The sequence below is a fragment of the Buteo buteo genome, chromosome 3 (genome assembly GCF_964188355.1).
Source record: "Buteo buteo chromosome 3, bButBut1.hap1.1, whole genome shotgun sequence".
NCBI lineage: Eukaryota > Metazoa > Chordata > Aves > Accipitriformes > Accipitridae > Buteo > Buteo buteo.
Genome location: NC_134173.1, coordinates 28,362,230 through 28,496,942, shown reverse-complemented (window position 1 = coordinate 28,496,942; position 134,713 = coordinate 28,362,230). Strand labels below are relative to the sequence as shown.

The 134,713-nt window shown below is 41.1% G+C and overlaps 1 protein-coding gene across 3 annotated transcripts; it reads left to right on the top strand.

Annotated features, from left to right (window-relative positions):
* Positions 1-40,796: 40,796 nt before the first annotated feature.
* On the top strand, positions 40,797-86,051 carry SS18 (SS18 subunit of BAF chromatin remodeling complex). 3 transcript variants are annotated; one of them, XM_075023176.1, is made up of 11 exons: positions 40,797-40,964; positions 44,189-44,265; positions 45,420-45,504; positions 58,844-58,997; positions 66,048-66,269; positions 75,177-75,344; positions 76,091-76,195; positions 78,397-78,489; positions 79,208-79,330; positions 81,977-82,110; positions 84,297-86,051. In XM_075023176.1, exons 1-11 carry the CDS (start codon positions 40,896-40,898, stop codon positions 84,321-84,323), a joined length of 1,257 nt encoding a protein of 418 aa, XP_074879277.1. In that variant the 5' UTR covers positions 40,797-40,895; the 3' UTR covers positions 84,324-86,051. The 3 variants fall into 3 exon arrangements, with proteins under 3 accessions (XP_074879277.1, XP_074879279.1, XP_074879278.1); XM_075023177.1 differs by lacking the exon at positions 78,397-78,489 and having other exon boundaries at positions 40,800-40,964; positions 84,297-86,047; XM_075023178.1 differs by lacking the exons at positions 76,091-76,195; positions 78,397-78,489 and having other exon boundaries at positions 40,799-40,964; positions 84,297-86,049.
* The last annotated feature ends 48,662 nt before the right edge of the window (positions 86,052-134,713 follow it).

Genomic DNA, 134,713 nt, shown 5'->3' with positions numbered 1-134,713 from the left:
TTTAGAGAAAACCTGCAATGGGAACTGAAGCCTGATTAATACCAGTTCACCTTCAAGACCAACTCCCTTGGTCAGAGGGCAGTGATCTCCAATGAAAGCCAAGGCCACTCTGTACAAAAGCATGAAGATGCACGGTTTTAATCAAAGTGGCTTACAGCCAAATAGGAGATATTGGGCGGGGGGGGGGGGGGGGGGGGGGAAGACGGGAAGACTTTTCTGCGTTGTTTCCTTGCTTTTTAATGTTTTTCTTTCAAACCTACAGCAATGTCAGCCCATCACGATTCAATTCATGCCACCTTTCTCCTACCCCATCAGCTATAACGACAAACAATTAAACAGTTAACAAACAATGAGTATTTTCACTACAGCTTTCAAATGAAAATCACCCTAAGGAGAACCAGTCAGATGCCACAGCACGGTCCCATTTTCCCTGCGTTTGGAAACCACTCAGCTAGGGATGCCAGCGCTGCCACCTCCCCAGCCCCTGAGGGCTAAGGCTCTGGAAAATCCAGACGTTTCATCAGGGTCACGGATAGGAAGTGCCAGCTGGATCCCTGATCTGAACAGCTTCAGATCCTCCAAGGGAGCTGCAGAGCACCCTACTTTTGCCGGTGCCTCACCGCCTTTACCTTCAACAGCAGCTGCTGCAGAGCCCACCACCAAAACCACCATCCCCGCTTCACAAGGTCTTCTCCCAGAGAAGAAAAGGGGAAGGTACAGGAGAATGTCAGATACGTAAATAAGAGCACCTCAACATTTTTTGAGGACTGCATTAAACTTTCTTGCAAGTTACCCAGTATCTGAAGAATCCCAGATCTTCCATGCACATTTATGATCATTCCTAGTATAAAACAAGACTGCATCAACGAAATAGTCTTTTTACTACCTGGTTAGTCCGGAAGCTGTCAAAATATTGCTGTACAATACAGCCTAAAACACTGCTTCCGCCTGTGTTTAAATTAATACAACAGGAAGATCCACAAGCTCCATGAGTTGGGTCTTGGTTATTTAAAAAAAAAAATAATTAAAAAATCAAGCTATAACCACATACTTAGAAACAGCTTTTCATCCTTCACATCTAAAAGCATAAGAGGATATTGCAAGACAACACAAAACCTGGTATAAAATTCCATAACGTCAACATATTGCCATTTACATAGCACAGACAAAGTGAGACTGCAAGCATAGCATCTTGATGATTCCCTCCTTTCTCAAGCAGTCTTTATGAGATGGGGCAGATGCACAAGACAGTTGCATACCCAGAAAAATACTGTTACTCCATCTGACAACTCAGCTTTCTCCTCCTTCACTGAAGTCTTTAATTATATTTAGGTACAGATGGATCCTTTAATTTAATCAATGAATCCTGGAATCATAGAAAACATATCAGATTTCTAATTTTTTTTCATGCCATTTTATTTAAACAGTGGTTCATGGCATACAGTTTATCATCAGTCAGAAAAAGGGCATTTTTTAGCTTGTTCACATCATACGCTTATGCAGATTCTAGGGGAGGAGAGAAAGCTGACAATACCACACATTTTGACAGCAATAGCATTTCTCTCTGCTCTAGGTCTACATTCAGGATGGCAGAAGTGTTGCTACTGGAGGTTTTAGGTTTTTCTTTTCTAAGCTTCCTTAAAAATGTCATTGCTAGCTCTACTCTTAGAGAAGGCATATATAAATTTATCATTTAATTCCTTTAGAGATTTGGAATGCATTAAGTGTTTTGTTTTCATGTATTTGGATATTTTGTCACTACCCATTACATTTGTTTTTTAAGCCAAACTGTCAAAAGCACAATTTCTACTACTCTGAATCATACTGCATACCAGAAACAGCATCGCTACCAGTCAACTTGATTATAGGGTTGGGGTGTTTTTTGCACTACTGTTCTGAAGTTTCAGCTAGCATTTGCCAGAGATGGAGACCCTTCCTGAAGAGTATCCCGTCCTCCAGTCACTTGAATGGGGAGTTTCCAGCAGACTCCACTTGATGGGAAATCACCTCCAGCAACACAGCTAGCAAGCTCATGCAAATACAATACACTTCATATGCACCTCAAAACAAAAAGTAAACAAAAAACAACTACCACAAATATTAACAAGTCCCAGTAGCCCCTTTCCATTTGACCATGACTGCAGTGATCCCCAACAGCACTGCACCCTGAAACATAAATCAACTTTCCTCCTAGTAACAGGACATCCATACTTCATCAGAACACTGTAAAATAACTTTAGGCTTACGCTTGGTGAGAGCATCCACAGAAGTAGTTACCTAAGGCCACTCCAGTGGTCATAGCCTTGATTGGAATATATGACTAAGATGATGCCTGTTAATTTCCATGTAAGTTATGGCAAGAACCTGCTCCATTTGGCACAAACATTAATTTCCCTATATTTGTTCAATTTGGCAGAACTTTTAATATGGTGGTAGTCTTTTCATGGCAGTAGCTTTTCGTGATGGCTAGCAAAATTAGAACTCCAAAACCAACAAAACCCAATATTATGGCAATCTACTAACTACAGCTTTTGTTGGCTTAATACTGTAAACGCCTTATGCCAGCACAAATAAAGCTGAAGGCAAATCTGAAACAACCGTCATAGCTACAGATCCATCCAGTGAGTGAAGAGCCACAAGACATCACTTCAAGCATGAAACACACAGTTCTGGGCAGTTACAACCTAATGTCGCAGAGTGACAGTAAACTGACATGTGGATTGTCTGACACAGTTTGAAAGCTGTCGAGAACAGCATTTATTTTTTACTTCTTTGCCACAATTTACTTACACTTTTTCGCAACTTAAAAATACCCCCAATCTTTTGATACTCCCCCTCTGCCTTGTAACAAAAGCAATGACCCAAGACTAAAGTCAATAGTGCAGACTCCAAGGGGAGACACAGGAGGTGACCTCTGCCAGAAGAAAAGGTTCCACAGCACTTAAAACCGATGCCTGAAGTCTCATATACCATGTACAGCTGCACAAGTGTGAAATGGGGGAACAGCAGGTGATGGTAACCTTGAGGTTCTCAACAGAAAGAAGTAAACAGACTTGTGCAGCTACCAAGACGCTACTATTAGAACTGAAGTGCAAGAATTCACATTCTTCACTTGGGGAAAAAAAAAAAGATACTATTTCTTATCACGAGCTGGTTTTGCATTCACTAGAAGGCAATTTTTGCCAAAGTAAATTTGAAAACAGATCAGGTCTTGCAGTCATTGCAACTTCACAGGAAAATGGGGGGGTGTGTGTGTGTGTGTGTGTGTGCGCAACACACAACACCTCTGAACAACTGAAACAGTGATGTTTCAGTTGGGCAGCACTTCCAAGAAAGCATTGTTTACAGGATACAGTTTGATAGTTTTACTGAAGTTGTTTCAGAGAACAAGAAAGACTTTCTCGCCACTTGTGTACTTTGATAGTAAGAGGAAGGCACAATCCCTTTGGGGCTACAAGGCTGTTCCTATTTTCAGATCATAAACAAAAAACCTAAGTGACCGGTTACCAGCAGGAATTAGTTCTTACGTACTTCGCTGGAGGACTCGGGTGTCTCTCGCAGATTAACAAACAGCCCTTTTTACAATGAATTGAGACTTCTGTCTCTAGATATTCTGCCTGTCCTGCCAAAAAAAGTTTGGAAAGTTATTCATTTTTCTTGACTGCCAAAGAAGGCAGTTAAAATACAATCAGCTATTCGAGCCCTTTGTTCCCTGCGCACCTTCCTTCGGCTGCAATCCCGGAGGACGGAACTGACAACCAATACCCAGCTCAGCTTCCTCCAAAGCTACACAGAAGGAGCCATGCTATAGCTTCTCACCTTGAGGAGGTCTCATTGGGGTCTATACCCTTTCTCCCCCGTGACCTGCCTTCTCCTGAACAGGGGGCTCCAGGAACCATGCCTCCAGAAAGAGCGCCTGGTGTCGCTCCTGCAAAGCTCAGGCAGCCACCACCCAGAACAGCCCCTACCTAGGCATGCCAGGAGTGCATGCCATGGAAAACCAGAGGCCTTCTATTAAAATTCCATTTGCTGCTTCAACCTGAGATACCTCCACTGTAAATTTTTGCTCTCCCAGCACCACCATCCAAGGAAACCCAGCTTTTTCTGAACTTGGTTATAATGCACTTCAAATTTTCTAAGCTGCAGCTGTGTTTAGCATCCAACCCTGGAATCACAAAATACAGATTAGCAGGAGGAGCAGCTTCCAGATACCTCTTCATTGTAACTACAGACAGAGAACCAAAAACGCACCAGAAACATGAACAAGATGCTGTGGGATCATGGCAGAGATCTGTTTATGCCACTGTATGTAAGGCCACCTGCACGGGCTTCATGGTGTTTCAAGGAAGAGTGTTAAAGAAACCACACTGCTGTTAATGTAAACTGTGCTGCCAACCGAAGCTCAGGGTTTCATCCAGCAGCACCGAACACCAATGTATGCTAACTAAAACCATCCCAACATAAGGGCAACTTTCACCATTAAATTTCTACCACGCAAGACAAGCCTGAGGCTATTTCTGAAGGGGAACATCCAGAAGGAATTTCCTGAGATGAACCAGCCAGCAAGCGTGCTCCAGTGGAGATACACCATATGCTGCTACACATGAAGCTGAAGTTGTCAAGTTAAGTCACCACTTTGATTATGAAGCTGAAGTTGTCAAGCTAAGCCACCACTTTGATTACATGTTTTCCAGCACAACTGCTCAACACAAGAGCTCTTCAGAACTGCTGGGTGGGGAGTAACACGAGGAAACAAAAAGAAGTCTTCTTGCTCCTCAAATAAAATACAAGCAAGAACCAACTGCCTTAGACCCAACTCATTTAAGAGAACACAAGTTACAAAAGCCACTTTCAAAGAAGGGTTAATTTAGCTTATTTCAAAACAATGGGTGCCTGCATCAGGTATATTGCCAACCTTAGTAAAGTTCACTTTAACACCAGTTACTAATACATGGCTAAATGAGACTTCCAGGTCCCAAATCAGTAAGTGACCAGTTTAACAACAAAAATGTTCTAAAACAACAGTAATGTTTTGGTGCTCCCTGTTCCTAAACAAATCTCATTCTTTCACTGAACTATTCAAAACAAAGGGATAGCTTTTAATGGCAACCAGAAAGGAATATTGTTTTTAAGTTTCTTAGCCTGACTATTTAGGATGACTCGAAATTCAGAAAGTAAAGGGCCAAATACTACTAATCCATGCAACAGCTTTGAAAAGTTTTTCTCTCTAAAGGCATCCTTTTAAAAAAAAAAAAAAAAAGGCATTTTTTCTTCTTCAACCCCATTTATTGACCCCCACGGAAGAGGTCTTAAAAGTTACAAAAACAAATTACAGGGCTGAATAAGACAGACCCAGAACAGACATTATTAGAAACATAGACTGTTTAGGCAGTGATCATATCAAGGTGCGTTATGTTGTAGACTGGCTGTAAAAGACTGCTAAAGAGGCAGAAAGTGTTAATGTAATACTGTGAAAGACATGATATGCAAGTCTGATACTGAAGTGACTTAACTTTTACATGACTTCCATAACCCTTCTAATATGTTGGGGCTGTATGTTTTCAGATTAAGTACAGACTGTACTGCATGCAGGTGAACTACTTATTCCCCATGACCCTCACTTGGTACCTGAGTTTTCCTAGATGTCTACTCCAGATTTCTGTACTGAAGATGAAGAAACAAAGACAACAGCCCAATCCAGAGGCAACATCTAGCCGTCCTTCTCACTGTCTTAGGAACGAAGCTTCAGTGGAGATCCGATGGTCACCCCAGGTTACCTCACCACAGGCTCCCAATGATGGAATCTAACTTCTATTCTTAAATCAAATACAACTAACTTTGGACAACTGATCTTCTGGGAAGTCACAAAGATTGCCTGCTTGTGGCTCTTCTTGTGAAAATATCTCTGATTGCTCATAGATTTCCCAGACAAGCAGGGTAGAGAGCTCACCTACTCTTTATGGGTCCAGCTGAACTGTTCATCTTGTACACTACACCCACAAAGCATTTTACTCCGCATGAGAAATCATTCCAACCTTTGGAAATCAATTTTAGTTGATGCGAGAGGAATTCAGCAATGATCAACCCATAATCAACACTCTTATGGCAGCAACCAGAATCACTTACCACATACCCAGGCCTTCAACCAATTCATTCCATTCACAGATCATTTTACTAACCAAATAATTACATATCTCAGAAATCACCCTCTGCACCCTTTCCCTCTTGTTCCAGGGAAATTTCTATACTAACGGGTCTTTGTAGCAATGGCTCAGGACCAGTGACTAGCATGTAGATACTGAAGTGTCACAGTGAGATGTCTGATTTTGAGTTCCAATGAAAGACACCTTGTTTTGCCCACAGATACGGAATTTATTGATTTCCAGGTCAGGAGAAAAGTTCAAAGGTCATAATAATCCCAATATGCTTTCATGCCACAACAGAACACAGACAGCCTAAATAAAATACAATATCATGTTATACCCACAAGTCCTTTAAAGCAGTTGATTGCATCTTTGCCAACTGCACAAACACTGCACCGCAGATTCTTGTAGACTCTGGCCTACAACTTCTAACATTACATCAGCCTCAGATGTCTGACCACATCTCACCTTTTCAAAGCCAGGGACTAGCCTTACTCGCAGACATCACCGCCCCGTTGATAGCACTGTTTCGCTAGCATTCACGTTTCCCAGCCTGCCTGGGTTGCTGTGAGCAGCTTTTTAAACTACCACGCACCTGCAACTCTGTCACACCAACAGCTCGAGGGGCATACGGTCCCAGCAAAGGCTGCTGCCTCCAGCAACTCCAACCTTTCCCTAGCAAGGTTTGGTGCTAAAAGTGGGCAACAGCTCCCGAGATGCCCAGTACAGGCACAGCCTTTTCAAGCATAGGGAGCCAGGAAAGGGATGAAGGTATCTCTTATAGGAAGGATGGAGCAGAGCCTGATAACCTATTGCTTCAAATAGTCTGGAATAATAGACACCACGCATCTTTCTGAAGAGTCAAAACAACATCCCCTCTCCCGCCCTTCCTCCAGGAACCAGACACAAAGTGCTAAAAATGCAAAACTCTGAAGCAAAGTTTCACACGCTGCTTAATCAGTCAGTCTTATCCAAGCTGTTGGAGTCTAGCTGCTCATCAATGCATTTTGGTGCCCAGATGGATATCTCTATTTAACAGACTAGCAATTGGGCCCCATAGTGCTGATGCCTTTTCAGAGAATACAGGCCCACGTTTTAGAGCTAAGAGTTCTCCTCGACTGCACGCGCAGTTGAGCTTCATTACTTGAGAATACATTTATATCCAAGCAATTTTACAGTTATAGTAGAAATCCTGTGCAAAAATAAAACTGTCCCAGTTGCAAGGTAGTACACCATTTATTTATAGCAAACAACAGATGTCCATACCAACCATCTAAAGAAAATGTGGACATTGCACTGATTCTTGGAGGAGCTGTAAATAACCAACAGGTCATAGATGTTTTCTGGGCATAGCTCCAAGATGGCACTACTGTTTCTGTTTGAATTCAAAGTGTATTTATTACACTTGAATCCCAAGAGTTTTTGTTTTTATTGTGGGTAGGCATACAGGATTCCTGGCCAACGCTGCATTCCACAAGGCAGAGTCTTATTTGATATCGTGAGAACATCTAGCTCTTGTCCTTGGGCCACGTCTTTCAGCAACTCGGATCGTTTCCCATCAGCATTTCCCCATCTCGTCTTTGTGGTTTGCAACTTTGCTACTTGAGGCTTAGTTGCTTTCCTACCCAAGTAATCAGACAGTTTCAGGATTGTCTACAGATCTGACTTAAGAGTTCTCCAGGACCCAAGTTACTGCATGAAGAAGCTTCAAGTATTTGCAGAGGACTCAGCTGACAGCAGTGAAATAGTACATCCAAGGAGCCAAAGTGACACTTCCTTACTTTCAAGACAACTCCTACTGCACTGAAAAAGGCACTGAATCTATACACCACACCCTCTTCTAGTTTGCTGTGTACTCCCTACTATTCACTGGAGTCAAATTCTTTAAATAGCAAGTTGGATGCTTGGCACATTACAGCCATATATATACAGTGCACGGCTTTATAAGGACCAGAAGGTATGCCAATACCCTGCACTTACCATTTCTAGAACATTTTGAGCTATCAAACTGTTACAGAGAAATCTGAAACTTACAGAGTGTTGAACTATAAATCTTAATTTTAAACCAAGAGATGCTAAAAACATAACTGGTGTCTTGCTGGAGTTCTAATTAAGGACAAGATAAGCCCCCTTTAAATTTCTGTCTCCTTTAAATAAGAGGAGAATCAAGTCGATTAATCCATATTAATTTTGCAATGAGACACTTGTTTCTTTGGTGTTCACATGGGGACCAGCAGAAGGTTGAACTCCACTTAATTTCCTCTAAAAGTACACATTCACCCCTCTGTTGGATGGATTTCCACTTCTTTCAGAAGGGCAGGCAAGGGCTTAACACTGAATTTTAACAGTGACTACCACCTTGCTCTAAGTGGGATGGAGCAAACAAAAATTCTTGTAGAAGACAGCAAAACCTTCATGGAAGTATTAAACTTCTGCCTACACGGATACTGTGGAAACTGTCACCACAACTGTGTGACATTTGTCAAGCATCCTACCCCCCCAACACACACCATCGGCTGCCCCAAGCAGACTGCCTAGTGATACGCCACCAAGCCGTCAGCTGGACCCGGCTTTGAGGGCTCCACTTGAACTGGACAGCAACTGCCACTCGGCAAGCTGCAAGTGAAAGCCTTCAGGCGTTGTGCCACCCAGGGTATGCTGTTTCACCCACTTGTTAATCTAGCCTGGACACCCACACAAGGAACTCTGATCTCCCAGGCAACTCCTAGGAGCAGCCAGTACTAACAAAGCCATCTCCTCTGCCTCCACCAAACTGGAAGTGTGCGCTAGAAGAGGTCTGCAAACGCGAGCTATGAAAACCAAGGGTCATCGTAACATCTGACTCTTCTTAGTTCACCAAATCACCCCAGTAAGATCACTGAGCTTCACAAGTTCTCAGCCCTAACAGATCCTAGATTTGCTCATTAGCAACAAGGATCTTCCATCTGCTGCCCTTTTTACCCTGCTTCTGTTGTGATCAGAGACTATTTCCTCAAGACATTGGTGGAAAGATCCATTAGTGGACTTTGTTCTAAATGTGACCCAGATGGCAGAACAGACCTTAATCCTGACAATTTGAATAGCAAGCCGCTTAGAAACACCTATCGTGATCGTTTTCACTTTGCAAATTATATTTTCTTCTTAATTTTTCTTCTGAAATCATCATACTTTTCAGAGAAGTAGCTTCAAGCAAGAAGAATTCCAAAAAAAAGTATTTGCCTTTGGGTTTTTGTCTAAGTGGTTAGGGCAGTACTAAGTATTCATCTTTGGTAATTATCAGAAGCTTTGCAACTTACAGCAAAACTCACATATACAACTGTAACATAGAATCCTACCCACTAAGCACAGCACAGATTTCTACCACATGGCACAACAAATACTTGGTTCTCTAAGATAACTTAAAAAAATCTGGTATTGCAAACTACTCAAAATAACAACTCGTGAGCTTACCTACTTTATCAGCGTCTTTGGGAAAAGAATACTGAAATATAATTAGTATTTCTTCCAGCTGTCACTTCTGTCTGGATGATGCTATTTTTACTGCTACAAGCTGAAGGGTCCTTTAAAGACTGCATAAGCAACAGAAGTCAGGCTCACATTCTCTCTAAGGACTAAAAAAGTTTACTATTCACCAATCTGTGGCTGTAATTCTTTGCAATACACTCCAATTGATTGTAAAATCTGAACAGCATTTAACATTAATTTTACTGAGCATCATATTTCAGTGCTTCAGTATTCAGAATGCATCTGCGTTTTTTTGTGAAAACCATAAATCTAGAAATAAGCTTTGTATCTTCTGCCAAGATTTAAATCTTAATTCCCACAGGGCTGTGCATTTAATAATATGAAGGCATTGTTTGCTAGACACATTCAGTCCTGAAAGCAAAATCAAGTTCTACAGAGCTGCTGAAATTTCTACTGGTTACAGCAGAAGACATTTACTCACTATTTTTTAAGTTTGACTTAGTTCCCCAAGCCTGCCAAAGCTTTGCTGACCCCTCTTCAGAAAAAAAAAGTTGACCAGTGTCGTTTGCAAAGGAACCATCCTGATAAACCTGCTAAACAGAGGGCACTATTGGAATATAAAAGGTTGCAACCATGTATTATTTAGCCCCTACTGGTCTCCTACAGCACAAGTATTATGCTCAGACTCCGTGAGATTATCAACATCCAGAAATTGCAGATTTTGAAGGCTTTTCTAAGTTTTTTTTGTCTGGTTGAAACAAGAAATCTTTAGGTAGCCTCCTCCTACCCAAACATAATAAAAACTAAGAAGTATTTTAAAATCAGCGCCTCCTCCTATTCCAAAGTGAAGGACCAGATGCAAATATTAAAATATCAAATTCCTCATGCGGTCTTACAACCGAGAAGTAACAACTAGAACATGAAGAGGGAGATTCAGAGTACTGTACCTGAGAGGTATTAGGCCAACTTCAAAAGCAGAAGGCAGCAGCATCCAGATGTTTACTAGCCCTTACCTGCTCAGGTTGCCACAGTTTCTATATCCAATCAAGAGAAACCACCCCATAGCAGTTTTGGGATACCTGCATCAGCTTTCTCCCTCCCTCCCACCCAGAGGTGTCCACACACTGCCTGCCCGCCTCTTGCCACCTGCCATGAAGGGTGGTTGTGCTTTCTCAACAGTTACCCACTATCAGCCCAGATAAGCTGTAGGCAGTGGAAAACCTGCCAGGGACAAGCCAAAACATCCAAGCGAAGACAACCGAGCTGCAAACAGAAACCAAGGGCCTATACCTGCTGTCATTCCCCTCCAAGTCAGGTGCAAAGGAAACTTTATACGGCAGCCATGCCTAGCACCAGCTTACTCATGCAAATTAAGGCAGACTCAGGGCAACTTCTCTTTGCTGACACCATACTTGTTCAGCCCATTGGTGTCACAAATAACAGAAAGCGTAGAACAGAAATACACACACCAGAGGCAGCTGATGCTACAGTGAAGAGCGCTGGCAGCTGCTGTCACAGCCCTGTGACCAGCAGCAGTGGCATCAGATGAGTTTTTTGAAGAGCTTCCCGCTGTAAGCAGATCCTAAGGTAACTACAGAGGATCCCTAGCATCCGGTTGAGTTCTGTATTTTTTCATCCCTCCACAAGAGAAGCAGCTACATCTGCTAATTGTCCTTTCAACGCTTGCCTGTAATGAGCATTCAAGGGCCAGGGATAGAATGAAAGCCATAAGAACAGACACAGAAGTGACAAAAACCCGTAAGTTCAAGAGAAGTAAAGAAGAAAGGAAACCAAGGAACAACATTCTCCTTGTTATTTTTATGCTCTTTTTCTATGCTGCTGTCCTGGTTTCAGCTGGGATAGAGTTAATTTTCTTTCTAGTAGCTGGTATAGTGTTATGTTTTGGATTCAGTAGGAGAAGAATGTTGATAACACACTGATGTTTTCAGTTGTTGCTAAGTAGTGTTTAGACTAAAGTCAAGGATTTTTCAGCTTCTCATGCCCAGCCAGCGAGAAAGCTGGAGGGGCACAAGAAGTTGGGAGGGGACACAGCCAGGGCAGCTGACCCAAACTGGCCAAAGGGGTATTCCATACCATGGGACTTCATGCCCAGTATATAAACCAGGGGGGGTTGGTTGGGGGGATCACTCCTCAGGAACTAACTGGGCAACAGTCAGCAAGTGGTGAGCAATTGCATTGTGCATCACTTGTTTTGTATATTCCCATCCTTTTATTATTACTATTTTCATTTTATCATTATTATTATTATCATTATTACTTTCTTTCTTTCTGTCCTATTAAACTGTTCTTACCTCAAACCATGAGTTTTAGCTTTTTTTTTTTTTTTTTTCCTCCCAGTTCTCCTCCCCATCCCACTGGGAGGGGGGGAGGAGTGAGCGAGCAGCTGCATGGAACTTAGTTGCTGGCTGGGGTTAAACCATGACACCTCCATTTCTCCAAAGTGGTGCAGGACCCAAAGACATTAAAGTGAGCCATAGACATTTGTCATGGCCTATGGAAGCCTTGTCACTCCTTCCCCTTCCCAAGCCTTTAACTATTTCCTCCTGTTAATAGCACAGTCCAACCATTTTTCCCCCCAACATTAAGCTCAAGGTAACCAAGGACACAACTTCTTGTTAAGCAGATGGTCCATGACACAAGACGTTTGCAGTTTTGTGAGCATCAGCACAGACCACAGAACCAGCAGAGCTCAGGACTGAGGCAGCACTTCACTCGCCATGCTAGTCTGCTGTCTGCCAGTCCCACAGACTGCTACACGCCAAGCCTCCTGAAATGCTGCTAACGTGTTCTTGTCAACAAAGAGGGCAACTGAGGAAGGGTCCCTTTGGCTGATCATACAAATTCCCTCCATTTAGGAAGACGTAGCCCAACCATTCAGTCTAAGAGCTGATGGTACGTAAGGTCAAAATGCCACAACCAAACCTTCAAGGCAGAAAACGTAGGAAGGGGATGAAAAACCCTTGTTACTCACGAGCAAGTCTGGGTCCTGCAAGACCTGGAGAACTTGTGAGGCTCGGTGATCTTTCCTGGGTAACCGCGTAAAGTGGCGCTTGGTAGAGGGACAATCAGAGAGGTGGGGAGTCATACCTGGTCATCTGCCTTTCCCACCTCCAGGCTTTATTCTGGGCAAGAGGGAGGGGGAGGTTGGGATCGAAGAGAGAGAACAGCCTAAATCCGTGACTTCCACGAACCTCCGCTGCCCTCCAAGCCATGGGGGCAGACGCAGCTCCCCTGGTGCCCTTCCTTCCCCAGACTGCAGCCCCGCAGCAGCACAGGAGCAATGCCTGCTCCAGGCCACAAGCAGTTCGCCAGTGCTTCAGGATGACCAGGAAGGGCAATGCTGTGCAGCCTTCCTCAGAACAAGCCAGTTCAAATACCTCCCTTTGCAACTCAGGGGAGGATGCTTTCCGTATGCATTTTTCTTAGCAGGTGTCACAGGTTGAATGCCGTGATTTTAAAGCCAAGTGCATTCTTCCTTCTGTATTTTATCCTGCATGGCTAGATTTTGCAATTTATTTGAAATACAAACTTTTCAAGCCTAAAAATTGGGTGATTTATTCCACTTTCTTTTCTAAGGATGCTAACACTCGTAGGTTTAATGCTATTCATCTTGCATTTAAGTTTCTGAATGATTTTACTATTCATTAAAAATTGAATCCACATAGAAGACAGAGGTAGAATGCTAACGCTTACTCAAGCCAGAATGCATTTTTAAATCGTCCTTAGGACAATTATTTACACGAGTTTCCCCGAAACAGTTATCCATTTGAAATCTGACAACTTTTGTGCTCCTTCTGAAGCATTAAACTCCACAGAGTTACTTCTAATTTACAATGCTGCACAGCACCAGCACCTCTGAACTTCTAATACAGAGTCTGCTTGCTTTGTTTCTTGCCACAGGAGCAAGGAAAACAAGCTGATGCAACTGAAGGGTAACACTAGTTTTGTTAAACCTGCTTACTGCCAGGATACAACTCAGATGACATTCAGCAGCAGTACACCTTGATGTAATCAAACCCAAGCTACCAGGAAAAACAAAAGTTTTGCTAACTTGTGGTTCCCAAACTACAAGCAACTCACATGACGATTCACGTTCGCAGAAAGATGTTTAACTGAATGCCAATACATTCCAGAAAGCCAAAATATTAGGTAGAAAACCTGAAGATCTGGGGGGCCCTACTACAAAAAAATTAATATATTTCCATCATGGTTCATTTCAGCGGAATGTTGGCAAGGATTTAGACTCAACCTTGACTGCTGACTACCCAGACATTATAGCATCACGTGAGTGCTGGGAAATCTACAGTGAAACTTACCGATTAAAGACAATTTTTTTTTTTAATTACGTTAGCATTACATACTTCCTTGAAAGGTACGCATCTTTGATAAAGACATGGGGGGGGGGGGAGAAAAAGAAAAAAAGGAAAAAATGCCAATATGCACCAGCAGCACAGGAATTAACATAAACCCAGCCATCCTTTCAGGCAACATCCTACCTGAAAGTAATCGCAACAGATGCTCCAACAAAGGAACTGTCCTGGCAGGAAATAATTATAGCAACAATAGCAATAAAGTGATTACATATCTTGGGGTCTCAATATTGTGAGACCAAGACCAGCAGAATCAAAGTAACTTTCTTTTTTTAACAGCATTTAAATACAGCCTGACAGGGAAGAACGGGAAGTTTAGAACCAACAGCACCTTCTTCCTCTTGTGAGAAAGTGCACGTCAGAGCCCTGGCTAACCCTCTGCTGCTACCCAAAGCATTAAGCCACCGTTATCACCACCCCATAATTCCTAACGTTAATACCTCCTTTGCAGCTATAGGAAGTACCTCCGTAAGCGTGGTACCTCTCTTCGTTTCCCACACATGCTTTATAGAAAAAAAGCGTTTCAAAGGGCAACACGCAACGAAATTTCAGCGTTGCGCTCCTTACGCGGGGATTTTGTTTCAGTAAGGGTTCAGACCGGCCTGGCAGCACCAGCGCAGACAGTGCCCCCGCAGCAGCTCGCTCGGAGCGGGAGTACGAGCAGTATGACTTGCACTGCAAGTGGGAGTCCCTTTGCAGTCGCTCACCCACGTTCACACTTGCTTCCCCGCGTTACGCGTTCCTCCAAGTTCCACGAAAGCCTCAGTTAGTCCTTTCCAAGTCACAAACGAAGGTGACTTGGCCACCGCGTTTGTGGCTAGCCCTCCCGCTCCTCGTGCTATCCAGCAAAGTAAAAAGTTGCCTTAATCCAGAGACTTCCAGATCCCTCCTCCCTATACGCTACGAGCATCTCGGATGCTATCAGCATCCCCAGTGCTGACTGACTTCACCCGTTTACGTGTCCAACGCCCCGCGGGGCAGCCGAACACCCCAATTCCCAGACGTCTGGGGCAGAACAGCAACTCGCCCCAAACTTTCGGCGCACCCGCGAAACATCCCCTCCCGTAGCGGCAGCTGCCCCCCCACCTCCTCCCGCCGCCCTGCCCGTCCTCCGCTACGGCTCGTCCCCCCGCAGCAAGGTACCCGTCCTCCCGACCCGCTCCCAGGCAGCCGCGACCTGCCAGGTAAGTCGCGACACGGGACCCGCGGGGGAGGGGGGAGGGGGGGGCGCCCACTCACCTGGGGGCAGCTGGAAGTTGGCCGGTAACTGCAGGGTGGCCGCGGGCGGCCCCTTCGGCGCCACCGGCCGCGGGCCCCCGGCGGCGGCCACCCGCGCCCCCGCGGGGACGGCCGGCAGGCGCGGCGGTTGCGGGGCGGCGGAGGGCGCCGGTCCGCCGGGCACCTTGGCGGCGGGGCCGCTCCGGTCGGGCGCCGGGCCCGCGGCGGGGACGCAGAGGAGCTTCGCGGGCGGCGCGGCGGCCGCCTGCTCCGGCTGCCCGCCGGGCATCAGCCTGACGGGGGCCGCCGCCGAGGTGCTCATGGAGGAGGAGGAGGCGGCGGCGGCGAGGGGACGGGGGGCGGCCGCGTCGCGTAGAGCCCCGCGCCGCCCCGCAGCATCGCGGGCGGGGGACGCTCAAGCGCTGCCCCGGCCGCCGGCCGGCTCGCGGAAACACATGGTGGCCCCGCTCTGCCGGCTCCCGGGCGCCGCGCACGTGGGCCCGGCCGGCCCGGCCTCCCCTGCCGGCGGCGGGGGGGCGGGGGGGGGGGCGGGCCCACGCCGCCGGCGCGCCCTACTGCGGCGGCGCCCGGCCCAGCCCGGCCCCGCCGCCCCTCGGAGCCCGCCCGGCCGCGGCGCGCCCCCGCCCGCCGTGTTTATAGAAGCCATGCGGACCCCCCGCGCAGGCGCCGAGGCCCCGCTCCCCCGCCCCGCAGCGGCCCAGGAGAAAGTTGGCGGCGTTCGGCCGGGGTCCGCGCTGGGGAGGAGCGGCGGGGGGGACGGGACGCTGCGCGGCCCCCGCGGAGCCCCGGTTGTAGGCAGCCGAGTCGCGAAGGGGAAGGGGAGCGGGTCGGGCGCCGCTCCTGCCGCCCGATCGATCTGTCGTGTCCCCCCGGCCCGCCCACCTGCGCCAGACCTGCGGCGGCACCCGGGCGCTGCCGGGGTCCTCGGGCTTCCCTGACAAAGAAGGGGGGCTGCAGCAAGGCGTGGGAGGTCGCCCGTGTCGCCGTCAGCTCAGGACCGGGGCTGAAGTCGCCGACAGGCCGAGGCGGCGCGTACCTGTAGGGATGGAGGGGACGAAGCCGTCCCGTTTGACCTTCACGGCCAGGGCTCGGCGTGGAGAAGGGCTGAGGAGCAGCCTCGTAGAGCAAGCGCCATCGTTACGGGATACATACAGCACAGCTTGAGAAAAACGCCTCTGAGAGCGTAACTGAAAGTTTTTGCTCGTTTGATAGGGACGTCAGCGTGACCTTCAGCCGTTCTGGTGGGAGGCTTTTGCCTGTCATAGCTACGTTTGGGCTAAATTGCAGTAGGCTCTGAAGGGTGCTTACGCACGTGCTTCCCTTTGCCCATAAAACTTAAGGGGCGTTGCTCATCGGCCCAAGTTGAGCACGGCCTAATTATGAAAAGCAAAGCCTGACACACAGTTCATTGAAGCGGTACAAAAAGCACAACATCCAACAAAATGTTAGGGGAGCAAAAAATGATTTTCACTTTAATTACTCTTGTATTAAACATCCTTTGCAGCTATGTTTTTCAGGTGGAAACGCAGACAAGAAATACTAATATTTGAGGATACACTGAAAACCATGTAAAATGCGAACAGAATGCAAAAAACTACACAACTCTTTTTCCACGCCCTGTAGATAGTTCCATGCACTGCTGCTTACAGGTTTGTCAGACGGCAGGAGCAAAGGAAACACTCCTCCTTTTGACCATTTCCTTGCAATCAACCTTGCTTGATTTCACAGTGGTACTGCTTTAAAACGCTGTCGGCAGCAACTGAAACAGCAACAGAACAGGAATCGCTTGAGATGAGAACTGAAAGTATATGGCCACAGCTTGATTTCCAGTGTGGTCATAACACAGGTAACTGTACCCTCCCAAACTCCATTAGTACAGGTCACAACAGGCATGAAGATAAATCGCATGGACTAGCTGGATAAGCGTCTTAATCTTTTACATGCATGTCAAGTTCATTCTACCATGCTTTCACCACTACTGTTACACTGGTAGCTTTAACAGATTACAGAAAGTGCAGCTATTGCACCTGCATTTGCAACATGCCGGGTAAGAAACACAGTGCCACAGAAGCCTATATTCAGGAACACAAGAAAACCCCAACCCTATTTAGGATCCAAACACAGCATTTGCTCCCTCACACAGCATCCCCTTTCCCTCATCGCCAAAGCTCTCGCAGTGCCTACCATTCCGGAACAAACTTGGCCCAAAATCCCAAAGAGGCAGCAGCAGCAGCAGCAATGGTTTCAGTTTATAAGTACAAGAGCAGGCTAGGAACATGGTGGAAGAGGAGGCGATGGGATAACGCAGGAGGGCGGCAGTCCCTGTACCCCTTAGAGTAAGCTCTGCCAAGTGCGAGCAAATTACATCATCTCTTACGCATATGAAGCTGTGTTACACACACAGAGTAACAACCAGGGTAAGGTGAGTTACCTCCTACATGCCGAAGGATGCTCAGAGACCAGGAGACAGGGAAACTTCAGTTCCAGCAAAGACCAAGAGTGATTGATGGCAGAAGGAGGGGGACGCAAGGAAAGGCACACTGTCCACTTTTCTTGGACTTCAGGAAGAACAGCGTCGGCTTACTGCTTAAGGCCAAGTTTTTCTCTTCCTGAGGCCATTCAACTTCTAGAGGAATCTCTGAGAACCCTATGCAAATGCTCAGGAGTGAAAGAGTATTTGGAAGAGACAAAAACAGCTGAAGACAGAATTGTACGCACTAAAGCTGCTAGGCACAGCAAAGCATGAAAAGAGGAAATAGAAAATACAGAATAGCGAGAGAAAAATGTACGGAGGCTGCAAAAGGAGCAAAGGAAGCAATACAAAATACAACACAGGTATAGCAGAATGATAATGAAGAGAGGAAAAAAACCAAACAAAAACGCTGAACAAAGCCCAGAAGATTTAGAAATATACATATATGTAAAAAAATACTGGGCTACGTTAATGTGCCATAAGTGTCCTTTCCAAACAAAGCAGAGGCACCCATCATTCTATGAAACTGCACAGGAAATGAAAGGAAGAGTCCTTTTTTCACACTGGAAAAATGTGCTGTAATATATTACCAGTATGCAGTCTTCATTACCCAGAGTAAACAAAATGCAAAAAAGTCAGTCAGAATAACAAGGAACAAAGCATCTGGGACTGTAAAGCTATTTTCATAACTGAACAGGTTACAGCACATGTAAGGGAAGTTACTTTTGTCACTACCTGGAGTTTGAATTTTTTTTTTTAAATCTTTATTTTCTTGGGTGACTGCTACCACCAAAAAAACCCCATACATTGAAAAAACTTTGAATTAAGTTACCATTCTTGTCTACAGCTTTTTTCCACCCCAAGACCTTGTCCAGGACATACTGATAAAAATGGTAACTGCTTTTCAAAGTCAGATATCTAGCTGTTCATTCCATGAATGCCCAGCCTTAGCAAATTGACCTGCTTCACTACTTCAAATAACCCATGAATGGGCTCATCGGACATTCATGTAGAAATATCTTCTTTAGCTTCTGGGCATAGGAAAGCACTACTGTAAACAAAAGTTCACAGAACTCTTAGGTTATATACTGCCCATAGTTTCATCTGCATAACCCCTTTCTAACAGCTGAGACGTACACAGTGCACATTGAATCGGTCTCTGCTGTTCTAAGCTTTCTTGAGGCTTCCAAATAGCATATTTAAAATACAAACCAACTACCCACCCTCCAAAATTTCTGTCCAGACAGCAGGCCTTAACTCTTCCAAAGACAGACCTTTAAAAGTCCTTAGAACTTAAGTCAGTTTCACATCCAACACTTTGGTTTTAGTTTCCTACAACCTTACAAAATCCATCTAATACACTTCAGGCTTTTTAATCTGTCAGTGGTCCTTTTTACAAAAGTTTTATTTTCTCTCACATTGATAAATCATCAATTAAATACAACCAGCAAATTAGCTGGAATGAGAAACTTGTAATATTTGCCTTAAGCTTTTCTTAAATGACAGAGTTGGCACCACTATGGAATTAACTTAAGCATGTAACAGCAACATGAAGGGAAGAAATGTATGTGAAGATTTAATCTCATTAGTTAAAATAGTTAATTTTAATGGGAAAAATTAAAAGCTTACCATGAAACAAGTTAAATAGTAACAAAGAACACTAGCTCTTCAGGAAAAGATGCTGAAAGAAATGAGATACTCTAGATAAGACCAGTAAAAATCAGGGAATAGAAAATTTCATTTAAGAAAAAAAAGAAAGGATGCATTAGCTGGAAATGCAGGAATAGAAGACATGACCAAAAATATTAAGTAACGGGAATACAGTTGCAAATATGAATTTATTTACTAATGAAAACAACCAAGTGAAATCACAACTGGCTATTTAATATCCTCAGTAACCACACCTCTACATTAAGTTTTCAATTGGAGTAGATTTCTTCTTTCTTTTAACGTTTAGTCAGTGTTACAGTCTGCCCTGGTTTGTCTGTCTTGACGTTTTGGACATTTGGGTCACAAATGCCAAACCAAACATTACACTTACATAAATAAGTCAGACTCTTTGTTCCATGAGGTACAATACACTGCAGCTTTAAAACCTTATAAAACATTTAAAAGTACAACATCAAGGTACAAGAAAAGAACTAGGCATATACTTTTATATTGTTCTAAGCTGTAAAGCTTGGTTGACTACACTGAGCAGCAAGAGAGCGAACTGGACATGGAGCATAGCCACATGGTGAGGCACGTTCAGTCCCAGCAGAGGAAAGCCTGTCAGGCTGTGCGCCTGCAGTTCCTGCTGGTTTGGGGAACCCAAAGCTACATCACGAAGCCGCAGAAGAGGGAAGGTCAGGGAAGCCCACGTACCTCACAAGCTAGGCTTCAAGTGAGGAAGAAATATCAGAAGGCTTGAGTGCACAGAGGGAGAAAGAAGGGAGGAATGGGCATGAGCAATAGAAATGGGTAGCTGAAAATACACAGTAACAGGAAATAGGTACGGTTAAAATGCCTCTGGGGGGAAAAAAAAAAAAAGATTCACAGCATTAAAGGCTTAGCCATTGGGCACAAATATGTTCTCAATGGAACACAGAGTAAAAAAAAAAAAAAAATTGATCCAAGACTTAACATTTTAAGAATTGCATAACTGTATTAAGAAGTCATACTGAATACCACTCGCTATTTGGTAAAATGCCTTAAAAGAAAGCAGTTTTATCACTGAAGCTGCAGGGCCTATAATAATACAGCATTATGTAAAGTGACATTGCTAATCTATTTTTCATTAATAATGTACAGCATTGCAACACTTAGTAAATGAAACAGAACACAAATCAGTACTTTACTGGACTCGTAATACCACTGAGCAGTAATTATCCCATATTAAAAGTTACAGTAGAAAAGGGAAAAAAATAGGGGTTCTAACAGATTTTACATCTCTTGTGCCAACACTAACTGGGGGCAATCATCAGCTTCTGGAAAACATGTTAGTAACTTTTTGTGGCAAATACATGTGCAAGAAAAAAAGAATATGTGAATATATGCCTCTTTGCACAGTGCAGGATGAATGAGCATGTTGGGTGTAGCACAACTGTAGCTTCATCAAGTTTCAAGAAAACTACAGAACTCAACTTAGGAAGAAACAAGTTCATTTAGCAACTCTGTGCACTGTAAACAATTCCTGCCTCTTAGAACTTCAAAACCAAAACAGCTATCATGATTGTTCTGCGAGTTAGGTATTTTTCTCTGTTTCTTTTAAGATTCTTTTTCCCTTCTCTGTTTCTGCAACTTGCATTTCAATATCTTTTGCACCAAAAATCTGGGTAAGATGAAATGATTAATACTACTGATTTCCAGTTGTGACACTCTAATCTACTTGGTTACATTCCATAGCAAAACCTGTGCTGCTAAATATTTGTAAAGCATTTCAAAGCGATGCAAACAGTCAGAATCAGACTTATGAATCAGATGATGGTGAATTAAGAGACCACCAGCAACAAACAGTGGAGTTACCAAAGGGTCTAACGAGGGCTGCATCCCCCTCCTGCTACTTAACACCAGCCACGATAAGGCTGAGCGAAAGCTGTAACAGAAACTACACCCGTAAAATCTGAAATCCAACGGCAGACAAATTGAAACTGGTGTTGGTGTTCACCTACCTCCTTAAACAGAAACTGGAATTGTTGTAGCATATAGGATATCTTCCTGTTCTTTCATGCTGTGACCTAGTATTAAACAAGCTCAGATGTTAGTCAGAGCTATACTCCACTAGGTACCTTCCAAAATTTAAAAATATGTACTATATTTAATTGTTTATCAGTATTTTATAATCACATAGGTAGTTATGCCAGCTATTAGAAATTTTTATTTCTAAAAGAACAGAACATTCAAGAATTAACACTCTGGTGAGTATTCCAACTTTGTTGGGAAAATAGTTATTTTTTCCTCTGTAAAAACAAACAAACAAACAAACAAAAAACAACAAAACAAAACCAGAAAACCCACTACTGACTGGGAAGAGGCCATAGCAAATCAGTTTCATCAGGGCAAATCACGAATCCTCCTTCAAATGACAAGGTTGTGTCTTTGTTTTCCTTTATACTCATAAGTATCACGTTGTAGGAAACTATTGCTGGAGTGGTGCATTTAATTTCCACCTCGCTGTGCTTGCATATCATCTTGGATTAAGCAGGTGTATGTTTTTTAGCTGAACTGCTGGCCTTCCACTGGGAATTCATAATTTGATTCACCCTAAACACACACAAAGCATAAAAGCATGGAAATACATCATTTCTGAACCTGGAACTGCAATCTTGCTTCCTTCTTTTAGTTCCATGGGTGTTTCAAACAAGCTGATTTACTTGATCAAAAATAAAAAGCGCCTGCAAAGAATACCTGGATTTATCTTTTTACTTCTTTTGGTGAATAATAAAAAAAAAAATCAAGACTTTTTTTTTTTCCTTCTCTTCCCTCCCCCCCCACTTTTCTCATATTTGAAGGGGCAGCGAGGTATTTTAAACTTTGAACAAATGTTAAAACTAAAAAGTTAGTCTAATTAAATTCAAAAACATTAATGCGAAGCAAATTAATTGCTTCTTTATATATATGGGAAAGTGTGTTTACATATTGTTCCCTCCCCCATTTTCTCTGTGCTGTTTTCCTGAACATCCAAGTCACAGTCACTGTACTATTGTATTGGAGAGATGAAATGCACACTGAATTTCAAAGCACACACTCATTAAAATTTGTTATTCAAGCTGAAGGCCTAGAGACAGTCAATAGGAAACCCAAGGAACCTCTAGGTAAATTTGAGTCCACCCCTTTTCTCCATCCACACCTGAGAGTTACTAGAAGAAAACAAACAAACGAAACACCAAAACATAATGAGCTGGAACAATGAACACAGTTTTGAAGATGGTGTCTTTATTTTTTCCACCAACTGTCACAGAACCACAGAATGGTTGAGGTTGGAAGGGATCTCTGGGGTCCTCTGGTCCAACCCCTTCCTGCCCAAGCAGGGCCACCTAGACCCAGTAGACCCAGCTGCCCAGGACTGTGTCCAGACAGCTTTTGAATATCCCTAAGGATGGCGACTCCACAACCTCTCTGGGCAACCTGTGCCAGTGCTCGGTCACCCTCACAGTAAAAAAAAAAAATTAAAAAATTCCTGATGTTCAGAGGGCACCTCCTGTGTTTCAGTTTGTGCCCGTTACCTCCAGTCCTGCCACTGGGCACCACTGAGAAGAGCCTGGCTCTGTTGTCTTTGCACCCTCTCTTCAGGTATTTACATACATTAACAACATCCCCCTGAGCCTTTTCTTCTCCAGGCTGAGTAGTCCCAGCTCTCTCAGCCTCTCCTCATAGGAGAGATGCTCCAGTCCCTTCTTCATCTTTGTGGCCCTTTGTTGGACTCTCTCCAGTATGTCCATGTCTCCCTTGTACTGGGAGCCCACAATTGGACACAGCACTCCCAGTATGGCCTCACCAGTGCCAAGTTGAAAGGAAGGATCACCTCCCTTGACCTGCTGGCAATACTTTGTAGTATGTAGTAAGTATTCAAGTAACTGTTTCAAAAAAAGAAGATCCTGTATTCCGATAATATTTTTAATGTAAATTTTTGTACATACTCTAAAGCCTGTATTTTCCACTTGTGACAGAAACAGATGCTATTAAGCTATGAAGGGACCACAGCACGTCAGAAATACTGTGATAAGGATCACTACAGGATAAAACACTGCTATCATTTTCAAAAGGCAATGATAATGTCTTATACAACGCACACAAGTAGCATGTTTCCATACACCTTCGTACACTGCTTGCTGCATGAGATGTTCCCAACAGCATCTTACACTGTTATAAATTAGCAGCAATCACTATAGCTCCCAGCACTATCAATCTACAGAGACACTACAGAAGTCACCTAACATTGTACCACCAGATGTTAGGGGAGATTTCATACATCAACTTGAATGCACAGGTGTCACCTGGAATAATTTTTGTGAGAAGATTTTGTATATCAGTTATACACTTGTTTCCTGTAAAGTCATTAACACATACCTGTGGTGGCTGGTTTCTCCTTATAGGAAGTTCAATGTTTTTTCCACCAGATTTCACAGTGTAGCATACAATGAAATCATTAAAACAAGTATATTTACCAAGCATTTCACATTTTCATGAGGGAAAGAAGCTTTTCTTGAAGCATTTATCACCCCCTTTGTACTGGATTACTTCTTAGCAAAGCTGATGGCTAATTCAATGGTCTCTTTTTGAGCTCCTGTAGCTTCTTCTCGGTAACGCTTTCCCAAAAACTCTTAACGCAGTTTTAGCATTGCCACCAGTTGCATTGGCCTGTGGAGGACAGAAAGGAAGTTACAGATCTCACCACAACATATATTAACATACCTGCCGTAATCAATCTTGTAAAGGCTTGTGTACATTTCATACTGGAACTCCCGCATTATCACTGTGCAATATGTAGCGCACAACTTGCCTGTCCGCCAGGTCAACGACTTCCCCTTCCAGCTTCTACTTAGACTCTGCTAATGTTTCAGTACTTGTTCTTAGGGTATCTGGGAACATAAATATGTGAGAACAGCAGTTCTCAAATTTTTCATGCCACACATGTCTTTTTCTTTATGTAAGCTATTCTAGCAACTCTACGTTTGCCAGAACCTCTTCTGATGTAGAACAAGGACAGAAATTTCAATCCCCTTTAACACAGTCCTGTGAACAATAGTTGAAGAAACTCAAATTAAATTCTGTCCATGGGAGAAGCATTCTGAGTAAGCCAGGATGTAGAATATTTCACTAACCAATGTAGATCTATATTCAGCATTTTACAAATGCCATGGTTTGGTGGTTTTGTTTGTTTGTTTTTCCAAAAAGCCAAGAAGTTCTGTTTGAAGGAACTGCCAAAGTTTGATACCTTTTCTTCTCTGATGTAAAGAAATAAAAGGCATGCGCAGGGTTTCTCTCAAATGAAATTCAAAACTTTTTTCAGTTTCACTGGTATCTAAATTGCTATCAGAGCTTCCTGGTGAATTGAAGAATGTCCACGTGGTCTGGTGTGCAAGACTGGCTTCTAGTGCTGCGGCTATTGCCTTTTCTTGCAATATCTAGTGAATAAATATTTGTAGTGATTCAAGGATTATCTTCCTCTCTCTGAAGTTTAATAATAATAAAAAATTATTCTAATGTAATAATAAATCACATTTGTTTATTTAAAGGGGAAGTAGAAGGTGGGCAGAAGTTTTGTCTTTTGTCTGGGTTTACTGAAGAGCTGATTATGACCATGTCCACCTGAGCCATGACTTCGTCACCTAACCATATCCTTGGTGGCACAACTGCCAACACACCCCTGCCAGCCCTGCAGACAAGGTTCCACCAGCATTTTCTTAGATTAAAAAGAGAATGGCACAAATGGTCTCTTGCACTGTTTACAGTGAAAAAAGTACATTCAGAAAGTTGTTTTTCTTTTCACATTTACAATACTGTCATTAATAAACCAGTTGCTGGATTGTGTAAATCCTCAGTTTTTCACGGGCTCATTGCTTGATCTATCCAACGTCTGTCTGCGTGCCTCAGAACTCTTTTCCAGCCAGCTCAAAAACATCTTTGAAATATTATGATAGCTCATGAGCACAGTGGTCTGTGTTTTGGTCTGAGTTCATTAGAGATGAAAGAAATCCACAGGATGGGGGAAAAGCAGATGGTAGCTAGGACTTCCCTGCTTTCTAGCTCTTGGGAATCAAGCAGAGAACATGAACTGTAATTCAATTAACTACACCCTTGAGGCAAAAAACTAGGGAATAAGAGGCAACTACAGGCAGGTCCCAGCAGGACAGGGAATGAAGAAGGTGCGATGGGCACATCAAGTATAGAACAATAGAAGACTGCAAAGCAAAAACACTATCACATGCATCAGTAAGTAACTCTGCTACTCTAGGCTTACCTTGGGAAAAATAAAAACAAACAAATAAACAAATATATGATAATTAAGAAAGGAGGAAAGAAGGAATTAGGACTTATCCTTGCCTTTTGTCCATAACCTCCAAGTTAAGAACCCAAATCTCAGAGCAAAAGGGAATTAGGAGGGAGATAACGCTAACAGCAAGAATGGCTATTACCTGACATGTATCTAAAAGACAACTTTCCCCACAAAGTTTCTTAAATAGAGACAACACAAAGTGTTTACTTACTTGTCATTTCTAGCAGCTACATTAAAGCCATCAACAGTGTTAAGAGGCCTAAGAAAACTGGCAAAAATATTCAATTGATAAAACTAGCACATTTTACAGTATCAACATAGTAATGAGAAATACTTACATAATAAAACTATCCACTTGGAAACAAAGATAGGTCAATACAGAAGTGCTATTCACTATTAAACTTTCTCTTTGTTTTTTTTTTTTATTTCATGGGTGGACAAAGACAGAGAGAAATTCATAAAATATGCAGAACATACATAAAACTAGGGTAAGACTTTTCCGGATCCTTAAGCCCTTGGGTCCTTTGCGTCAAAGCAAAAGTGACCTTTGTATGTGCCTTGGAGAAGGCAAATCACTTACAGATCTAGGGGAGTTTTAATCCATGCTACAGAAAAATTGTTCCAGTTTACACATAACTGAAGTATGGAAGCTATTACAACATGTTGGTGTGCTATCTTCCTCCCTCCTCTTACTACTAAGTTTGGAAGATACTTATTCAAAGAGAATTAGTCCAAAGCCTTCTGAGCAGTAAAGGTGGACACCGCGCCCATCCGCACTGGAGAGACGAATCCACTGCAGCAGCTTTCAGCTGCCTTAGCTATACCTGTGCCAGAATAGCAAAGTCATCAGCACACAGGTCCAAACACTGGAGCTTGGTTATCTCTATTGCTACAATGGCCTCTGGCACACATTGGGAGCAGGCAGCCAGGACACAGCTGGTCCATTTTGGAGGCAAGGACAGTCTGGTACGAGCATGGTCTCAGGGATGAAAAGTGGGCTTTGGCACTTTTGCTCACTAATGAAGAGGTACCCCATCAGCTCATGCACTGTCAGAGCTTTCTGCAACCACTAGGCACAAACGCAGCAATGAAATTACTCCAGTAAATAAAAGTGGTAAATATCTGATTGACTGAGTACAAAGTATGGACAACACCAGCTGCAGTCAGGTGTGACCCTTCCTTTAGCCAGAGGACTTCCTCAACCCTGCCTCTACCTGTCTTCCTTTAATAATACTACTGCTACTACTCTTGGTCATTGCCTCCACGACCAACCAACATATTCAACCATTTCCCTGCAGTTGGAATGGAAACCTAAATATAATCGTCCAGCTTGCTCTCTTGCTACTGCTTCCAGCAGCACAGCTGCATGCCGATAGGAAGAGTTTCTAGTGTGAGCAGACCGAATGCTGAACGGTTCACCATATTTCTTCCAGTCCTGCTCCAGTCAATTACAAAAACCAGTGATCAAGAGCAAGGTATGACTCAAAATTCTCTGGTACAAAAACTCTAATAATGGCCTAGTTGCTGTTTATGTTCTTTCAAATACAGCTGATATGTGAGTTTTAAGTACCTATACATAAAAGTTTCTATAAAAAGCGACAAGTGAACAAAAGAATCACAAAGAAACAGAAGACACATTTCAGATGGATTTTTTTTTCTGTATGAACAGACTACCATTTCTTGCAGCAACTATTAAGCCTTTGTAAAGCTTTTACATCTATTTATGTATTTTTGCTATTGCTTATTATAACTTTATTTCCAAACCCAAGTACGCTTCAGTGACTTTGTCAGCTTGACCCTTCCTCCTGATCCTACTGATGTTTGGTTCAGAATTCAACATCCAATGTCAAAGACACACACCAACTATGCAAAAACTTTTAATGCATAAAATTAATTCTTCGTACAGTCCCTATATGCAGTGCTTAGATACTTACAGACTACATATATATATATAAGTTGACACTTACCTTCCAAGACTGGTAGGTACCAGACAGATGTCTGGTGCAGTTCAGGACTCCTGCTGCTATCAAAGTCCGGAGTCAGGGCAGACCTACCAAAAGGTCTACAGCCATTGCTTTGTGTCTAGCACTTTGGGAAAGCTGACCAGTTTTGGCATCCCAGAAAATTAAGAAATTTACTGGTCCAATACACAAGCAAAGCACAAGACTGAAAAGGCTGGATACAGGTATTCACCATAAAACTCTTCATTTCCAATACATCAACAGCTCACTTCTCATCTTCAGAAGGTAGTTTGTGGTCAATGTTCTAGTTGCACAACTCCATTTAAGTCACACAAATAACTGAAGCAAACCAGACCTCACTGTAAAGAAACTACTCCCTGTTAAAACCACACAGGCTACAGGAATTAAGGCTTAATTAGATTATGGTTTAACATGATTTCAGGCACAGTTGTGAACAGATTTGAAGCAACATCTCAGATGGTTGCAATCAATCAGCCTGCTCACAGGTGTTCTGCTAGTCTTTAGTATTTGAAAATTAAGAATCTGTATCCGTGAGTTTTACATTCAATTTGGTCTTTCACATTGCTCTCTTCTGTAAGGGATTTTGTTGTTTTCTTTTTAAGTTTATGTTTTTATCTCAACTCTTTTGTACAGTAATATTGTTTGGTCTCTCTGCATTGTTATTTCCAAATTATACAATAAAGTTCTTCACAGTTCTATACATATAGGGAACAGTTATGTTTGCATAACTGCAAAGGTGCTCCTTAAAATAAAAGAGGTACAATGGTGATTATTTTCTTGTGAAAACCAGTTATTTTTCTCAAGTGATATTAACTTTTTTAAGAAGTCATGTAAAGGAAACTTAACCTGACTTCCTTTTTTTACAGATAATAATAGAAACAACTGGTTTGTTTTCAAGACTCAGGATCATCTGACACTTTTAAGTGGAAACCTAAAAGTGTCAGACTGCTTACCTGCTAAATTTGCAGCATGTGGTATATTCTACTGTGACTGGACCCTCAAGAGTCAGTTTATGGCGCTCTTAATCACTCTTCTGGCACCAGCAGCCAGGTCTGCATAATCATAATGATAAAGTCATCACAAAGACTCTTTCATTAACTAGCAACAAATTATTATTCAAGAGGGAGCAAACCATTCCAACTTTTTTTTTAAGTCAGAAACTGCTGAAAAAGCAAGGTAGGTGAAGACAGAAACAAATTCAAAATGGCACACAATTAACTTTATTCTAAATCAGAAACAGCAATTTTAAGTAAATCTTAAGCCATAACAGTTTTTAAGTTTACAGAAAGTTAACTTACAGAAAGTTAACTTACAGAATTAAATATGGGTTTAGCTCCTCCAAAAACACATATGAAAAGTGCCCTGCTCCCTACCATGCCACATGTCATGGTTTTGGTATTGTACCACTCCCTCCACCCCACAGTACCAAGAAATTGGGGTTACATCACCATAATAGTATGTAAGAAGAGAGGGTTGCTGAGGTATATCCTTCTTCCTTACAAGCTACTGTAGAAAATCCAAGGCACAGTTTCACATTATAAATGTCCTGATGGTAAAGTCAGCTGAGTAGGCTCCTGATTTCCCAATTTCCTAGTCAATTATTCACTCACTGGTGTAGTTCTTCATCCTCCTATTCTCCCACAAATTCACCTGCTTGTGAGGCCAGTGAAAACATTCAGCTTCCAAAAGTAAAGAGATATTTTTAAAATTTTTTTAAAGTTGGATCATTTTGGTGAGCCATTTACTATAAAAAGCTGAAAATTTCTTCTGTCACTTGGAATCCCCTTCTTGGGGAGCAGCTCCATGTCCAGCATAAGCCAATCTAAGAGCACGCTGCTAGCAAAAGAGGAGATTCCCCCATCTCCTGTCCCTCACTGCATCTTCTCATTCTCTCCCTGTGTTAGGATGAGCTGTTCTGCAGCTGTTAAGTCAGATCAGTGTGTTGACCCAACTCAAAACTAAATTTTTTTTGACAAGCTGAGTTTTGTTTTCATCCCTTCTGAAAGCATGCAAAGAGGACTGCTTTACATCCTGATAGCATGACCTAAGTGGAGACTGCCCTAAAAAAAAGCAGCAGTTCTACTCTTCCCAGTCACTTCCACATAGACGTTCCTGCAGCTTCCCCTGAACCGGATTTAACAATCACACAACTTTGTGGCAACTCACCAAAAAAAGAATTCACTTTGCATCAGATCAGTGAGTTTAGGACTATTTTCTTCAGTAGCAGCTTGCATGCACAGTTCGTTAGGTGTAACATCAAATTGCATGCTGAGTGGTAATAATGGTTTGACCACCAAAAAAGGACAGTTCCATCTCCTCCCCCCTGCCCCCCAACTTCTTCCTTCACTCCCCCTTTCCCTCACAGAGTTATGGGATTCATACAGTTGCACATTGAATCAATCCGACAATCAAATGAAGAGGTTTTTCTCTGTGAGGTTAGTGGGTTGAGTCAACTCCCAAGGGGTCAAAGAAGGATGAGAAAGGGCAGCAGGGAGGAGAAGACAGTGCCTAGGGTGGAGCAGAGAGGAGGAAGAAGTGCCGCCACCCTGGAGTTCACACTTGTATGAGAGTTCAGACTGGCCTAAGTCAGTGCTACTGTGGTTCTCCTCTGTGAATTGCTCCCCTTTCCCCTGAGCCTCTGCTGGATCTCACCTGGCCTGGGTGAGACACTGCAAGAAAACTTCTCTTCCCAGCTTATCTTTCTGCCGGGCAGGCTTCCAGCCTGGCTTACCGGGCCCCACCAGGCAGCAAAGCCAGCACAGAAGTGACAACGGAAGGGCACAGCCCAGAGTAAGACCTTCGTCTTGCAGCTAGCCATGACCAGTCAGTTTAGTGGTCGCGTGGAACTGTACGTTGAGACAAGACGTATGCTCTAGGCAGTTTTGCTAACCAGTTTGCTGAGTTTCCATGCAGTTTTGCCATCATTCAATCCTCATCTGAAGGAAAATATTCCTTGTGGAGGCAAATGTTCTGAAGTGTTATTTCATATATAACAGGGGTCTCATAAATTAGATGGGTATGTCAAGAGGTAGCTTCTAGGGCAGAGGAGGAGGACAGCAGCACAGATTCAAGCCCCAAATTGTCTTCCAGCTCTCCAGGAATACTTGCAGTATCACCCTGGTTTGTTCTGCTGAATTTGATCTCGAGGTTTGCCTTTCTTGTCCCTTTCAGTCTGCCTATTGCCATTGCAACCAGTACAGAGCAGCTTTTGCTATCCAAGCGGCTTGTCCCTGATGATGAGATGCAAACAGACCTGCGTAAGATGATTTAAAAAAAAAAAGAGACCAATTAAGTTTGAAAAATCAAAATAATTCCCACTGGCCCTAAGAATCCCTCAGCTATATTCAAATCAATTATGTAGGAACCGAAGCTGTCAGATCGTAGTACTAATATCCCAAACCACAGTGTCCACCTTCACAATGTTTTCCATAAACCCAGTCTTTAAAGGTCTTTTACGTACCACATACCTGCAACGGAACATATTGTGGAGCAGTAATGCTAGGAACAATACCTGCAAAAGCCAAACAGACATGATCAACCAGTGCATACATTTTCCTCACAGTTCTTTCCTCTTGAGGCTTGGTGACAGATTTTTTTGCGTACCCAACACAGCTGTATCCAACCCTCAAATTCCAGCCTGTTAGATGAGAATAAAGAAATTGTTCTTAGCTCCAATATTAACTTTATTTATGTTATGCAGAGGAAATGTTACAATACTAAGTCTTTTCACAAGGACATTGGCAAACAGCTATGTGGATGCTGTGTCATCCTCCCCGAACAATAAATAACGTCTGACATCTGTTAGGAAGAAAAAATGATAAGGTGCGGTAAACATCAGAGCAAAAAGTTTCAAAGTTGCAAAAGTTGTGGTTTACAAATACAGTACAGGGAGGCAGCCCCTGAACAAAAGGCTTACAACCAAAGTAGAAAACAAAGGAAATAAGGTGGTTACAGACACAAGAGCCCAGGGAGATAGCAAGACAACACAGATCAATGTGATAAGCAGTATTCTCAGTATACTCACTGTTTATATGTGCAGTCATGGCAAAGGTGATCTAAAAGCTAACCGCTGACAAAGAAGGGTAACACTGCTCCACTCTTCTGCCCAGGAATCGTCTTCCCTTGCTTTGACATTGAAACGTCTGCTCCTGATCTGTGAAACTCAACAGGCAGAAAAGTGCTTTTAAAGAAAAGCAACTGTTTTTCTGCTAATTTAGTTTCCTTAAACATCTCACTACAACATCAGATGAGTAAAAGTGATGGCACAGGAGACACAGTGGGAACACGTGGCCACAAGTAAGTGTAGAGGGGGCTGAAGGAAAAACATGGCTTTTGGTAATTGCATAGCTAGCTGTGAGATTTACTTAGCTACAAGATAATGGCAGACTGCAACTTAAATGCTGTCACTGGTTTCAAAGATGTTTTGGTGGGGAAGAGTTTTGATGGTGGACATTTATTAAAAGCTCCTTTCAGAGCCACAGGTAAAAAGAAAGATGAAGACTGCTGCTTTGAAAACTTCTAAGAAAGACTAATGGAAAGGATGTTAGGGTCAACATCTCGAGAGCACATAAGAACTTTGTTTCTTTCTCAGTTGGTAAGACGCAAAGCAATGAATGCCAAAAAGGAAAGAAAAACTGACCAGCACTGTGTCAGGTTTGACAATGGGCTGAAGAAAATATATGAAGAATACGATGAATGATAAAGAAACCAGGATTTTGAGTAGAGACTTAGGAGTCTCAAGTGTGGCTGAAATAGCACATAAGCATCCCCTCCTTTGCTTTCTCAGTCTTCCTCAAAGTTGCTCTCCTACCATCAATAACAAATTGATGCAAAAGAGGGCTTACAGGAACACACAAGTAGTTCTTTCCTTGCAGAAATTCATCTTTTTATCCAGCAGTCAAGAAAGAAAAGCTCTTTAGTATACTACATACAAAACTCATCCCTTTTTTACATGACTTTCTTGTGATAAATATTCTCCTTATCACTTACCTAAGACCAAAGCTTTGCTACATCACAACCAACATCAAACTTTTTGGTTTCTGTGACTATTTTGTGTAAAGTACACACAGAGTAAAATATTACATGCATGAATGTAGAAAACTGTATAATATTTTAAAAGACATAAGCTGATATATTCGGGCATTTAGGAAGAATAACAGACTATGGTTTCATACTTCTACTATAAATTGTTTGCTCTTTAAAAAAGTCCAAACCAACAGGTACATGCAATCTAGCCATCAATTCTACTTATTTTAGAGCTCATAAAACTTCCATTTTTAAATAGGCCAGCAAAAGTTTTCATAGGCAATTTCTTGTTACATTTTCAATCCATTATAAGTTTTGTCCTCTGTTCTAGCGCTACAATTTATTACTTTGCTTACAAAAGTTAGATTTGAACCAATAAATAGCAATAAACATAGGAGGTTTCATCTGCTTCTCTTCACCAGATTTGACCACTATCTCTTCCACTTGGCTCTCCTCGTCATAATTTCTGATGAATTTAATTTTTTGGTTTCCTATCCCCAGAGGGAAAAATTACCTCTATTCTTGATTCATGGGTTATAATTTCTTATGCATGCCAGTGTCTAATCAACTCTGCAAGTTGATGCTGACCAAACACTATGAGGAAGTCTGGGAAAGACAAACATCAATGAAAAATAAAATCTATACTTAATATTTTCAACAAATACATAAACCCTGAATCCTACAAAATAGAATTATTCCAAAATGAATTATTCCCAATAGCTAAATCAGCAGGGTAAAATGATACATCACATAAAACAGAATCAAAGGCCCACTTGGAATGACTAGGAAAGAATGTAGCATTTAGAAAATGGCATAATGAATTTATTTGACCAACAGTACCTCATGCCTGCAAAAATATATGCATATTAATAGCTAATCTGTGAATGTATTTAGAAAGTTGTCCAAAATCACATTTTATCAATATCAGAAGACTAGTAGTATTTAATAATAAAGTGTAGATTACATTACTGAATAAAAGACTCCTTTTTTATTCCTATAGAATCGACACAAGAGAGGCATAGGTATTATTATGGCCCACATTCCCATCAGCAAGGCTTCTAATTAGTCTTTTAACTCAGAATTTTTCTTACTGATACCCAGAGCAAACTCAACTTGATTTTCAGACTGACTTAATCGTAAGATACATTGCTGTTTTACTTGCAAAAGAATATATAGCAATTATGGGGTAACACTGTGATACTTCTCTAGAGTATCTTTTTAGACGAGAGTCATACTTTAAAATTTCATGCTGAATAAAAGGAAAAGATGGGGAGTGGTAAAAAGCATTGCTACATCCTTAAAGCAAAATAAATACTAGAAATTAACACAGTTTCTATTTTTTTTCTGTTTTTCTATGTTGCTTAGAGAAAATTACAGTCAATTCCTCTTTGTAGGGTAGTTCAAATGCCATTTACCTATTTCTAGCATGCATCCCTTGTTGCCCACATTTTAAGACAAGGGAAGACCCAGGCTTATAGTTCCTACCTTGCAAATACCAACTATGGACATTGTAATTAAAGTGAATTTGTGTGTGCTCCCTGCTTCTCCTGGAGCTCAACCTTCCCACCACCTTTTGGTGTGCCTAGTCCTGCAAGCATGCAGGGAGGTCCTCCCAGGAAGGCAGGAGGACACCTCGCATGCCAGGGGAATACTCAAACTTTTTGTCATCATTATGCCTGCCTTTATCAGTTGCACGCCTGCTTTCCTCAGTGGCATAACAGGAAAAGAGCAGCGCTCCAGCAGCCATCATCCCTACAGGCCAGGCTTCTCCCCAGGGATGCGGTCTCCTGTTTTGCACAGCAGACCTCCTCTACTTTGGGACCCTCTTCTCACAGACTGCACTCCCAAGAAGCATCTTCCTTCTCCTTTTTGCTCCTGCTTGAAAAAAACCACACATGCGTAGATGCAAGGAGACCTGCCTGGATGAACAAGGAGCTCCTGACAAAACCCAGACATAAAAAGGAAGCATACCAGAGGTGGAAGCAGGGACAGGCGATCTGGAGGAATACAGGGACACTGACTGAGCATGCAGAGAGGGGAAAGCAGTGGATTTTTTAAAATCTCAACCTTAGTAAGGCTTTAGGCAGTGTCTCCTATAACATTCTCATAGGCAAACTGATGAAGTACAGACTAAATAAGTGTACGGTGAGGTGTACTGAAAATTAGCTGAACTGCCAGGCTCATAGGGTTGTGGTCAGCAGCATGGAGTCCAGCTGGGGACGAGTCCGTAGTGATATATCTCAGGGGTCAATACTGGGGCCAATACTGTTTAACTTCTTCATTAAAGACCTGGATGACAGCAGAGACTGGACGCTCAGCAAGTTTGCAGATGTTACAAGACGGGGAGGAGTGGTTGGAACACCGAGTGGTTGTGCTGCCATTCAGAGGACCTCAATGGGTTGAAGAAATAGGCAGACATGAACCTCATGAAGTTCAACAAAGGTGTGAAGTCCTGCACCTGGGGAGGAACAACCCCATGTAGCAGTACATGCTGGGGGACGACCGCTGGAAAGCAGCTTTGCAGAAAAGGACCTGGGGGTCCTGGTGGACAAGGTGAATGTGAGCCAGCAATGTGCCCTTGCAGCAAAGGCCAACACCATCCTGGGCAGCATTGGAAAGAGCACTGCCAGCAGAATGAGGGAGGTCTTTAGGTCATGGGATCAGGCTCTCTGAAAGAAAATTGTACTTGATATAATTTGCACTTTCTATATTCCCTCAGCACGTTGTTGATTAGAGCTGTGACAACAAGGTAGAAGCAGTCCCCTGTGGTCGTTCAGTCATATCCTCTGTCTTTCATGGTCATGAGTCTTCAGAAGGCAGAAAGAAGTTGATGATGATGCAGATGATGCAGAAGTGAGAGTCCCCAGAAGCATCTCCAGAAGAATAGTACAGCTCTCCATTGCAAATGTGTTGCCTTTTAACAGAACTGAATGTTCAGCGGTCGCCAAGATCATTGCTACCTTTTCTTCAGCACCACTTGGCAGTGCCTTCTCACGCTTATCTTTTCTGCTTTGCTTTCAACATTCAAAAAATGAGGAAGTTAGTGAACTACAGTGCTTTGCTTCTGTGTCCTAAAATACAATATTAACCTCTAAGAACTCTCAAAGAATTTTCAGCTCTAAGGAGGCTTAGATTAGATTAGATGTTCTGCTATTCTTTATTTATGGCATACGTTCCTAGTAGCTGGAGATTCCCTTTTGGAGAATAAAATCAGGACACAGAAAGATTTTCCCACCACAGCTGTTGCACTTACTCCCATTAGTGCAAACTGCTGAACCTGCTGTGAGTTTCTTTATTCTAAATATTTATATTTGCAGACTAAAATGACAGCTATTAGAATAAAAATTTAGCATCCCGATGATTTTTTTCTGGGTTTGTTATTGCCCCTCTAGAATATGGCAGAGCCACCAATATCCTTGTAGCGTACAGTGCTTTTGGGTACTTCACTTTATAACAGAACATATAGGCTTGCATTTCAGGTGTTACTTCTGATTAATATTCCATATAATAGCCAATGCAGAATATAAAGGACAAAACTGGAAAAAAAACCCCCAAAAACAGACAAGAAGCTGACAGAATAAATTCAAGACAAATTTATCCTGTTAGTGTGATCCCTTTTAGGAAGCAAAAAGCACCATTTACCCTAAAACCACTCTGATATTGTTGTGTATTTTGATAACAAGTTACTGTTTTTAAAAAAAAAAAAAAGAATCAGAACCATTTTCGAGACTCAACCATTTACATAGGCAGACCTTCAGGTGCAAGCTCCATTTTGCAACAAGATGAATTTACACGGAGACTGGGTGTGTAGGAAATCCCACAAAAGTTATGAGATCACACCAAGTTCAATTGGTGAAGAAACACTACACCAAAAATAGTATTTCTTCCTTTTGCTATCTTCCTTTTTCATCTACCAAAATACACTCCTTCCTTGGGATCTGCTCTGTTACCTGATTGTATTGCTGATGTTCCAAAACACATGTGTAAACATCCCCCCCTGCCATTTTTTTAAATTGCAAGTTGAAAAAGTAGTCTACCCTGAAAAAGAGGCTCAAATTCACCCTGTCATCCTATTAGCAGTAGATCCCGAGATATCATACTTACTCTAGTAAAGAAAGCGTGGGGGTTTTTTGTCAATTTGAAGTGAATGCACAAAATGAGGTGCTGTCACCAACATGTTGAAGGCTTTGTCTGAGGAATATCTAACTCTCGGGAATCATTGTCCACTTTCATACTGAGACCTTTAGTCAAGCAGGTTTAAGCAGATGGTGCCACCATAAAATTCTTTGCTGTCCTCTTTCCTGTATATATAGCTTCGTAAATGCTAAGTTTGAAATTTTAATTTTAAATGCAAATTTGATAATGTTGATGAATCAGCATTCTATATTTTCCTGCTTCTGGATGGCAATGTCTGTGGGTTCCTTCTCTTACTTACCTCTCCTATTCCAGAGAATTTGTGGAAACTCAAATAATAAAAATGGCAGAAAAATAAAGACAGAAACTGAAAATAACTTATTATTTTTTCTCAGAATTGTTGGAAGACTGGATCACTGCAAATATTATAGGTTTCTCCAAAACAAATTGAATTCCTCTGCAATGAGGAATTTTGACACAATCCTGAGAAGACTCAAATCACTCTACTGCTAGCACTTCATTTCAAATGATAGCTTTTTCTCGGAACTAAATGTTAATGCTTTCCAGACCCTCATCTCAGAAACTACATCTTTACCTAAAACTTGTTACTGAGAAACATGAGTTGGAAACAGGGGGGAAAAGTCTTTCAGAAAAGGAGTTCTACCTCTGCCTGCATTGTTTTCTCTCCAAAAAATATGACATGCACATCAACAAAAAAGACACTACACTGACAAAAACTGGAACAGAGGTGGAAGAAGATCTGATTGAAACATATTTGAATTTGGAATTCTAGATGATGGTCTAGATTTATGCATCTAAATTACAATTAAATAATGCTAAGGTTGTGAGTAACTCACAAGAGCAAAGAAATGTGCAATTAAAGAGAAAATATACCATATGTCCTTTGATATCTAGGCATATTGCAGTGCATTAAGAAAGTCGTAAAAGAGACACCCTGTTGTGGTTATGTGTTCTGAGACATGTGGCACATTTCCATTGTAGCTCTCTATTTCCGTGCTTGTATGCATCTGTGCCATTATTTAAATGTTGATTTTGAGTGTGAATTGCCATTTGCATGGTAAAAAAAGTGGAGCTGTGGACTCTTTTCAATGTTTCTTTAGATCTGTTGCTATTTATGAATGCAGAAGTCCAAAATGTTAAACATATGAATGAAAAATCATCACAAAGGGGAATAAATGGATTTAATATACTCATCAGACAAAATTATCAAAGGAGATGGTTTTAGTTACTATGAATGAATGATCTTATATCTTCCTTTAAAAACCGATACTGTTGAACTACAAACACTGTTCTCCCGTATTTTGCATGGAAATAGGAATGTACTAAAAAATTTCACATATTTGATTTGGACCATTTTGGGAAATAGAATAGGAAATTGCTCCTTTCATTTTAAGGTCCCTCACCCGTGGCATCCCACAAGCCTATTTTTTTCCTCTACTGAAAAACCAACCTGAAAATGTGGGAGAACATGATGGAACATTAAGATCTTAAAAGCAGTATTTATGTGGCTGACATCTAACCCACATTGTCTCAAACGCTGTGATCACCGAGACACCCCAATGTGAAATATTTTATAAGCAGTGGTTGGGTAACCAGAGGATGAGAGCAAGTTATACTTGTGGGAAGAGAAAAATATTTTGTGGAATTCCCAGTGTTCAGAGTATTTCATCAGAACTTGTTTGCCCTCCAGTTGCTGAAGATGCCTGCAGCCTTGGGGCACTTTCAGACAGCTCACCAGTTCTCCAGAGCCAAGTATATACTTCTGGTAAAGAAGTAAGTCCTTGTAATTCTATTTGCAACCAGCTAGGAGATAGCACCTTCTGATTACATGCTGATTTGGCCATGGCTGTCTTGCATTCTTCATTCCTAAGATTCTTTGTTGTCTTTTGTAGTAACTAGAAATAGTATCAATTTGGGCACACAGCTATTATGACAGTTATCCTGTGAGTTCACGCCAAGGTAATACAGTAATAACCATGAATTACCATGAAGTATATAATCTTTAGAAAAAACAGGTTTCTTCAACCCTTTTTTTGCTTTTGGTTTCCTATGAGTATGATAGTGAAGATGATGATAAAGTGTGTGGGAGACAGAAAAAAACCCCCAACCTACTAGTCCAGAAAATGGACCCAGATACCATGGTGTATGAGTGAAATAATGGTTAGAAACACAAACAGCCTAACGGATATGCTGGCATCGCTCCTCCTTCCTTAGCATGACCTACAGTGCAAGGACTGGGCCAGAGACATTTTCTGGAGAGGAGAGCAAGCCAAATTAACATCACATCAATTCAGAGTCCTGTATAATCTGAAGAGACAGGGCAGAAGCAGTGCCATTCTGGTAACAGAGAGCATCAGGCCCAGGTGGCGGACCCTTGGAGAGGGGGATGCTGTAGGAATGCAAGAACAGCTTGGAGCCAGCAGCCTGGGAACTGGTTGTCAGGGGAAAAAAGCAGGGGGTGATGGGCAGTCACAGTAAATCCTAGGACAGCAGAGCCAGGAAGGGTAATCTCCATGGGGTTGGGGAAAGGAGCCAGCCTAAAAAGTCTGAGGAGCAAGCATGCCAGTTGGGAAGCAGCTGTACAGCCATGGGGTGGCCACGGATGCCACTGACAAATGTGTGCTGTAACCAAAAGGGTTAGGGCTTCAGGGAAGAGGCAGGGACTTCAGCCAGCAACAGCTGAGAAGCAGAGCAAGCAACACACCCAGTAAGGAACAAGATTCACGTATTATGGTGTGGTGTCATGTCACCGAGTAGCGTCCCGTTAGCCACAGCAGCACACTTCTGCCAACCGCAAAAGCAGACATCAGTTTACGAAACGCCACAGCTTGGAACAGAGACAGTACTGACAGCCTGTAGTGCGACACTGAAAAGCACACAGGCTGAGCAGGGGATGTGCCCGGGAAAGAGCACGTTTAAAATGCTTTAGGTTGGGGATTTTCAACTTTACTGTACCATTGCTCTTTGAAACTCTCATCCTTGTAAGAACAGTCTTAGACTTTGCAAACTTGTACTTGGCAAAACCGAGATCCCCTCCAGCAGCCGCACTGAAGAAAATCACGGCATATTTTAGCACTTTCAGCGTCTAAAATGTATTTAAAGTTGCAGCAGTAACTGCTTCTCCTTGCTCCGTTTTGTTCTCACGACAGGGAAGCTGCGGCCGCCGAGGTCGGTAAGCAAAAGCCACCCCACCCCAACCAGCTGGGGGTCGCACAGCTGCTCCCCTCCAACTTTTTCTTCACGGTTTGTTTCTCCCCCCACCTCTCAGCGCCGGCAGCGGCGGCGGCGGCACAGGCGCTGCTGAAGGAGCGGCACCGCAAACGGCAGAAGTGTCACGGCGGCAGCGGCACCTCCCCCGGCGGTTAGCACCGGGGCCGCGACTGCCAACTCCCCTCGCGGGCGGGCCCGACGGTGCCACGCCGAAACCGCGGCGGCCTCGCCAGCGGAGCGCAGGACCGGGCGCTGCCGCTGCCTCTCAGCGCCTCGCTGAGGTGCCTGCCGCCCCGCCCCGCGCGGCCGCCAGAGCGGGCTGCCCGGGTGCAACCAACTGTCGCGGCAGGTAGAGGGGGGAGGAGAGCGCGCCGCTCGGCACAGCCGGAGCGCGTCCCCTGTAACGTGCGCACCACAGCGCTCCCATCCCCCCCGCCGGCCGTACCACTTCGCTGCCCGTCCGGCGCTGAGGCGCGTTGGGCAGGAACGTACCAACGCCGCGGAGGGAAAGGGGTAGCCAGGAAGGTCGCGTGAGAAGGGGAGGTCGTGTTCAAACGGCGCAGCGCCGACTCTCGGTCCCGTCGTTTTGGCCGAGCGGCGCGGGGCGGCCGCGGCCTCACGCGGCTCCCCTTCGCAGCGGGAAAGGGGGAGGAGCAGCCGGTCCTCCTTAACCCTTCCCCGGCGGGACGGGGATGGGCCGTCCCGCTGGGCGGCCGCCCCCGCCCCCCCGCGCGCAGCGTTCTTCCCGGATCGCTGCCGCCTCCCGCCGCTGGCTGGTTCCGAGGGGCGCGTGAGCTGGGCGGCGGGGGCGGACCCTCCCGGTAGCGGCCCGACATGTCGGTGGCGTTCGCGGCCCCGAGGCAGCGGGGGAAGGGCGAGATCACGCCGGCCGCCATCCAGAAGGTGAAGGGCGAGGGGCTAGGAGGGGCCGGGCCCGGCGCCGGGGGCTCCAGCTGCTTCCTGCCGCCGGGCCGCGCGGGGAAGGGGGTGGCGGCGCCCCGGAGCGCCCAGGCCCCGGCGGGGGGGCGCGGCGGCCGGGCCGCGCTGGCGGCGCTCGGGGCACGGCCCGGCGGGGGCGGCGGCGGTGGGCAGGGCGCTGCCTCTCTGCACTTGGGTAGTTTTTCGGGGGTCCCGGCGCCGGGGGGAGGCGCCGAGCGGGCGGGCCGCGCCGTCTGCGGCGGGGCGCGGAGGCCGCGCGGGGGTGGAGGGGTGGGGGGGGGCGGCCGAGGGCGCTGGGTCTCCCCCCACCCTCATCCCCTCCGTTAACTGCCCCCCAGCGCTCCCGGGGCCGCAGGCCTGAGTTAACCCGTAAGGACTCGGCCTGGCTCCGCGGGGAGGCGGCGGAGTCGAGCAAGTCTTTCCTGCGAGGGGTGCCTGTGAGTCGGACCTGAGTCGGGTCGTTCCTAAGCCCTGCCTGGCTTCGGGATCTGCCTCCGCGGGGCAAGCGGCGGCTGCAGGTCCCAAACTTGGTCGGCCTAGTAGTAGGGCTCCCCCCATAAACCTTAAGTGTTTTTAAAGAAGAACATTATGGTCGGAGCCAATGACAGCGACTCCGGCCGACTCCATTTAAGCTTTCGTGGGAGGGAGCAAGTCAACTCGCTGAAGCAATCGAAGAAAAGCGTGTCTAGGGTTTGTAATAATCTGTATCGACAGAAGCAAAGGAGCATGTTCAAGTTCACTGGTAACTTGGTGGTGTTTAGAGACTTAACTGAAGACTCGTGCTGTTATTAGTGTAAATAGCCATGAATCAAACAGATTTCAGATTACTACAAGCTCCTTGTGTAGGAGTCTTTTGGGTACATACAGCTAAGCTCTGATTTAGTAAAGAATGAGAGCATCAATAAGATAGGTGTTGCAGGGATCGGGACCTCAAAGAGGACCCCTGAGTTATAATGGAGATCTCTAGGGTACTGTAGCAGAAGTCAGTGCTTGGGAAGTGTAAATGAAAAATACATACCCACTGGGTGAAAAGCTGCCTCAAGGTAGTAGCAACTTCAGCGTGCTTATGGATAGCGCACACAATTAAGTTTTTCTTGTGCTGTTGTCAAGCCATTAATTTGATGGTGGTGCCCTGGCAAAACCCTAGTATAGTTAAAGCTGAAGAATCTTTGTAATGTACATAAGCTGTCAGAAGCCCTGGAGGTGTCTTCATCCAGCTGGAAACTAAATTCTCTTTTGATGGTAGGTGTTTATAACTCTTTCAAAGAACTATTTCAATTTTCTATCAACAACTGCTCAATCAAACTTGTATAAAACAGTGTCTGCAGCCCCATCGTGGCTACAGTTGTATTCTTTCTTGTTTGCTTTCCTCTTAGCCCTAGCATTCCTTTCCTCTCATCCCCCTGCACCCCCACCCCCACCCCAGGTCCAGCTTACATGGCATCAGTGAAGAATGCAGCCATCTAACTGGCAGTCTCAAGGTCTACCTGTCTGCTAAGTCCTAAGTATCTGCTGCCTTGCTCTGGAAGGTGGGAGACATTCTGAGGAGAGCCTTGATTCAAGGCTTCCTTTGCAAGTGCTCTATTAGACTTTGGTATGAAAGGTATTAGCTTCTTTTCCTTTATTTTTTCTGGTGAAAATAGCCACTCTGTTTCTTATAGAAATTGATGTTAGTACCTGTGAAATGCATTTGTGTGGCAGTTTGTTTGTGATTCTCTTCATAGTGTGCAACTACAGTTCTGCCTAGTTTCTGAGGCTCAGATGGTAACTCAAAATACTACAGTTCTGTCTGTGTTTAGTGCTTAATGACAGTGTTTCCAGATCCAGCAGTTTCAGGCAAAATAATTGCCATGGGATTGTTCTAGTCCATTCTGGAGAATTACTGGTTTGAATTTAGGAAGACTTGGCTGGTTGGCTCATTCTTACGTGGATATAAGTCCTGAGCAGACTGCATGAGGTTTCTGACCCTGTACCCTTTTCATAGTAGAGATGGATTAGTCGGAAGAAAAAAAAGTGTAGGTACTTATTTCCTATTCCCCCCCCTCCCCTCTCTCCTATGGTATTTGTTTAGGTTGGATTCCTAGGGAAATAAAGGTGATGTAATAACACTGTGCTTTTCTTGTAGAGGCATGAGCCTTCTGACTAGTCCCAACCATGTCTGGAAGAAGGAAAGACTCTTGCAGATGGTTAAGTTCCTATTAGTTTTGTGAAATTCAGCAGCTGGGTAGAGTAAAGGGATCTGATCTAAACTACCCTTCCACTAAGAGGAAGCAAAGGGAGAAACCAATGCAAAATTTTCCACTTGGCAGTAAACTTTCCATTTAGTTCAGTTGACTTGGGTAACTTGGCTGGTAGCTCAGATTAGCTGTGGTTCTGCTGACTCTTGTCTGATCAGAGTGCGGGAGAGTGGTTAAAAAGACATGACTGTAGGAACGTGCAGCTCTAGGAAACCAGGCTATATTTTTTTTGCTATTTATGGAGATTGGAACACCTTGAATTCGTGAGCTTTTTGTAGAAAGTCAGGAGGTCTGAAATTTCCCATGATATTAGAACTACGTTTTTTTTTTCCTCTTTTTTGTCAGAAAATTAATTCATATAAGTTCATATTCCTGGACACTTCTGAAGTGTTATAGAACTATTGTGCCCATTGTACAGAATATTTATAAAGTGCAGTTTAATTCGAGATCCTTCATATAAATATGGCCATGCTTTCCATTGCATTTCCTTGAAACAAACCTGTTTGGTAGGCTCAGTTTCTATCAATAACAATTTCAATGCCTTTCATTATTAAATTTATGAACAGTTGCAGGCTTTAGAAGGAGAAGGGAAACTCAGGGCTTAAATTTTTAAGTAAATTTCTTGGTAGAAATCAAATGAAGAAATGCAAAACTTTGAAGACTTTAGAAGAACTTGGTGCAGAACAAGCATAGGTGTTTGAATGGGAAGCTTCACAAATGTAGCTATAGTAGTGATATGAAACCCTTAAACTGAAAGCTGTAAAACTAATTGGAGGGGGAAAATGGGAGCAAAAGAGTGTTCTATAAATAATTAAAGTAGAACTTTCTGGAATACTACTTTTTCCGGTGGTTTTAAAACCTCTGAGAAGAGGAGCAAGACTCAAACTTATCTTTGGTTTCTTTCCACAAAGAACATGAAACTTACTCCGAACTTCTTCTTTATCATTTCAGATGTTGGATGAAAATAATCATCTTATTCAGTGTATAATGGACTATCAGAACAAAGGGAAGACGTCTGAATGCTCACAGTAAGACCTTAATCCAAATCTACTGTGGACTGGGTGAATTTCCATCTAGATCACCATTCTTTATTTGTTTAGCTCACCCTGTGGGAGAACTGTGCTGTGAAGAACAGAAAAGTGTTGCTACAGATACTACACTTAAAATTTATGGGGTTTTGATTTGCCATATGACTATCACTTCTGTCACTGAAATGTTGCAACTTGCCTACTGCAAGTTGATGTCATGATGATGACACCCATGAAAATGGGGACTGTATAACCAAGATCTTTTTCCTCTGCATCATAATTACACTTTGGGAAAGAGGTAGTTTTCTTCTTAAACCTTTCAATCTTGTAGGAATGGACCTTTCTTCTTCCTGACAGCATGCTTGAAAACTACCTGCTTACCACTTGCCCAAGATCATGGCACCCTTGTAATCGGACAAATACAGAGTCATGTGACAGATGGGGCATCACAGTATGGCTTGAGTCCCTTACTGAGAACTGGTAGTCTGGGAGTAGAAGGGGGGTCATAAATAGTAGATATTTTTGCTTTAAGGGAATGCTTTTATTGTAGCATAGTTACTGTATTAAGCTGTTTACAAGCCTATAGTTATGTATTTGTAATCTGTTCCTGCTTTCAAGGTTATTTTTGTGACTGTGAGCTAGATGTTGAGACTGGAATGTGTTTCTCTAGCAGAAAAAAATCATTCCATAGCAATCTTCCAAAGTTAAGGGTCGTGATGAAATGTTTGCACTGTTCTTGGTCACAATTCACATAAATCTATGGTATCTTATATCTGGGGCCATAATAGAAGGAGCTTTCTTTCCCTAGTGTTTGTGATGAAAATTACACCAAACAGCCACACACACTCTATATGCCTCCTGGTGACTGGGACAGAAAGTGAAATAGGTGAGAACAGTGTCACCCAGCTTTAGATTTTTCATAGCAAGACAAAAGTTGTAGAGAAGATAAAAGCACAGATTTGATGGGCACATTGGGAAAGATTGGGTAATAGCTAAGCATGAAGGAAAAGGCTTAGGATTCCTAATAATGATACTCTTGTAAGTCTCTTGAATCTTGTTTTACATAGGTAACTTTCCTTACATGTGTAGAATTAAAGTAAATTCTGATGTTATTTGTGACTTAAGATCTGTTTTGCTTTTGTTTATTTTGATAGATACCAGCAGATGCTGCATACAAACTTGGTTTACCTAGCCACTATAGCTGACTCCAACCAGAACATGCAGTCTTTACTACCAGCAGTAAGTACAAAATAGTGTAAAAGTAGGGAATAGATTTCATTTGGGTTACTGGAGGATATAAAAAAAAACAAAACCAAAGAGAAGTGTCTGAGGTAATGACCAAACATTTAGCCTCTGATTTACTGTACAGCAAATATATGATGCAGTGTCTCTTCATGCTCTATTTGGAATAATCTTACTGCTTAGGTCTTGCTCAAAATCTGACTTGTTTAACTGAAGACTGTTATTCTGAATTAAACGCGCAGTGCACAGATTATTTGGCCTGCCTCATAGTCTTAGATTTCTTTTTTTTTCCTCAACTGAGAACTCTAGTGGTGTGGCTCCTACAGCAGTACTCTGTTTTTTTCTCTTACATTAGAGAAATGTGGTGGTGGGGATGGTATTTCGCTGGCATATCATCCATTGTTTTGCCTCAGTGGAATGAGGTTGGGTAGGTCTTTGTCTGCTTTTCTGTACTCTAGGTGAATCTCTTAAATTCTTTGCCTCTCTCCTGTATCAGAAAACAACCTTTTTTAAGGTGGATAATGATAATATGCAAGAAATACAGTCACACAGGCTTAACTTGAAACACCACGTTGCTTTAAAAATGAAGCATTTCTTGGATAATACTTGCATATTTTTTTTTTTTAATCTGGAGTTTTCTGAATCTGTGTTCCTGAACTCTTTATTTTATAAGATACCTCAAATTTTTCCCCCATTCTGTTACAGAGCAGTAAGGAAGGACACAACAAACATGAAAATAGCTTGCTATCTGTTTGCTTTTTGTATTAATTGGAAAGCTTGGAGAGTTCTTTGTGAGTAACACAAGGAAGTTCTTTATTTTTTGGTAATGAGACTTTTCTTGAATATAGTCTTGATTCATTTCTGTAATATGAACCTAAAAAGGATGTCTATAAAACAGCCATTCCTAGATACTAGCTTTCACCAACTGAAATTGAATTACTTTTCCTTTGGTCTCTGGAGAAGTGTTCTCCAATCATTGCTACTAGTGAAGCATCCTTTCAAGTTGGTACCTAGAGGACTATAGAAGCAGTGCTTCATTATGTCCAACCTGTTGTGCCTGTAGAGGCTTCTCTTTTCATAAATCCATGCTTGTAGTTGAGGGGGAGGGAAAGAAACCTTTAAGAGGGCAGCGTGTATTACTCAGTTAATATGTTTTTGGAGGCTTAATTCATATCCTGGTTCTGATGACAACTGGAAATGAATTTGACCTTATCCTAGTCCCTGGTGAACAGCCCTGTTCTTAAAGTTGAATGTGATGACATTCTCTTCTTAAAAGAAAATGAAGATAGGGCCAGGAAAGACTTTTGCAGATCAGGACGGAAGTGCATTTCTGATGTTGAATGTAAGGAATATTTGACAGTAGTGAGAAAATAGTGTAGTGCGTTTTTGTTGGGGCTGGGGGGAGGAGTCCCCTTTGGACAACTGAGGGGGGAATAAAAAGCTAGCTTCTTGTTTTTTCTGTCAAACTAAAATACAAAATGAAATTTAGATGTTCGGTCTTACCTAAGTGTAAACCATCTGACCTACCAAGTCAAATCTTTGAAGATTTGCCTGAAATGTGCTAACATAATAGGATAAAATGACTTTTTATAGGGGTTTTTAGAAAAATGTTCTTTAAATTCTTTCTGTCTTCCCAACAAATTTTAACCAGAAGAATTTGGGAACATGTGAGCTACTGCTTTTTTCAATGCAAGATAAACTATGTCAGAGTCTTTTTCCTTTATTGGCTTTCTGTTTAAGAACTGATGAGGCTCAAGTTGACTTGGAAGTATTATGTTTCTATTCACCATGCTTCTGTGTCAGCTGTTAAACAGTCTTACTAAATTCAAGGGTTGTGGGTGGCAACAGTTAAATATGGAGCAAGATACTGTGTGTGTAAACATCTACTATTTTTAATAGTAAAATACATCAGCCTTGTGATACTACCATTGCAGTAGTTCCCCATGTAACTTAGGAAGGCTTGAGTCTGGATAACTTCTGAAGTTGTATTTCATCTGATATATTCCTATCTGGAAGATTGTTCCCCTAGTAAACTATGCTTTCTTTTTTGTTTAAATTTTATTGTTTTTGTTTTAATTGGGTAAATACACTCAAGAAATTTCGAAACTTAACTATTACTTTTTATAAAATGAGGTTGAAAAGAGAATACCGCTAAGATAGCATTCACACTGAACAAAAGAGCAAAGTGATCAGGTTCAATGAAGTTTTTAATGTAAGCTAAAATGACTTGAACTTGATGATAACTTCGTTGTATCCTCTCACGATGCTCCTTAGACTTAATGCTTCATGTTGTTGGGGAAAAATGCTTGTAGTCAGCTTCTGTGCCTCTGTCTGCATCTTTTAGAATGCACTATTCTAATCAAATGACTGTAAATCCTTTCTGAAAGTGTAGTATTGCCTGTCGAGAACAAGATAAATCTTAGACTAAACAAAAGTATAGTCAACCAACTGTGTTGTGCAGAGAAATGCTTCTATAAAGGGGGCCTGAAAGTGAGGAAAAGGTGGTGAAACAGGTGAAGCAAGCATTGCAAGGCGTGATTGAAGGGAACTGGAAAGACTTTGAAACTCCAGTGTCATAAGAAAGCTCCTGTTGTCTTTGTATGCGTGATAAATTTAGAGTATTAAATTATGACTTCTGGGGTATGAGACCTTCCTTCACATCAGAAGACAAAAGAAGTGTGAGGTTAATCTTCAGTCAACCAGTCTTTTCTCAGCCGTGTGAACAGCAGCATTATTAAGGGCAGGGCTGTTTTGGAGTGTCTTCCCAGCTGGACTAGAGTGGTGGCTAAGTCCACACGTGAAGTTGATGCAACTTTTTGCTGTCTCTTTCTGAGTTATGGCAGGTATTCTCTTTCTTGGACAGCAGTCAAAAGTCTGTTTACCACCACCATATGGGATAAACTAGCTTCCTAAAAAGGGCTTGAACAGTGAGGAATGCAACACTGCTGTGTTCTTTTGATTTTCATTGGTGCTACTTTTGAGGGAGACAACAGCAAAGTATTAGTTTCCTTGATCTGTAGAGAGCAAAGATACAATTAGTTTGTTACTGCGACTTTCAAGAGAACCTCCAAAGAATAGCAGTGAAGTATTGTGTGCGTGTGTTTCTGAATACATTAGGTCTCAAACTGCAGAACAGGCAGGCATCTTATCCTCCCTGACTTTTATTTATTTTTTGTTTTCTTGATAGAGAGTGTTTTGGTGGCATTAAAAAGTCATTGCCAATTGTTGGAAAAAAACCCCCCACAGAACAACAAACCACCCCAAACTTTTCCACTTGGACATTTTCCCTCCCCCATATGTCTTCATTTTGCCAAATATTTATAAGAATACAACCCATGACTGTCACTATTGGAAAAAGTACAGGGGAATTTTTGTCCTGCACTCCAGCCTTTTCACTTTGGCATTAGTTTTGCAACAGGCAAATATTGAGGTCTGCAGGAATTATTTGATTGAGAACATTTGTTTTGTTTTTTTTAAACACAGAAAAAATGATTTTATTTTTCAGAATTTTTTTTTACATAATGCAACTTGCCTTCTGTCAGCGTGCAAAGCACTTGATTTCAGTATGTATTTCAAGAAGGTGATGAAAATAAATGCTTATGACTATTACTTGCTTCTATAAGCATCAGTTTTCTTTTATATTGAAAGTGCCAGTTTCTTCCAGTAGCAAGCTAAACTCTGTATGTGAAGTGGCTTCCAAGAAAACTCATTGTCTGAATTGTAGGAAAATGTGCATGTCACATTAAATTGTTTTTCTTAATTTTATAATATTGAAAAGGTTATTAATAAACTTAGTAATAAAAAAGGAATTTTTTTCCTTGCTTGAAATACTTCTATCAAATCTAATGCTTTTTGTAGGACTTGTAAAATCCCTTAATGTATGCCGTTTCCAAACTTGTCACACAGATTAGGATGGAAGTCCATGCCATTTCAGTTACAAAACACTAATATATAAAATGGTTATTGCTTTTTACAAACACTCAACATCGAGAAACACTGAAATGATAGTTACTTCCAAAGAAACTGCTTCAAGAGGTAGAAACATTAAACATCATTATTAGCACCTAACTAAAACTTGAAGAAAAGTTCCTTATTGGAAGATGGGGTTTTTTTGTTGTTTGTTTTGTGGTGTGTGGTTTTTTGATTTTTTTGGTTTGTGTTTTTTTTAAAAGCTGTGGAGTTCGGGTGGCTAAATAGGAGTCTTTCTTCAATGTAAGAATGGTTTCACTCAATCAGTGGAAAGTCCCATATGATCTTAAATGCACTTTAGTATTTTTCAAAGGGGCAATGTTCAATCTGTGGCTTTAATGTACTTGTGATTAGTTTGTTGAAACAGTTCAGAGTCTTAGGAACCCAACAGTGCACTTTTTTTTAGTAGCTTTCATTTTGAACGTAAAAGTTGTCTAAAATACATATGTTTATTGAATTATCTTGATACTGTTTTTCTTGAAAAAAGCAAGATGGCATCCAGAAAAGAAAAATACGGCTCAGTTTTAACAGCTTAAAATAAAATTTGCAGATAAAACCCCTGTTACTGAAGAAGAGAGAAATCCTAAACTAATAAAATTCTTGACCAGTTATGTACCAAATGCTTGGGAGAGTCTGATATCTGTGGTAATATAGCAGAAAGTCTGTTCTTGGTATCTGCATTCCTGCTGATCACAGCTGGCATTGGTGTTTAAACCTCTGGCTTAATTCTGTATATATTGAATGTTAGTGTGTTGGTTGAATTAGTTTTAAAGCACATACGCTATACTGCTTTGTTTATTCTGCATTAGCCTTTCAGAACACAAGTCCATGCCAAATTCAAGTTCCACTGTTTGTAAACTGAATAATATATAATAGAGAACAGAGCAAAAGAAAAGGTAGCATGTTTCCTGTCAAGAGGCAAGTGAGCTGTTAGTCAGAAGTGGAGCTTGGATTTTGAAGAATAATTGCTCTGATTAAATGTTTATTAAACAGTTTTCAAAAATCATAATAATTTCTGAAGACTTTTTAGAAGAGAAACATTAGGTGGCAGATTTTTTTGAGAAAGGGAGGGAAGATGTTGCATTCGTACCTACCATATTATGCAAGTACACTCCAAGGAACTTTCCTGCTGCTCTTCAAATGAGAGGCAAGTAGAGCCACTGTGGTTGGGATAGGTAAAAGAAATTAAGCTTCACATTCCTGTACTGTTACTAGAAACTGTGAAGCTAGTGCAAATCCATAATTGATAAAAGCTAATCTATTTGTGCTTGCATCCTCCTTGAAGAACATAATTTCTTAAATTATTCCTTCCTCCATCCCTTTGTACTCTACATTTTCGTTTGCTCTGTTGGTTTTGCATAGCAAAAAATACTTCCTGTGTTTTGTGAGCAAGAAACACATGAGGTAAGCCTCCTTTGGTAATAGTGTCTAGCCCCCAGTTAGTTAGGCTTTGTCACTAAAAATGGAAATGTGGGACACTTTAGATTCATGCTGTAGTACCACAGTACTCTTAAGAATTAAGCATTACCACTATGTTAGTGATCTCAGACACTCAGCACAAAATGGTAAATAAGACTTTTCCTGAAGTTGTACAGTATTACAGGTCTGTTAGAGATGTAATTTAGTCCATTATTGCTGTCAGTAGCCTAGTTCTTAGGTATGACTGCAATAACCAGTCATAAAAGCAATGCATTATGATCTAGCTGTATAAGTGCTTACAGAGAGGTCTAGTGTGTCTGTATCACTTAATTGTCTTTGCTCCAAGGCCAGCAAGTGATCATCTGTATCCATTTTCTTCCTTTGAGGCTTTGCATGCTATTTGACTTCTGACCTCTCAGTGAATACTCTGATTGCCTACATGTTCATTGTATGTAAAAATGTGGTTGGGGGATACTAACAAAAAGAAAACTAGTTTCACAAATAGCTACTCAGATATTTTTTTTCTTTTTTTGTTGGGTGGAGCATGAAAGAACAAATCCATCACTTATACCAGGAAACTGAAAAACTACTCACTGTAAAATTGTCAGTAGTACAAGCTTTTTAGAAGACTTACAGGCAAAACAACCAAATTTACTATGATTTAAGTTTTGTGGGTTGTTTCTCCCCTAGCTTGTTTGTTGAATCTCTGTAACACCACCAGTCCTTGTGTTGATGTGCGTCTTTTGGGGCTAATGGTGTCATCCTGCTTTAGCAAAAGAGAATTGGGTATGCTGCATTTTAAGAAGAATTTTCAGACTGTGGGTCCTCAGTTTATCTGTGTACCCCATGGTCTTATAGTAAAAATTGCTTTTCCAGGTTGTTTGTTTTGCTCCAGAGAAGCTTTTAAATGTTGGAAAGAAGTTTGGGTGTTGTTTGATGAGATTTCCTTTTGATAGTGATGGTTTTGCTGACATAACCAGAACTGTAGTCTCATGAGCTGCAGTTCTGCTGTGTGATGTTTTAAAGTTGTTGTATGATGAACCAATCTGGAGAATCAGTCCAGATTAATTAGGTGGAAAGGGGGATATTTTCATTTTGGATTAGTTCAGATTAACCACAAGGCTATGTTAATAATGGCTGTGTTGGCACAACTGAAAAGGTACTACTGGGAAATGGAGAGCCGCCGGAGGGAGCTTCTTAAGCCAGCAATTCCACTAAAAATAAAAAAAATCAGAATATGGGAATTCAAGTTGTTAGCATGTTAGGAGTGAATTCATAGACCACTAGTGTACTCCAAGAGGATCACTAACTTCTGTAAGCTACTTTGTGTGTATTGCTAATCAGGTGTGTCCACATGGGGAGCTAGTGCACTGTACACAAAAACCTACTTACATTGCCTACTAACTTCTGTGGCTGATTTAGAAATCAGTAAAAATAGCAGCCAATTTGAATTGGGAGTATGCTTTAAAGTGTAATTCATTCATACTTGAATATGTGATTTGCCTCTCTGTAATACAGCATCTGCACAATAAATACCTATTTCAACCCTAGGCAGTTTGCTCAGAGCTGTACCAGGCAGTCTGGTAACATAGATGCCAAGTCCTTTAGCCTGTATGGTTTTGCTGTTTCCCAACAAAATGCTCTGAGGGTTCTGCAGGATTCTTTCTGCTTTAATTGAGTTTATATAGTCCTCCTAGCTGGAATAGAGATGGAATTTTTCTCTTAGGTTACTAAATGCAAGCAAAACCTGTAAGTATTGGACCAGACATTAAACCACCTTAAAAGCCAAAGAGGCAGGAGGTAAACAGCTGTGGAACAGAAAGCTCCTGCTTTTGAGGACAGATATGAACTGTGTTTTATGGGGGAATTATAGAGTACCTCTGAAGTCATCTAGTTTCTATAGCTCAGTGCTCCCCAAGTTAAAGTCCACAATTAACTTACTCGTAGTCACTTAAAATAAAACCACCTGAATTCATACCAGATTATTCAACTTTACTTTTAAATAATTTGTAGATATATCAAGAGTTAAGAATTTCGTGTGATTATTTTTTAAGTATCAGAAGAACTATTGCTATGTGGACATTAAGTATTTTAAGGTTAAATTTTCAGGTTGTTAAAATGGTGCAAAAGAATATTTGTACAGTGAAATATTTTTATACAGTGATATATGCAATTTGAAACAACTAAAGATTCCAATTTCCTTTTTGAACAAAGTGTTTAAGTATTACATTGTGCACTATTTTAACGTTTTGTTTGAATATTAAGTCAGAATTTCTCTGATTTTTGAAGATAGTGATCTAAATGGAGATTTAGAAACTGGTTGTCACTGTAAATTTAGAATTCCTTATTGCTAGTGTCACAACTGGTACTCCAACAGTGAAAGCACAAATTATATTTGTAATTAACTTCACTATTTAGACATAATTGTAAATGCTTTTCATGTAGAAACCCTCCCTACTCCTGAGTATTACACTTGCTGAGAATTGATACAGGTTCTTTTATTTTTTTCAATTGAGATACTCTCAGTACTAGAATACCCTGCACCTTGTCGAAGAAGAGTTGTAACCCAGTTAAATAAATTTAGCCCCTTTCAAATCTCAAGAATGTATTCCTTTATGATCTTATTTCCCAGTGTGACACCTCAGTAAGTACTCTGCAGGTGACATCACCACTGATCAACAGAGTACTGTTCTCTGAGACTGGGACAGCTGCTGTGATACTAGCAATGTGATACTAGCAGGACAGGGTACCTCCTGGGATGGGATATTTTGCTTTGCAGAAAATGGTATTTGAGAACTGAAAACAAAGATGATTGATTAAATCCTGAGTTAGAGCTTCTCTTGGAAAGATCAGAAGGCTTTTATGTTTGTGTTCCATGTAGCTTTTAATTTTTATTCTGAAACAATTTCAAGAAAATTGTATTTTTGATGGTGTACTTTAAATATCTATTGCTATTTGTATTGATTAACAATACTGTGTTTTAATGTGCTTAACAGCATTTCCTGTCTTTTACGTTTTATTGATAACTGAGTTGGTATTCCACCTCAGTTTTTATAACAATAAATGTTCCATAAACAAATCTTTCAACCTGCTATTGATGGCAAGAAAAATCTGATATGGCAGAGAAGAGATGATAGGTGAAAGTTCCAGGTGTACAATTCCACTATGGCAGCTTTTATTGTTTGCTGTCTTGCATGTGATCTAATTTATTATTTAAGAGAAAATAGTCTAAAAAAAAAAAAGGCAGTTTGGTTATTGTTTTCAGTGTATGCTTTCAAATAACTTTTGGGTTTAGTAGGATTTTGTTTGTTGAAAGTTGCCAGTTAAAATCTAATGGGTTTTATTCTTGTCTTTTTTTTTTTTGGTTACAACTGCAGGTCAGTTCCAATTTTTTTCCAGTTCAGATTTCCAAAGTTGGACAAAACAGCTTATTTTTTTTTCATGCTCTGATAAATTTTAAATGCTCATAGCAGCTATAAATTGTAATCTGTGGTTTTGGGGAAGTAAGCCAAAAATTAGTGTTTAGCAAGTGAAGCTATGTCCAACATCTTGCATCTAATTCTTCAATTGACTTTTTACTGATAGTAAAATATTTAACATTTTCTACTTTGTAATTGGAATAAAATTGGCAGTGATTTTAATTTCCATTCCTTTCTGTCACTCATCCAGCAGAAGTAGGAAAGTAGCCTTGCCTTTGGTTCTGTTAACCTAACCACATTTGGATGCGATTTCACCCCTCATACCTAGACTGAATGGGTAGGGTTCATGTTGGGTAACTATCCTTTCATAAAGGGTGGGGGGGTTCTTTTTCTTTTTTCTTTTCTTAGTATTTGGCTTTTGAATATTCTCTGGTCATTTTGTATTTTTATCATGCATAGTGCATGTTACTGGGGTTAGTCAATTTCCTTAGCTTCTGTAAAGAACAAAAAAGGTTAAATGACCCAGGTTTTGTGGGGTTTTGGTGTTGAGTTTTTGTTTTGGGTGTTCTTTATTTCTTTTTTTAAATTAAAGCTGATTTAAAAGAAATTTATCACCCATAAAAGCCTGGATCAACTCTTGACAGAAATAGGGAAGTTGCCTTTTTAAAACAATTTTTTCTTGTTTTCTTCTGTCTGTGGCCAGTAGCAAAATAATCTGGAGGAATTTCACTGGGAAATAATTTTATCTGCAGGAGGTATTTCTTTTTAATTACTCTCAGGTAGTGATTGGTTTATGACCCTGACATGAAGGCCTGTAACACACTTTTAAAATATCCTATATAATATACTATATAACATAACTGTTTCAATTGCATGTATGTATGTGTAATTATCTATGAATCTTATTTAAACTTTGTTCAGTGTCTTGTGCTGATTAATTACTCAGGTTTATGTGATTTATGTGGTGTCTTGTATGTTTAATGCTATTCCTCAATTTATTGACTATTCTCCTGGGGTTTTCTTCTTAAAGCATAAATTGGATGATCTACTTTTTGTATGTATCGTACATTAAATTGTATTTCTGTCATAGCCTCTTATGTTTGTTTCCTTTTGATGGGTGGGGGTGGAAATCTGTCCTTTTCGACTTGGTTCAGGTGATAACATTCGAAGTCTTTAATCACTAGTTGCCGGTCTTTTGGAATCCTTCTGCTTTTACAGTATCTTTTTGTGATCGCTTTCTTCAAAGCGGACATACATCATGATCACAAATACCATGGCATTTTTTCCTTGCATATTGTACCTCACTTTTGATATATCAAGTACTGCAGAAAGTAAACACAGGTATTACGAATAGTTTTTATGGATTATTTTTTTTATTATTTTTTCACACCAAACTTCTCTGAGTAGTGCTCAGTTTTTTGTTTTTTGTTTTTTTTTTCTGGACTAGTTACAATAGGAGTTTCTTTTTTCTGAAGAAAGAGTGGTTCAAAATTCAGTGTAATTGCTGTATATTTATTCGTGTTGAATTTCATGTAGCACCATTCTGCTTATTCTTTCTTCCACAGTTTTCAGTAATTAATGTTGCAACATCTTCAGATGTTGACATATACTAACATATTTTCAGGTGACCTCTCTATGTTCCTCTATTCTTTGAACTTCATGTAAGATTATTTCTTATTTCTTCCCTTTGGGCAGTTTCTGATCAGTGAAAGTGTGTACCCCTGGGCAACATACTTTTCCAAAAAGCTTTGTCAAAAAACTTGCATTAAGAAGTTTCTGTTAAATATGCAGCTAAGTGGTTTAATTTATATTTTTGAAAATTTCTAATAGATTAGAAAGATATGACTTCCCTCTATTGATGCTTTACTAACCCATCTTTATTTTTGTCATCCTTGGAGTTTTATAATACTCTAATTATTTTCATCAATTTACTTGTAGCTTGGGGAACAAGACTCACAGACTTACAATTCCTAGAATTAGTCCTACTACTTTTTTATAATAAGAGGTACAGTGTTCGCCTACCTTCTAGTCATCTTATGGGGTAGTTTATTTTAATGGAAGATTGCATTTTTTAGCAGCTTGGACCTTTTTCTTGCATTATTTTCAAGATCTGAAATGGGTTCACACAGGTCTTTGGGCTGTGTCCATATTCAGAAGCTCCTCTTGCTAAATTATTTTCTGGTAGTACCTTTTTGGGTGTTTTTAATTACTCCCTCAGTTCTCTCAATTCCCTGTGGTTTGTGAAGTCTCTTGCAGGTTTTTGTATCTAATGGGATTTTTAAAATCCTCAATACTTTTTTTTCCCTGTCCTTGAATTTTTGTGCCCTCAACACTGTTGTTTGATCACTGCAGTGTTTGTCTTAGTGTTAAACAATAGTTGTTTTGAAAACTTCGAGAATAAATTTCAGAGTTGGAATATAGTTTTGTCTCAAATAAACTTTGGAGGTTTTTTTGTCCCTCTTTCCATGCATAAGGGCATGCCTGTGTTTGTGCAGTAACACCTGCAGGGTAGCTAAAACCTAGGTGTGATCTAATGTTTTTTAGTACTTTATAGTATTTTTCATTATCAGCATGTTGTGTGAGCGTTGGATTTACTAATCATTTATACTTGGAATCTAAGAAGTTCATTTTAATTCTGAAAACATTTCAGCTTGAATGGTTTTTGGCTTTGCTCTCTGGTGATGTGGGGGGGTTGTTAGGCTCTGAGCTCTAGCTGCTTGTGTGGAGGTACCAAATGTGTTGGTTTTGCTGGTATTGCAAAACATACTTTCTAAATAAAAATTAAAAATATTCTCTTTGTATTCTTTTTTGTTTGTTTCTCTGTATATCAGTTTTACATAATATCTGTTAGATGCAAAAGAAGGATGATAGTGAGCTTTTGAAGGTGAAGGGAGGGAAGGCTTAACTGAAGCAGCCTTACTTTGGTTGCTGACTAGTGGAGGAAGATCGAGCAAAATGGAGGAGCATTTCACTCCCACTGTTCAGATTAGAGCTGCCTTTCACTTTTATCTTTTCTACCTTCTGCCAGTTCTGCTATAGGATGAGGGAAAAACTTGCTTATAAAAGGTCATTCTCTTAATTGTGGAGGAATGAAAGGAATTCAGTAAGAGAAGTCATCTGCTTGCTTGCATTTTCCTTCATCTCCTTCCTTCCTCCTGCTGAAAAAAAGCCTTTCACTAATTTCTGGAGGAATTTTTAAAAATATTGCAGGGAAAATAATACCTGCTTGAGTTATTTGAAGAAATGTTGAGAAAATAAATTAATACCATTACCCCCTTCCCCGGGGAAGTGAATACATCTGTGTGTGTGTCTCTATTACCCAGATGTTGCCATCTCCAAGGCCAAAAAGGGGTCCTGCCTTACACTCATTTGGAAAGTGTTACTCTTTTCCACTGTATTACATCTTGTCTTTATGAACGTCCTGATGAATAGGTGTAGGTATAAGGGGGTCTGGCCTCGATGGGTAGTTAGGGATCACCTCCTTGGTTCTTTCTATGAAGAGAAATGTTGAAAAATACACAAACGTTTGTCTCGCGGGAAGGGTTTTGCATGAATAGTTATGGCCTTTTAGAGAGGGTCCTCAAAAGCCAGAGATTCAGGGATTTGCTCTCTCAGAGCTGATTTTCATTCCCCTGAAAGCATTTGGCTAAGGTATGTGAAGTGGATCATACAATCACAGGTGTTTTTAATAGGAAAATGAAGCTGGCTACTAGCAGTCTCTGCATCTCCTTACGCTGCCGTGAGTAGAACCTACTAGTGAATTCCCCCTTGTATTTACTGTTTTTCTTGCTCTCCCTCTTTGAACTCTCAAGGTTATTCAGTTATTTTCCTCACAATTTCATTAGGAAATTTGCCAAAAACATCCTTTCTAGGCAGCTGTCTCTGGACCTTTGGAGGCCAGCACTAATGTGCTTCCAGTCTGTAGGGGGTGTTTGGCACAAAATTATGAACTAGGCCTTGAGCGCTTCGGGGGAGAGAGGGGAAGAGATCGCAAACATTTTACCACACCCAGGTGCAAATTTTTTGCTAGTCTATGAGTATTCAGAGGCTTTCATCTCTTGTTGTACCTGTTTTGTCCTGGTGCAAGGTCTGTTAACAGTAACAAATTGTTGATGTGAGAGAATTATAATGGAAGAGTTATTTTTCTGTTCACCAAATGTTGCTTCGAAGGCAAGCTTGTGCGCATGTGGGAGGGAGCGACTCCAGCAATCTTAAACTGTTCAGATATAATTTTTTAATGAGGCATTGATTTGTTTGGTGGGGGTTTTTTTATTATTATAAAGGGGTGCTTGAAGGTGCTGTGGTGTTGTCTGCGTGTAATACTTCACGTAAAATTGATTGAAATGTTAAATGCTTTGCCAAAATTAATATTGGGAGGAGTTAAATGTATCAGAAAGAGCAAGAAATGCATTTCAGTGCTTTCTTTCATACCTCGCTGAACAATATAGGCAACTGCTGTACCATATGTACATATAATATATTTGTCAGACTAACTGCTTCTCGTGTTTGACTAAACTGTCTCCTTTCAGCCACCCACACAGAATATGCCTATGGGTCCGGGAGGGATGAGTCAGAGCGGCCCTCCCCCACCTCCGCGCTCGCACAACATGTCTTCAGATGGTATGGTAGGTGGGGGCCCTCCTGCACCACACATGCAGAACCAGATGAACGGCCAGATGCCTGGTAAGTTTTTCTCCTCTAAGACATTAACACCAGCGTTGCCTGGCAACTGAAACGACATGGGGGCTCAAGGGATACTAGATTGTTGATGACAAAACTGCTTTGAATGCCCCCGAGTACAAGCTCTCTTAGAGTTTGTTAGCTACAGAGCTACGTGACCTGTATTCAGTGTTTATCAGGCTGCCCTTGGGCTTTGATGTAGCTGACACACAGCATTCCTCTGATGAACAGAACTGGCTAAATTTAGTCTGTTTGAAACCGTGCAGTACAGCTGGCTTTAGAAGGCTTATTGGGGAAAGGTATTGGCCTGTGGCTGAGTGAACACAAATCCTTCCATCAAAAGATAATGTGAAATCATTGTAGCTAAATAATTAGATAATAATAAAACAGATACATCTTAAAGAGGGTGTTTCAAATGTGGGTAAATGTTTTTTTTTTTGTTGTTTATTTTTTTAAATTGCTTTTATACAGAAAGTCATCCAGCTTCCACTAATCCTCTGTGTTCTTTATTATTGAAGATGTGTTGAATCGTAAGGGATTTGTAAAGAAATGGCCTCCAGATTATTGTTCTAGGTGTAAATTTTAAGTCAGTTTTTATGCCATCCTGTTTTGTAATAAAAAGAAAAGTGCTTGGGAAGTCAGAAACAAAGCAGTGAAACAAGATGATAAAATTCCACATTGTACCTACCAGTACTGGCTTTGGGGTAACTATTCCCTTTAGCAGTCAGATCAGAATGGAGTAGGCCCTGGAAAAGCTTGCCTCTTTATATAGAGGCAGTTTTCCAGAATTTCCACTCATAAAGTCATACTGCCTATTTCATGTGAATTGGCTTTCAGCTTAAAATTGCAGTCCCAGGATTGCTTTTGTTCTGGACCCCTTCTTTTTTTTGTATGGAGCAACTTTTCATACAAAAGCTCTTCAAGGTATTGATTCTTCCAGGAAAGGTAACTGCTGTCAAAGGATCTTTGAAAATTTGTCGCTCAGTGGTCACAAGGATAAGCTCCATGACAGCAAACACAATAAATAACTATGCAAAACTTACTATGAAGTAAAAAATATGATTGCTGTAGTCTCTAATTCTGTGCAAATCTTGATAAAACAGGCCTGGTAGTGACAGCTTTTCTGAGAAGAGTGGCTGAATACCCTCCAGAGGCCATGTGTAAGAACTGTAATAAAAGATCTAGAGAAGAAGTTAGTTTCATCATGCATATTGGTCATGGTCTGCATTTGGATTTGGAAAGAGCAATATATGCTGCTCCCTAAGTAGGGCAGAGATATTCTGGTTGTGGAGTCCTCTATCCATCTAAGATCCATCAGCTCCCATGGAGAATAGCATTGCCTCTCACAAATCAGTCTCTTTGACCCTCTAGTGTAATCATATTATTGTTATTATAATGATCTTTTCCAAGGAGAAGGATTACTAAGTCGCAATGTGAGCATAATGACTTCACTGCAGAGCCACGGGGGAGAAAAGTCACTCCTTAAACATACATATTTTGTAATTAGATAGAATAAGAAAAGAGCTCTTAGAAAAATATGTGAAAGGTAAATAGGTTTGTTTTGGTATTCACCTAGACAGATACTTAAATACAGTTTCCAACTAAGCTTTAATTTAGCCTTTCTTCCAACATATTCCCTCTTTTTGAATGTCTGTTCCTTCCCTTCTCTGTTTAAGGTTGTCTCTGAGGATGCGAAGATAAACAGCTTAGGATGAGGGCATCTCTAATGTCAGAAAGGCATGCTAAAATCATTTCGTAGTTAGGAATTGGAAAAGGAGAAACACAATCATCTTGTTAAGTGGATAGCTGAATGATTTTTTTTTTAAGTGTTTGCTAGTTTGCCTGTATGTATGCCTTTACATATGCTCTATGTATTTCATAGACATGTATTTGTAATAATTTCTGCAGCGTATTCATTTGCTTTCTGTTTATAGGGCACTTACTCTAAAGTTATGTAGACACTTTGTAATAGAAGCCAGATACAAAACTTTAAATACCTGACCAGATGATCTGTCCAAAAGGAATAAAGTCACTAATGTGCAAACCAAGAGAATCCACGATTGACAACTGTGAGTTGGCCAGCCAGGAAGAAATAAAATGCAGGCTCTTAAAAATATCAGATTTCTGGAAGGGCTTCTCTGAGTAGGGGCTTCCACAGGCCTGAGTATGCATGGAAGGGTTGATGGGAGGATTAAAAGAACTGCCTAGTGATGGTCAGGGCATGAGTTGATTTAAAGTTCTGCTGTAGACCTGTCCCATTACCTAAAGGGAGAAGGATGATTTTTCTCATACCCGTGTTCTGGTTAATGAAGTGGTGCTGAGGCCCTTAATTGCATCCCTTGACAAATAAGTGTCTGTATCCTCTTACCAGGGAAGACAGTCATGACGAACCTTTTTCAGCCTGTGGTGGAACTGAGTGTTATCTGTACCTGTGACAGATTATGGCTTTTACCTGAAAAAATTCCTATCTGAAGAGTTACATTGACTGAGAGTTTGTGTGATGCAGCGTAAGGGTGGTCTGGATTTGGAAGGAGATGAAGAACTGGGTTGTGCTGGTGACAAGTTATCTTTCTGGGTTTTTGAGCTTGTTTTATCATATGTAGAAAGTTTAAAGGTAAGACTAGCTGTAGGGTTCTCTGACCTTTGTCCTGGTACTGGTAGGTGACCTTCCTGAATAACAGGTGCTTGTGTATCACCAAGAAGTTCTCTCGAAGTCTTCTTTCCTTCCTGCAAATGTAGTCTCAAATGCACTTAGGCTGGCTTACAGCTTCTCAGAGCCAAGATACTGTCCATAAGTGGTTAAGAGGAAAAAGAACTTCTGTTTATAGTCAAGATAGATACTTATTCCACTAACTTTATTATAACACAGAATCTAATTAGTATAGCATTTAAAGCAGTTACTTTAATGGCAGATACGCACTTCATATCTCATTCATTCATATTCTGTTCTTCCTATTTTGTGTATTCATATGAAGAAAAAAAAAAAGAATCAACTCTTGCATCCTTATGTGCAGGAGAACCCCATGAAGTATTTTGGCAAAATATAAAAAAAAATTATTTGTAAAGTGTGTTCTTACTATTTTTCATTTGCAAGGTTTTTTTGATAATACAGTCTTAGCTTTTCCTCTGTCCTTGCCTTCTAGCTTCTCACGAACAAACTACCTGATTGTGACCCCAGAACATATGCATGCCTGACATTTCATGTCCCAGCTTTTTCTTATGAGTGCTTCCTTCTATTTTGGTGCTAACAGAGATGTGAAGTATAAACCAGCCATTTAGAGAAGGTGTTTTATTTTTTCAACTTCTTCTCTCTTGCAGTGATTTTTTGCCTTCCCCCATTTTGCTTCATACTTTACCAGTTTTTAAAAACTTACTCCACTGTGTTTGGCTAGCTCTCTGAAACTTATTACTGACAATTTCTTCCTTTAAACAAAAAGGAACAAAACCACTCCCAGGCCCTGACTTTCTGGCACTAACCCTTTGTATTTCTTCCTTTTATTCAGAAAGAAATTAAGAAAGTAGTCTTCTAGCAGTCCTCCAATAGTTGCTTGGCACTACAGTCTGGAGCTTTTCTTCACCTTAGCTTTACTGTAACACATTGATTAATCTCGTGGTTAGAGACAATCTCACTTTTTCAGAATTAAACTGTCTCCACTATTACAGAGTTAGGCAGTGCTGAATTGAAGAGGGGACAGTATAGGCATCTGTAGTTCTCTGTCATGGTGATAATGCTATTCACTGAGTTATTTTTTCTGCATTTGTGTTGGATCCGCCTTTGTACAATTCAGCAATCTTGGCTCGCCTTGTTTGCAGGAACAGTGAACTGCATATATGATACCTTTTTCAGCTTTTTCACTTTCCTTGATAAAACAAGCTTATGTGTTCGTTTCAATAAGGTGTCTTGAAAAGGACAAGAAGATAAATATATTCTTAAACTTACTCTCTGTTTCTTCATATTGGCTTTTAGTAGATGTGTTCCTTGATAATTGTTATCTTCTGCATCTTTTTGTTTGGAGGTCAGTTGGTGTGGTGGGTTGATCCTGGCTGGATGCCAGGTGCCCACCAAAGCCATTCTATCACTCCTCTCCTCAGCTGGACAGGGGAGAGAAAATATAACAAAAGACTTGTGGGTCAAGATAAGGAGAGGGAGAGATTGCTCAACCAATTATCATCAAGGGCAAAACAGACTCGACTTGGGGAAAATTAACTTAATTTATTACCAATCAAACCAGAGTAGGGGAATGAGAAGTAAAACCAAATCTTAAAACACCTTCCCCCCACCTTCTTCCCAGGCACAGCTTCACTCCCAAATTCTCTACCTAACCCCCCCAGCAGTGCATGGGGACAGGGAATGGGGGTTGGAGTCAGTTCATGTTGTGGTTTAACCCCAGCCAGCAACTAAGCACCGCGCAGCCGTTCACTCACTGTCCCCCCACCCAGTGGGATGGGGGAGAAAATTGGGAAAAGAAATAAAACTCGTGGGTTGAAATAAGAATGGTTTAATAGAACAGAAAAGAAGAAACTAATAATGATAACACTAATAAAATGATAACAGCAATAATAAAAGTATTGGAATGTACAAATGATGTGCAGTGCAATTGCTTACCACCCGCCAACCAACACCCATCTAGTTCCCGAGAGGCGATTCCCCGCCCCCACTCCCCAGTTCCTATACTAGATGTGACGTCCCATGGTATGGAATACCCTGTTGGCCAGTTTGGGTCAGGTGCCCTGGCTGTGTCCTGTGCCAACTTCTTGTGCCCCTCCAGCTTTCTCGCTGGCTGGGCTTGAGAAGCTGAAAAATCCTTGACATTAGTCTAAACACTACTTAGCAACAACTGAAAGCATCAGTGTTATCAACATTCTTCATATACTGAACTCAAAACATAGCACTGTACCAGCTACTAGAAAGACAGTTAACTCTATCCCAGCTGAAACCAGGACAGTTCATCACACACTGTCTCTGCCACTCCTTCCTCCTCAGGGCCAGGACTCCTCACATTCTTCCCCTGCTCCAGCATGAGGTCCCTCCCATGGGAGACAGTCCTCCACAAACTTCTCCAGCAGGGGTCCCTTCCACAGGCTGCAGTCCTTCAGGCACAGACTGCTCCAGCGTGAGTCCCCTGCTGGGTCACAAGTCCTGCCAGAAAACCTGCTCCAGCATGGGCTTCTCTCTCCATGGGTCCACAGGTCCTGCCAGGAGCCTGCTCCGGTGTGGGCTTCCCATGGGGTCACAGCCTCCTTTGGGCATCTACCTGTTCCGGTGTGGGGTCCTCCCCGGGCTGCAGGTGGATATCTGCTCCACTGTGGACCTCCCTGGGCTGCAGGGGGACAGCCTGCCTCACCACAGGCTGCAGGGGAATCTCTGCTCCAGCTCCTGGAGCACCTCCTCCCCCTCCTTCTTCACTGACCTTGGTGTCTGCAGGGCTGTTTCTCGTACATGTTCTCATTCCTCTCTCCGGCTGCAGTTTCTGTGCTGCTGCAACTTTTTTTTTCCCTTCTTAAATACGTTATCACAGAGGTGCTGCCACCTTTGCTGATGGGCTCGTCCTTGGCCAGCGGTGGGTCTGTGTTGGAGCCGGCTGGCATTGGCTCTGTCAGACATGGGGGAAGCTTCTAGCAGCTTCTCACAGAAGCCAATCCTGTAACCTCCCCGCTACCAAAACCTTGCCACACAAATCCAATACAGTTAGTATTGCCTCTGTGACCTTGCATACAACTCTCTATGTCCTTATTTTTTGCCTTCATTCTGTCCTAGATAGTGCAGTTATTTCTTTAGCCAAGACAGGACTCGGGAGGTGTTTACATTTGAAGGCAGATATGTTTTCTTTTGTTTTGTTTGTTTGTTTTTATTTCACAGAGAGATAGGTAACCAAATCACTATCTTCCTACATCTCCACTGGCATAGTTTCTTTAGGTTTTTCTAAGTTCTCTGTATTTCTTAGGGTTTTGTAGCTTAACAAAAAACCTGTAGCATGTTTGGCAACAATGGCATCTTCTTGGTGAACTCTGTGTATATCAACATCTGACTTGTTTACAGTTGACTTACTCTGGTTGAACGTATCTTCGTAAACTCTTCATGTGGTGCTTGTCAAATGCATAATTCTTGCATTTCATTTACTTTTTTCACTTGTCATATTTATATCTAGTCAGACCTTGTACTAATTTTACTCCTAGTAGCTGCTCACTTAACCCAGCTGAAGTAGTAAGTAAACTGATCAAATGGTATTGTAACTTTTATACTTTTAAAATACCCATTGAGGGTAGATTTAATTCAGAGAACAATCCAATTCCAACCTGTTTTGTCAGGAAGAGGGGAGATAAAGGGTGAAGAGATGTAGCTGGCCTCATGGGTATATGAACAGGTTGCTCTTCCTTTGCGTCTTTGCAGGCATGAGAGGTGAGGTGATAACTTGATGGCTGTCCTTCCAGTCATCATCTCCCACCCTAATAACCTGTAAACACAGTTGCAGAATATTGGCTGTAGATTATATATTCAAACAATGTTCAATATGCCTTCAGCCATTTTTATTCTACATGTATTTGTAGAATACCATGTCAATGTTAATACTGCCTGACTTTTGGAAAAGAAAAGTATTAACTGTTACTTTCAGAAAAGTGTATAGTATGGTTTGTTTGAATAAATGGAAATGTTATAGCTATTGTAACAACTATATAGCTGTGATAGAGCCACCAAGCTGGCTGTTAAACTGATCTTGTGCAATTCAGGTTGAAATTCAGGGTATGTTGTGCAAGTACTAAAAAGGATAGTTTTGCATATGACAATGGATATAAAATGAGCTATATGATAATTTACACCCTTGTTGTAGTAGCTTCAGCCGCTCAACAAAAGAAAATGTATTGCATAGTAGAGCTGAACTTCGTTAACTTTTTTTAATTTAAATTGGGAAAACATGAGCAAACTCTGGTTTAGCCTTGTTTTAAATGTAATTGTATTTAATTACTTTTATTAAGTTTTGTGACTCAGTATGACTATATTTGCTTGTTTTATGATACTTAATGTAGAACCTTTTTCCCTGTCTCGTTCTGAAGGACCTAACCATATGCCTATGCAAGGACCTGGACCTAACCAACTGAATATGACAAACAGTTCCATGAACATGCCTTCAAGTAGCCATGGGTCAATGGGTGGCTATAATCACTCAGTGCCATCCTCGCAGAGTATGCCAGTGCAGAATCAGATGACTATGAGCCAGGGACAGCCAATGGGCAACTATGGTCCCAGACCAAACATGAACATGCAACCAAACCAAGGTAAGTGAGGTGCCAGTTAGCTTCTGTGCAAAGGAAACCTCTCAGCTGCAGGCCTTTTTTAAAGGTCTTTTCTTGTAGCTTTCCTTTTCTGAATGCATTTGTACTTGTATTTGGAGGACTCTACATCTCCTTTCTCCCATGTGTCAGTGACTTTCTATTTATTTGCAGACATTGAACTGTTTTCAGGGATTGTGTGACAATCTTGAGAATGGATCTGCTTTGATCAGTTATAAGTTTGAACTACAGTTTGTCTTTCTCAGACTTTACACTTCTATCTAAGTGTTATTATTGCTTGAGTTGATAAAATACATCTCTACTCCTCAGTCTCTTGGGTAAATTGAAAAATTAAAGTCAGGTAGCCCTCAGATTTTTATACCCAATTAATCTGTGTTCTCTGCTGCATGCTGTTTTAGCGTGGAATGTCTGTTAATCTTAAAGAAATAAAATTCAGTTCTAGGAACAAATCTGCTACTCCCTACTGTTTTCAAGAGATGTCCTTGTGTATATAGTAAAACTCAAAACTAATTTTGTATCTAGGATATTTGCATAGCATAAACAGATGATGTATCCTGTTGACGTCCTTGTTGAAGTGCAAGGACATTGTAGAATTAAAATATTGCATTAGAGTCACAACAGACCAAATTATTAAATTGTATATATACTGTATTTTCTTTTAAATGTGCTTTACAAGTCAGCAAGCAGTATTTTCAGCTTACCTGTGAGGTCCGTTACTACATTGGATCTGGACATACCACCTGCTAAAAGACATACTGCAGAATTTTAGGAAGAAAAAAATAGCTGCTGCCATGTTTATAGCAATTATGTTTTTTTTTTCCCCAATATGTATGAACTCCTATAGATATATTAGCTGAAGGATATGACTTGAGGATTTTGTCTCTTTTCTAGTGCTGTAGGAGAATATGGTTTTTTCTTTTTCTAAGGCTCCCTCCCTGGTCATTGTAGAAAAAATAATCCTCCAGTGGCATAGGTGGTTCTTCTTGCAGTATCCTCTAATTGGAGACCAAAGCTCCACTTTGTTACATAGATACCATTTGTTCCTGAGGTGTACAATCAATCAGTTTGATTATTATATCACAGAAAGGTTCAAAACAGACAAAAGACAGAGCTAATGAGACACCAAAAATAAGTCAAGACGAAACAAATGATTCTGACGTTTTCTTGCCAGTAGTGAAAGTGGGAAGTCCTTCATTGTCCACATTGCTAATGGCATTTTTCTTAAAATTTAACAGCAGAGGAAACAAGAGATGGGCACACAGCAGAGGAAGCCATCACAAGTGGGAATATTTTTGACTCTCTCTCTGAACTGGCAAGTTATCTGTGTATTCTGGGCAATACACAATGGAGTAATTTTGTAAACATTGTAAGATGCTTTTGGAAAGTCCTGTGCATGCTCAGTTTAAATGTCTTAGTTGCAGAGAGTTAGCAACAGTACGTAGCAGTATGTGTGAGGGAGTCATCTGCTAAGTTGCGCTACAAAAAACAACTTTGCATGACTGGCTTACAATTTAGGACTAGTGATTATTTCATCTCTAAGTAGTGTTCTTTACTCTTTTCTCATAATATTCCCCTGCTGTATTTTCAGTATTCTGTCAAACTTGAAAATTGGTCATTAGGAATTAGACAGAAAGATACTTAAAAGGTTTCTGTTCTGAACAAATAATAGTACTGAAGTGGCTTTGGGGAATAAAGAATAAAGCAGTATCTAGTCGATTTACAGGTTCAAGAACAAGAGCAAATTCTCTAGTTAAAACAAGAGCTAGTACCATTGCCTGTACTTAGGGCCACAGTAAACTTTCACATTGGGTAACTCTAATTTTGCCAAATTTTGACCCTTAAGGCTGAGACTTTTTCCATTCCAAATGTCTGCTTCAAGGCTGATATTTTTTAAATTTTTTTTTTTGTGGAACTTTCACAGAAGTGGAGAGCAATTTCTGACAGTGGGGTGATAAATTATGTTCTTTAAAATACTTTAATGTCTCGAAAAAACATTAGTAAATAGAGCACTTCATATGTAAATGTAGGACTGCAGGTGCCCCTTGCTTTAGAGCAAGGCTTTGAAACTTGGCTGTTATGTCAGCAAGGTGCTATTTGCTGTTTCAATGAAAATATTGTCCTAAATTAGTCAAACTTTAAATACCTAAGGGGGAAGAAAGTCTTTAAGTCTGAAGATGCGCATGTTTGTTATGTATTGGTAGCTAAGGTTTTTGACCTAAGGATATTCCCAATCAGGACTACTTAATACATTTCCTCCATTTTCTACTCTTAGTTATTGCATTTGTATTGAGATTTGGTGACAAATTACAGGAAATACTTTTGTATCTTCACTCTCTTGTGACTCCCAAGACAGCAGGGGGGAAAACAGCAGAGGAATCCGTGAGACCATGAGGGGTTTAGATAGGTAGCCAAGATCCAGTCTGGCTGGGCAGAGGTCTCAGGCAAGCATGGATACTGCAGGTGTCTCAAAGTGAAGAAACAAGAATGAGCTGCTAGGAAATGCATTGAGGTGCAGTTTAACAAAAAAGGAATAAACAGATTGTGACTTGAAGATTTCTTAACTGGTAGCATGTGCTGCCATTCAGAAACGAACTAAAATTTCTGAACCTCAGTATTGTTGTCAAGAGATACTTGTGGACCCCTAACCACCCTTTGTTGCTTTGCCTTATAAAGGGGTGATCCGTATTGAGAATGAGAGATCCAACAATAGCTGTCAGTTAATAGCAGTACTAGCTAAATATAATGCTAAATATTCTGCAAGATAAGGTCTTGGCATCTCAAGTTGGCTGTTAAAAATTACTAGAAGTTTTTGACCTTAATCTTTCACTGCATGGGTTCCCCATCTGTAGAGGAATGAATCTGATGTTAAGATTATGACACCATCTGATTTCACCGGAGTGTTGTGAAAGTATATTCATTATGAAGATTTGGACATTTTTATGAGTTATGAGTGCCATAAGAAAACCTATGAGTAAATTAATAATTCTGTCTTCAGTGTTTGACTACACATGGCATCTCACACAAACAATTAGGAAGAAACAAAATATTGAAATAGCTTTTCAGTGAATAATAGCTACCGTGTACTGAATGAGGCCAGTACTTGTAGGAAAAAAGCATGCTATTGTATAATAAAGACACCATAACACGCAGAAAGGTTTGATATAACTTTTGTGTGGTTTTAGCATAACTTTTTATGTGCAAAACTTTCTCTAGCAAAACATCTTGCTGTATATACATGTTTTGAGGCAGATGATGTTAGTAAGAAAAAATGAGAAAGTGCTAGTTAAGAAATAAAATGCATAGTAACAGAATCCATTGTTGGATTTACTTTCTGTCTCCACTTTGTACTCATCATTGATTTGCACTAGTTAATAAAATGCTAGCCAGAGAAATATCTTAAATGAGAAGCAAAATTTTCATGGTATTGTTTTTATATAGTCAGTCCAGTTAAAAAAAGAAGTTTAGTCATTTTGGACTTAGGAAGCAGAATGTTTTAAGTGGAAGACTCTATAGATGACTCTTGATTAAAAAGCTACTGTAGCAGCCTGGGACATCTGCAAGGAGTATTGGCTACCTTTTTGGAAAAGATAGGAAGCAGCAGGAGCTGAGTGAATGTGGAAGAAACTCCTTTCTTATGGGTGCATTTCTTCTTTTGTATGAGAAGCTACTTATATTGAATGAAATATTTCAAGTCTTGCCAATTTTTGATTTTTCAGAGGGGAGGTGTAAGCATGATTTTCTGGAACCTGAAACTTACATGGAAATTCCTCTTATTTATGTTGAACAGATCTTTCACAGTCAGAGAATAATAATAAACAGTAGAATTCAAATACTTCAAGGACCAAGAACTTATAGTTTGTCCATCTCAGAAACTTTGTTTCTCAGATAGTTTTGTTAAGCTTGGCCATCTCAGAAATGCTTTCTCAGATCCTTTTGCTAGGATTCTGTTCCCTTGCCAGAAGCACTTGAAGCAAAGTTGCCAAACTCCCTAGTCTGTATTTAATGAGCATTATACGTTGCTTGGATGAGAGAGAGGAACTAGTTTACTTTTAACAGGTGAACTCGAAGTGAAAATATCATGTTGACTCAATTATTTGCAGAAGACCAATTGTTGCATCTGGTGCTGAGATTGTTTTAATGACAGTTTCATTTATATAAGCTTACAAAAATTCCATTAATGTTTGAGAGCTATTTCAATTACAAGCAAATATGAAGAGATCACAGAGACAGCAGAGGTGAGGCAGGTCCAGAGGAACATAAAGATAGGAACATCAATGTTTTCTGAAATATAAACATATTCATGTATGACAGGTCAGGATAAAATGATTCCCGAGGTTGAGGACCTTTTGTGAATGTCTTGCCATCTGTTCATTCCCATGTAAGCAGAGGCTGTTACGTTTAAATACCTCAAATGCTTACAGGAGTCATGATGTCATGGACAAAGCAGGACAGTCTCAATTTTTTGCACACCTAACCTGTTAAAGAAAAATAAAATTGCCTCCACCTTCTGAAGTGCCATCATGCTAAAGTGGGATTTCTAGCATATCTAGCTGTAGAAGACACTGCAGTTCTCCTATCATGAAAAAAAAAAAAAATATAAACAGGTGCCATAGTGCTTGTTTTTTCATCTTCCTTCTGTAGTGTAAAATGTGATAGGTGATGTTGGTACTAAGGAATTTTCTTGTATGACTTATTTTTATGTATTTTTTTTTTCTTAAACAACACTTGAAATTATGGTTCAGTTTGAGATGAGAACTTTGTGGAATAAGCAAGTGTGAAGAAATTTCTACTACCTTTAATTTGCAACCTAAATCATACATTAGGAGTAGTAAAAAATTTTGTATCCTCAAAGTCTTTTGAGATGGTATTTAAACTGCCCCTCATGTTAAAACACCTTTAAGATTGTGGTTCATTTGATCGAGTACATCTGAATTGTAGCTTTTGTCAAGAATCTTGAGAAAATGGCAAGTTAAATTTACCCTGAAGTAGAGTTCCTAAGCTAGCTCTTGCAAGAATTACCACCATCACTTATGTTTAAAAACAAGCATTTTTTTTGTAAACGAAGAAAAACAACAAGAAAGTTTTGCTGAGAGCTGCTGCATTGCTAGGTATAGATTTTGTTATTTATGTAACAGTGGACACAATGACAAGATTTACCATGGTAAATCTGGCATGATGTACTTTTCCGATACTCTAGATGTGCATATTCAATTGCATTACTGATACGAGTGCACGTTGTGAAATGCCTAAAGAATAGACCTCTTCTTAGGAGCAAAACTAAAATATTTTTGAAGACTGAAGAGACAATAGCTTGTACCATTGCTTTTTGGTTATACCCAGCTGCTTCCATAGCTCTTCAATCAGAACAGCAGAGCCACCTGTTCACTTATGCGTGTGGTTGTTCACTTTTCTGCTTCTTCAGAAGTTTCAACTATGTCAGCAGTTATTCTTGTCTTCTCATAGCATTTACCACCAGTATCTGAGTTTCAGTAGAAGAGATAAAGCTAAGGAGACCATTTTAAACCACTAAGTTTTTCTGCAGCTCTTTCATCCTCCTCTGGACCTGCTTGAACAGCTCCAGAGGAGGGCCATGAAGATGATCAGAGGGCTGGAGGACCTCTCCTATGAAGACAGGCTGAGAGAGTTGGGGTTGTTTAGCCCAGAGAAGAGAAGGCTCCGGGGAGACCTTATAGCAGCCTTCCAGTTCCTAAAGGGGGCCTACAGGAAAGCTGGAGACAGACTTTTTACAAGGACATGTAGTGACAGGACAAGGGGTAATGGCTTTAAACGGAAAGCGGGTAGATTTAGATTAGATGTAAGAAAGAAGCTCTTCACTATGAGGGTGGTGGGGCACTGAAACAGGTTGCCCAGAGAGGTTGTGGATGCCCCATCCCTGGAAGTGTTCCAGGCTAGGTTGGATGAACAACGTGGTCTAGTGGAAGGTGTCCCTGCCTGTGGCAGAGGGCTTGGAACTAGATGATCTTTAAGGTCCCTTCCAACCCAAACCATTCTATGATTCTGTGATTCATCCTCAGTGCACTTCTGGTCTCAGATTTGACATGAGCAGTTGAGGAAAATGTTGTGTATTCTTGATAATGTACACTATTTTTAATAAAATTGAACAATGAGCAGTTCAGTTAGCACCTGTTGTCCTGGCTTGCTTTATACATTCACTTACTTTGTAAGACTGATTTGGGTCTACACTATGCATTTCAAATGCCTGTTTTATGACTACCAAAATTGCCTGTACTACTCACAGGACCTACAGCATTACTTCTTAGCATCTTTTTCTTTAGACTTTTATTCCAGGAATGCTTCCAGTCTATTGATGTGTGAAGGCTGCCTTCTGAATATACAGAAACATTTATAGGGCTTTTGTACTACCAAAGTTAAAATAGTTTCTTGGAAAGACAATAGTCTGCTTGTGTACTTGCATATTTACAGGGATAGTCCTACACAATATTTTCTTGGACACATTTTGGACTGTAGACTCATTTTGGACTCTGTACAAATATAATATTTTGTCCTCTCCGGAATAAATAGTAGTAGAAATTCACCAAAAAAGAATTTCTAAGGAGAATTTTTGAAAACAGCGAGCATTCTCTTGCAGTCCACAGTTTTGTGAACTTCCGTGTGTGAAGTCTTACCTCCAAGTCAGGAAGAGGTCATGACTTCCACTGAGTGTAGTTTGCGGTAACCTGATTGGACATTCAAGAGCTGTGTTTTAAGTGGGCTGTAAAAATATGTACTACAAATATGAGAAAGTCTTAGACCATGAACTAATGGTCTTAAGTTTTTGACTTCACTTTTGTGAAGGGGTTTTCTAGGTTAGTTTTACGTCATATTGAGTATTATACGATGAATAAATGTAGCTTTAATGTAGGTGTCCTGGTTTCGGCTGGGATAGAGTTAACTGTCTTCTTTCAAAAGAAAAAACAAATTCAAAGTTCTCTTACCCCTCAAAACTACCCCATAAAATGGTTCTGTTGCATGAGACGATAGAGACCATGGTTCTTCTTTTAGGTATCTTCTTAATAAGAGAGAGATGTGAACCAAACTGGAAGGAAGCCAGGCATTCTGTTATTAACACAATACACAGTCTGATACAGAGTAGTGAATTCTCATTGTGGCTCTACAAAGCGTTAATGAAGTTCTAATTTAAAAAGCAAACAGAAAACCTCTACATTGCACCATGGGGACCCAACACATTTTATCACATTGTATTGTGACTAATATTAATATTGTTAATTAACAAGCTTTCTTGAGATCTAGGAATATTATGGCAACAAGTTTTTATTTTTTTTCGAGGCTGCCTAATGTTTCTCAGTACCTCCGAAGAGAGGAGCAGTGAAGTAGAATGATCTAAATTACCTACTCGTTCAGAAGATCAAAAAAGAAATATATTTTTGCTAAGTGAAAAATAATTACGGTATCTCAATTTAAACCACTTTTTTTCTTCAAAATCAGGACACAGAAACTGCCGTGCTGAAGGGTGGAAGCATAACTGGATCATTTTAAGAGTGGCCAATATTTACCTTAAGAGGAAAATGAAGCTTAACAGAACTAAGGCCATTTTGCTTCTCACTGAGACATTCTGCACAGGGGTTTAATGGGATTTAACTAATGCACTTTGAATTCATACCATTAATTAATTTGGCTTAACTTTCTCTCGTAACCCCACATAAACAAGATCTAAGTGACTGTGTATTCCTTTCCTTATGTAAATCCATTGTCAGTATTGACTGTGTCTAGGTAATTTTCCAGTACTGTTGTTTCACATAGGACTTTCTGCTTGTGCTCCAGCACCTAGTTATTTAAAAATAGTAAATGCAATGGCAAAATCTAGCATACAGAAAACTAGATGATAACCTTCCTTTTTCTCCTGGGATGGGGCTGAGGAGTGGCTGTGCTAGTTTGATGGTTTGATTTGTGAGATTGGTTAGTTGTTGTCTTAGTAGTTTATAAAATAAATTTTTTAAAAAGGAAAAAAAAGCTTAGGGTTTCACCATTAGGAAGTGTGCAATATGTGTTAAGTGGTTTGAATTAATGTATTATAAAAATATTTTGTGTAAGAAGTTTAACTCCTTGTCACAACTCTTTCCTCCTCATATTTTTATACTGGAATAACTTCTGAAGTGGAACTACAGAGGAAGTGAAGAAGCTGTTCTTTGTTAAATCAATGTAACCTGCAATCTCATAAAACGAAATGGTGTAACCATAATTTTCATTGCTGTATGGTGTCAATAAGGTGCTCTTTTAACTGTTTGTTTTCATTACTGAAGTTTGCATTTCTCCCAAGTTCAGCCTTAATCAGATTTTCTCAGTTGATAAAAACATAGACAGTACTTGATCTCTCCTGGTCTTTTTCTGTGATTCACAGAAACTTGGTGCATCTTGGTATGAAAGAAGCTTTTTGTTACAGGCTGCTTGGGACTATTCAGTGGAGGGCAGAGCATATATTCCTGTGGGCCTTTCTGCATACTGCCTGTTGTGTGATTGCCTGACTCACTGGTACACATGGTTTGTCTTTACAGGCTAAATAAAATTGCTTATTTTGTGATAAGAGCTTGTTGATGAATTACAACAACAACTACACGTGTATTAAATTTATGCCATGAAGAGTTTACAATGTTGACTGATTTTTCTATGACTTACCAAGGTTTCACTATCAGGTTTTCATCTACACTTTGCAGGAGCTTTTTAAAACAAACAAAAAATGGCGAAAGTGTTTCAGTTATCTTTGTGCATGAATAAACTGATGTCTGTGTAGTTTGAAGAAAAATCATCTAGAAAGCAGCCTTATTAAAGGTTGGGTTTTCAATGTTATTTTTGAAAGATTTAATCACAAATCATGTGTTACAGACGACATATTTGCTACTTTTCCTTTTGCAGGTCCAATGATGCACCAGCAGCCTCCCTCCCAGCAATACAACATGCCACAAGCAGGTGGCCAGCATTACCAGGGGCAGCAGCCACCTATGGGAATGATGGGCCAAGTTAACCAAGGAAATCACATGATGGGTCAGAGACAGATTCCTCCATACAGGCCGCCACAGCAAGGTAGGACTTAACTTCAGTGTTTTTACATTAATTTTAAATAACCATCTTTAAAACTATTTTAAATCACTTCCTTGCTTACACCAAATTCTGATCAAGTCATTGGGTGTCACAGACTTTGTTTGCAGACTCTTTTTGTTATCCTTTTAAGGGTGGTTCTTGCAGCAACAGATTACTGGTATCATCATGAAACATGAACACAAGTATTTCTTTTGTTTTGAGTTCTTTCTGACAAAAAGTGTATAAAAATACACGTCTCAGATATGCTGGTGCAGAATTCTGTTTCGATATTTAAATGATAGGTACAGAAAACGAACAGAGTACCTGCTTCATTCTGAATTTGCTCAATTACAAAAAAGGAACAATGTTGCACAATCTTGCTTCTTTCTTTTTTTTTCCTTCCAGTCCTTTTAGAAAAGGAATAACTTTATTTTTAACACCTTAGTCTGTTATACACATGTTCCTAAAATGAGCTCAAAACTGAAGTTTGATATATTATGTGCTCAGTCTAGTGCAGCCAAACAACTCTGTGTGTGTGTGTGTATATAGAGATCTTTTTTCTTTCTTTTCTTCTTCTTTTTTTTTTTTTTTTTTTTTTAAGTAAACCAGATTACATATGTTGTCTGAAATGCAACGATATGGGTGGGGAGTACATTTGAGAAATATTTCTCATACTAGAATCAGAAATAAGCAGGCTTTATAACAGAGAAAACAAGTTATTTACGTATTGACTGGTTGTGGTTTTTCAGGCCCACCACAGCAGTACTCAGGCCAGGAAGACTATTATGGGGACCAATACAGTCATGGTGGACAAGGTCCTCCAGAAGGCATGAACCAGCAATATTACCCTGATGGTAATCTCTCATAAATGTTAACTTTCCCATTTTCTATACCTGCCCAATACTAATGTAGTCATATGCCCAAAATTAGGGAATAAGGCAAGAATAGTAATTGGATATCATACCTCACATTTACAAAACATTCCAAATTCAGAATTGTTACTACAGTTTAAGTTACTATGACTAGTTAATTATACAACTACTCAAAGCATGTAATTTCTAATACTCCCATTTGAATCTCTAACAACAGTTTTAGTATTTCAAAATGAAGTTCTGCAATTGGTTTATCTAAAAGCATGGAAGGTTCCTTAGCATATCTAGTATAATTGAGATGAATTAAAACAGTCATAACTTTCTTACAAATAAGAGATGGGGCGATATCCTTTTATTAAAGATTTTATTGAAGTGGAAAAACTTGCTACAAAGATGTGGTTTTTCTGTAAATATTCTATTTTTTAACTTAGTGTTTAGTTTTCATATAAGTCGCACAAATGTGTTATTGCTGCTATGGTATGGGCCTTTAGTTTAATTTTTACAAAGAAATAAAATGGTCCCTGCCCTGAGGAGATTGTAATTGTGAATCCTCTTTAGAAGTCCCGCTAGTACTTTCAAGACAAGACCAGAACTTTGAATTTCATATATCTGTCCTCCTACCTCTTGAAATTTAGAGTGCTGAAGGCTATTGGATTGCATTATAAGTTAGAAAAGTTGTAATTAACCTGTTTTTAGGCTGAGCAGAGACTGGGAGAACAAAGATGCTGACTCATGACTACTGTGATAACCGTGTGTGCAACTTAATGGTATCTTATGAAGTTCAAGGAATGTGGTAGATGTTAACATTTTAAAAATGTATACAAAGCAAAGGTGTGTAATTGCCAAAGCAACTACTTATTGTAAATAAAAGGATACAAGTTAGTTGTTTGAGTTTTAATTTCTATTAAATTGACTTTAAGTTACATCAAGCCATGTCTATAGAAGCTTACGTGTGGTTTTTTTGGAGATACACGTGCAGAGTTACTTTCCAAGTTGCATTAACTCTTAATTATTAAGCTTTCATTTTGGAACTTTTACATTATACTCATGAACTTTAAATGGTTACAGGCAATTTAATTTAGTAAGGGCAATTCAATGTTACCATCAACAGCTCTGTGGCAGCACAGATTACTTTTCTTAGACCCGTTCCTTCTAAAGATTCATTCTTGATCATTACCTCATTATTACTCTTACGTAGAACTTAAAAAGAATGTAAGACTTGTTTTACTTGTTATGTATTTGTATTAGTTTCAGTCAATGGCATATGGTACAGTTGCAGAACTAATTACAAAGACCACTTAGTTTTAGAACTATTTTCTCCTTTCCTTATTTTTATTCCAAAATATTATTCCAAATTTATATAATTTGTATAATTTAATTTCAAATTAAAACACAATTTTGGCTTGTTTTCTTGACCAAGTTAGCAAAAAGATATATTTTGGTCATCTGTAAGACAAAATATATTTGTTCTAAAAACAACAACAGGTGGGGTGCTTACTGCATATATTGGTTTCTTAATCAGAGATGCCTGTAGTCTCTGAAAAGAAAGGTTTGTTTGTAATGATCCTACTCAGGACTGGAATGTAAGAGGAATAGTTTTCTTAAGACTTGTAGGAATTCTGTTTGTAGGGAAAACCTTGAGAATGTTGTTTTTCTGTCACTTAAAAGCAAAATCTAATGTAGACTGTGGTTCATAACTTCATTGAGCTTTATTTGTTATATTTCACACTGCTTTTAGCATATGCTTTTGAATTGGAGATCAGCAGAACAGGTGTTAGACAAAGTATGATAATTGCTTTCTTTGTTCATTCTAATTTAATTCAGGTTATTTACATGTGAAAGGCCTAAATGCTTTCTTTTTTTTTTTTTTTTTTTTTTTTTTGAGTGAAAGATAAAGTACTTCTCCCCCCTGCCCCCCCAACAAGGATTATCAGAAGGTTAAGACCATCCCTTGCTGTGATGTTGCTAAAACTACTGCACTAAGCCTTTTTTTTTTCCTGTCACATGTTAATTCAATATGAAAGGAAATCATATTAATAAGTCTTTGGCTAATACAATTGAAAATTCTTTTTCATGTATATCCAGTTGAAATTTTTTTCATTTTTCTGAGAAATGAAATATTTTTAGCGTTTTCACTCAGAGGCCATTAACGTTTCTTCCTGTCTCTTGTCGAATTGATGTAGGTCATAATGATTACGGTTATCAGCAACCGTCGTATCCTGAACAAGGCTACGATAGGCCTTATGAGGATTCCTCACAACATTACTACGAAGGAGGTATCTATATACCTTCACACACATACGCACATACATTCCCTTTCCTCCCCCACCTGCAACGGGAACAAAAATTCTTACACAACACGACTTAAACCCATGCAAAGCTCTTGTAGAATACTAGTTGCTGCCTGTCTTGAAAATTGCAGGGAACTTGAAGCATTCAAAATAATTTCTTGCAAACACCTAAAATATATAACCACAATTTGCCATTTCTAACAACAGTAAAATGACTAAAACACTCTAGATATTTTTTTTTTTTTTACCTCAATGGAAATTTTTATTTAAACATAAATTTGTTGGTTCAGTTGTATATCTTTTTGTGTGTGTATATATTTTGTATAATTATAGTGCCGTTAGGAAACAGCTTGCTGATCTTGTGTAGCTAGTCTGTGCTCTTGTAGCTGTCCTTAATTTTGTCTTTTTTTATTTTATTTAGCATAGTCATGATCTTATGACTGTGATGTTCCAGTAAATGTAATGCTCGTTTGGCAGAGATGCTGAAAATGCTGCAGTTCAACTTTGCAAAATTGGCTTTAACTGCAGTTTGTTTGGCCGAATTCCTTCTGTTTGGTTTGAGTTTTCTTTGTTTTCTTCAGTTTTTGAAATCAGTATTGCATTTTCATTTTGTTCTTGTGTTGTTGGCTGTGCATCTTAGAAGGAAAAAATTAATAAAGTAGGTATCTTTATAAGTTTTTGCTTTCTTGCAATGATTTTACAGGAAACTCACAATATGGTCAGCAGCAAGATGCATATCAAGGACCACCCCAACAGCAGGGTTATCCACCACAACAGCAGCAATATCCAGGCCAACAGGGCTATCCAGGACAACAGCAGGGTTATGGTAAGAACCTGAAGACACAGAGAGCAATGACAGAAAAGACTAAGAGAGATCCTCATATGTTATTCTATCCCTGTTTTTACTGTGTTGAAAGGCCAGGCTTGTCCAAAAAAGCTGTATGCCTGCAATTTCACTGGTCCAAAACAAGAAAGTGTAGAAGACAGTATCTTTTGGGAAGTAGATCTATTGGCAATCTAGGACGGTGTGGTAGAAAAAAACGAAGGTGACTGACTAGACAATGTTATAACAGGTGTCTGTAATTCAGAAAGACCCAGAAAGACTCTACTCTTTTCTGTCCTCTGTAGGTGAACACGGTCAGGAGGGCATAAAGATGGCAGAGAGCCATTTATACCCTTTCATCCTTGGACTTGCCATTTAGGGCAAAATCTTTTAAAAACTAATTTAAAATTTCATCCAACATACATGAATCATTCTTTTTAAATTATTGTACTGATCAGTAAGGAAATGAATATAAGCATTGCCAATGCAGCTTTCAAGAGAGTTTGTCATATAAATTTGCACTAGTAGTGCAAACCTTTTGATGTATGGCAGGAATGAGAAATCCTCTGCCAAGCGTGAGATAAAGTAGTCCTTGGATTCAGGGAAAACCTCCCAAACAGGAAACTTGTAGCATGTAATTTTTGTGCATTACTTCTGAATACATGAGGTCAGAAGACCATGCTGAAAATACTGCTCTTTTAAGTTTTACTTGCTTGCATATTGTAAAGCTGAACATACTTATCTCAGAAGAAGGAATCTGAAATCTAATTCCATATATTTTAACTTTTAGTTTTGTTGCAGGTTTAAGTGCTAAAACTTTCAGCATTGTGGGTATGCAAGGAAGTGCATGGATGACTTGTTTGCCATGAAGATAAATGCCAGATTTGCATTAAATACAGTATTAATGAGACAGAGTTAAGTTTCAAGAGGATCTTTTGCAAGTTTTCTCCTTTTGGAGGTTATGGATGAATTGATAGTTCTAAAATAATATTCATGTACTTATATTCTGCTAAACATAACATAGTAACAGAATGAAGATCAGAGTGAAGGTCCATCTAGCTCACTATTCTAAATTTTGTAAGTAAAGAAATAAAATCTGACTTTGAAAATTTGGGTTAAGAAATACTAGAGGAAAGGAATGAAGAAATCTGTTGGAGCGACTTACCCACCATAACTTGTAAACCCAAATAGCATACTTCTCAATTTCTATATTGAAGTTCCATTTTTATTTAATAAAACCTGTCACTGAATATTTAGAATTCAACTATAAAAAATCACCATGAATAAATAAAACCAAGTTTCATTTGTCAGATGAACACAGCACTTTTTAGGATGTAGTGTCCTTGCTCCATTTAATATTTAATTGCTTTCTAATTTGCAAAAATAAATCAGCATCCCAGTCATTATTATCAATCTTTAAGGTTTTGTTCCACTGTAGAAAGCTGAAACTGCATAGTTCAAGGGGATTTGAGGCCTGAGGAGAATGGTAATAGCATATGGAGCTTTTCTTCTCCAGGTCATCTTTTTGACTGTCTTATAGATCCAGAATTACTGAAGGAGTTACCAGCTGATGTCACCTTAACGTAGCTAAAACTAGCCTTCTCTAGCACTGAATTACATTATTGCTAATACTCATCTGTTTTTTCTGAGGGGGAAAAAAAAATGGTGTTGGTTTGTTTAAAAGAAAGTAATTCTGAAGAGTTGCAAATCTTGCTGACTGTGCCAGTTTTTAAGGGGTGGTGTTGAAAAAGCTAACTTAGATCCATTGCAAAAGATCCATATGGAGTGTCACTGAAATACACAGTACACTACCTCTCCCAAGGCAGGGGATGGGATTAATTTTGTTTAGAACACAGCTGCACTGCCTGATGGTAGTAATGTGCAGCTTCCAATGGTAGACAGGCTGAGTCCCTGTGAGTAGTAACAGAAAGAGTTTGTATTGACAAAAGAACAGCTTCCTTTTACAGCCAAAAAAGGCTGGAGCCAAAGGCTTTTTTAATACCCTTTTCCTGGAAAGTTAAGATGACCAGATGAGTATGGAGTAGAGGGTGCTTTTTTCCATCCCACAATAGTGTTTACTGTTGTTACATCTCACATTTTATGCATGTAACTTGCTTGTCTGACATCCCATTTATGATTGCCTGCTGTAGTGTGAGAACTGACTTTCGAGCAGTGCAGCACTGCTAGTCTCTTCAAAAGGTCCAAATGCTAAACGCAGCTGATCATCTGGCTGCTCCTGGCATTACAAATTTCTGGAACTGGAGCAGCATACAGCAGGAGAAGAGCGTGCCTCCCTAAATCCTGGAAGTGCTCGTCTTTGTGATTTGTCATTTCTTGCTTTGTTCTTCCCTGTCCTATGACCTCGTGTGTGGAACTACATGCATTGATAATAAATAATTAATATATCAATAAAGGTAAAGGTTTCTGTGGTTGGAGCACAGGCCCTGTCAGCTAAGGTGCTTTTCCAGGGTGAGGGGAGCACCACTGATCCCTGTTACGTTTTTAAGTAGGAAGAGACCTAATTACACAGTAGTGATACTTGCAGCCTTGTTCAGTTGTAAAATTCAATGGGTTTACTGTTCTTTTTCCTAACATCCTAAGCAATCTTTCTTTTGTTTGTTTGTTTGTTTCCATTTTAATGATCTCCAGGCCCCTCCCAGAGTGGTCCAGGACCTCAGTATCCCAATTATCCACAAGGACAAGGCCAGCAGTATGGGGGATACAGACCCACACAGCCTGGGCCACCACAGCCACCACAGCAGAGGCCTTATGGATATGACCAGGTATTCTTTCATTTGATGAGAAAGTTGTGATTCTTACACACTCATTTGATAATCTTAGTTTCTTGTGGATGTTTAAACTAATGAACTTGAGGACATGGTCTGTCAGGTGTGTATATACAATTCTCAGGGATTTTATTTCCAGGCAAGTTACCCAGAACCATTTGTCTGGAGGTGTGATTAGTCATTCTCTTCTGCGTTTGCAAAGTTTTAATGCAATTTGGCAAAGCGAGGCCCTCCAGGCAATATTTTTGGACCTTAAAAATTAAGGTGATCTGTTTCATAGCCTCATGGTGAATGACTAATATGAAAGATGAGGTTCCTAAATCTCATGGTAGATCATTCTTCATTACTGCTTTGCAATAAAAATGGTTGAATTGATTTTCCACAAACACAAATCCTCTCCAGTTGCAGAATCGCTTCAGGTGTGCAACAGAGGTCCTTCTACTGTAGAGCTGTGTAGGGAGACATGAAGCCTATTTTTGCACAGATTTTCTCCAGGCAATGTAAAGGAACACTAAACATGGGAAAGAGGTGACCTGCAAATCAACTGCTGCTTTCTTATCACTGCTAAGATAAGTTTAAAACAAACAAGAACCACCACAACTTTAGGCTGGAGTTGTAGTGGAGGACTCCTGTAAAAAAACTGTCTTCTAATTAAAGGATGAAATGGAGGTTTTATTCCTGTAGAAGGTACTAAACTGTAAAAATTAATCTTTGCAATATGAATCCAGAAATATCATTAAAACATACACTATTACTTTCTCAGCATAAATAAAATGGAGATTAACTAAATATACCTTACGATCAAGTTGAGGTTCTAGTGTTTAAATAAAATCCTGATATGTCAGTAGAAGATGAGTTGAACTTTCAGGAAGAACTTTCCCTTGGAAATAAGAATAGCCACAATTGCCTGCATTTTTAAAGGAGAACAGTTGGCTTCCTTTCTACAGAAATTAGAAAATACAAGGAAGGAGAACAAGCTCTTTCAGTGTGGTAGTTTAGAGATGCAATTACTTCTTATTATTTAACAGATAAACAAAATGCTTATGCACTGAACTAATAGCTTCCTCCTGCAAATAATAAGCTACAGGAAAATGCTTTGCTTGTGGCAAATGTAGGGTCAAGGAAACTTAATCTCAATTTGCTGAGTTTCTTCCAGCTTTCTTTGCAGTAGAAGTGGATAACCCTCTCTGTAGATAGACTGCACAAACTGGAGGAGTAGAGCCTACGTTCCACTGGGAAACTCAATTATAGAAGACCTCTCTTTCATACTAGCCATTCCCATAGGAATTGCGCTGCTTAAAGTCTCATCTGGCAGCTGTTCTGAAACTCTTCTTCCTGACTGATTGCCATATTACAATGGAAAAAACTGACATTGTAACATAAAACTGGAATTTAAAATACTGCCTTATCATGATGGTACTTAACGTGGAATGGTGGCAGGACTGCGGTTTGGAGAATGTTCGCTTCCTAGCACATTACTTGTTTCTGCAAGCCTTGAACCCTGTGGTGAAGGATCATGGTAAGCATGTAGCATTGATGCTTTCACCTCTGCCCTCCTCTGCAGTACATGACATTCTGTCAAAAGAAATAGAGAATATCAATAAGGGTAATAATTCTATGTGTCGGATGTATGGAGTAATTGATTCCCATAGGATATGTTGACTAGTTCTTTATGTTCACTGGGATGTGCCTTGGTTTTTGAGATACATTTATCAGTTCATTCTGTGATGCTTGATACATGAATATTTTTAGGTATCTCTGAAGGCAGGTTAGTTTCCTAAATTACTTTGAATTTAGGTGACCTTGTCTTTTTGAAATAATTTTCAAAGTTTAGGTGGGAAGTAATTCCCATCTTTTATTTCTGATGGTGTTCTGCAAATTTCACAGTAGTCTATTGAATCCAAAGGTATACTTTTCTGGTCAAATTAGGTTCCTGGTTTTAAATCCATATCATCCATCTTACTTTTTACACTAAAACACAAAGGTTTTTTAGTGAGATGAAACTGTACCACTTACTCATATTGGTTTATCATTTATTGTTATTTGTTTCCACCTTTTAACTTCATAGTTTATTTGGATGGTCTTCTGATTTCAGCTTTTAATACAGGAAAATATGCCTTGTGGTCTAATGATGTATTTTGATGTGGTTTGTTTTTTTCTTGTTGTTTTTTTTTTTTTTTTAGGGTCAGTATGGGAATTATCAACAGTGAAAAAGTACTCACATTCCAGTAGGCAATATCTATTAGCAGCCATATTGTCTCCTCAGCACTGTGGACATGTTCCTGAGATGAGAACCTCCCATTCCATCTAGCTTTTGGAAAAATCTTGTGGCTGTTTTATGGTATACAGTCTTTATGGGTTAATTGTTAAAGACTGTAGATTCTCAGAAACTGATTTCACATCTCTACTCTAGATGGCAATATTGGACAGAAAATATGTGACATAACAATTTGCAGTGAGTTGAGAACTGTATGTCAAATAGACTGTTACAGACTGAAAGGTGCGAACAGCTTTGTATGTTTATGAAGGTTATGGGAATTTAATATTTTTTCCACAGATTTTTTTTGTAGGGGGAAAGGGGGAAATGCACACTTTTTACAGCAGCAATATTTTGTATATTATGTTTTTCATGTGGTGAATATGCAAGACAGTACACTACTCTCTGGGCAGGATAAGAAATCTACTGTTAAAAATGGGTAGGGGCATGATAAGTGCTTGATTGTATAAGTCTCGAAATGGTGTACAATAAAGATAACAGTGAAAAAAGATGGAGAGCATCATACATCACTGATAGGTCCATGTACAAAGAATGAGAATCCCAGTTATCTAAATGGGAACATAATTAAGGACAGTATAATATAGTCTTGTGCAAAGATTAATTTTTTAAGCTTTCCAATTTTTCTGAGTGAGGCATTTTTGTAAAAATTGTTTCTAACATAGTTTGACAATTTTCTGCAACATTTTTTGGGTAACAAGATAAATGTTTGGGTTTTATTTCTCAAGTGTTTTGTCACAGCTTTGCATAAGCAAGCTGTAATCCCTCTTAATAATTGCAATAACAAAGAAAATGACAAGTGTTAATTTTACTTGGCTTGAATATGCAAAGAACTTGAAAAATAATATGGAGGTCAGGACTGTATTGTATAAGTGTATTTTAACCTTTAGTTGAATAATTTGTATGTATCAAAATAGCCTAGACGACTTTGTAAAACCTATCTAAATTTTCCTAATTGGGAGTTAATATCTTTAGAAAGGGGACATTTTTTGTGTGTGTCCATTTTTCTTATTGGTTAACATGAGACCAAGGGATGTTTTATGACATGAAATATAAAACCCGTTGGTGAGGTAAATGCCAAATTTTGTTTTGAACTGCATTAATGCTTATAGTGTTGCATGTGAGATAGAGGCAGCACCTTGATAATAGCATAGTACACAAAAAATTGGTTTTGAGACTGTCCTGCAACTGTATATCAGATAAATAAATGGATATTCTGTTGTGCAGGAATATATGCATTCAAGAATTCCTGGCAACTTTTATAAATGACAGAACTGAAAATTAGCCCAGGAGTAAAATTTTTTTTTTTTTTTTTTTTTCAGTTGGCAGTTGTGTTTGGGGGGGGCAGGGGGAGAGAAAAACAACTGGTGTTCATAGTAAGTATGACATTATACATGGAAGACAAGATTTTCAATTTGTTCATTTTTAAAGGGAAAACAATTTTCTTAAAGTCAGTAGAAAATACACATCAAGGTTTGAACAGATATGGCATGAGGAACATTATTATGAATGAAATGCTTGTAGGTTCTGTGCCAATTTTCCACCACTGTGTACTTCATTGCTATTTAAAACTGTACTCCATCAATTCTAACGGAAGAATAAATTATTTGTGATTTTAATTTTCTCATTTGTTTCTTTAAATTAGATCCCTATCACTCTGATGTCTCATCTGGAGACTCTGCTGTGGGTTTTTATTTTATATAAGTTTGGCCAGAATAACCAAACTGTATTTGCATTCTAGGACTTTATCAAAATTCTCTTGCCATAGCCAAGTTAATTAGAATTAACTGTTCAGTAATCAGCGTGTTGTGTAGGTTGTTTGTTGCAAAATTCTTCCTCTGAAAATGAAGGTCCATGAGGCTATAATCAAGATGACTGAATTAGATAAATGAGTTGAGGACGCAAAAATGTGTTGAACCCAACCTGGTGTAGATATGTTATCTCATTTGAAATAAGCTCAACTGACATTAAGAAATAATTTGTCTTGCCAGCCCATCTTCTGTTGTCTTATTCTCCTTTTTAATGGAAACTAAAATTGCAATTTTAATAAGCAGAATTTCCTCCAGGGTTTCCCTCCTAGAGACTACTGCATTTGCAAGGTTTAATTGTTTTATAACGGTCCTGTTTCGTAAAACTTTTTAATTGGTGGTGACAAAAATTACCTTATTCCTCTGATACTATGCCAGAAGAACAACTTTAGAGGAGATAGCTCCACGCAAAAGTATTTCTACTAAAATTATGTATTAAAAAAGAACCAGTTTTCCCTATACAAAAAAGAAGCAGGAATGCACGACAGGACCAGGGTGAAATAGCAGGATAGAAGGTTCATTTTAGTAAGTAATCTTTATTAAATAAAAATCCAACCAATAGGAAACTAGTAAAAAAGGTGTTACACTTGGCATTCTATATGTGGAATGTAGAAAATGAGACCTAAGAGGGGGACTGACACAGCAAATCAAATATGTGAACAGAAGTGATACAAATGTTCAAAGACTAAAGAGGAGGAGTTAATGAATTCAGTGACTTTTATTTATCATAGCACTGTCATTTTTGCCATCATATATTGCTCTTCCTTTTCAGACGTTTTTATTTCCTTTTCTGCTCTGTGAGTGACTTGCAGAAGGGAGAAGCTGGCTCACTGTTTCAAGTGAAATTGACTTCACAATGTTGTAACATAAGTAAGCAAACATGCCACTTATAGAGCAGGATAATTGTATCTTTTTGCAAATAGTCCTGCTTTCATTTTCATATCTAAAATTACATTTATATGTTTAAAGTAATTGATTATTATAATATTTTTTTTTTAGAAAATAATCCTGATTAAAGAGGGGCAAGGACTTCAGTGCAAGAATCATTGTACTTCTACGGTTCTCACTACAGAGGATGCTGAAACACTTTAGTGTGATTTAAAAAAAAACAACCCAAATTTTAGATTCCAAAAAAAGGAGAGAATACTGAAATTTACAAAATGAAGAGAAATTGTTAGATCAGCAAGTCCAGGTGGAATTCAGCCAGAAGCCCTAAAGAAGTTTAGGGAGAAAGTAGCTGATTTTCCTACATGGGCAACAGTTGCTGTATCATAAAGTAGAAGCATAAGGGTGAAATCCTATGAAATAAACCCAGACAAACCTTGTGAAGTGAATAGATAACTGGATAAAGTTGTAAGTTAAATTAAAAAAATATATATATTTTCAGTAGTATATTAAGTATGTTTTTAAGAAAATAAATAAAGACCAAAATGTGCCCCTTAATTTGCTAGAATTGTTGTAAAAGATGGTAGCACAATCTGATAGAATTGGGTTTTATTTGTATGTTCACAAAACTTGAAGTTCTTTGAGAAGGTGCTACCATAAAAATACAGCATGCAGTAAGGTAGACTGTGAAGCACTGGAAATTAGATAAGATGGGGGGAGAATAGGAGTAAGTGCTATATATAAAAACATCATGGAGATGGATAACAAATTATGCCAGAGCTCTTGGGACCACTGATTAACACCTACTTACCAAAGAAATTGGAGAAAAGAATACATGTTCCAGAAGCAAAATGAGGTGGAAATGGTGCTACTTAGATTATGCAGGATGTAAAACTTAGTGGAAATGCAGTGGACCGTAGCAGAACTTAAGAAATGGCTGCTGTTTACAAATACAACAGAGCATGTACTGGGTGGGCTAATACCAATTTACTTATACACAGTTAATCAACTGTCAGAAGAAATTCTGCAGCTAGTGCACTAGAACTTCCGTTCATTGGGTATTGGAAGTCACAGTGCCACCAAAATGTTCAAAAAGCGGTGGCATGGAATGCTTAACAAAATACCATAACACTGATCAGAGTTTTATCAACACTCTTGAATTACTGTGTTACTCCTTGTCTCTCCCATATCAAAAAAAGATAGCTCAGATAAGATAAGTCGGTAATGAGTGGTCAAGAGCGAATGAAGTATGTTTGGGATTCTCTGTTTCAGCAGTCGGTATGTATAAGCCAGTGGTACTTAACAGTGTAATTTTTGCAAGGATATGGACAACATGATGAAAATTAAAGGCAACACCTTTAAAATTGATATCAGGAAATGCTTTTTACGACATGCACAACTGCAAACTCAGTCCTTAAGATACTATTGAAGCCAGGGGCTTAGTAGGATTAAAAAAATGAATTGGATATATATATGAGAACATGCACAGTTACATTAGATCAGATGAAACAGTTTATTTTGAAAGACTGTAAAACCTCATGCTTCACAGCTTTATGCAACAAGCAGCATGCTAGAGTTTGGAAGGTATTTCTGTTGGTGCCTTGACAGTAAATATTGGGAGTGTATTTAGATTTCTTTTTACCATAACTGTTAGAACCTTACTCTGCAAAACCTGGAAGTAGGCATTACTAGCAGGAGGCTGTTGGTTTAGGTTGCAGAATTAAACTGAAATGTAATTCTGAACTGGAGTGGCAATGTTCTGTTAAGAAAATTTTTTCTTTTTTCCACTATGGTGAAATACATCATTCAATAAAAATAGTGAAATACTTATGTTTCAAGCTAACGTGATGCTGGATGCATTCACTTAATTCTTATAAGCTTCCCGTGACACAGTTTTTCAAGAAAAGTTCTTGACTAACCCAGCAGAATGTATGATTTTCCTATACCTGAGATCTGATAATTTTACAAGAGGAGGGTTTTTTCAGTTTTTTTATACATAATGTTTTCTAATTTTCCCTTACCGTTATTCACTTGATCTTTAAGAAACAAAGGTAGTTCAGTATGTCAGTGACTGCATATTTACACTTCAGGTTTCTGCTGGGGAAGAGCTGTGAGGCTGGGAAGGAAGCTGCTGGAATAGCTAGAGCTAATAGTCTGTGAACTCTTCAGAGCACTGTGTTATATTCACTTGCCGTGACACTTTTTAAACAAATGGCGTAGGTGAATTGCCATATAAATGCTTTTGCATTTTGGTTCATAATTTTCATTTAATCTAAAAGTTAATTTTACACAGCATAAATTCTAATCACCTACTGCAGTTGGTGTTGCCAGAAGTGTGCTGGCATCTTAACACAAGTCCATTACAGATACTTTTGTAGAAAAATGCCATTTGCTAGGGCAGGCTTGGTAGAAATACGTGTTTTGTTTTTATGAAATTAAGTTACATCAGTTATACCTCCTGACTGTTTTTTAGCAAACTTCAAATGAAGAATTTTTATTCTCCAGTATTAAGTTGCCTTCTTTACATTTTTCCAGTAATAGCTTTTCTCATCCCAGAACCTTTAGACTTCTATTCCACAAGGCTACAATATAAACAAGTGCCACAGTTCTTAGAGTTTCTATCTAAATACTGATTATGGCTTTACTTGTTAAGATAGTTTCTTGCCAAGTTGATACAGTGTCAATCTCAAAGGTTAATGATCTGTATATCTCTCTTTTTTTTCCCCTAGCAATGATACAGATGATTTTAGAGCTAGCTCTTCTTATTTCAGCACTTAGATAACTACATCTATCTGTTTCCTCCCAAGGCTGTTTCCAGGTTGGATAAAATGTTTGCATTCTATCATGAAATCCCTTATTTAGAAACTTACTGTTGGGGAAAAAGGGTTCTGGCTATAAACACCAGAGTTTTTAATTTTTTTTAAGCCCAGAGAGCCTGCCTACCTGAGTATGAAAAGGTATTTGCTAGCTTCTTACTGTTTTCAGATTATCACCTGTTTCAGCATCTGTGTAGGCTCAGGAAAGGTAAGAACATAGCAAAACTGAGGCAGGCGTGAAGGTTTCTGTTGTATCCACCAAAGATTTTGGCTGATGACAAGTGGTTGATTTCAGGACCATAAATAGATGCTTGGTGGGAAGTAGGATATCTGTAACTGCTACGAGAACCTTGTGTGCAGGCTAACATGTCTAATGGAGCCTGGTGTTCACTGGTGCTTTTTATGACTGTTGCTATGCCCTTGCTGTAAAGACAGCACTGATACTTCATTACCTCAGAAGCTTACTTCTATATGGCCTGTATTATATGCCCTTCAATTTCACATTGCTTCTGGTTTTCCTGCTCTCTGGCAGCAAACAAGGAAGGCAGAAACCCAGCAATCTTACGTGAGACCCACTCTGCTGAGGAAGGAGCAAGGAGCATGGAGATAAATTGACTGCTTCGGTAGTTCTTTTGCCTGTTTAGAAATTTGTTTAAAATGTGGTAGACCTGAGGTGGATGGGCCAAGCACGATAGAGGTGACCTGCTGACTAAGTTTTCTGGATAGTCTGCCCTATTACCATTATTTAGGTGACCACTGACAGCTGGTCACCATTTGAATGAATGCTTGGCAGTATGTCTGCTAGACCGATTTGTATCAGTTTTTGACGTGAGTTAGTGGGCCACAACACCTTTTGTTGAGCTGCCTCACTTTCCATTCAGAGTTGTTGCAGGAGGATGCTGCAGGGTGTCATGATGGCTGGTGTGCATTTGTCTTTGCAACATGTTGGTCCAATGACTCAGTAACTTGTAGGCTCTCCTTTGTTGCTGTTTCTCTCTCTCTTCATGGGACTGTGTTGATATCTGTTCTGTTTTTGTAAGCCATGACAGCTCACCTTTTGACCATGCTCATCTTCTAGAAGGGTAGCAGGCAAGACTGACCTTAAAGCCTGACAAAGATACAAAGGTAGCATTGCTGCTCGAGATAACTGCAAGATGACTGTGACAAAGAACAGATAGCAATTATTTATGGAACTGCTCACATGGATGATAAGATCATCATAGTTCCTCCTTTGGTATGTGTTTGAGACCACCTTCTCCATTGCTATGAGGAGGCTCTGAGCCCAAGAGACAGCTATCAATTAGTGGATAGACATCATACGTATCATTTGGAAGCAGGGCTTTTGGGTGAAGATCTCTATAGGGAGCTGCTCCCTGAGTTTCTAAACACCTTCCAAGCACCAGTACATGTGAGGCAGAGAGTGCCCAACAGGCTTCCTTCTGTTGCTCAGTGGCTGATGACTTTGGAGTGGGAAAATCTACTGCAAGGAAGATGGACAACAAAATCTGCCCTCTCCTGGCAAAATCCATAAGGTAATGTGGAACCTCACCCAGTGCTGAGTCCTCAATTTCTAGCACTGTAGGCACCTGTGACTATATCAGCAAGAAGAGTTTACTACTCCTTTTATGTGAGTCTTCATGGATACCCACAATGTACTGACTGGTGTCACTGGCCCAGGCTGGGACATCCCTAGAATCATACAATTATAGAATCGTTTAGGCTGGAAAAGACCTTTAAGATCGAGTCTAACTGTCAACCCAACACCACCATGCCCACTAAACCATGTCCTGAAGTGCCTTGTCTACGCGGTTTTTTAACACCTCCAGGGATGGTGACTTCACCACTTCCCTGGGCAGCCTGTTCCAATGCCTGATGACCCTTTCAGTAAAGAAATTTTTTCTAATATCGAGTCTAAACCTCCCCTGGCACAACTTGAGGCTATTTCTTCTTGTCTTATCACTACTTGACAGAAGAGACCAGTACCCACCTCACTACAACCTCCTTTCAGGTAGTTGTAGAGAGTGATAAGGTCTCCCCTCAGCCTCCTTTTCTCCAGGCTAAACAATCCCAGTCTCTTCAGCTGCTTCTGATAAGACTTGCTCTCTAGACCCTTCACCAGCTTCATTGCCCTTCTCTGGACACGCTCCAGCACCTCAATGTCTTTCCTGTAGTGAGGGGCCCAAAACTGAACACAGGACTCGAGGTGCGTCCTCACCAGTGCCCAGTACAGGGGGACAATCACTCCCCTGCTCCTGCTGGCCACACTATTTCTGATACAGGCCAGGATGCCATTGGCCACCTGGGCACACTGCTGGCAGGCTGTTGAACAAACACCCCCAGGTCCTTTTCCGCTGGGCAGCTTTCCAGCCCCTCTTCCCCAAGCCTGTAGTGCTGCATGGGGTTGTTGTGACCCAAGTGCAGGACCCGGCACTTGGCCTTGTTGAACCTCATGCAATTGGCCTCGGCCCATCAATCCCCATCTTCCCCACCATCTCCTGCAGATGTAGATCTTGAGAGCAGGAGAGACTGGGTATTCCTTTTTCTCCAGATAAATGAATATCCAAGGAGAGCAGATCCCTAAGTGCACTCTGAGCTGTGATGCCAACAGTCTGTGGCATAGAGTCATGAGAGCATAGACGGTCCATTTATCCACGATACTGTACACTGATGAATCTGAGAGCTGTGTAGCCTCTGAAAGCAAAAAAATCATGTTTGAGTAGAGGGAGGTGCAGAAAGCTAGGAGGGGGAAGAGAAGGTGAGACGTGGAAACATGCACAAGCATAAAGGCTTCCTTAATGTAACCCGGGAGACTTGCAAGGACAAGGAAGGGAGGGTCTATAGCACCGGTGCCAACATGGGGGAGAGTGGAGAACTTGATGTTTTACAATGACTTTGATGGCTGACAGCATTCTTGGAAGGCAGAAAGTCAGATCATAAACTAATACACATTGGAAGGGACCTAAGGAGGTCTGTAGTCCAACCTCCTGCTCAAAACTGGGTCAATTATGAAATCAGATCAGGTTGCTTAGGTATTCATCCATTCAGGTCCTGAAAATCTCAAAGGATGGAGACTGCACAGCCTCTCTGGGCACTACGTTCCCCTGCCTGACTTTCCTCCATGTGAAAAAGTTTCTTCTTTTAGCAAGTGTGAACCCCTTTTACTTCAGCTCATGCATGTTGTCTCTTGTCCTCTAACCATGCACTGCCACGAAGTACCTGGCTTGGTTGTCTTACTAACGTCCTTTTAGGTGCTTGGAGGCTGCTGTTGGGTCCCCTCCAAAATGATCTCATCTTGTCTGAGCAAGCCCTGTGCCCACAACCTCTTCTCAAAGGGCAATTCCTGGTGGCCCTCCACTGAATTTGTTCCACTTCATCCATTTATCTGCAGGGGTGGGACAACGCTGGACACAGTACTGCAGGTCCATGCAGCTCCCAATACATAGGCAGTCCCTAGCAGTCAAAGATGTCAGTGCCAGAAACTGAAAGTGTCAGGAACCAAAGCTTATATAGAAGGAGGTGTTAATTTATAAGACCAGAGGAGGAACAAGAGTGAGGGTAGTGAATCAATATGCTTAAAAGTCCAGATGTCTGTATGTAAATGCAGTAAGTACAGGAATATACAGAAAGATTAAGTGTATGATCAAAGTTATGACTGCATTGGCATAACAGAAACATGGTTCTATTTATTTATTTACAGGGCTTGAACATTAACACATACAGAACTTTTTTCAAGAAGGACAACAAATTGAAGAGAAGATACTTTGTCAGTGAATAAGGCAGTATGTATTCTCTGAGGTATGGAAGATAGGCCAATTGAGAATTCGTGGCAGCAACAAATGGGAAGAGAGCAAATGCTGTCCTTGTGGTGTTTACTATAGACTTTAAATTAAATCTGCCTAAGGTGCACGGGGCCATTCTGCAATTGACCAGGCCAAGCCAAGTCATCTGAAATGCAGGAGTTGATGGTAATGGGGAACGGTAACTGTGCAAACATGTCTTGGGAAGGGGATGCAGCAGAATACAGGCAGGTTCCTAGGGGAGTTTTGATACAGAAGGGATGGGGAAAGCAGCCAAATGGAAGAGGTCTTCTGTGTTCATTCTCACCAGTGAAGAGGAATCGCCTCTCAATGCAGGGCTTAAAGGCAGCTCGAGTAAGAGATCATGAGGTGATAAGAGTTTACTCTTAGAAAAGGGAGAAAGGAGAGGAGCAAATAGTACTTTGAACAGCAGAACCAATGTTGCCCGTTTTTGCATTGTATTATCAAGAATAACTTATGGTTGGATGCTCCGATGCCTAACAAGTTGAGCTCTAACAGCAGCCTTTGCTGAACTGAGGTATTTATCAAATCTCTTTTCTTTCCTAGTTGGGTTGTTTCATGACCCTTGTAGGAATGTAATGTCTTGAAACATCTTTTTCAGAGTTGAGTGAAATTTGTCAAACTTGGTTGAAATTTGTCAAGGAGTTCACTTTTCCTCAGGAAGCCTAACAAACAGCAAACTTCCTCAAAGAAGATGAAAAGGAAACATGTTATGGGGAAAAGAATCTAAAGAAAAAGGAGTTTGGGAGAGGTGGCAAGTCTTTAAAGAAATTATACTATGAACAGACGTACAAATTATCCCAATGTGAAGGATCAAGAGCTTATCAGTGCCTTCAAACAAAAGAGGAAATGCACAGAAAGCTCTCATTGTTAGGATTAAGCTTAAAAGAATAGTAGAATACATTGAAATAAAATCAAGGTAAGCCACAAAATGAACTACAACTATTCAGAGATACTGGTAGAAAAGGAAGAGGTGCTCCATTACTTCACAGAAAACAAAAGCTGTAGACAGTGTTGCTGAAGAGTATTCAAGCTTAGGACATTGCTCCTAGACTCTAGGCAGGAATAATCGGTTACACAAATACCTGATGAGGAACAATTCATTAGGTACATATAACTTTACTATAGTTACAGCGAATGATTAGATTGCTACCCCTATTTTAGGATCAAGTAACTAGTAAAATAACAGCAATAATAATGATACAGTCTAGATTTGTTATCTTAGTGCCCATATCAGACCAATTTATGGCAGGAGGAAAGACAGTGGGCACATTAGAGGTAGGCTTTTGGTGGAGATAATTATCCCCAAATGACTACTGGCAAGAGGTGTGCATGGAGAGATGATGGTGGGTGGATCTCAGAGGGGAATAACATGTATTGATTGTATTTATCAAACATAGTGAGCTGACCACAAGATCCATAATAGTATATTGGCTCATTATAGTACAAAACATATATTAGCTCTAACATAGATTACACCTTTAGTTTTAATCCCCATCACCGCTGAGGGAGCCATGAACTTCCAGCAAAGGATCTGATGGGGAGGGAGTAAATAAATGGTCTTGCAGAGAACCTGCCAGCTGCCACATCCCATGGAAATGGATGCTGGGAAGCCAGTAGGTAAAACTCTCATTTTGAACATCAGTTGCAGCTGCTATTCAGTTGTTGTTACTCCTTTTTAACTTCAGAAAAAAATCCTTTAAGTTTAAACTTTGCCTACACAAATTCATGACGTTGTGATTCAGTGGGTCCCAGACTCCTCAGTGATTTTCAACCTTATTAAGCATCAGTGCAAGTTTCCCAGTTGGTACTGAGAAACTGTGGCTTTTGGGAAGGTGAGAATCCAAGTTCCCTGCTAAATAGGCTGTTCTGAAGCACCAGCATCTTCTATGGTTTGTTTCTCTTTTTGATGCTGAGAACCTACTGATGTTCAGGATATCCTTCCACTGTCATCTCCAGCTGAGCTGGAGATGTCCCAGCTGGAGCTGCAGACAGTGCCTGTGCTAGGGAATGAGACTCTATCACCATCACAAAAGGAGTTCCCATCGCTAGACACCCTTACTTGACCCAGGAGGAAGAGGAGGTAAAGAAGAGAAGAGCCAGTATTCTTCCTCTTTCCCTGGAGGAAGAAGCAGGTCTGCTGACTAGCTGGGTGCCAAGCGCAGGGGGAACTGCACTTCCTAGGGTGGGGAGCACTGGGGTGGCACAGCAGAGTCCCTGCTAGACACAAAGCTCAGCAGAATCTTTTTCAGAGTTATTTAATTGACCCGCACCTACTGCTTTGGACTGTGCTAGCTGGTGCGTACATGAAAGCAAGTACTTCTTCTGAGGTGTGCTGAGGAAATATTTTTTGCACCATCTGTGGATATTTCCTGGTTAGTAAGCACAGGGACTTGGGAGTGATATGTGTGTATGGCAGGGATATACTGGGGGCCGACAAGCATATTATGCGTATTTTGGCACTTCCTGGAACATCTGAGACCACAGGAGCAAAACAACTCCACTGTTATCTCCAATCCCCTCACATTTTTAAGAAAAACCCTTCAGACTCTCTGTAAAGTTTTCTGAACAGAATCCTAAAGACTGCAGCTCTCTTCAGCAGCTGTAGCTCTGCTAAGCCATCAAGACCTCGTACTTTAATTTCAGCATCCCACTCTCTAGCAAGTTGTTGAAGCTCCGTAGCAAAGTTGAGTACTTCAAATCCTGCCAGTTAGACCTCAGCCCTCATTCCCACATAAACACAACCATTTTGCAAACATGATCTGATATTAATTACCCCCCTGGCACCAAAAGTCAGGATTTCCTGATGTAGCCCGCTAATGTAAAATGCATTAGTGAAAATGCTGGCTCCAAGGGGTTAGGTTCTCTAAATAAACATAGCAAAGTTCTTTTTTATTCACAACTCCCAGGCTATTTTGAAAGACTGATTTCTCCAACAAGGAAGCAAAAAAAAAGACTAAAATCATCCTTGGGTTTTTAATAGGTTATAAATGCCTTTTTTCTATTCAGTTGCAGGAACTGAATGTCAAGTTGTAGATCAATGAAATCTGACTCTTTCTTGCCTTAGAATGAAGTTTGTCCAAGCTCCTTTCTGTGGCTGTGTGCTTTGTGTTTTGTCTCTAACGGCAGCTGGCTGAGGATCAACAGGACAGGATTGCACTTCTGACTTTTGGGCTGAGGTGGCAATACTAAAATTCGTGGGTAAAAAAGGAAAAGTTTGTAAGAGCTAGGGAAGATTATTATATTAAAAAAAAATATTAATTTGTAAGGCACTGACTTAGAATTATTTTTCTTCCACTAAAAATGGGAAGGAGGACTCAAACAAAGCCAGCTTGCAATGAATGAGAAAGGTTCAGCTCTGTTAACAAAATATGGCTGTGAGGCCAGTGATTTCCATCTGAGAAATTGTCCGTGTCCTCATTGGCAATACCAGCTTAAGGCATCGCCACCTTCTGCCAGTACCACAGTGCCTTGCCTTCGCGTTTGCGCCAAGACTTGGACACGATCTGAAATTTTATCTGGCTTGCGCAGAAAAAGAAGGAAACATTTTTTAAAAAAAAACCAGAGAAATCCCCTGAGCCATTCCCAGCACTGCCCCAGGCAGTGTTGTCCTGGGACACCTGACAGGCACGGTGAACGAGAGCCAGAATAAGAGACAGCAGGAGCTAACCCAGACGCGGTTGCCCAAAGCTACCTACTGCTGAGCTGCTGCTGCGCCCCGAGTGCCAGCAGCAAACAGCCGGGGCTGTAACCCCCGGTCCGTGCGGGCAGCGAGCGCAGGGAGAGCCGCCTGCCCTGCCTGCGCAGGGGCCGGCGTGATGGGGTCACCCGGGGAGGGTCCCGCTGTGGGTCAGGACTGCAGCGCGTCGGGGACGGGTGAGCTCCGCTTCCAGGTGGTCTCCTGTCTCTCGCTGGCCACGTCACCAGATTCATGAACTCCTCCAAAGCCCCATGCTGTAAAATTTCCACACTGGCTAATAAAAGGCAGCCTTAAAATGCCTGTGGGAGATGCCACAGAAGTCATAGACCAGCAAGTCGTAAGCCAGCTTGGACTCCCCTGCCTCACTGACGGCTCCCCATCCTGTTTGTGCCCAGAGTTTTAGAAGGTCTTTGGAAATGAGACCCAAAGTATGCATCCTTGTTCTGCCTCTTCTATTGTTTGCATTTCCCTATCTTTCCATCCTTAGGGATCAGGGAAAGGGAGTGTGTTAAAGCCCTAGTCTAGCCCTTTTGTACGGTATAATGAGGCTGAAACAGTAGCGAGGATTTCAATCCATAAATGGCAAGTACTATATAACTAGATTGTCAAAATAATGTGTACTCAGTCCTCTTCCCATTTCAGAGCAGCTAAAAATATATGCACTGGTATGATAAGATCAGGTACCAATACAAACATCTCATCCCCACCTGATTTGAAACACAAATGCCTGTTTAATATTACTCCACTGCAAATAAACAAATTTCTATCTGCAATGCTGTCCAGCACGTATAATAAAATGTATTCAGCTAATGGTCACGTCACATTTATAAGAAGGGCTGAAACCTGCAATAGATTGAAAGAAAATTCAATTACAATTTGAACAGAATACTTGTCCAGATCAAATTTTGTTTGAATCATCTAATGAGGCACACTTAATTGCTGGAAAACTGTAGCATATTTTAGAGCAGTTTTCAAATGTTAATTCTGAGGGTAAATGCATCTTTTTATTTCAACAGTTTATGTATGCCAATTTAACTTTCTTGATTCCAGCTAAAATGAAAACCCTTTCTGTCTTGGTATTCTAGCCTTGCATATTCTATTCTTTATTTGAATCACATCCTAGAAAATGTTTTACTTTGGCCTTGCACACTTGTGGAGGGACGAGTGAAATAGCAGCTTCAGTCTACCTCAAAATTTTTTCCTAATTCAAAAAAAAAGTTTGCTGTACAAGTTTTCTACCAGGGTCAAGATCTAAGGGAGGGGGTAGAGGATTCTAAAATTTCAAAACTAAATACCTCTTTTCTACCCAGAGTTTTCAGAATTCATTCTTTGTCGTGCAGGTCTGAAAGGTTAAAAATAACTGTACCTCCTGAGACTTCTCCCTGGGCTGTGCTCTTCCCTGGGATTCTGTAAGCTTTTTCCACCCAAACTGGGTCAGCCTCCGTGCCTAATTTTAAAATCTCTGGGATCCAATACTTTATAAAAATCAATGAGAACTTTCCCATTATATAATCCCAGCAGTCATATATGATATGCTGTGGCCTGATTCTGCTGAAGCTTGATTTTATATATTGAAATGGTGATTATTAAAGAGCTGCGAGCTCCTTGTGGAAAATTATGGGGAAAATTCTTCATATGTGGAGTCTTTTCTCTGTCTTTTTATGCAGACTCTTTCCTTTTCAGGCAGGAAGACTATGGTTAAAATGAGAATGTTTCCTGATTGATCTTAGGACATTGTCTTTTAAACTAAAGGTCGAGAAAGTACACTTTCTTATGTTTGCTCTAATTGTGTTTGTGACCTCTTTTACTCTGTGAAAATGTAATTACAAGAAATGGTAATGGAGATCACAAATATCTCTTCAAATATCGTTTTCCTAGATGTTTTGGTACCAGAGCTGTTCATGCAGCTAGCCTGCAAGGTCTGGGAAGAACTCAAGCAACATTAAGTAATATAGGGGACAATAACTATCAGATTAATGAATAAACCCCAATGATGTAGGTATTTATGTAGAATATCTCATTGATTTTCCAGTCTCTGCTTAGAGAGACTCTTCTTTGCTATGATACCTACAAAATATTTGACAACCGTTTGATGGCTCACGTGGTAAACCAGTGTCCATCATACTCGCCTTTTTCTGTGCTTTGGCTTTTCTGGTGATATTCAGCTGTTTCTAGACTTCGACTGTCTATTGGAGTAAGAATTTTTTTGATCTGCGTTTATGCAGCACCTAGCACAGTGTCATCCTGATGCATGGCAGGGACTAGAAGATGCTCCTGCAAAGCAAATTAACAGTTTCTTTGGGATTTGGAAATGACATGAAGAATTATTCAAGATTTAGCCCCAGAAAGTAAATCACTAAGTCAAATTGTTAATGATAGCTGTGACAGGCCGCTTGGTAGCAATGCATGGTTTGGAATATTATTGTAAACAATTTGACAAATACTTTAGATAATGAACGAAGTAATAAAAAATCAATGTCTGTTCCCAGATAATTTGTGAAAAGGAAAAAGGAGTATATTTATCAAATATATTGTTTCTGCAAATAGTTCACCTCATGATTTCAGAGGGGAAATAGGTAGGAAGAGAAAATGAGCTCAACAAAACAAACATCGGTTTATATGTCAATATCTTTGTAAATGGCAATGACAGAAGGGAAATACAGCTAATACGATATGGGAACAAAATTGTTTCTAAACTGAATATTTTGTTGCGACTCTCCCAAACCTCACCAGCTCCGTAACAAGGACAAATCCGAGGGGGTCACACACTCATGCTCAGGAGAGCCCTGGCTGTGCCACTCCAGTAGCGCTTCCCAGCTCTCCCACTCTTTCAATTGCCATCTGGCGCCATATATTTCCTTTTGCTCTCTGTTTGTCTGCGGCAAATGACTGTTTGGGAAACAAACAGGCACGTTTCTGAATTCCAGGGGAACAGCAGCCTGGCTCACAGCAGATTTCCTTATGACTTTTTAAGGACAGCATTAATATAATTTATAGTCATCTTAATCATTCCCTTTGACAGAAACAACCGCAGAAGAGGGAAGCTTCTTCCAAGAGATTGACTCTGCCTTGCTTGTGGCTCCTCCCTTAATTAGGAAGCCAGAGGCATATGTCTGAAACCTACCTAGGATGGAGCTGGGCAGGTTTAGAAGTCCCAGGACATGTATCATTTCAAAACTCAGCTACCCCAGACCCTAACCAAGGTGCAGATATGTCTGCATGACCTGCTGTCACATCCTTTCCTCATGTTGTGGTTTAACACCAGCCGGCAGCTAAGCACCACGCAGCCACTCACTCACACAGTGGGATGGGGGGAAGAATTGGAAAAAAAAGTAAAACTCATGGGTTGAGATAAGAAAAGTTTAATAGAACAGAAAGGAAGAAACTAATAATGATAATAATGATGATAATAAAATGACAATAATAATAATAAAAGGATTGGAATATACAAAACAAGTGATGCACAATGCAATTGCTCACCACTCGCCAACCGATGCCCAGTTAGTTCCCAAGCGACGATCCCTCCTAGCCCCACTCCCCCCAGTTTATATACTGGGCATGACGTCACATGGTATGGAATATCCCTTTGGCCAGTTTGGGTCAGCTGTCCTGGCTGTGTCCCCTCCCAACTTCTTGTGCCCCTCCAGCCTTCTTGCTGGCTGGGCATGAGAAGCTGAAAAATCCTTGACTTAGTCTAAACATTACTTGGCAACAACTGAAAACATCAGTGTGTTATCAACATTCTTCTCATACTGAACTCAAAACATAGCACTGTACCAGCTACTGGGAAGACAATTAACTCTATCCCAGCCAAAACCAGGACACCTCAGTGGCATTGAGTTTCATGGCAGCTCCCCTCCCACCTCCCAAGGTTTTCATTTCAGTTTGGTGAATCATGCTTCTCCTGTCGTCAGGGTTCACAGGTGGAGGGGAACACCTGCTCCAGAGAGGTACAATAACTTATTTTCTTTCCAGTTGGAGTTGTTGTGATTTTTTTATGGGTTATTTTTAGTCTGATCACATGTAGGAGCAGAAATGGGTAATGCCATAGCTGAGATCAGGATGGAAAGCAAAGCCAGAGGAGTACAGAAAACCCGCCTGTGCTCAGAACCCTCTTGCCTGCAAAAATACCAGCTTACGACCCGGGAAAGTGAAGCAGTCAAGTGTGTGTATGTGTGGGTGGGTGGGTGGGTGGCGGGGTCCTGCCAGTGCCCATTTGCTCTCCCCTCAGTGCAGACACTCCTCGCTCCTGTGGGAAAAAGAACATGATGTTTGAGGTTTGCATTCTCAGCTCCCATCTCCTCCCCCAAGGAAGGCGGCTGGCGTTGGTCTCTCGGTGATGACAGCCACCGAGCACAGCGTGCCAGCGTCAGCCGTGCTCTGCGCCCGGAGAAATCCCGCCACGCGGTCCACTCCTGAAGAGCAAAGCGGGTCAGTGCTCTTCTGCTGATGGAATAGTGCACAGGAAAGTGGAGCCCTCAAGCTGCTCGTGGGTCCTGGGGACCTGGCAGGGTGGAAGGAGGCCGTGGTCAGGGCTGGCTGCTGCTCGCTGTGCTGTCCTTGCACCCTGGCTGTTCAGCTGCGGGCTTCAGCACTGTTTGCTGCTCCCCTGGGTGGCTGAGGAGCAATCTCCAGAGGTGGCCTCTGGAGATCTGCGGCCACCCCTCAGATCTCTGTGGTTTGTTCCCCAAAACAGAATCTCATTAGATTCTAGTGGGGGAGACTCTTTCTGGAAAAAGGGTTTTCTCTGCCAAATTCCAGGACCCTAAATAAAAATGAGACTGCAACTGGAGCATAGGCTGAGTATCACGAAGCCCTCAGGAGGTCTCTTCTTTCCCATTAAAGCCCTAAAACCAGGCAACATGTATCCAGGAGTTTCATCCTCCCCCTTTCCACAGTATTACCTTCTATTAGTAGTAGTAATCTTTTGGGGGTGTGTTTTCATTTTGTGAGTATCCTACTATGCAGAGAGACAGGTAAGTGTGGTCTCCACCTAAGAGCCTGTTTGCAATGAGGGGAAAATGACATCTAGAGAAGGTAGGTGGCACTGAGGTCTCCAGCCTCAGCTCTACATTTGCTCACACCTCAGCAAATTTTTTTTCTAGGATCTTGCAGGGGGCATTCACATAGCTTCGGAGTAAATGCCCGCAACGTTCAACTCATTTTGGGGTATCAGATGTTCTGCCATTATGGCCACGCAAAGTCAAGATAGCCTACAGCAGGGAGTTGAATAAGTGTTTGGCAGCAGACGGTAGGCACTGAACGCTGCTATAATCAATGAAGGTATCTGCAATAAGTGGCTTGTTGTAGTATTTAAATCTCAGATGTCTGTGGAAAACATCAACTTGAAGAACTTTCTGTCCTGATTACTTTAGAGTGTGTTCATTCAAACTGAACACAGAGCATCGAGGATTCTAAGGTTCATTTAAAGCCTATGCAAAGTTACTGCCTCAAATTCACATTTAAAGCACCAAAGAAAAGGAAATGTGTTTTTTAAAAAAATGACTGCAAGCTCTAGTTTTAAAGGTGGTAAGGAAATGCCCATGGAAGGGAACTGTGTATCATATCCTCTTTCGTTGGTTTCAGACATACTCCTTGGCATGGAGAAAAACAAAAGCAAAGACTTGGGAAAGCCATTACAGGAGGGATTGATTTCAGTTTGTTGAGGTTACACAAGTCTCGCCCTGACTGCTCTTGTTCTCCAGGAGGCTAAGTGGTTATCTTAAATGTGAGGGGGTCTCTCCAGGTGCAGCAGCCAGTCAGGCAATAGCAAGGATCCAGTAAGGATCTTAAACCACAAACAAACAAAAACCAAAGAAACCCAGTCCTGGTCTGCCCAGAAATAAGATTTTTCTTTTACCTTCCTGACCTGATTTGTGGAAATGATATTTGCAATACTAGCATTTTTCCTTCAGAGAAGAATGAATGTCCTTCTACAGACTCCAGCTCGCCATCTGCACTTTGCTTTCCCTTGCACAGTCTGAATATACTTTTCCTGAGGACTGATGAGCACAAAAACTAAATAGCATAGTGCAGGGGAAATCTGGCAAGCCTCATCCTCCTGATGGGTGAAGTATTACGTCTCACTGTACTTGATGGCAAACTCTATGTTTTGATAGATTTACATGTTTATCTGCCAGTTTAAAAGGTGGCACAGGGATTCAAGCATCTATAACCTACTGGAAATCAGTGAGTGCCAAAGTCTCTTTATGCTAAATCTCAGGCTCCTAGCCAGAGAAGTCTGGCCTTTCCATACAATTTTCATCCTCATAATTCTTTGGGCATTTTTAAGATTGTTTCTTAAGTGTTTGTTTTGCCAGCAGCTGATGTGGAAGACCAGCTTAAAGAGGTTTAAACTCGCAGCAGTCCTTCAGCTGAGCTTCACAGCCTTCCAGAAGACCCATAATGTCTGGTGCCTGGCTGGTATGATGGTTTGATACAGTCCATCATGCAGTTTGGATGACTTTCCCCTCTGTGTCTGAGTGCCTGGACCACTCCTTGGTCTGATTCCCTGGGTGTGAGTGACCCACAGTGCCCACGCTTCGTGGGCTCCCTGCAACACATCCTGGCATCGGGTCCCCAAAGGGACTTTGCAGCTAAACTGCAGTAGATCCCTTGGGACTGATGTTAAGTACCTGCAGCACGAGCTGGCCCTTGCCAGAGCACCACCTCCTCCGCATCCCAGTGTTGCTTTCCACTTTGGGTACACTGGAGCTTCAACACACAGGTCAACTTGGCAAAGGGTCTGAAAACCAAACATTTCTTACAATGGCAGGTAAAAGCATATGCAGAACCAAACCAAACTCACTTATTTGCAGGAAGACTTTTGCCATCTTGCTTGGACCTGCCATTAAATTGGCCCCCCTCCCACTAAAGGATGCCTCCCTGTCTCTAGGGCTGTAAACTTCGAGCGATCAAAAAACCTGAGCTAGATTCTCGCAGGAGAATCAAAGTGAAAAGGCTGCTCTCCCAGTCATTAGATTATAAAAAAACCTTCTAAATAGTGTGCTTTTAAAAAAAAATCTGTGCCTTTATTTTTTTAAACTCTTCTCTACTTCCTTTGTACTGTTTGTGCATCAACTTTATTTGAAAAACCAACATTTAACATGTCCAGAAATGAACACCTCACCTTGCCTGCTCATTCTGCACTTGTGAAAGACAAGGGAAATCCATGTCACGCAGCAGTTTGGACTTTCTTCTCTACCATAGCCTCATCTCTCCCCTATACTTGCTCACATGTAAGGGTTCTAAAATGAAGATGGAGGTATATTCTTTATGCACCCACCGTGAAATTATTTTTCAATACATATTTATGTGAAATGCAAACATCTTTAAATGTAAAGTTGTCATTACAGTGTCAACCATCTTGTTAACTGCTGGGAAACCCCTAACCTAAGCAGTGCTTTTTATAACTCAGCACATTAATTATATTTAGAATCCTTAATTATCTCTTTTCCATAGTCAACTCTAATAAATTCCGAACATTTAAAAATAATTTTAAATAATGCTGCTTTCTTTGCATATTTTCAATCAACTGCACAAATATCTAAATTAGCTGGTGATTATATGACATTTGGTTTACTTTAAAAACTGGTAATTAATTGTCCAAAGCAACAATTTCTTTTTTTGTCTCCGTTGTCCCTCCCCCTCACTGCCCGGGGACCTGCTCCCGGGTGCTGGGATGGGGTCCCCACTTTCCTTTGCCCCCCTCTCCCTGCTCCGGCTGCCGCGGTGTGTCCCTCCTTGTCCCCGAGCCCAGGTGGAGGTGTCAGCCCCATCGAACGGCAGAGGCAGTGGCTGCTGCTGTGGTGGCCGTCCTGCTGCGGCTGTGGGGGCACCGCCCCCACCGTCCCCCCACACCTTATGATTCTGGGCGGCTCCACTAGTTGCAAGGTAAGTAAGGACTCATCATTTTAGGAGCAGCTACAGGGGGTAGTAGCTACAAGCCGTTTGGTAGCAGTAGGCTCTGAGTATCAGCGCGTGAGCTACTCCAAGCGGGCATCTTCTTCTTGGGAACATTTGACTGTATTAAATCCTTGCACAATCCAAGCAGCCATAGATAAAAGGTGAAGACAAATTGTAGGGGTCGGCGTTCGGAAGATCTCGCGTTGTCACGGAAAGTTAGAGGATTAGTCGCAGCCTTGTGATGTACCTGTAACCCCACCTCCCCTTGTTAGTATAAAAGGAATTAACTGCGCAATAAAAGGCGGAAGTTGGCGCTCACACTGTGTGTGTTATCTGTCTCTTTCCCTGGTCCGGGCCGACCAGTGATCTAAGCGTGGCACCTTGATATGTAGCGAATGCTACAACAAATAAACTACAAATGGCAATATAAAAGGTGAGCAGCAATATGTTTAAGACTCGGTCGTACACACATACTAACCCTTTCACTTACGAACACTGTCATCAGTCATGCTAATTGACTAATGGACCAAAAGGATGTCTTTTTAATTAAGAATTTTCACTACAAATGTTTTCAAAATTTTGCAAACTTCTGTTGTAAAATTGTCTTTAGACAGATTTTAATTTGCCATAGTTTCTGTTTGGAAAGTAAATATTAAAAAGGAATGACTTTGTTTTTCTTTCTTTTTTTTTTTTTTAAGATACACCCCCACGCACATATTTTAACTTAAAAATATGTTACCCCAACAGATCAATATATGTTTTATTAACAGTTCTTGTCATGCTCAAAAATTTCAGTGACATAAAATTCCATCCAGTAGAAAACTTTTGGGAAGAAGCATCACATCACACTTACATTAAAAAAAATAAATAAATTTATATGTCTGACCTTTTTTGGTACTCAATAATTTTCATTTGGTTTTAAGCTGGTTTTTGTTGTGGGTTCTTTGGTGGGAGGGAAACAGAGGATTGAGGGAGGCAGTTGAAAAGAGGACTAGGAGTGTGCAGGGAAACTTTTCAAAGAGAAGGGGAGAGAACATCAGAAAGAAATGATAACATTTCCATTGATGATAACTTAATTTCTCCTTTTGCTTTCCTGGTGCACATAGCATAGCGTAGCTGTATAAAGTACCCACAAATAAAGACTCCCCATACAGAAAACAGATGATGCTACTAAGATGTCTTCAGAGAAACAGAATGATGGCATGAAGGGGGAAAAAAAATCAATGTAATCTCTTTCTAAAAATCAGAATGAACAGCTCATTCTGTACAGTTTCACATTCGTTAGGGAGAACTTCTCCTCCTGAAGAACACTGGATTTTTTTCTAGGGGACTTTCTGAAGTGATCTGCCCAGGGAGGGTCCACCTCCCTACCTAGCTATCCTGTTTGCGCTTGCTTAATGTACAGATTTAACAGTGTGTCCTGATGGGACAGAGATGGGGAGTCACAAGGTGAGTGTGAGCTCTGCTATGTCCCGCTGTGTGGCCTCAGGCAGGTCACTTAGCCTCACTGGGCAGATGGGACCCTCATTGCCTGCTCACCTTTGTAAAGCACTTTTGGACAACTTTGGACAAAAAAGCAGTGCTTTTATTTGGAGATTGCTCTGTGCTGGCTCTTTGGCAAAAAAAAAGGCGATAATAAACCAGGAACTGAGTTTGCCCTTGGGGTAGTCAAAAAGAAGATGAACATTTGAAGATAGTTGAAGAAATATTTTCTGGCAGATCATCTCATGTGAAAGAAGGAAAGTGGAAACAAAGGGGAAATATGCCTAACAGGAACAGAAAAGAGATTTGTGTCTTGGGGCTTCCTTTTCTGTGCCAGGACTTCTGTGATGCAGGCCTCCACCCTCCTACCATCCTTTAAATTGCTCCATACTGGGGATTTCTTACTGTTATTGGAGTGAAGAGTCTCCCAAGGATATGTCTGAGCAAACTCTCTCACAAACTGACAGGCCAGAAAACCTCTATGGCTCCTGTGAGTGGTGAGCCTGGAGCAACGCTGAAGAGAGCCAAAAACCGGAGAACGGAGGAAATTGAGCCATGCATCTAGGCAGATGAGGAGAAAACAAAGCTTCTCAAATATTGTCTCAGCATCTGTCTCCTGCGGCGCAAAAGAGGCAACAAACAGCTAGGAAAAATCATGACATGCTGGAAAATTCAGGATAGATCCTTTAATGGAAGAGTATTAGGAAAGCTGGTGGTCAGAAAAAACCCCACCAAGCCTGACATCATGATGACGCAAAGATATTTTTCTACTGAAAGGACTGAGAATAAAAGTAAAGGACAAAGTACCTACTCTAGATATAAAAGTTATTTAATCTCTGTCAGCTGAAAGGAAATGTACTATGTGTTAAGAACTCCTTAGGCTTCTTCATTACCAACTATGAGAAAAAGAGTAGCACCATTTTACAGATGGGTAAACTAATTGCCAAGGGAATCAAGTTTCTTGATGTCATCACACAATATATCTAACTCATACTTAGGCATGGATCCCCTACAGATCAGGTCATTCACCTGCCAATTTGTATGTCAGCTATTACGAAAACACTTTGATTATAAAGAAGTACTATACAATTCACCCAGCTTAAGATGATTGCAAGGCACCCACACCATCTTTCTCTAGCCAGTCCATGGCACCATTAGTCTGTCCAGGTGAGGAGTTCCCAAAGCCTGGCACATAAAATCTTCATTCACAGCCTGCAAAAGAGATTTTTAAAATTCTGACTGTATCCCAGAGTTATCTTGTTATGTAGCCCCCCTCATGAACAATACTGGTTCATGGTTTTGGTTTTGCTTTTCATATTGTGTGGCTACAAATATTTGCACAAAGTGGGCAATGGTGTGAATATTACTTTCTGGGTCTTTCACTGTTTTCCTCGTGTTTTGAACTCATTCTGTTAATAGCAAGATAGAAGGCAGTAGAGACTTAGACCAACTGACTACCTGTTCACATAAGTGCATCTCTGCATGTTGGTTTTTTTCTGCCTCTGATTCTATAAAGTGTTTTTCCCTGTGGGATTATATTTTAAGTCGTGTTATAAAGCTAATGAACATTTCCCCTATCCCAGGGTTATTTGCGCTGGATTGCAGCTATAGAGAAAACTAAAAGGATAGATGTGCAACTAAACAACTCAGACGAGATACAGACTGCTATGAAATACATTATTAAGTAAAATGACATTTGATTTGTAGCTGTGAGACCAGGCCCTTTTGACATTCAAGGGAGCACAGCTATGGGCTGCCTTGAAAGCCTCCACACATCGATAGTTTTTCTGTTGCTAGGAGGAAGGGTTTTGAAGTGGGAGGAGAAGCAGAGACCCTCTAGTCAACAGAAGGATCCTCATGTAAGGGTCAAGAGGGAGCAGAACTCAGAGAGAGAAAAAAATTCAGCTGACCATACTGTGCTATTCTCTATTCACTTTAATACCTACACTTAATGATATGCTTTAAAGCTAAACCTCAGGAATGTCAGGAGTTTTTTTCTCATGGTGACATCCCATGTAGGAGGAATCTCCTGAGTTCTCCCTTTAAAACAGAAAGATGAAAAAAAACTTGCCTTGGAGAAATTTCCTCTGGATTTGAGCTTGTTGGTGTGTTGTTTACTCAAATGATTTATGGACTGGAGATTAGTGAAGTCATAGCAACACAGAAATTGCCAAGTGAAAATAAAACCAGCCCTGTGTACTCTTATTGAACATAATCAAGGAAGCAGCTGACAAACAGGATTTTTTTTCCCTGTTATGCAGAGACTTTGTATGAGACAAAGCTGATTCTCGCCTTTCAAAACTCTTTGAGCAGTGTCTGGCATTCCAATAACTGGCGTGATTAATTTGACTTCACCAAATAACAGGGTATTTTGTATGCTGCCATACCCTATGTGTAACCCACAAAGACTTATTCCCTTCTGGAGAAATGAACATGTCCTTCCAGGAGGCGAGGGCTGGGAAAAGACTCATTCCCAGCACTGCCACAGACCTGCTGTCAAGCTGCAGAGGGCAAGACTTGTCTTTCTTTAAAGCTAGTGAAGAGCCACGGGTCTAAGCTGAGCTCAGCCCCTGGCACCTCCAAAGACCACGGAGGAGGCTGTGCATCTCTGCACAGGGGCAGCATCTTTTAGGGCAAGATGAACGGCATCTGGATGACTGCAGAGGGAGCCCGTAGGACTATCTTTTGGACATAGGTTCAGGTCCTCTCCCTCCCACTCTGAAGCTTCTCCTTACTTTTCTAACTGCAAAAGTGGCATGGTTAGTATGACTGAGTGTGTTGTTATGCCAGCGTAGCACATCAAAATGGCAGTGCCACTGCCCACTGAGGAAAAACAGGGCAGAATAAACTTTACCTGGTTACTCTAAATGTTTGTGCGTTCAACCACTGTATAAAACTTCTTTGCCAGGCCCTGAAGAAGAGGACTCTCTCTTATTTTACTTTTTTGCGCAGCAGTGTACACAATAGGATGATGATGGTGGTGGCTGGAAGTTGCTGTTGCATGCCGTTAATAACTCACTCCAGAAAGACCAAGCTTGAAATCTGACCTCGGCAGTGATGCAACAGGGAGGTGGCACCTTGATGGCTTCCTTTGGCACATTCATTAGTGGCCTTGTGAGAGCACAGAAAGGCTTTGGGGTCACTTAGATTATGGTGGAATTATTTATTCACTTGTATGCAAACAGAGCTTCCCTTTATGTAAATCCTATTCCATCAAGGTACGTAAGTAGAGAGGAATGAAGAGTTTCTCTGGGCCTGGAAACCAGAGGAAGAATGGATAACTGCATCTACGAAAGCTGCCAAAGTCTAGCCTAGCGCAAGATCAGGGGAGACGTATGTCTAGACCAGTGAGAAGACCAATTTGTTGAAGTGGCAATTTGGATGCAGAAGGATCAGTCCAAAAAATAAATTGAAAATGTACATCAATATCTTGCTGGTCTTTCTACATGTAGTGGAGTAAAAGCACATCATCTGAAAAGGGGAGAAGAAGGACAATACTTTTTGACAAGTTCAGGGCCTACAAAGACTTCTTGGAGTCAGGTAAATGCTGTGGTTCTTTCGGGGACAGTCACAGCTTCAAATCAAGGATCCAGTCGAGAAGTTGTGTGGAGGCTGTCAAAGACAAAACAAAAGTCCTTGTGGGGATGCAGATAGTGGATAACCAAGAAGATGGTCTTGTCACAGAGATGCAGACCTGCTGGTGGGAAGCAGAGGCGAGTGCCCAAACAGAGCTGTATGAAGATGGGCCACCTTGCGTGCCTTAAAATCAATGTCGAAGAAAGCAATCAGAAGAGCCTTCCTCTGCTTTGTACATCTCCATATGAGCTAGCAGGTCCTCTGATGTGAGGCTCTTGTGATGGTGGATTATCCAAGCTCTAATCCTGTGGTGTTGTCTGGGAGACAGTTGTCTCCTCCATTAGATGTGACACTCCTGACCCCGTTGGGCTATTTGCCGCAGAAGCCGATGTGTATAAGCAGTGTTAGTGTCATTGTCCCAGACAGGTTACTGGGAGTTCATATCCTACCACGTAGCATTTCCCTGTCTCACACTGTGGTTGTTTTGGTCTAACTGCCTCTCTGTAGATGGAGCTCTGCCAGGACAGCTCAGAGTAGTGACATTACCTTTACCCAGTTCTTACTGTAACAAGAAGGAATAACATCTTTTTTACTCAGCGCTGACGCAGTGGAATACTGCCAAACCCCTGGAAAGCCTCCAAATCGGCACATTTCTCCTGCCCATTAAAAACTAATACAGTACTACCAAAACAGAAAGCAGTGTTGACAAAAACATATTTTTCCCACAATTTAAGATCCCAATTTACATGTAAAATAAACATTGAATACAGATTTAATTCGCTTTTTACATCTTCTGATGGTGTATAATAGGAATAACACCTCTTTTAAAGTAAACTAGAAAAAGGCAGACTTTCATGCACTGAATAAAGATCTCAGCTCACAATTTTGGCTTCCTCGGCACACAGCGCTAGTTTAGTTCCTAATTTCCTCTCGAGTGACTTAATGGTACTGTATTGCTTAATTATAGCAGTTGCAAACTCCATCCTCTAAGAAATATCACTGGGACCCAAACATCTGCAAGATTTTGAAGGAGGAAGATACCACATAAAATATCCATTTTTGTATTATTTTGTCTTTATTAGTCCGTCACATGTAGCATAGCTACTAAGCAGATGGAACAAGGCAGCATTTAAATAAGGACCAATGGTAATGAAATATAAGATATTAAGTTACACAAACTCTCTCTCCTTCAAAGACTCAGGCTGCAGTAGGGAGCACTTGCACGTAACATGAGTTTTTTAAAAGCAAAATACAGGTGGACAAGAGATCCTAAAGGTGGCATATATCTACGAGTCATCTTAGTCCATCCCTCCCCTAGCCAGTGAGCATTGTTCTCAGCTGCTTATTTATTGCTATTATGCCACATCGCCTTTTAAATGCCCCAAGCAGAATTCCTCTCAACACAAAACAGGTTTTGATGAGAGTAGGGCAGAGATCGCTATAAAAGAAATAGCATTTGCCTGTTCAGAGTCTCTATGATATTTGAAACCTTAAAGTCTGATGAGTAGGAAGAAAGTTCAAAATGCTTTCATGTAGTTGCTGTTGCTATAGAAACTGTTTCCTGGGCATCTGTACACCCCACGCATTTGTCTCACTTGGTCCCCGGCTACCCGAAAGAGGGCCTGTGGGGCTGTGAACGGAGAAGGTGGGGGAACACGTCAGAGGTACTGCGAGACCATATTGTTTCATATTGCCTTCTCTGGAAAAGATGTTTAGAAATAGACAGTTGGGGAGCACCTGTCTATTACTAATGGAAGAGAGGAAAGGAAGCATCAAGATCCAGAGAACTAAATTCATCCTGACGGAGCTCCGGTGAACAAAGGATCTCCAAAAGAATTTGTCTTTTGCTGTCTCAAGAGCTTGGTCCGTGTGACCCACCTGCCCAGATGTTTTCTAAAGGCATCTGATTTTTCAAACTTCATTATGAAAACTGTTAAATACTGTTCTTAAGATGTTCCACTATACTTTCTGAAAGTGATCAAATGGACAACAGCTAAAGAAGTGTCCAGTTTCGTTTGGTTTGATCTCACTTTTGGAATAGCAGGACGAGAAACTGATGGAAGAACAATAGAAAGGGTATTGGCAATGGAGAGGAAACTTAGCCCAAGACATTCCCAGAACTTTGTCTCTCCTCTCTGTGTGTTTTGTTGAGTTATTAAAATGTTAAAACCGAACAGGTAGTGCTTCCCTTCCCCATCATCTTCCCCAAGCACAGTGTTTAAGTGGGTCTATTTTGAAAGGTGGCTTTGCTTTTCTAAGCAGTGGGTATGCAATTGCAGCAAGGTCAATGAGAGGTCAGGCAATGCCAGTCAACTGGGAGGTCAGGCAATTTTTTTTCTCTTCCCTGGAAAGAAAATACTTACCTCTCAGCAATCACATTTCTTGTGGGAAGGGAGTGGAATCTGAATGGGAAATGAGAGTGAGAATTTATGCATGCAGCTCCTATTAATTGTTGGCTTGGGTTGTGGGTATTAAAATTTGCCTAGACTTTTTAGAAAGTGCATCCTGCAGTCAATAGAGAAGCATCGTGGTTCTCTCCCTTTGAAATGCAAAAACCAAATAAATAAATACACAAATCCCCATAAATAGCCAATGACATCTAACCCCAGTTGGTCTTCTGCTTTGCCAAAACTGTCAGCTAGACATAGGGAGCCTGTTGCTGCTGGTACCTCTGCTGTTGGTCTTTTTGCCTCCACTCTTCTCTCCAAAGACTTCCTCTGGAACAGCAAACTGTTAGCAGAAGACATACTGAATAACTGTCTTCTGAAAACCAGTTTCAATTCCCTTTCACTTCTTAATAAAACCCACTATGGTGAGGAACTTACATACTGTCCTATGCATTTTTTAATGCAGACACCTAAATGTTCTCAATGTTCTTCAGAACTGTGGTTCTCCTGGAAGGAATTTAAGATTAATCCACCTCCACAAGAAAATATTTTAATATATCAATCATTAAAGAACTCTTTAATAGAATTTTCCTAGCTCCCTGTTGCATGCCTCCTTCAGACATCTTGGCTGTTTTTCCTGGTGGCTTTGAAAAGACAAGGGCAAAACTTTGTTTTCTAGACTTCCAACTGAATATTGAGAACCACAAGAAGAGCTAAGAGAGATTTTTTGGTTGAATCCACTTCATTCACTGAATAATGCTATTTCCGTTTGACCAAAGCTGTTCCATAATGAAGGTGAGATTCAATGAATGAATTGAGCTGAACAAGACTTGAAGAAAAAAGACAAGTTTCACACAGATGTTTCCAAAGGGAAGCGGACTGATCTTCATATCCCCTCTCCTCTTCCAGGGAAGAAAAGCAAAACCTGAGCAATTTTTACGAGCAGGTGAACTGGGGAGGGAACCAAGTCGCTCCATGGGCAGCGAAACCTGCCTTCCTACTGCTTTGCAGCTACCTCTGCTTGCTGCCCTGCATTGCTGCCTGCCAGACGGGAGGCAGACCTGGGGGAAGCCTGACCCTCGGAGCTGGGGCTGAGGGTGGACCAAGGTGTCCAGGCAGGAGGCTGGGGACAGGCAGCAGAGCTAGCACAGGCAGTCTGCCTCGCTTCCCCTCCGCTGAGGCACTAATCAGGGGTTTTCTCCTCTATCCAGCTGTTAATTTTTATGAAACTTGTAGAAACTTAATATCTTTGAGACTTCTATTGCTCTTTTCAAATTTGTCTGAAAGTTGCTAATGGGTTGGAGAATTATTAGGGGAGGACTGACTGACAGACAGCCTGATTGCGGAAACCTCGTTTCCTCTTGAAAGCAGGCTGAAAGCAGTGAACTGGTGGGAAAGCTTGTGCCACCTTCTTTGATACAGACTTTTTTTGTAAGTCATTTGGATCCCTGCCCTATTTAATATACACCTTTTGAACATGGACATTTATTACACAGCTAGATTAGCTGTACATAAATCTGCCGCTTGTTCAGCTTGTCATCCAGCTTCTGGGAAGACATTATCACTGATAAAAAGTGCATTTTTTTTAGAGACCCTTAAGTCAAATTTCTACCAACTTTCAGCAGTGATCTTTCACAAATCCTTAAGGTGAGCATGGCATCCTCTGTTTCTTACACTGGGCGTTTCTGCTGGAGAGTTGTTCCATATTATTATTATTATTATTAATCTTTATTAATACTATTAAAATGAGGGGAAGAGTGTGTTGTTTGCCTCTAGGTGTTTTGCAAAAGTGGTCTGACTAATTTTTATGTGCCCTCTCCTAAAAGCGCTGCAAGTGGCATCCTAGAATATGCCCTGGAATACAGGAAAAAAAGGGGTTGCATAAAGTATAGGCATAATGAAATAATAAATATGAACTTCTGGTTTTTCACACTTTTCTTTCATTCCACTTGATTCATAAGGACAAGAATAAATATCTTCCTCATTTTTGCTGGAGATCACCTTGGCTGACTAAAGGAGAAGACTTCAGAACAATCAGATTTATCAGCCTTGAATTTAGATGCTGAATAACAGAGATCTTTTCTCATAACCAATGGTATGGTAAAGAGATACTATGAAAAAATAACAAATAGCTTTAAATAGTCTGACTAGAAGTATGTTACCCTCATTTTTTCAGGTTTAGTTTCTGTCATGTGTCTGACAGTAATACTGGCTCTGCAGTCAGCTACAAACAGTCCTGAAAAGTCAAGACAGACAGGGAAACATTAGAACAAAAGCAAGAACCTTTTGCCCAGCCCACCTTAATAACAGTTTATAGACATAACAGATTTTGCATAATGAAAAAAAAGAAGAAAGATTAACCCCCCCCCACATTGTTCCCTTCTGTTTTCAGGTCAATTTTCACTCTGCCTATTGCTAGCTCCCACTATAAATACACAAAAAGTGCTCAGTATGTGCAGTCAGTGTTTTTTCCCCTCTCCCATTCAGTCTCTCACAGCTGACTTTGCTTGGCTTCCAGGTTATATTAAGGCTTTTGGCTTCATGGCTGTAGGGAGAAATCTCAGCGCAGACGCTGAGCTTAGCAAGGGAGGGCTGTGAATAGAGTCAGCCAGAAATACTGACAGTCAGAGGTGGGCAGCAAGGGACAGAAGAAGCAACTGACTACCGGCGAAGTTGAGGATTAAAAACATATCATTGGGAAAAAAAACCAGCAGAAAATGAGATTCTCTGAAATGCTCTCCAACTTAAAATCAGAGGCCCAATAAAAACCGAAAAAAAAAAAAAAAAAGTTCTGACTTGCTCTGTTTTATATAAAATTCCCTCTTTACCTTTCAGATGCAGATCAGGTATGGGGTGTTTCCTTTCCTTCTGTTCTTTAAAAGCCAAATTAAATCCATGGTTGTTTTATAGAGAAAATTGTAAGCTAGGGGGGTTTATAAAAAAGATCTATAGAATGAAAGGTTTAGTCTTTTGACAGGAGCTAACAGGAGTGCTGCACATACTCAGTTATCACAGCCTTTCTCCTGCAATAATTTTTACTGACCTCAGCTCCAATTTTATGCTCATTACTCAGGCAAATGGCTCATTGTTTTCACTGGCAGGTTTGCCCGAGTATGAAATTCAAGAGGAAGCTTTGAAACTGCAAAGACATTGTAGAAATTCGTAACCCTTGGATTGATTTAAAGTGAAAGCAAGTAGCAATACTGCAAGGTGTCTGAGAGCCAGAGACAGCAAAGACCTCCATAGCCAGACACCCTCTCGCCTGGCCAAACATCCACAGGTCTGATCTGGATGTCCTGCCTAAAATGCTAGTGCATGCCTGTGACATTGAGCCACATGTTAAATGAATTTGCAACATGAATACAGTCTGTGCACAGGTGAAATCTGCAATAAATGAGTGCCATTGCGTTTTTGAATGTAAAACAATGCGTTGGGGCATAAGTGATTTGCATCTGCAAAGATGTGTCTGGCATAGAAAATGAATGTAGTAAAGGATTGTTCAACACCTCCAGTTGAGTTCAGGAACCCATCAGAGGGGAAAGGGCCAGGGCCAGAGTGTGCTCCAGAGGTGTAACCCCTGGGTGAACAACCTTCCCAGGGCTTACCAATTTTGCAGGTTTTTAAGGAGCAGCTGTTAGCAGAGATACATTTTGCTTCCTTAGCAGACACTCATGTTAACTCTTTTGAAGAAAAAAAAGGAACTGGAGGGAGAGAGTGGGAGCTGCAGTGAGGCTAGAAGAGCCCACTGAGCATCTTCCAGCCGGCACAGGCTGTGGGGAAAGTTGAAGTAGGGAAAGGAAGCTGCAACAGCAGAAGAGGCACGACTATTTTTTTTTTTTTTGGAGGGTGGGGTGGGGTGGGTGGCTGAATCAAGAATTTCATCACTGATCAGGCTTATGCATAAAACTCTGAGGCATGTCCCAGCTGTTTGGTTGTACAAGGACCACCTCAGTGTATCCACACACTGAACCAGGGGTCATGGAAAGCACGGATACACCTGGGACGGGGGCACAGGCTGGTCCCGTGGCACAGTTAGGTTCATTCGTGGGGTGGGACTCAGTGCCCATGGCTGACCAAAAGGCAGGAGCAGTAGAAGTAAGACCAGGGCTGGAGCTTGCTGTCGTGCACCTTCTCCAGCAATGTCAGAGACATTAGGTGGCAGGATCAGGCTCCTTTTTGCCTGCTTTCAGCTCCATGCATTTGGCATCTCAGATTCCCTGTCCCAAGAGTGCAGGGTGGTGCAGAGGAAGACTGGCAGGGAGATGGGGTGACAGAAACCCCGGTGCTTTTGAGAAACTTGCCCCGTTCTACCAAGGAAATTTGACAAAAATCTTGGGTCCTGCAGGAATGTGTCAAGGTTGTAGAACTGGCATTTTCCCATGGGGGAAGAGCACTTCCACATTTCTGAATAGTTTTACCCAAGAGCAAGGAGTAAGACCTGCCTCAAGTGTCCTGGCCCATCTCTTCAACTGCTACAGCTTCTCCCTTTATCTCCAGCAGCTTTCCATGCAATGCTAGTAACAGCAGCATGTCACCTACAGACGTTAATTTAAGGAACTGTATTATAAAATCCTTTAGATGAGGGAGAACCTTCTCTCTGTGCCACAGACACTATACTTCTGTATGATTCATGTGTTCACCTGCAGCGTGTTGTGTGAGGGACCTGCTGTGGCACTGGGTCCTCCTGCTATCCAGGGCCACCTGACTTCTTTAGCTCTGCATGTCCTTTGGGGTAATGCAGAGAAGAGTGTGAGTGGGCTGAGGGAGCCAGCTCTGGGACCTCTGCCGAGCCAACAAACACCGACCAGAAGGGTGGGTTTGGGAATGGGGCATGGGGCAATGCAGCTCCTCCACGGGCTGGGCATGGGGAGTGGCCGTTAACACTCGTGTGAAGAAGATGGGAAGACAGCAGATGTATACAGAGATACCAGCTGCAGGTGGGTACTCCACTTCTGCAGCTGTTGTGGATATACGAATTTTCTTGTATTTTCAAATTTTCATTATTTTTTTTTTTTAAATGATAGGAGTTTTAAAAAAGGCCACAAATACTGTTCCCTGTGTTGAGTGAACTCGTACTTGCTTTTACTCCTTCCCCTGTCTGCTGAGCTTACCATCTAGCCAAACAAGCCTCTAAGCACTGCCAACTGCAGCAGCAGGTTCAGTGATTTGGGGTGTATCATCTCAAAAAAGCTATCAGTTACCAGACCACAATGCCCTAAGTAGTACAGCGATTTCCTATTTCATCCTAGGGCAATTGGTTTTTGTTATTGGTGACTGCTGCTATTTAGTCCATAATAATCTCTTTACAGGCTGCTGGACAACTGAGAAGGATGTAGAAACCTGCAAAATATGTGTTTAAGAAGGCCCACAACACTGTCTTCTACAAAACTTCTACTTAAAAGTTTGTGATGTTTGTTTGTTCTTTCTGTCCTTCCTAGACATCAATTTTCTCCCACAAGCTCTTGATTTTATTTTCTGTAAGCTTTGATGTACTTTTGCAAGCTCCTACTACTGCTTCTTAGACCTTAGCTTCTCAACTAAAGCCCATTTATTGATATACTACATCTCTCAGTGAAGAAGTACATCAATAAATTAAAGATTAGTTCAGTGTGTCAGCTCTCCCAGAGCATTCTGGGAGATGTTTGCCACTTCGGATGACTGTGGAGGCCACACAAAAACCTCACACAGGAAAGATAACAACTCTGGAAGATTTAAGCTTTCTCTCCACGACATCTCCTCCTGCTAAATATTTTTGAAAGTCACCTTTTAAACTAATTCATGGATTCTGCTTACTACTAACCAAACAGGTGGCAGTAAGTTTATATACTATAAAGAAAGGTGCCCAAACCCATTTTCAGTTGGCTGTTACTGCCTTTCATTTTTCCTGCTCTCTGATCTGATTTTATGCAGGCTACTCATAAACAGTTTTGCCCTGTATTCAGATGCATCATGTTTCCTGTGTGACTCAGGCTCCTATTGCACTTGTGACAAATGTGATTGCAAACTTTCATTGTACCTAATTGTTTGCAATGGCATGGACTGAGGTGCATTGCTGCTGAAGAGGATGCCATCAGACTTAATCATTCGTGTGAGTTACTTAAATTTATTGCTATTTTTACATTGGTGCTCCTGCATTCCTCAGTGTTTAGTTCAGTATTTTGTACTATTTAGTTGATAGATTTTATGCCTTGAGCTTGCAATCAATTTCTAGGATTTTACTTTGGACAAGATTTCAAAATGGGAGCCGAAAATTAGAGTTCAAAGCCAATATTTGCATACCTAAACAGATGCTTTATGTACAAATGTTCTGATGGCAGAGCAGATCCCGTTAATTTGATTTCGGAGATGCAGGGTAGTCTGCACTAGTGCAGATGAAGTCTTCCATTTTGGTGCCCCGTTGAAGCCTTGGCTTCAGTCCTTCCATTATGAAAATGCTCCAGTCCTTCCATTATGAAAATGGCACCTCATTCTTCAAATACTCATCCATTTCTTTGTGCATCCCTGTATGAAGATGGACATAGCATGGCAAATGAGAAGTGTTTCTGGCACACAAAAAGCCCTGGTTAGAAGGAAAATGGTGCCAATCAGTTCCTTATGGTATTTTGAATCATTTGCTTGGGGAACATGACTTTTTCTCTGTTTTCTGCTTGTTGGTGAGACAATCCAGATTGCTGTGCTGCACTAGGATGGTATTTGGAAACCACTATGAGGGACCAGGGCTTAGCTGTGTTAGGTGTTATTATAAGGGAGTGTTTGTGATTTGGGGGGTGGTCTTTGCAAGTTGTTCACTTCTACTATTCACTATTGCTGCTGAGCAAGGGAGCGGTCACTGAAGTCTCTTGACTGGGTATGGGGAAACATTTGAAATGGAAAAATAGTGAATGATACATAGCAGATGATGTCTTGTAATGAATATTTTGTTGTGCACAGACACTCATGTTAACATATGAATGTGGCCATTTGTATGAAGAGCAGTCGTTCTCCAAATCTTCACAAGGAACAAAATCCTGTTTGCACAAAGGTTTGTGAATAATGAATATAAACACAGACATGAAGAGGGCACTTAGATACCATGGTGATGGGTATAGGATAATGGTACATACATAGCCAGATGGCTTTACACAGTCAATTGAATTGAATTGAAATGAATGAATGATTCCTGATAAACCCTTCCCCAGTGCTTAACCCAGGTTATAGAAGAGACAACCTGTAAGGTCATCTTAGAAAAAACTCCGTATGTATTTAAATATTTTGTGGCAAAATCCTTAGCAGAAATATATCACTCCGGCTTGGAGCCTTTGGGAGCTGTATGTTTTGGTGAAGCTTTGCACTGTAAGGGGTTATTATTGTCCATATTGCTTCTAAAATGCAAGCTGACAGTGGCCAGAGTGGCTGAGAGGACGGATGCCCTACATGCCCAAGCTTAACAGACACACAATTTTTTTAAGTCAGTCACAGTGCCTGATGTTGTTGTACTAACCCTCATCTGCTGAGGAGAGCTGGAGTCTTGAGAAGCAGCAATGAAGAAGAAATGATTGTATTAATTGCCTACCTGGCATTCAGCAATGGGCAGGTTTCCTCCCATTACTAACAGACAAAATAGCAGAAAATTACTTTAAAAGGATGAGGCTCCTGCAAATTATGTCTTTGTCATCACTGCACACAGAAGAGAAATACCTGATGCCATCCTACCTGTTCCAGGAGGTAGAGTAACTTGTGCATTAAATTGTGGTGGTGGGATGAGAAAAATTCATCTCAGCTCCAGTGGGGAGCTTGCCCTGTGAAATTACCTCCATTTGTAGATAATCTTCATCTGGTTGAAAATTCTCTGAGCCAAATTTCTCAGCTAGAAATGAGTATACTCACATTGAGAGTGTACTAGATACTTTGGGCTAAGTCTCCAGGGAGATGTTCTTGGTGTGCCCTGAGCGCCGTCCCAAGGAATAAGTGAAACCCACTATATGTGACCCCAGCATAATGTGCTGTACATTCCCTGTGTAGGCAAGAAAGGTATCTGGGAACTGCTAATATCTGCCTCTCCGAGAATTACACACACTAGCCCTGGTGTTTAACTCTGTAATGTTTCTCAAGAAATCCTATGAAGACAGTACTTTGGCCTGTGTTTCAGCAAAGCTGGGGTGCAGGAAAAATGAACAGTAATAGCCACATGCAGTGCTGATTCCTCTATCACTGTGCAACTGTTTGCTGTAGATATTCGTGGAGGTATTTGCACCCCTAGTTACAGAATTAGGATGTAGGCACTTACAGGTGAGGCTTTGGACATTTATCCAAATGGATACTTTTGCTATCTAGTTCAATATGTAGTAGTTACCTGTTATTAGGAACCTTCCCATATAGAGGCCATTGGTGAGATTTTGTTGAAGCAAAGAGTAGAATGTAAAATGTCAAGCAACCACCTCTGACTGACACTTGGGAAACTGAGCTGCTGATGATTAGTATCCCATTTACAATTAAAATCTGGCCTCCTTTTCTAATTTTTGTTGACGTGCTGTTGGTCTGTGGACTCCTAGTAGACAACCTGGATTTTTAAATAGACCTTGCTTTGACTTCCAATTATCATACAATTAACAATTCTAAAAATGCTGCCTTTTAATTTCACTGCTTGTATTCATTTTTCTGTGCACTCTTAATTTGCTATCCTGGCATGTCTCTTGTAGAGTCTGGTTTAGTACATCAGACATCTGTATTTCTATTTAAGACACAGAAGTAGCTAGTCTATATATCTATATTGGATCTATTCTTGCTTCTGAACAAAGGAAAGCTCTACATAGCTCCACAAGCTATGCTTCCCCTTAATCCGCTGCATTGACTTGGAAATACCATGCTGTGATTTAATCACGGTGGTTTTGAGGCAGAAACCCCCAGCTGCGGGATTCTGTGCCAAAGGGCCCATGGTCCCCAGCTGGGCCACACATGCAGAGCTGTGCCTGCATGTGTGAAGCCGCTCAGGTATTTCAGTGTGTGGTGTGCAGCTCTTGACTGTCCCCTTCAGCATCTCTGGGAACAAAAGGTTTAAAAATGCTCATAAACCCACTTGCCTTTTGCTCCAAGAAGTGCAACAAGAAGGAAATGGTCCATTGCATTGGAAGCCAGCAAATTTTTCAGGACTTGCCCTTATAAGATGCTGGCCCCTCATATTTGTTCCTCTTCTAATAACCACAAGACTTCGAAAATGGCCAGGATCCCAGGAAGGATGTAGGGACACGGTGCTAAGTCAGAAGGAGCAGTGCCTCATGGAGAGCTGCGCTACCTCCGGTGCCTGCCCAGCAGCACCCTGTCTCTGCAAGGGAGATAGATAGCTCCGTTCAGGGCTTGCGTGGGGCAAACAACCAGCAGTATGTTTTGGGGACAGATGTCTGGCAGAAAAAAAAATGGGGCAGGACCCTGGAAAGTTTTACGGTGCCACTTCCTCATTTTAAGAAAAGAATTACGTAAAGTTGTTCCCTGCTATCATCACCCAGCTTTGCACTAAATGATCCGAGGGGTCCCTTCAGCCCTGTGTTTCCATGAGCTTCAGGAACAGTCAAAAACCACTGTGGAGAGTGTTCCAACTTATCATTCATTTGGGTTTGTTTACTGCTGTATTTTCCCAGGTTGATGCTATATTACTTTTTTCCCTAACACTGTTCTTGCTTCATACAAATACTCAGAGCTTTCAAGAAGAGAAGTATTACCTATTAGTGTGCTCAAGAAAGGTATTTAGTAATCCTAGGTGCTTAAACTGGTAATTTAACTGGTATTTAATGGGTGGATGCTTAGACTGGTAATGTTTGTTTATTTTACAAGTCTTCCCCAGTAAACCTATCCTTCTTGCTGCTAATCCCTAGCAGAAGGGATATGGGAAGATTACAAAAGCTGCCAGTAATTTTCAGGACCAAAACTCAGTCTCCTGGTACCTCCCTGATCTCTTCATTGCTTTGTTCCAGCAAAAGGCCCTTGGTAGCCAGAAGGACACAGGTTCCTGAAAGGAATTTCAAAAAGTGCATAAAGTTGGTATCTGCTTAGAAGTAATACAAAACAGGAGCATCTGCCAGAGACAGGAGCATGTTGCTGGCTTAGTAAAACAGCAGGGGAACCTGCTGTTGACCAGATTTGTCCATATCAGTGCAGGTGTCTCTGCAGTTAATAAGAATTACTATTTACACTTGTTTTCAGAGATTTGGAGACATGGGGATAATATAGATAGCCCGTAAGTCATAAAGAGCAAGTAGATATGACACATGTTCCCATTAATGTATAGTGTTACTCCTTGGAGTTTGTGATATTGAGACATTACGAAGTATGGTATGAAATACAGATGGCTCTGAATCTTGACTATGTTTGTTTAATTAAAGAAGAATATATTCTGAGACAGATTTTTATCCTGAATTCAAGATGAGAAAAAGGATGACTGAAGTTATATGTAAACTGAGTGTATTCAGAATTACCGGGAACATGGCAACTGGGCATATGTGGGATTAGCTGTTTATCTTCAGAAAAAACAAAGTGAATGTTTAAGTGTAAGCAATCATCTTCCTTTGACAAAGTGTGTTCTGATCAGTCAATAGATGCATTACGGCCATTTTTTAGTCGGTATAAATGAGTCTCTCTCCATGCATGTCGGCACTGCTGCAGAGGCAGATGCAAGCCTCCCAGATGTGCCTGCCTGGCCCTGAAGGGAGAAACCAGACCAAGGGTTTAGGCTGGACGAAGGGGAAACCCCTCAGCAATGGGGCTTATTGTCTTGCTACTTCTTGGAGCCCAAAGAAGTCAGGCAACAGCTACAGTGTCTAGGAGGGGCTATTCTGTCTTTTTTTCCTTTTGGCTCTTGCCAGCAGGAGCTTCACCCTGTATGTCCTCACCAACCCGGCTTTGCTGGTCTCTGACACAGGCAAAGTAGCCATGCAGCAAGGTGGCAGTGGCTGTTTCAATGCCTCTAATGCTGCTTTTAGGGTCATGTCGTGGTTTAAGCCTAGCTGACAACAAAGAACCACGAGGCTGCTCACTCACTCCTCCCTCCTGGTGGGATGGAGAGGAGAAAATACAATGAAAAACTCATGGGTCAAGACAAGGACAGGGAGGGATCACTCACTAGTTATGGTCACAGGCAAAAAACAGACTCAACTTGGGGAAAAAAAGCAAAATCAATTTAATGTGTTACCAATCAAATCAAAACAGGATAATAGGAAGGAAAACCAAATCTTAAAACATCTTCGCCCCACCCCTCCCACCTTCCCAGCTCAACTCCACTCCCGATTTTCTCTACCTCCTCCCCTCCAGCGGCACAGGGGGACGGAGAATGGGGGTTGGGGTCAGTTCATCACATGCTGTCTCTGCTGCTCCTTCCTCCTCAGGGGCAGGACTCCTCACACTATTCCCCTGCTCCACGGTGCGGTCCCTCTCAAGGGCTGCAGTCCTCCATGAACTTCTCCAGTGTGAGTTCTTCCCATGTGCTGCAGCTCTTCATGAACTGCTCCAGCGTGGGTCCCCTCCACAGGCTGCAGTCCTTCAGGCACAGACTGCTCCAGTGCAGGCTTTCCCATAGAGTCACGGCCATCTTGGGGGGCATCCACCTGCTCCGGCATGGGGTCCTCCCCGGGCTGCAGGTGGATATCTGCTCCACCGTGGACCTCCCTGGGCGGCAGGGGGACAGCCTGCCTCACCAGGGTCTTACTCACAGACTGCAGGGGAATCTCCGCTCCAGCACCTGGAGCATCTCCTCCCCCTCCTTCTTCACTGACCTTGGTATCTGCATAGGGGTTCCTCTCACATTCCAATCTTCTTGCTCACTGCAGGTTCCCCTTCTTAAATCTGTTCTCCCAGAGGTGCTACCACCGTCACTGATGGGGTTGGCCTGGGCCAGAGGCGGGTCAGACTTGGAGCCAGGGAAGCTTCCAGCAGCTTCTCACAGGAGCCACCCCTGCAGCCCCTCCCCCGCTACCAAAACCCCACCACACAAACCCAATACAGGTCAAGACTTGCTTCAGAGTCAATACCAAGAGTCAGTCCTGCAAAACACTCATGGCAGCTGAGCAAAAAGCAAAGGCTGGCTGCATGGGTGGTCCATTGCAAAGCAAGAGCATCTGAACTGTGTGACTATTCGTGATTAAAATGGAAGAAACATTACTGTGTGCTGACCCCTGGCTGAGCAACACAACAGGTCACAAAGGTCAAATGTGCCTTCTCCTTCACTCTGGACACACACTTCCTCATCCAGCTCTAAACCACAAATTTTGAATCTGTCCTACTAGTCTTCATAGCTTGGCTTAGTCCATCCCAGGTACAGTGAGATACCATAGTGTTTCCAAAAGATAACCTGCAAAAGTCTCACAGGTAAGAGAAGGAGGTTGCCTTGAAGAGGGGAGGAAGAGGGATGCCAGCTGCAGCTGGCTGACGTGCATGGGGGAACTGGTTCTTCTTCCATGCAGTCATGGCCACCCAGTGCAGAGGTGGAAATCTTAGACAATCTGCACACGTTTGCCTCCCATTGTGCTGGGGGAAAAAACCCCATATTATCAGATGTGGCCAGTTTCTGTGAAGAAATAAGCCTCAGTGAGTATTTTCTTTTTGGCCCTACTCTCAAGTGTAAAATAGAATCACTTCCGCTAAATAACACCCTTTGTTGCAGACTGACTACATTTTCATTCTCCAACATGTTATTTTTCTTTACAATATCAGGTGGGAGCAAGATAAAACCTTCCTTCTGGGAAGCTATATAATCTGTAATTCTTCCATGGTTTCTTACTCCGTGGGTTAAATCCCATCCTACCACCAAACACACACCGAGGAAAACTACTGGGTAGGCTGCTCGGCTGGCTTTTGCACTTGCAGTATAGAGGCTATCCTAACACGTGTGGTAGAAGTGGCAAGAAACTGACTTTGGTTCTGGAGTCTCAGTGACTGGTCACCGCAGGATCTGTCACTTAATGGGGGACCTTGATCACCTGGTGGCACCCCTGGGCTAGCTCAGGGGAATGGGAAAGGGGGAAATGGGAAAAAAGCATTGTCCATCCTTAATGGTTTGTTCTCCAGGATCAGGGTGGCAAGAGGGAGGGGGAACAAGGAAAAGGAGCACCATGAAAGGTGAGTCCCGCAAGGATGGATCGAACCAGAAATGGGTCTGGGTGGGATTATGAACATGGAGATTTTTACACTTAACACTCCTTCTGACTTGGGAAACAGCTTTAAAAAAAGAAATATGAAGAGCATGTGAGCACATGTCTGTGTGGAAGAAGGGGAAGGGTCAAGAGAGAAGCCTAAAGTACTTGGTTCCTTTTGGATATTTACTGCTTTGAAATGCTGGAAAGGGATGATATCTTTCATACTTGATTTTTGCTGAAGTACAAAGTAAATCCTCTCTGCATTAAACAGCGAAGAGCATTCTTGAGAGTAAGGACCCTTAAAGACTCTTGTGTTTTGTTTTGGTTTTTTTCCTTCTGGGCAATGAATGACTAGCCCCTTGACACCACTAACTGTTTATGTAGAAAAGCTAATTTCACTTCTGCCAATAAAGTTCTCTTGCCAGTCTGAGTTTCTCATTAAAATTAATATTCTTATTGTATGTCCCTGTCTTTTCCCTTGCTGAGAGAGAAGCTAATAATCTTTCATTCAGGGCCAAATTCCCACCTCTTCCCCATCCCAAAGCAGAGGAGCGGGGAGAAGGTAATTGCATATGGAAAGGCACATTGGCAGGAACACAGTCCTTTGGAGATGTGCTTCATTTCATGGCAAGATGTATTTCAGTGGCTGTATCTTTCAGTCAGGCTGTAGGAGACCTTAGTTCACTTCTCTACTGGAAAAAGCTTCAAGCTTACATCTCATGGGGGAATACCATAACTAACAGGCCAGGGACTGTGGGGGATTGTTCCCAATTTCTCTCCAGTGAAGCAGCTCTATTTTGTAAGAGAGAATTAAGTAGCCAGGGATAGCAAGTATGGAGGCATGGCAGGGGGATTAGGGCACTCAGTTGGAATGTTTCAGTTCCTGCTCTACTTAATATGAAAACTTCACAGAGTCATTAGATGAGAGGAGGTGTTATTTCCCCCACTCGCTCTGCCTGGTGCGATGCTGGAGCTGTTAAGGGAGTACCTACTGGAGCATTCATCAGAGGTGGGGAGGATAAGCTGTTTTGAGGAGCCTGTCAGCACTTGTTGTGAAATAGGTGGGACTGTTTCAGCGTCCCAACTGTGTGATGCTCACCCGCACATGGGGATACATTGTGCAGAAAAGGGAAAGCTGGGAACCAGATAGCTTTGGGCTCAGCATGCCTGAAGGAGAAATTAGGTGGGAAACCCTCTGTGGCTTTAGACTAGGAGGTCTGTGTGGCCAAGCAACCGTTCATACCTGAGGCTTAAGCAAATACATAGGTAATCCCGAAATCTTCCTCCAGCCACCGCAGGAGATTGTTCTGCTCTCACACACCCGAATAGCATCACCACCATGCTGTCTTCATGCCTGCTGGGAAAGAACCTTTTCCTAAGCAGACTAGTTCACACTGGGGTTTTCTCTCTGCACTGGTTAAACTAAAAGACCTGCTCAGGGACAACAGGACGGATAGAAGCCCAGCTAGAACAAATCATCCCATCAGGTGGGACTAAAATAAGCAGGAGCTTCAGCTCCCTTTCCTCTTTTACATCTTCCTGCTGCCTTTTGGGCTTGATTTTTGAGAAGGAGGGGAACGAAAGGGTGGCTTAGTATGTTTAGTGGGTATCTTGGAAGCGTGCTTGGAAGTGAGACCCAGCCTTTCAAAAAATGTCTAGGAAAGCAATTGCTGACAACACTGAGAACATCACCAATGCTAAATGTTCCTTTAATTCTAGTTTTGAGACAGTTGCCAATCTTGCAAATTAAAGATTTATTTTCTGAGAGTACTCAGATCACAACCTAACACAGGTTTAGCTGCTTTGTTCTATCCTGTTTGGAGTCATTCCAGAGGCTAAGCCCCTGTATTAGAAACATCACCAATGCAAAGATTGAATGATCGATCAAAGCAATGCAGATTATGAATTCTCCTATGCAGTCTTCCATAAAGGGGATCTAGAGAAGCAGCTATTGTTTTCTGTTTATTTTTGGCAGACAGCTTTGTGTCAAAGATTTTGTGAGACTTTTTTGTAACAACTTGTGTCCTTTACTTAAGGAGGTAAATTTTGCTAGAATAAATATTTTTCAAGTGAAGGAGGAAATGGCATAACTGAGACAAGACACAGAAATGAAATGTTCTGCACAATTCGTCAGGATAGATCAAAGATAGCAAAGGGAAAAGGTATTTCTAACTTCAGAAACTCCAGAATAAATAGACTGTTACTGATTCAAAATCCCTCAAGAAAACAAATAGGATGCACTTTTGCTCTGTTTTGAAATTAATTCTTAGTCCAAGGAATGGAATACATAATGTGTGTAATAATTTCAATGTGAATCCCAGGGATATTAAACATTAAATCTGGGCTGAGATCTCACATTATAAAAATTATGGAGAGCATGTCATTAACATACATCATTCAGCTACTTACTGTATTTGAAGAGGCTAGGTTTATAAAAATACATCAGAGTAATACTTTGCATTCCAGGGCGTGACCAAATAATCAAAGTACAAAGAATGGAGCGGTTAGGGCTTGAGGTAGCATGGTAAACACTACAACGCAAAGGATGCTCTGTTGTGGATCAGATCTTGCTCTCTGTAGACTGCCTGCAAAATAAAGGAATAAATAGGTGTGACATCAAGTATGTCTTTTTCAGACTATGTAGATATCATCCAAAACTTTGACACAAAGGCCAAACCCAGCAATGCAGCAGGAAAGAAAATAAACCACATCAGGTGCTGCTTCACTTGTTCAATTTGCCTCTTAGCCACTCAGTTTGAAATGTGTCTCATTATTGACCATAATGTTTTCCTCATCACAAACCTCTCTCTCCTTATAAGTAAAGAATATTCACCCTGTCATCCTAGTTCACTTTCTATGTTTCTGGGAGTTTTTCCCACTCTAACAGATGTTGTTCTCTACATAGTGCAACTAGGAAAAAAAGTGTGTTTAAATCTGGATTAATCTTCCGAGAACCAAACTTTTAATTAACTCATGGAAGAAGTTTGTAAGAAATGTGGCAGAAGATTCCCTTGAGCCTGTATCTTTGTATTTAAGTTCTCTGCTAGAAAACATGGACCCATTACCACTGATCCTTTTCACCATATTGCATCTCATCGTGAAGGTGGGCAGCTTTGTGACTCCTTTTGATGTGAGCAGGTAGCCCAAATTCTATATTATTCCAGTTAGGAGGGGAAACTGGTGATGGAGATGGTGTATTTGACCAAAATTCTGTTTATTTGCAGAACTGTACCAAATCCTGCTTTCTTGATGCAAGAAGGATCCAGAGACAGGGAGTTTCCTTGCTTGAAGCTCCTTTGTAACTCCCTGTGAAAAAAGTATACTTTCTGCTGCTCTCAGGTTGATTTGTCTACTCTTTCTTACCCCCACCCTCATCTTTTTCCCAAAATACCAAGGAAAGTCTTTCTTTTCTGGGTCACCTTTTCTCTATTGTAGGTGAAAACACATGGTTATCTACCTCTTACAGTTATCTTAAAGGCTGATAGCTAAACACACTGATCTGAAAGAGATAACCTGATGTACATCCTTCCCCTCAACTCAGTTCACTGAAATGGTGCCACCTTATTTCAGTCAAATTCAAGATAAAGTTTTCCCACACTTTAACAAAACAAAATTAAAGAAAATTTAAGCCTTCCCACATTTATAAACTCCTTCTATTAAGCCAATTTCATATCACCAGGCATTCCTAGTGTTTACAATAATACTCTGATTTATTTTCTTCCAGCTGCCAAATTGAAGGTTATCTCTAATGAACTCCTGAATTTCATGTATCCTGTATTTTCTCTATAAGATCCCTGTATTCTTTTTCTGGGTCTATACTGTCCGACAGATGAAGCCACTCTCAGTTTTTTCCAGTATAAAGGAATTCTCAACACTGGTAAACTATGAATGAAGCAATCACTAGAACAGCACGGTCCTTTTTTCTGATGCTACAAACCATTAACCAACACCTTCCTATGGCCACATGCATAATCAGGAAATGGGGATGCCCTACAGGAGATATCAACAGTTGGGGCAAGACAAGTTCCCGGTAGAAGTTGTCAGTGCCACCTTCAACAGTTCTCAATGGTTCAATTTTTGCCAGAGACGTAGGTGACTCTGCTGAGGGTTGCTTGACATACCATTGGCTTGAAAGCAACACTGGGGATGCTGAGGAGCAGGAGTTCAGGAACTGAAGAAATGGTCACCACCCAGCAGAGACAGTTCTAAACCAGAAGGTATTAAGTGATCCTTCTAGTGAAGGGTACAGATTTTTTTGATCCAGATTTCTGTTCTCATCAAACTTACGGAGCTATTCTGGTGCTATTCACAAGCCCACAACTGAATAGGAGTAGGCATACAAAACTTCTGCTTCTGGGATAATATGAGGTTCTACAGGGTCTCAATTTTCTTGTGTCTCAGAGCTAATTCAAACTTTGCAAGCAAACCTTCTTTTTCTTTATTTATTGATAGTATCTTCTGCTCAGCAGCAAAGAACAGGAACTTGGTCCCGGAGAAGACTTGCAAGAACTTTGGTAGGCAAAGTTTCACCAAGACTTTTGGGTCACAAAACAGATTTCCACCACTTCCATATTTCCTCTGTATAAAAGATAGCAGACTATGTTGCTATTGTAATGGTTTCTATGTCTGCAAATAAGACGGTTAATTTGCTGCAAACTGGTTAGAAAATCATTTGTTTCATTTGTTTCAGCTAGGCCACATCTTCAAAAGGAACTTCCAAAGATCATATTTGCAATATATCTTTCCTATTGTTACTAGGTTTGATAAACTTTAACTCACTTATTAGTTCATCTATTACCTCAGTTACTCATACTTCTTGTTCAAATTACAGAGGTCCTGGTTTCAAAATCTGCTTTTCCAGTTTTTGGATGTGTTCACATTCCCCAGATGTTCTCTCCATTTGAAATCAATTAGGAGGTTCCGTTTTGGATGTCCCAAATCCCTAGTCTTTTTGGCTTGTCTAGTCTAATAAATGTAAGGTTTGAGACAATGTCTACAATTCCTTCACATTTCATTGATTCTATTACACATTCAATCGCCAAAATTCCCATTATTGTTGTTAGCTGTCCAGCTTGAAATAAAAATGGCGTGCTGGTCCTTTTACACGTGCCTGAGTTTTGCTTCTTCAGTTTGATGCCCTTCCATTCCCTGAGCTGAAAGAGAAGTTCTCTAGGAAGTAATGATGGTCTGCCCAGGGCAGTCTTTCGTTCATAATAATCCTTCTTTTCACAGGGCCAGTTTTCAAATGAAGTTCACATTATTCTCAATTTCATTTTACTGAGCCAAATTTTTCATTTTTATTATTTTTCAATAACATCATGAGGCAGATTTGTATCCTCTTTCCCTGATACAGAACTGCGTTTAGAGAATTTGTTGTGACTGTCTTTCATCCGGGTCACCAGAAACTGCTTCCTCCTTTGGTCCACACCTGCAAGGGGAGAATCACAATTTCCATGGTAAACTCCAGAGACCCCTTGGAGTGTCTTTGGCTGCCATTCACTGACCTTAGTGTGAAAGCCTGAGTCCATTTGAGCACCATTGAACTGATCTCTTGCCAGTTCATCTTGAAAGCCCTCACTGACATCTGCACGTCCCAGAAAGACAAATTTCTGCAGCTTCTCTTGCAGTTCAGTAGGATTTTCTCTTTCCTTTTCCTTTTTCTTCTGGCTTTTAGTCACACCTGGATTGACTCAGATCTGTGAATGGTTCTAATCAAGAGGCAAAGGTTTGCATGAAGACTCTTTTTGGGAAATCAGAGCCACAGCACTCTCTGGGCATGGCTAGTCAGGCTTGCTGCTAGAACTCCTTCCTCTCCATCTTCACCAGCTTTCATTCAGTCCATGATGTTATATTTAGCAAAGAAAATCCCAGGTGGAGTTTTCCCTAAAAGTTATTAGGTATTTGCATTATTTGACCTACAAAAGTCCAGCCTCTCCCACGGGACTCTGGGACTTTGCCAACCAAGTAGATGAACTGTAGGAAATGTTTTTGCCTAAGCTCTCTGATTGGCCCAACTGAACGTCCAGATGGCTGGCTACTATGATGGGTCTGTGACCAGACATTTCTTTTTGGAGCTGAAATTTAGCCAGTGAGTCCTTGTTCCTCTTCATCCCTGCTAGTGGGTTCCCAGCTGGCATCTCCCTGCCCTGAAGCATCTATGGCAGTATCGTTGCCATTTACCTTTTGGGGCTTACCAATTCAGACTGGAAGTTTTGCAGCTGGCCTTCTCAGTCTGTTAGGATATTTTGTAGTCATTACTCCAACAGAGAGTTCACCTCTGCCTGCAAATCACTTCAGCCATTTCTGGGAAATCTCCAGCTACTGCTGTAATTCCTTTTGTAAAGTTTCCAACTCTTGTTTTAGCGCCTTCTGGTCTTGCTTTAATTCCTTTTGGCTAGATTTGTTTTCTGAGAGCAGATTTGTTATTGGTTCAAAAAGAATACCAGCTCATAATTTCACTATTTGAATGGGGTCCCAGTGTTGACACCAGACTTTTATTGTGACCTGATCAGGTTATTCTAATTAGAAGGACAAATTGATGGGGGAGATACTTCTGATAAAATTCTGTTAATTTATAATAATGAATGAAGTTCCGCTTTCTTAGGGAAAGTGTTAATCATGCACAGATTTCTTGCCCACAGCTCTTTCTGTTAGAAACCTGTACAAAAAATCCCCCTATTATCTTTCCCTTTGGACCTGTGGGAAGGTTGCAGATCCGCACACTGAAGGCAGAAACACCTTAAGGAGACACTTGCTCCAGTCACAACAGAGGTACGTATGCCAAGCCAAAGAGTTACAGGCGGGACAAAAGTGTAATGCTCTGAAACCAGCGGCCACCACAAAAAGGTCTAAGTAGGATGGACTAGGCAACTGTGTGATGGGGTTAGAGGTGAAGTGCATTCTGCTCTTCATGACTGTTTTAAGATCTACTCCAAATGTTAGTCTATTTGGGGACCCTGCATACAATAGCTGTCAGGGGAGAGGCTTTTTCCCTAAGACAGAGCCACAGCAATGCTGAGAGGACTATGCATTAGATCTGTTCAGACTGCTGTATCTTCTTTCTCCTTGTATTCTCTCTTCTGCATAGCTTTACCTCAACAAATCCTCTCTATCTACGGAGTTAACACTCCTAAGCCTTTATATGTCCTATATTTAGATGGAGACATGCACTAACCTCCTTTTATAGATATCTTAAGTGAAGGACAACAATTAAATTTAAGCTTAGTACTTATCACCACATAGATACACCTTTTCATCAGCTAGCCAGCAAAATATCTGACAACTGTTGAAAGAATCAAGGAGTCAAGATTGTTGGCCAAAAGAGCTTATGTGTTAACAGATCAAAACAAATTACAATCAATGTTGAGAAGAAAGAGGGCTTGGGAACACAAGTGGTGAGAAGATCAGGATAGCACTCCCATGGGTTTTAAGGCAAGACACAGAGGAAGGAGATGGGAAAAGCTAGCTCAAATGGCATGAAAGAAGACAAAGAGCAGAGTGGAAGAAGGGGTCACAGGGAGCACTGTGAGCAGCAGAGTCAGAGAAATATGGGATCAATGAGGGAAACAGGATGAAAGGAGTGCAAAGATGAGATTGTGCATGTTCCCCTAAGGAACAATGAAGACGGCTGAAACTGATACACTTCCTTCTGGTTCCTAAATACAGTTAAGGATTGGTGCCTGTCCTGTATGAGGACAGCCACAGATGAAGAGCATTGCTAATTTTAAGTGTTGCTAAATTCCTCACCCTTGGGAGAGGAAAACCAAAAGGGCAGTACGGGTAGGGCATGCAGAAGACTTTAGAGGACTGTGGTGAGAAGCGAATTCTTAGAGTAGAAGTTTCCTACAGCAGATGAACACTGACTCAGCCACTGACATAATTCCAGTGTGAATGCATCTGCTGCCCTCAGCTATGGCAGTCTGCTACAAGGAGAGACAACATCTTAATTTAATGGATCCTCAATGATGTAGAGAATTTTTGTTTTGCTCAAAACACATGTCTTGAGTTCCAACTAAAAAAAAAGACTAAAAGACTGTGAAGTGGTCCAAGGTCGAGATCAGGTGGTTTATGTGATTAAATACAAGTGAGAAAAAGTGACATCTGAAGCCATATTTGGACATACTGCAAAAAGAAGGAAAGAGGAGGAAAATAGGAGAGGTTGCTGGGATTAACGAAATCCAAGGCCAGAAGAAACAGTTGTAATCCTCTCTGGTGATCTCCCTCTTGATCAAAGCCACAGGACTGCAGACAGTGATCCCTGAACAGCACGTTTCTGAGGCTGCGCTGAGTACCTGGAAAGATGACTTTCCCTCTTACCCTTCTGATGTCCAGCCTTAGATATTCATAGCACCACCAGGGACACCTGCAGCCCTGATGATAGTCCCAGTGAGACATCAGGCATGCATCCCCTACACCCAACCTGAACTTTCTCCTAATGCCTCACTTCTTTCCCTGCCCTGTGGGCTGCACTGTCCTTTCCACTTCCCACGAGCCTCAGAAACAGCTTTTACTCCTTGCCCTCATCATACTGTGGCTCTTTATAGGTGCTGGCATTCCCTTGCAATCTCTCACAAACCCCTCTTTTCCTTGCCTGTCCCAATTTCTGAATCCCTCCCCAAGGGCAGAATTTGTAGTGTACGAACTGTGGCTCAGCCAGCAATTCCAGTGCCTGTGACTTGTGTTTCTTCCAGATGTACCTGCTTTGTCATGAGTAGAGGGTTTTCAAGTTTTTTCTGATTCACCAGGTTCAGCCACTAGCTAGGCAACTGGATACAACTCTGACCACGTCCTTGTGGAGTTCCTTATATAGCTATGAGTTTAACATAGTCTTTTAGTTTTCTTTGGTCTG

Bases quoted from the DNA above. Each gene is read 5' to 3' on its own strand.
- SS18 (XM_075023176.1), top strand. From the start codon at position 40,896: ATGTCGGTGGCGTTCGCGGCCCCGAGGCAGCGGGGGAAGGGCGAGATC. The intron at 45,505-58,843 runs GTAAGTACAAAA...GTCTCCTTTCAG, and splicing joins TGCAGTCTTTACTACCAGCA to CCACCCACACAGAATATGCC. The intron at 75,345-76,090 runs GTAGGACTTAAC...GTGGTTTTTCAG, and splicing joins ATACAGGCCGCCACAGCAAG to GCCCACCACAGCAGTACTCA.